Here is a 144,179-nt window from a genome sequence, read left to right as displayed (position 1 = left end):
TTTCGTGAAATAGTCCAGCCAGTGTGGCTCAGTGGTTGAGCGTTGACCCTTGCACCAAGAGGTTCCTTGTTCAATTCCCAGTCAGGACACATGTCCAAGTCATGGGCCAGATACCCAGTGGGCGGCATGCAGGAGGCAGCCAGTGAATGTGATCTCTCATCAATGTTTCTATCTCTCTCTCCCTCTCACTTCCACTCTCTCTAAATTCAATAAAGGAAAAAATTTTTTTTTAATTCATGAAATAGCAACATTCAAAATTACTTTAACTTTCTCTTTGTTTTGGTAGTTGTACGTGTCCAGATTTTGTACATCTAAACAGTGTCCTGCAGAGGTCATTTTTACAAGAATGTGTGATCCCAGAAATGAATTTCCAGAGAGAATTGTTATATTTCAGAGAAATTGATACATATTATCTATAAATAAGTAATATATATATTTATATATAGAGAGAGAAGTGTTGCTACTGCATTTAAATGCTGTACTTGTAGCCATATGAAAACTGTAGGCCTCTTTTTTCTCTAAAAGTAGGAGAACTCATAAGTGATTTCTCACTTTAATCAATAATTTTGGAGATAAACTATTGCTGGAATAACATGAAGCTAAACATTTGGGTAGAACTATAACTCTCACCCTTGCTTATTGCTCATACTGTCAAATAATTTCCAAGTAATGACTTTCATCAACCCATTCAGTACGGAAGATTTGCATTTTGCTCTCCATTCACTGAGGTAAGGAGGATTATGACAACTATTATTTTTTTAGAAAGACTTCAGTGAATAGACTCTAAAGTTGAAACTGGAATTATTTATTTGTAATCTTTTCATGTGTCAAAATTTTCTAAGGACATATCTCACAGCATCTCTCTAGTGAACCAAGAGTCAATGTATTTTTATAGCACTTAACTTTTCATGGAATGGCTTTCACCTTTTTCAGAATAGGTCAAAACAGAAAAATATATTGGAATCCCTTTCATCTGCTGTCCCATCAACTGTAAATATCCTTTGTATGCACAGTGACTGGCACACCTTAGGAAAGAAAGGAGAAATGAAGGGAGGCAGGGAGGGCTCTCTTAGAAACCTGCATCACTTTAAGAATTAACCTGAGACTTTTCTGTTCAGTCTCTGACTATGGCTTACAAAATGCAAATATATACTTGTATCTGTAGGATAATATCTTGTAGATTTGGAAGATGTAATTCCAACAAGGGAAACCTGGCTTGAAATACTAAGCATGTCTCATCTCTCACTATCATTAATACTATCCGGGTTTGCCTCACAGGCCTTATGGCATGACTTTTATTCGGGCCGCCACCTAATAGCCTTGCCAAACACCTAGGTCTTGTTAAGGCTTGCTGCTGAAGACATAACAGAAAAAGGAGCACCATTTACCATTCTGCTACAGCAAATAACACAGCACTAGATAGAGTTTGGCTTTAACTTACAAAGCTTGAAAGAGCTCGGGTTATGTAACAGAGTCTCTTCTCTGTGCTATATAATATCAGAACAGCTGATATCAGTGGTTACAATAAGGATCATAACTACTACTTGATGAGTGACCACAAGAACCAGGGACTTTGCTAAGCCTTTTTTTATATATACTATTGTACTCAATTTATTACAACAGCCCTGCAGGGTAGTATTGTTAAACTTTTTTGAAGATAGAAAAATAGAGGTTAAATAACTTTGTAAGGATCTAGGACTTCAACTCCAGAATATCAGTCTCCAAAGGTCCTTTTCTTTCCACAGCCTCTACGCTTATATTCAAAATCATTATCTTCACTGAAAAGTCACTGAATGGCCATTTCCATAAATGATATTTTGTACAAAGTACATATGAGTTTCCAAATTAATTTAGAGAGAACTATTATTAAAGTTCTCCTATGGAAGTCCAAGCCCTAGATCTTATTTCTTCTTTCTTCATCACAGTCAATTTGATCGTTTATAATTTTTGTAAGACTAGTTGAGATACCCACATTTGAGGACTCTAAGAGCAATTCAGGACAGATTGACCCATTCATTCCACACTGTCTATGTGTCGAGCACGGGATTTGACACTGAGAATACAGCAATAGCCTTGACCCTGGTGAGCCCACAGTGATACCTCATCTTTCAACTCCAGTGAAACAAAAGGCAATAATGTTATTCAGGTGGGGAGAAAATATTGAAGGGAACAAATGACACTAATCATTTGGAGGCCCCAAATTGCTAGGTCTGAAAATTGTTGAACTGCTAAATTCAATACCAGATTATTTTAGGACAGGTAGAAATATTGATCTCTCTCAAGACCACCACTTAGGCTCCCTTTTTCAAGATAAATGTCAAAATAGAATTCTGTTATGAATTCTCAGTCAGAAATTGAAGCTCGCTGATGCACTTTAAATTCCATCAAAGGATTAAAAAGGAGAAGAAATGTAAGAGAAGCTTTGGACATGGTTGGGTACCCTTAGATGTGGTTAATACAGCTTAATTCTGCTTGTGAACACTCTTAATATTGAATAACAAGGAGAAATTAAGATTTAACATGAAGCATGATTTCACTTTAGGAGAAGTAGTTTAATCTGTGACCTATGACATGGACTTTGTTTTCTAATACAGTTGACCTTTGAACACAATGGAGGTTAGGAGTGCCAACCCCTATCCAGTCAAAAATTCACATGTAACTTTTGACTCCCCAAAAACTTAGCTACTCATAGCCTACTGTTGACCTTACCAATAACACATCAATTAGCACCTATTTTGTATGATATGTATGTTCTATACTGTATTCTTACAACAAAGTAAGCTAGAGAAATGGTTATTTAAAAATCACAAGGAAGAAAAAATACATTTACACTATTTATGGGGGAAAAAAATCCACATATAAGTGGACCTGCGCAGCTCACACCCATGTTGTTCAAGGGTCAACTGTACTTTTTGAAGCCTTTCTCTGCTACATGTCTACATAACTGTAAATATATCATCCTATTTATTCTTCCTGCTCTGTGCTTCCAATCCGCATGTCTACTGCAAGTCAGGGAAATCAGCTACCCCTAGAGAAAAACAGCACTGACAACCGCGAAGCAAAGACAGCTCCAAAGGGAAATGCCTTGGCGCTTCTGCAGGGGCTGTTTCTGGCTATCAGTTAGGAATTGGCAGATGCTGCATTGACATATGTTAGGAAATAGCTTTCGGAGACTCGTGTTTCAAAACATAAAAAGGAAAAACAGATGATAACACCCCCCCCCCCCATTTTTCTTCTTCTTCTTCTTCTTCTTCTTTTTTTTTTTTTTTTGGCTTAAACTGGATAACTAGAAAATCACACCAGATGTGTTAAGATGTTCCTCTTTAAAAACATTTTTGTTTCCTGAGAAAGAATGAGCAAAAGCAGAAGTGAGAGATACGTTCTTCAAAGTATACTTTAGTCTTCTTTCATAAATTTTAAGTTTCTATTGTGATTAAAATATTTGATCAAAATCAATGGGTCAAAAGCAATGAATTCAATAATTTTATAATAGGTATAAATTTTATAAACTGATAAATTACTCAGTTCCCCATAAGAATTGGTTGGTGGGAGATCTAAACACATTATGGAGAAGCCTGAAATATGTAGAACAATTGAATAATGAATTCAATTCATTAAGAACTGAAATGTTAATCTCACTTGCCTGTGTTACATTTTTATCTTAAATGACTCATTCTTACAGAGGTTAGGTACTGACACAAGAAAATGTAGTTAGGTCAGTTGGCATTTTCACTGAACAGATTACAATTTGACAAGAACATTTGTTGTTTTTGCATGTTTTGTCATTCCACTCCTTCAGGTGACAGCACCTTTAATGTATGTTTGAGGAACCATCTCTTTTCCACATTTCATGTAACTGTTCTCTACAACAAGGCTGGCTTGTCTCTAGGGGTAATATGGTTTCTGAGACTGGCCAATCAGTGGGTTCTAACCTCATGACTACAAAAATTGATTTAGTGTTGGGCACACGCCCCAAGTTAGTCCAGTGAGACACATTTTTTGGAAACTTTGGTAGGGTTATTTAAAAAAAGGAGGCTTCTCTTTATGTTGGAATTCAACTTGTTGAATCACTGAGCTCCCAGAAGACATTTTGCCACCATGAAAGAAGAATATATTCAATAATTAAGCCAACACAGAAGAGGAGAGAGATGAGGGGGAGAGAGAGAGAGAGAGGCCCTGATGCCCTGATGGTATCTTTAGCCTCTGGATCCATCCTGTCCTTGAATTTCTCAAATAGTTGAGCTAATTCTCCTCTTTGTTTAAGCCCAATTTGAGTTGAGTTTTATTCTATTGCCTTCAAGAAAACATGACAACTACATGAGAAATCACTTTAGATTGAAGGAATTAGGAAAGGTTCCATGAAAGAAGTAGTGCTTGGCAGGATCTTGAAGGAAGCTAGATTGGAGTAAGCAAGGGTGGAGAGAGGGCATTGCTATGATGTGGCTGCATGATCCAAGGCACTGGGGTCAATATAAGAAGGGAAACTGCTAAAGGATGACTGAAGTTTCAGGTACTTGAAAGACACCAGTTTGGGTCTTGGTCCCAGTCACTCCATCTAGATTTCAAACAGCCCCTGTTGACAGTTTTGCATGGGCTGGGATGTACTCTCCTAAGTAGAATGGATGTGCTTTCAAATGAGGAGACACACAACTGGAGCTGACATGAATAGAGATTCTAAGTACAGTGGTAATGGAGACATAAGCAGAGAGCTGAGCCTGAAAAGGTGGGAACCCCACATCCAGAGTCTGAAAACCCTGGCCCAACCAGGGTGGGAACTTCATGACTTCCCTATTAATATATTGGTTTCTCAGGGAGAACTGTGGAAATCTAGATTGGCTGAGAAAGACCAAAACTGTTTATGGTAGCTTTTTGACATTTTTGAGCATAGTAAGCAAGAAATATTATGTCATGACACATATATATTAAAAACATAAACAAAAATTCACATAATGGGACTTACCTTCACTATGGGTTGTATACTCTAAAATTTTCTATTACTTTTGTTGTTTTTTTTTTTTTGGAATGCTAGTTGGACCCACTAAATTGATTTCATGGCCCACTTTCAAACTAACAGTTTAAAAAATACTGAACTAAAAGAGCTGTTGGGAAGCACCAGCAGATGTCATGAGATGTGACCATACCACTGTAACAGCTGCAGTGGGTGACCATGGCAACAACCAGCCACTCGCTCCTTGCCAGGAACGACAGCATCTTCTGTAGTGTGTTTGTTTTTATTTATTTTTGTATAGGCCATGTAGTCATAAGGTTTTACATTTCAAGAATATAAAAGGATACTCAGTGGAAATTCTCTCTCCCATTCTTATGTCTCAACTACTCAGGTCCCTTCGCCCCCTCAAGAACAAATTAATGTTACTTGTTTCTTCTGTCTTCTTCTAAATAGATCTTCTGCATATACATTCTTTTTTTCCATTTTTTGTACACAAAGGATAGTATAATAACAACACTTTCTTATCTTTCTTTCGTATATCTTAGTGATTATTCCAATACAAAAATAAGACAGCATTCTTATTCTGTTTATGGTTGCATAGTATTTCATAGTACCTTGTGCCATTATTTGCTACATTTAGGTTGTTTCCAATATTTTGCTCTTATAAATAATGCTGCATTAAATAACTTTGCCAACTCATCATTTTCCACACATGAGAATACTGATCCTAGCATCTTTAGAAATGTAATCTCTGAGTCAAAGAGTAGATACATTTATGATTTAATAGATATTGTCAAATTGCCATACAGAAACTAATATTCTAATTTGTGCAAGTTTTACAATGAATGTTCTTTACAATATTATTAATAAGTTACCTGATCTTTGCCATTTGGTAGGTGAAAATGGTATCTTAAAGTGGTTTGATTTACATTTCTATTATTATGAAAGAGAGTGAGCATTTTTCTAAATTCTTAAGAGCCTATGGCATATTTCCTGTCACCCTGTTTCTACATCCTTTTCATCAGCTGTCAAGTAAAGCAAGCATCAGCTCTTGGCTTAGTTTGTCTAAATAGCAAGTAATTGTGGGTTTATTGAGCATTAACTATATCCTTGCAGACAATTGTGCAAAGTACTATGGATTAAGTTAAAAATGTATCCTAGTAATCATTAACTTCTTTGAGCCAACCTAATTTATTCCGGCTGCTTTCACAACTAACACGCTCTCGAAGTTCACATAACCACTAGTCCCATTATCAACCACTGGGGGAGATAAAATGATCTGTCTGTTTGGTCCAGGAATCAAACCAGGACCTCTTAGTCCATGGGACAATGCTCAATCCACTGAGCCACACCAGCCAGGCAAGGAGATATTCTTGAATGAATAAAAAGATGGGTGGGTGGGTAAATACATTCCTTCCAAAAGGTCTTCTCTGGTGGCAGTTACCCAACTCACCACATTATTGATCAGCCAAAGCATTCTTTGTAACACTCTACAGATGTCAAAGCCAGGTCTAATCTCTGCTCAGAAGCCACTCAGGAACCTATCGCTCTAAAGGTGTCAATCAATCTCTATTGAACAATTCCAGACTATAGAATATTATCAAAATAATACTATCATGTTCCCTAGAGTATTTGTGAAAATAACTAATATGTATGTCTACTGTAGGTACAGTCTTACTAACTATTAGTCTCACTTTATCAAGTAGTTATATGTATACATATAAAAAAAGAAATACCTTCTACAGGTATGTGATCTTCAAATCAAGGTCCACAACTTGGACCACCAGCTAGAATGTTCATGACTAGTTCTTTGAGCCTTAAGTTTAAGAACACCTCCAGACTCTTCCCAAAACTCTTATTATACTGCCCAACGCAACTTAATGGCTATGCTGGCCACTGGAAGCCAGGAGCCAATTTGGTTTCATGAAGTGTATTGGCCATACAGTGTTCCATGGCTAGATCAATCTTGGCTTCTCTGACCATTGAGTTGAAGGATTCCTGTTTCAGAGCATTACAAAAGATATGCGTCTTCTGTCTATGTTTTGAGACTAGAAGAGAGCTACTTTTTCTGAGCTCTCTTCTGCTTTCACACAAAAATTTCCCTTGGCACCCAGGTCCACAGTTATGACTTTGCAATTAAAGACTGCAGCAATGAATAAAAATCTTTATTTTTTTCAGATTACTGTTTCTAAGTCAATGGGAGCTAAGAGATCAAAATGTGTTTTTTGACTATGTCTTCCATTCATTCTTAGTTAGCTTTTGCCATCAATGTTGTTAATAGCAATGTGAGATAAGAAATCTCTTTTTGAAATGTTTAAAAATCTCTATTTTCTTGCTTCTTTGTCTGTTTATTTACTTATTACTTTGGCTGAAGTAAAACGTTGCATCACTTCCAACAGTAAAGTTACTATTCTCAGGATTTCACCTGTTACTTATTTGAGACTGTAAAGAGTCTAGGAACAAAGCAGGAACTCATAAATATTGTACCAATGTTCAGACCTGCCAGGTCTACTACCATATATAACCCTTATGTTGTACCCAGTAGGTTAACCCACAGACCTCACATGACAGTTATATGGTTCGTTCCAAGTGCCCCATGTGCCAAGAAAATGTCTAGGTATGTTAGATACATAGCCATCGATTCTCTTCTGTATCCAGGATGTCTTTGCATTAATAAAGAAAACCAACGGCAAAATATTTCAACCTTCTCTGACTACACTTTGAAGGTTAGAAGAAAAAGTTTTATTTAAAAAATACTAATCCTGGTGGAGTTCAAAATAGCCTGAAACTGTAACATTTGGGGACATTTTTGGATCGCATTTTAGGTTGAAAATGCTCCCAAAAGAAAGAGAATTTTAAGTTATGAAAATGCCTCATTTATCTCTATGACATTTATAGAATATCTTTATTAGACATAATTTCAGTTTTGTTGTTGTAGGTTCTCAATTCCATTAAATGCTTAATGCAGTAAAAGGTTTAAGACCATATTTATTATCAGAGGCATGCAAACCATTTTTGATGGCAAAAAAGTCATGGTAGGAGACTCTCTGTCTGCATGGCAACACTATAAACTGATACAGTTTTGAGTCTCCAGTCCCTCCTCATTTGCAATGTCCAATGAAAATGAAACAAATTATGACATTAAATCTTGACTTTTATGAACAAGAAATAAACCTTTGGTGTGTTAAGTCAGAGAGATTTCAGGATTACTTTGTTACTGTAGGGCAAGCTAGCCTGTCCTAACTCAATTGAGGAAATAATTTTCAATATAAATAGTGAAAAATATGATATGCTTAGGTTTATCTTTTAAAAAATCCAAAATAATAAAAATCAGTTTATTTTCTTTTATGGTTCAAAAAGTATAGATTATAATGTAGTTATTCTTAAAATAGAGAATAAATCAAGCATTGGATATTTGACTCATATATGCCCACTAGGTTTCACAAAACTTAAGATGGAATATGTGCCTTTATCACTCTATGGAGTTACCAAATTAAAATATAATACACATCTATTTACATATTCTAAAGATTCCTGTTAGGTAAAAGTGCAGAATTTAACCATTGATAAAAAGTCTTATTCTTAAAATATTAAAAACTATTAAGCTCTTACAAAATCCTTTTGGAAATTTTAGAGAAAAGTTATTATTACTAAAAGAATAGTTACTATCACTTTTTCTGAACTTCAGGAAATTTCATAACTCTGGATTTTTATAAAAATATATAAATAAATTGGGATTTATTTCAGTTTGCTCAGCTAAAATCAGTGAAAAACAATTTCCTGTTTAGCTACAAATAAGCCCAGAAAAGAGGATCTGACAGGTTGGGTGTCATCCCAAGACCCTACAAGGGAGTTTTGATACACAAAGAGATAAAAATTACAACCAATCGGATAGAAAATTTTGAAAGCTTTAATATACAGAAATTACCATATGTAATCAATACATTTTAAAAAGTATTTCTAGCCATGCCAGTGTGGTTCACTGGTTGAGCGTCGACCCATGCACCAAGAGATCACTGGTTGGATTCCCGGTCAGGGCACATGCCCAGGTTGTAGGCCTAGTCTCCAGTGGGGAGCATGCAGGAGGTAGCCGATTGATGTTTCTATCTCTCTCTCCCTCTCCCTTTCTTTCTCTCCAAAATCAATAAAGAAATAAAAGAAAGGAAGGGAAGAGAAGGGAAGAGAAGGGAAGGGAAGGGAAGGGAAGGGAAGGGAAGGGAAGGGAAGGGAAGGGAAGGGAAGGGAAGGGAAGGGAAGGGAAGGGAAGGGAAGGGAAGGGAAGGGAAGGGAAGGGAGAAAAGTATTTCTACAGGCAGCACTAAGAACCTTAATGATAGAAAACACCACGTACAAAAAAGAAAAATTTCTTCTGCTTATCTGTGTGATCTTTTGGACACTAACACTGACAAATATTCCTTGGAAATCAGAATAGTTCTATAATTTTCTTTAATACTTTATTTCTCCAAATGAAAAGATGTCTTTTTTTAACATTATTTTTTCTCTGATAAGTTCCATGATAAACATAAAGATTTGATCCCTAATTTGGTATATGTAAATCTTGGATTTTTTTTGGTTATGTCCCCTACTTAAAAATAAACAGAAAGGATTTCATGGGGTTTTGTGGCATTAAGAAAATTCTTTATATAATTTATTACACAAATTTTATGCAAGTGTTGATTAGATCATTTGACCCATTAAATTCAATTGTAATTTATATAGAAAATTTTGGAAATTTGTATATATTTTTAATTTGGTCTGAACATTAATAATAGTTACAATTAGTCTAATTAATATTAATTCAATTTATTAAATATATGACAGTCACATTATTCAAAACTCAAAAACTTTAGAAGATATACAGAATACAAAAGCAATCTTCTGTCCATGTTTCTCATCTGCCCAGGCAGGGCCTATTCTCTCCTCTGCAGATAAACACTGTTCTTAAATTTTTATGAATTATTCCAGTGTTACTCTCTGTGCATACGGGCAGGTAAAAATATATAGCAATGATGGTTTTCACTTCTTGGCTCATTAGTCTTCCCTGCAGCAGCAAACAGAGCTCTCTGTGCTCAACACCTGGGAACGGTCATCCTCTGGCTTCTCCCTTAGTTTTTCTCCTACCTCTCCAGCCATTCTCTCTCCATCTTTACTGCAGGCATTGCTTCCTCTGTGTGCCCCTTACAAACCAATTCTTCTGTTTCTATATGACGTGTTCTTCCTGAGTGACCTCATCTATTTCCATTGGGGCATAAATTAAGGTATTTGGCATTGAAGTAATTTGTGGGCTAAGAAAGCCTTTTCAGAGAGATGAGTTTGCAGGATAAGGAGGAGTTATATAGAAAAATAAGAGGATAAGATTTCTAGATGGACAAAAAGTATAGAAAGATGCTCATAGATGAAAGAGAGGCAAGATTTACACACTGAGGGATCAGCTCAATGTCTTACTTAATAAATACCTCTTGTGAATATTGAGTGAAAAAAAAAAGAATAATATCAAAGGAATTTTTACCAGAAAAAAATATTATTTTGCTAAATCAGAAACTCAAATTATAGAAACAGAGTAAGATTAAACTAAACCTAAAAGAACTGGGCCTATGAGTAATTTGAAACAGAAACAGAAGTGAAAACTATCAGATACCCTAACTGGTAACCTAGTGTCCCAATCTACTGGTTATTGCCAACATAGCATTCTGCTTTAGGTCACCTTGATGGTAGGAAGGTTGTCAGGACAGCTCTGCAGATTGACAATCTGTGAACCTGTCTCCAGATGCTATAAAAGATTTAGCAGCAGAACTTTAAAGTTCACTTCACCACAGGGTGGAAGACCTTCATTTCCAGTTGTACTGCCTTTTATGTCTATCAACCATAATAAAGGCATGTCAAAACCCAGTTGCTTTCTAATGTAACACCCCAATGACACATTAAATGGCATGAAAAGCATTTGTTTTCTTCTTGGATACAACTTTAAAAATAAACATTTTCATATTTTTATGCCAGCTGAGAGATAGAATTGTCTCCCAATGTTACAAATTCATGTCAAAAAGCCAGAATGAGAAGAAGTAACACAGTGTATGTTGCTGACCTGTGAGGACAGTGTTTGGACTATGTAGGTCACAGGATTTTACTTTTAACCAAAGCTTTCTGTTGTTTCATCTTTATGTCCTTCTGGAACGATGGTTTCCATTTCTGGAAGATTCCTACAGCTCCATCAACAATGGACTGAGAGCCCAGCAGCAGCTCCTCACGCAGAGCTAGGGCTGTGACCAGGTCCTGTCACTTCATTTCTCCAGACTTCACTGTCCTCATCTGTGCTCACATCGCAGAACCTATAGAAGAATTATCTAAAATAAAATTGCTCTTTAAATCCTAGAATGCTGTCATACAGTTATAGGGATCTCCTAAACTTGGAATTACCTCCTGTTTGGGTTGAATTTCTTTTTATTGCAATGAGAAAGAATTAGCAGGGTACCAACAGAGAGAGCATTTCATATTCTCTTCATTCCTCATAAATTCCCAATCAACAGGTAAATTGCTTCCAGTTCTCTGCCTAAAGGTGAGACTCTTCACCCGTCTGAGTTGTGCTGAGCCCCGCAACTGAGGTCTCTTAGCTAGCAGCTGGGGAGTAGATAACAGAAAATGTTTTTCCATAGCTCTATATCCAACGCTGTATGGGGGACCCCCGCATAAAGAAGAGTATATTCTGACCCTTTTGTCATTTTCCACAAGGCAAACCTGTGACCTCAATGAGAAATTCAATTATAGCTTTATTGCAAGAGGTGCGCAGGTATTTATTACCCACATACCCTTACTATAGACATAAAGCATCTTTTTCAGAAAAGATGGCCAACTTGGCTGAAGAACAATGGTCATGACCTAATACTTCTATATTTCCATAGGAAAAAAATCACTACATGGAAATGCCAGAGGTCTCAAGCCCATTTGGAAGTCTTCAGGAAGCTCCCTCATAACAAGTAGTGTGGCATGATTAGGGAAGAACTGCCCCAAAGTGAGGCGAGCTGGATCCTGGTCTGGTTATCCCCCTGTGTACTGTGCAACCCTGAGAAGTCACAACCTGTGCACTGTCTTTTCTTTACCAGCAAAACAAGTCTATTTGATCTCTAAGATCCCTTAAAACTCTACACACCATGATTTTTCTCATTACAGCAGTCTTTAAATACTTGAACCCTGATGTATATTCTTAGAGGGGAGAACAAAAATAGTTTGAGTTCTTTAGTCTGTTTCAATGACTTTTAAAAACCTACAGTTTTTCATCAGAAAGGCAAAATCTTTGGTGGTGCTAATAAAGGCTTGGTAGCAATTTTCTCTTCTTCATGTAAATGTGGAAGGATGCTATCTGCATATAGGCTAATTTTGTCCATCACTGAACCAGAACAGATTCAGTGACTGTGCCTGAACATCAATCTCAGTGAGATTGCAAAGGGCTTTGATGAGAGAGGAGATGAGGTCTCTGTATCAAATAAATGATTTATTTGCATCCAAAAGCCATGATGTCTATTCAAACGCCATGTTTTTGAAAGAAGCAAATATTGCTTGGCTAGTTTAAAAGCTATGAAATGATTTGGGAGTTTCTATTCAATAGAATAAGAGACAAGAACCAAGAGTTCTAAGTTTAGTTCAGGATTGAAATATCCCCAAGTGTCAGCATGCTGCTAAATATTTGCTAAATGCATAGCTTCTCAGACATCATTAACACGTCTCCCAATTTATTCATAACTTCAAAAAATTAATTTGCTCTAGCACAGATTTTTCAATGTATTATTTTAAGGTAGTAAGTTTGGAGTTTCATCTCGCAGAAAGGTTGAACTTAACTAAAAGCCTTGATTTTCTCTATACAAAGGTAATCTCAGTAAATTTAGATTAAAAAATTAAATTAAAAATTTTAAATCATCTGCAAGCCCACCAGCCCATTATATTATTTTTCTTATATATGTATGGGTGTTTTTTTTTTAAAAAAAACAAAAATAGGACCTCAGTGCACATACTGCTTTTGTCACCAATACTCTATATTTAACACCTTCACATACCCCTGGTTTCTCATGCATAAACAGTTTCAACACAGCACTCTGAGGAGACCTAGAGCTTGTTTTGAGATGCCTGAGAGGTTTTCAGGGTGTGGAGTGTGGCGGAGTGGACAGAGATCTAACTCTCCCCCTCCAGCCTGGATCCCACTTTCATCAATAAGAGCTTTTTTAAAAAATATGCTTTACTTTTTTTTTATTTATCTGTTTAAAAGTTTTTGCTGTGAAAAAGAAAAGTTGAAAATCACTGCTCTGTATCATGTTTAATGTCTGCAGTTTTCTGCACACACGTGTATATATCCTATTCTGATTCACAAATCCCTTTCAGCATAGTAGGTAAGATTCAGACTTCTTGGGTTTGAATCCCCCTTCCTGTCACTGACCATTTGTGTGACTGTGCTGGTTTTTAAACACCCACAAATTCTTTGACAGTCCTGCTATAAATATAAATATAGATAGATATTAATCAAGTGTCTGTACTAGTCAGAATGCCTTCCATTGCAATGACAGATAATCCAACCCAAAATGATTTGTGGGGGAAAACAGAATTTTATCGGCTTACATATCTTACACATTAGATATGTAAGCCAATAAATACGTTCTATTCTTCTTAGTTTCTGGCAAAGCTGGATCAAGGTGCTCATCAAATCTCAGTCTGTCTCTAACTCTTGATCTCTCAACCATCTTTTCTTCTATGCTGATTGCATTTTCAAACAAGCTGTCTTCATGCCAGGGCCCATGAAATTTCCAGCTTTATATGTACCAGTTTTCCATTATAGTCCGAATTTGACTTATAACCACAGACTCTGAGGATTAAACAGAAAGGGAGTTGATTAAAAGACTACTTTGTAGGCTACAGAACTGTTGTAAAGGCTGAAGAACCATGCTGGTAGACAAGCATGATCTAGAAACTACCGGCAATGCTGCCACCGCTACCACCGAGGTCAGGTGCTCTGTCTGCACAGGTGCTAAGAGCTCACCTGCTGCTGCTACCAAGACCAGTCCAGGTCCAGACACTCAACCACGCAACCACTGCCACCCCCAAGAGTTGTATACATCTTAGTTAATATCCGTAGGGGAATTTACTGGGGTGCAATATGGCTCCAGCAGCAAGGTGTCGACACGGGCAATGTTGGACTCTTAACTCTCTGTAGCCTCGGGCTTGGCTGACTACTCAGAAAGAGAGAAAGATATGAATGTCATGCCCTCAGGAAAGAGGTTAGTGAAGCTATAAAGTGTGGTAACTGCTGGATGCTTTCTGGTAACTTAGGAAGGCATTGTTCTTTCTGGTGGTCTACATGACCATACAGTTTTACCTTTAACCCCTTAAAAAAGAGATTCTGTCCTGGGAGGGGTATGGATTTTTTCCTGGCCAGCCATCACTGGGAGCAGCTGCTTCGCCCATGCATATGTTTCTCCTTTTAAAGCTCTTACAAATCTGAATAAGGCTATGTGTCAGTTCTCCGGAATCAATCCTGAATTAGGTTTTTGGGGCTTCCCCCCAATGAATCCTCACGAGCCAAACAAGGCCCCCAGACCTTCTTTCCTTGAGTCATGGACTTTCCAAAGTTTCACATAACCGAATGATTGGTGAAGGCACCTATGTCACATGGCCTGTTTCCACGCTGGACTGGATTGCTATATAAAAGCTTTAGGTATTTTGTTGCATCAATTAAATCCCTCCTTCCCCACCCTCAATGACTGCCCGGGAGTTACTGCCTTAAATACAGAGCCAGATGCCCTATTGGACCCAAGAGGATAGTTTTACTCCAGCCTCCAGAGTCAGAATACTGGTCCATATGAACCAAAAACAAGATAGGAGGATGTCTCCCTTTCAAGAATCCTTCCAACAGACAAGCTATTTCCTGCAACTAACATACTGTGAGCTTTTAAAATATGCTCTAAAATAAGGGCCATGTGAGAAATGAAATTAACTTGGCAAATAGTCAAAGTATAAAATTACAAATGAGTTGATGACATTCCAAAATTTTAAGTTTTGCCTAATTAAAACATAATTGAGATTTATCGCTATCTCTTACATAGAAAGTTTAAGAAAAGAAAAATAATGTGCAGACAATGGCAACTGAACAGTATTTAGTTGATAACATATCCCTTTGGTATTGTTAACATGTTTGGATCTTTCACTCAAATATGGGCTATGATCTTCACTAAAAGGTTTTAGGACATTATTCACTCATTCTAGATACAAATATATCCTTATCTGATGCTGTTCACTACCATACAGTTACTAAAATAAAAATGCATCAACTATTAAAAACCTATTAAGTCACAGAAAACATCATAAATGATCCAAAAGTACCTCATGCCATCTAGGCTAAGAACAAATTTCTGCTTTGATTCTTTTTTTAATATATATCTATGAAACATTATTTTTAATATGTATTTTAATTTTTTGCTTTTATTATTTTTGTTTAATTTTAATACTTTATTTTTGTTACGGATGTTTCTCCTTTTTCCCCAATTGACACCCTCCTCCCAGTCCCCCCCCCCCCAAAGCATTGTTGTCTTTGTCTACTGGTTACGTATACATGCATATAAGTTCTTTAGTTTAGCTCTTCCCTATCCCCGTCCCCCTCTTCTGCTTTGATTCTTTTATGGACATATCTTTTATAACTAATTTAACTTGGCAACCAAACATTTTTGCACCTGTCTATTGCATTTTCATAATATAAAGATACATTTCCAAGGCTATTATCTCAGTTGGTTACAAGTTTTTTCTCCATATGGCAACAAATTGAAAGCACTGTGCTTGTCAGAAGCTAGGTGTGTTTATTGGAGCTATATATAGACGTGGCCCATAAGAACTCAGAAATGAAGGAAATAGATTGATTTGGGGACTTCAACAGAAAAATAAGCATAATTACCATATCTTTGGTGGGCAAATTCTCCTGCAAAAGAGACAACATTCTAGGCCTTTAGAACTACGATGCAAAGATGATGTTTACAAATACACCAGTCAGGTCAGTCAAGGGAACCCAGGCGAGGAGAGTCATGCAGGGCAGTTTGGTATCTTTCCCAGCATGCACAAAGGAAAGTTATAGAAGATGATATTGATTGTGTCCATTTCAACAGGTTCTTGATGAGAGGGAGTCTTAGGCATCATATTTTAAATACCCTGGTCCCTATGACAAGACTATGTACATGGAGATGTGGACACTTTGGCCCTAATTGTAACAGATATTTAACTTTTCTAATGACTGTTGTTTAAATTTCTGTGTTCTCTAGATAATCTGTTAATCACACGTATTTGATTACAGAGAGAGAATAAGCTCCTGATTGTGGGTCTTCTACTTCCTATGACAGTTCTCATTTTAAGGTCATAAACTCACATTCTAATATTTTCTGGACAATTTAGTTTTAATCAGTGTCATAAACTCCTAAAAATTGACCATTATCAATGGCCTCTCCTTGAGCCCACTTGTAAATGCTGATCTAACTGGGAATCTGTACACTGGGATTCTAAACTAAGTCATTATGTCTACAATATTAGAAACAAACAAACAAAAAATGTCTGTAAACAAAGTAAAAAACTATAGCTTACTAAAAAAAAAGAATTGGCCATGGCTGATATCACAATCTGGATTTCAACACCTATCACTGTGTATAGCTGGTCTAGTCATCTGAAACCTACAAATTAACATCTTGAGGCTAGGACAGAGGTGAATATGGATCAAGCAGCCCTTGAAGTGAGATATTATTCCTTGCGTTTCCCTTAATTTTATAGAGGACAAATTGTGTGTGTGTGTGTGTGTGTGTGTGTGTGTGTGTGTGTGTGTGAGAGAGAGAGAGAGAGAGAGAGAGAGAGAGAGAGAGAGAGAGAAACTCTAAATTGATTTTCCTGATGGCTGCCCTAGAAATCAAATTCATACCAGCCCAAATTTTGGACTGTGGTGACCAATATGATAGGTATTGATCACACACGTAGGAAAGGGGGAGCAATCAGGGTGCTTCCCTGTATAGTTACACATCATGTATCCTGGGCCTGACCCAACAGAGTATCCTGATAAGTGTATAATGGAGTATGTCCTGATATATTTATAACTCCCTTGCTCAAACTGCTACCTACGATTTGCCCAGTATAGTTTCTCTTACCCTTTCCAATCTCCCAGACCCAGGAGAGGACTATGTTTCAATTTCAAGGCACCCATGTAAGTTTCTCAAGTGTGAGCTTGCCACAGGCCAGGTAATGATTTATAGGCTAACAATGACTGAGTGCTTAGTATGTATGAAGTGGTTATGAACCACAGTTTTAACTAGAACCACAGGGATGGAGTAGGGTGCAGAGCACTTTTTAACAGAAGTCTTTAAAAGAGAAAAGATATTCTAGAAAGACAAAATAAGAAATGTTTTAATTTCCATTTCTCTAAATATGAGTGAAATTGAACAGCTTTTCATATATTTAAGGACAATTTTATATCATTTCTGTGAGTTATCTGTTTCTGTTTTTCCCCCATTTTTCTAATGATTTTGAATGTTTTCCCCTCTATTTTTATCTTATTTTAAGTAGGCTTTATGTTTCAGAACACTTTTAGACTTACAGAAAACTTGAGATAGTACAGAGAGTTCCATATATCCCATATCCAGTTTACCCTATTACTAACATCTTACATTAGGATGGTATTTCTTACAATTAGTGAGTCAATATTGATAGATTTTTATTAACTAACACCCATAGCTCATTCAAATTTTCTTAGTTTTTACCTAATGTCCCTTTTCTTTCTGGGATCACATTCAGGGTAGAACACAACATTAGCTGTCCATCTCTTTAGGTTCTTCTGGGTTGTACAGTTTCTCAAATTTTAGTTGTTTTGGATGACCTTGATAATTGTGGGGAGTATTGGTCAGGTACTTTGTAGGATGCCCCACTACTGGAACTTGTCTTACATTTTACTCATAGTTGGGGGAGGAAGACCTCAAAAAGTAAATTGTCATTTTCATCACATCATATCAATCAAGGGTGCATACTAGCAGCAAATGATTTACATAAATTATTTGGAATTCTTCTGTACAGGTTTATCTCTTCTCTCTTATTTTTTACTTTATTTAATCATTTTTTTTATATCAACGAGGACTATTACTTTATACTGCGGGCTATAATTCAATACTACTTTATTTTGTTGCTCAAATTGTTCCAGCTTTGACCATAGAAGACATCTGGGCATGGAGATTTCTTTTTTGGAAGGTCTTAAACTACTAATTTAATTTCTTAGGTAGTTATATGACTATTCATTATATATTTCATCTTTTGCTTTATGGAATTTGTCCATTTATCCAAATTATTGAGTTTATGTGTGTAGAGGTATTTTGGTAGTGATGTTTTATTATCCTCTTAATTTCTGCAGGGTCTATAAATTTCCTCCCTTGAATTCTTGATATTGGTAATCTGTTTTTCTTTGTCAGTCTTGCTACAAATTTATCCATTTTATTAATCTTTTCAAAGAAACACCTTTAATTGTAATTAATTTTTCTCTTATTTTTGTGCTTCCAATCGCATTATTTTCTGGTTTAATTTTATTATTTTTCCTCATGCTTACTTTGGTTTGTTTTCATTTTTCCATCATTTTGAGGTAGAAGCTTTGATTATTATTTTTTTGAAACTTATGTTCTTATGTAATTATTTGATACTATAAATTTCTCTCTTAGCACTGATATGGCAGCATTTCACAGACTCTGCTATATTGTATTTTCATTTTTATTTAGTCTAACATTTTTTATTCCCCTTTAGAATTATTCCTTGACTGATAGCTTTAGAAATATATTTTAAATTACAGATGTTTAAACATTTTCCTTTTATTGATTTCTAGCTTAATTTCATTGTGGTCAGAGAATATATCTTACATGACTACAGTTCTTTTATAGTTGTTTACGTGGTTTAATGACCCAGAATATGACCTATCTTGGAAAATATGCACTTCAAAACAATATGTATTCTTCTGTTGTTAGATGGAATGCTTTATAAATGTCAACAGTATTCAGATGGTTGATAGGATCAAGGTTTTCTCTGTCCTTGTTGACTTTCTTTTTACTAGGTCTATTTTACTGAGATGGGAGTGTTGAAGTCTTTCCTCCTTTCTTAAGTAACAAAACTTGTAAATTATAGTTGGGCATTTTACTACCTAGCTAAGGGTTACATTCTCTAGCTTCTTGTCAGCTGAGTGTGAACTGGTGGTTAAGTTCTGTTAATGGGGTCGAGTGGAAGCCATGTATGCTGTTTCCTCATCGTACCAACAAGCAATGACCTACCTTACTCTTCTTTCCTTCCTTGTCTGGGAAATGGGAAGAGCCAGAGCAGAACCATCTTCATCCCACAAATGGAAACCACTTATAGAGGATAACCTCTGGACTATTATGTGAGAAAAAATACACCTTTACCTAGTTTTAAGCTGCTCTATTTTAAGGGTTTTTAAAACATTTAAAAAATTTTTATTTTCCCCAAATCTTTTATTATAGTAAGATACACACAACATACAATTTACCATCATAATCATTTTTAAGTGCATACTTCAGTGACATTGAATACACTCATGATGATGTGTTACCATCACCACCATCCATCTTCAGATTATTGTTGTCTTGTACAACTGACACTCTGTACACACTGAACAATAATTCGCCCTTTCCCCTACTCGCTGGAAACCACTATTCTACTATGTTTCTCTGTGATTTTGACTACTCTAAATACCTCATGCAAGTGGAATCATACTATATATATATTTAAGACTGGCTTGTATCATTTAGTATAATATCTTCAAGTTTCATTCAGGTTATAGTATATGTCAGAGTTTCCTTCCTTTTTAAGGCTGAATAATATTCTGTTGTATGTGTATACCACGGTTTGCTTACCCATTTATCATTCATTGGACAGTTGAGATGCTTTCATATTTTAGCTATTGTGGATAATGCTGCTATAAACATAGATGCATAACCATCTTTTAATATTTAAAGTTTTTAATACTATCTAAGAACAGATAAAACATTGAAATATGATACACGAAATTAAAGATTGTGTACTTTGTAGAGAAGAACTAAGTTTAAAAAAAGACACATGAAAAGGAGCAAAGTATTGATGTAACAAATAAATATTATATTTGAAGACAAAAAATTGGACTAATGATTATTTTTAAATTAAATTTATTGGCATATTTGTCAATAATATATAAATTTCCAGTGTACAACTTGATAATATGATATCTGTATATTCCACTCGGTGCTCAACACCCAAAGTCTAGTTTTCTTCTGTCATCATATATTTGGTCCCCTTTATCTTATTCATCCTCACCCACCCTCTTCCCCTTTGGTAACCACCATTCTGTTGTTTGTATCTATGAGTTCATTTGTTTGTTGCTTTTTGCTTTATAGCCCTTATATGAGTGAAACTATATAGTTCTTTCCTTTTTACTTAGGATGATACTCTCAAGGTCCATCCATGTTATCACAAATGGCAATATTTCATCTTTTTATAGTTGTGTAGTATTCCGTGTGTGTGTGTGTGGTATCTTCTGGATCCAATCATCAGTTAAAGGACACTTAGGTTGTTTCCATTTCTTAGCTATTATGAATAATGATGCAATGAACATAGGGATGCACATATCTTTACAAATAAGTGTTTTCAAAGGTTTCCAGTAGATACCCAGAAGAAGAACTTGTAGGTCATATGGTAGCTCTATTCCTTTTTTTAATACTCGCCGAAGGACATTTTCCAATTTTTGTTCAGATAGAGTGGGAGGAAGAGAGAGAGAGAAACATTGATGTGAAAGGGACACATCGAGTGGCTGCCTTCCACAGGACCCCAAGCAGGGCCGGGGACAAATCGCAACCGAGGTATGTGCCTTTGACCAGAATCGAACCCGCAACTCATCGGTCAGCGGGCCAGTGCTCTAACTGCTAAGCCAAACCGGCCAGGGTGGTAGCTCTATTCTTAAGTTTTTGAGAAACCTTCATACTGTTTCCCATGGTGCCTGCACCAATTCACATCCCCATCAGCAGTGTGAAAGGGTTTCCTTTTCTTCACATCTTGAGGTATTATTTTTACTGATCTTTTTTTAGCTTTTATCTTACCAAATATCAAAATTATAAGAAATGACTTAGGTTCATATATTTTATCATAGGTAAAAGTAAAACATACAATTTTCGGTGAAAAGAAGTGAGTTGCTGAATGATTTACATAGGTTTACATAAGGGTGAAAAGGTGAACAAAAAATTTATATATTGCTTATATATGAATAATAAAATTATTTTAAAAACTGGATGGTAAATATGTACAGTATATTCATCATAAGTTTATCTACATTTTTATAAATGTTTGAAATATTTTACAACTAAAAAATAATTTTAAATAATAGCCTTCATGGAGAAAGTGATATTTGCCTTGGAGGATGTCTAGGATTTACAAAGTCATATTTTATAAGTTTGTATTAGTTTTCTATTGTTGCTGTAACAAATTACTACAAAACTTGTCATTTGAAACAACATAGATCATCTTATAGTATTGAAGATCAGAAGTCTCAAATGTCTCACTGGGATAATATGATGTCAGAAGCGCTGTGTTTTTCTGGAGGCTCTAGGGGAGACTCTTACCTTTTCTAGCTTCTAGAGGCTGCCCACATTCATTGGCTCATGGCCCCTTTCCAACTTTAAAGCCAGCAATGGCAGGTCATATCTTCTCTCTTATTTTTTAGTCTTCTGCTTCCCTCTTCCCCATTTTCATACTGTGTGATTACATGGGGCTCACCTGGGATAATCTGTTTATCTTAAAGTCAGCTCATTAGCGATTTTAATTTTATTTGCAGCCTTAATTCCTTCTTACCATATAACATAATAATATTCATGGGGGATTAGGATGTTAACATCTTTGGGAAGCTATTAGACTGCCTACCACAGGGTTTTCTTTGTTTACAAGCAATTCAAATTGTTTCTAAGATAAGCAGATAGGGAATTTATTAGGTAGAGATAGGTTTAGCTCATAGAATTACAGAAAAGCTGGATAATTTTGTGTTAAAAAGGATGTAAAACAGCAGTTCTAGGTATATAGAAAGTAGGGGATAATTGAAAATCTTTTTAATAGACATTACTATCTTGATGAATCAGCTCCAAATATGCTTTATTCTTATGCTGCTTAAGATTTAAATTCCAGGGACAGATAGAATCTGTAATGTATCTACTCCTTAGCCAGAGCTGGGATGAACACCTTGATTGAGGGACCCATCAAGGTTGTATGCAATGAGAGGAGGTTCTGTCCCAATGGAAAATCTACATATTATTACCAGAAGAAGGAGAAATATACTTTAGGCAAGCAAAACAAGGCCCACCATAGTAGGAAGAGTTATTTTGGATAATAATAGCAGAGTCTGCTAGGTTGTAGTGAAATCATAATAAACTGCATATTTTATAAATAAATTTAGTTTGGCTAGCAGGGAACATTAAACAGACCTCACATAACAACAAGAAAGTAGGCTCTGCTGTGTGTAACTGTCCCTGAGTGCACAACTGGAAGATCTTACCAATGTCACAAGGAACAGGCAGCTATCAATTACTGAGGAATGAAGAGTAATATGATGGGAACTGTAGTTAAGGAAGTTCAGATTAATGGCTTTGGTAACAAATGGAATAGGAAGTTAGATTCAGAGATACAGTTGTGCCACTCATAGCTAAGAACAAATCTTACCTAGTTCTTTTCACACATCCTTTTAGTTAGTGAAAGACTAGTCTGATTTCCTAGAAAGCAATGCTTTCTCCAGATCTTTAGGGAAGGAGACAAGATTCAAGTTTTTCTGTGATGACAGAACTGAAAACACCCACACACAGACTCAGCATAACCTCCCACAATGACAACCACAGAAGCAAGTGTATACAATACCTTCTCTATCCTACTTTCTTCATGTTTGTCTATCAGACCCCATAATTATCTATCTCATTGTTCTTCCTGTAGCCATTTTCCTGGTTATTAAGTAAAGGAATTATACATTCATCTTAGCTATGTTCTTAACTAGAATATGCTCCTATAAAATTGCTAGGTGATTTTCAAGGAAAGTAATTTTTTTTTTTTTTAAATCACACATTGAATGTTGATGTTTAGACTTCACAAAGGGAAATTACTAAATTAATTGAAGGTCAAAAATGTTTGTAACTTACATACATGATAAAGATAAAAAGAACTCCTGGTCAGAGCTACTCCTAAAAAATCCTAGAAGCAATGTGAAACTCAAGCTGTGAATCTGAAAAGGAATGCAAAGTAACAACAAGTACTATCCATGTACCATCATCATTGCCTAGAAACACTTTCCTCTCTGAAACATTATCCATTTTTATCTGGATTATAACAGCTCCTTTTCTGTCTCCCTTGTTTTTCTGGCCAGGGGAGTAGATGAGTCATTTTACCATCTGGGCTGGAGGAAAAGGAGATGTATGGCTGAATAAAGCTGAACATTATCTATATAATGATGGCTCTACAGTCCAAAATATCTCCCCTTCTCAGTGTCCTCGTCTACACTTAGGCTCTTTCCAAAACAAAATTAGGGGGTATTCTACAAAAGCAATTTCTCGATGCTTATTCCCAACTCTAAGTCAACATTTCCAAACTTTTGGCAAACTTCAAGTAACATTGAATTTTTTGAAGGGTTGGTAATGGCTGAAAAGGCTGAGTTAAATTAAGTTAGCAAAATATGTAGCACCATATTTTTGAAGAGCTGTTCAAAATTCTAAATAAGTAACACAGCTCCCCCAAAACAAAGTCAGCATTTGAAGAGGTAATTTTGCTTAGAGGTAGAATTAGGGTTGCCCAAATGCTATGTAGGTTTTCATTTCATAGTGTGTGTGCATTTGAGTGTGTGTGTGTGTGTACACGCACACACGCTCATGAAAGTATATTCTGCTAACATTAGGATACAATGGTGAAAAATAGACATATCTTGCTCTCAAAGATTATAGACCAGACATATAAACTATATGTGGAATATATTTCAAGGACTATCAGTCCTGTATTTAAGACACTGTAAAACAGATAACCAATTTTTGTTTGCGTAAGAGTAGAGTACTTCCTTTTTATAAAGAGTTAATGCAAGCCATATAGTTCATAGCTTCACATTATTGTATTTTGTATACATGGCGTTTTTTGTTTTTTTTTTAATCCTCACCCGAGGATATTTTTCCATTTTTCTTCAGATAGAGTGGGAGGGAAGGAGAGAGAAAGAAACATCAATGTGAGAGGGACATGTCAAATGGCTGCCTCCCTCATGACCCTGACCAGGGCCGGGGACGAACCACAACTGAGGTACGTGCCCTTGACCAGAATTGAACCCATGACTCATCGGTCCACAGGCTGATGCTCTAACTGCTGAATCAAACTGGCCAGGACTGTACACATTGTTTTATGTTTTATTTTCAATTTTTAAAATATGGATAATAATTATAGTTACCTAAAGAAATAAGACTACTAATAAAATAGCCTGAGTCTGACAAGCATTGCTGATGAAAGGTGACAGAGGCTATGATAAGTCTGTTAATCAAATTATATTAGGTATAGTTGAGGGAACTGGTAATGTTTAATAGAACAAATAGTTGACATAGGTATATATAGAATCTCAGAAATTTAGAGCTGAAAGGTATCTTATTAAGTTCATTTAGTCCAAATATTTCATTTTGCAAAAAGAATGATATGGGAACTTCTTGTAGATTATGGAATTAGTTAGGTAGAATCAAGATTACAATGGAAATCTCACATCAGTTGGCCATTCTTTCTCTAACATCATTCTACATTTCCATGGCAGCTGACTTTAAATTTCAGAAATTCTGCCATCATCATCATCATCATCATCATCATCATCAATACTGATCATTATCATCACTGATATTTATTGATTGCTCATTTTGTGCTGGTTACTGACATAAGCACTTACCTGTGTCTCATAATAAGTCTTTAGGGTTTCATCCTCATCTTCAGTTGTAGAAAATCAGAATTAGAGAGGTAACCCAGTCAATGAGAAACAAAGACAGAAATCAAACATTGGTTTAACTCCACTAGTTAAAATAAAACATTTAACTACACTAGTCCCCCATTATCTGTGGAGAATATATTTTAAGATCTCCAGTGGATTCCTGAAACCACAGATAGTACTAAACCCTATATATACAATGTTTTTCCTATACATACATGCCTTTTCACTTAAAGGAAGCACTTTATGGCTTCTCTTTGGCATATATGAATTGCCAGCATCACAACTTTTGAGCTTTGGGGCCATTATTACATAAAATAAAGGTTATTTAAACACAAGCTCTGCTATACCATGAAAATCAACCTTATAACCAAGCTGTCTACTTAGTGACTAATGGGAAAAGAATGTATACAGGGTGGATATAATGGACAAAGGAATGATTCATATACCACACAGGACAAGTTGGATGGTGTGCAATTTCATCACTCTGCTCAGAACAACACAAATATTTTATTCTTGAATTTTTCATTTAATATTTTCTAAGTAAAGTTGACCATGCTTAACTAAAAACATAAAATTCAAAACTGTGCTCTGTTCTTGAATACTTCAGACCCATCAGATAAGGGACTCATAGGTGAATATTATATGAAGGAAAAATTAATCTTATATAAAGAGGAAATGTCTAACATTCCACTTCTAACAATTCAGAGTTGGAATGAAACTCGATTTCAATGAGCTTCCCAAATACTATAAATGTTGAAATGAATGTTGAGGTAAGATTTCTGCATTGAGTAAGGAGCTAGACTTATTGATATCCATTCTTTCTTCTAAATCTTCATTTTATTTATCTGTTCACTAATCATCTGATATAGTGTTGTGGATCTCACAGCCTATTTACATTTTGCTATTACTATAATGAGAATCATACATTTTTTTAAAGTGTCTAAACATTCACATTTCTGAAATTTATGCTGACTGTTGGTTTTGAAAAATGGCTATGTGCTCTGAAGTGGACATTTGTCATTTCTTTTGGCTGCTTGGAATCTAAACATTTTCCTCTTTGAGGAATTCCCTACCATACAAAACTGTAGGGGACACAGAGCTTCACATTATGGTAGCAGAAAATGCCAGTATCTATTTTCTATCTTCTATTGGTACATGATTTAGGCTCAGGTAATCAGATGCCCCCTCCAGGGACTTTGAGGAAGGGGCTAGTGATGCAAAGAAGCATGGTCAAGGAATAGTTTATCTAGCAACAATAGTAGCCAATTTTGAGTGGCAGAGTTGTCAAGAGCACCATCCTGTGCTGGTATAGGCTGTATCATTTGGTATTCTGGGGGACAGCAGTGTCCTCCCCAGCCTGGTTATGTGGCATGCCTTACGCTATGATTGTGAATGCTCGGCCTCCATTTGATGCTGTCAGTTTTCCAAGCTGGCTTCTCCAGTCTTCTCTGCACTTCTGGGAGCCACTGAATATCTTTTCAATAATTTCCCCTTTCTCTTTAATTAACTAGTTTTGGTTCATTTCAACCCTAACTCATATGGTTTTTATAATAAGGAAGCAGAATTCATCATTTTCAGTTTAACTATGTAGTCTCTTTATCTTACAAGTATCAGAGTCATTAGAAATGAAATGAATCACTACTATTTTTAGTGTTCTGTGCCAGGCAATGCTGAAGACATTGATCCAGAATAGTTTGAATAGTATATTATGTTAAAGAGTGTGCTCAAAACAACACATTATCTCCTCTTTTTCCTGCATCTTCCATGTTATCTCCTTTTCTTCCTGAAAATAATAAAGAAATTTAAAAGTATAAGCCCTAAAATATAAAGATAATAGGAGGAAAGACATCAGCACATGGGAACTTTCGACAAATTTTAAGAAAACAGAAATCAAATGGAGGAATGTAACTGATGGAGCCAGGCAGAAAAAAGCTAAAAACTCAAGAATACTTGGAAGGAATTACAGTTGAGATGGGAAACTAGCAAAAGAACCCTAGAGATAGTTGGTATTACAGATATATATATATATATATATATATGTGTGTGTGTGTGTATATATATATATATATATATATATATATAATTAGGTATTAGTACTATGAAAAGTAAAAGATACAAATGAAAAGTAAAGATACTATGAAAAGTAAAAGATACAAAACTTAAAAAGGTCATTAAAAGCTATATATAAGTATTGAGCAATACAAAAACATGAGCCACATGTATAATTTTATTTTTTATTTATTTATTTTTATTTATTTTTTTTTTCTGGGGCTAAAAATCTTTTATTTTTTTTATTTTTTATTTTTTTTATTGATTAATTTTTGTTACAAATGATTCTCCTTTTTTTCCCCCACTGATTCCCCCCTCCCCCTTCCCTCCCTGCCCCTTCCCCCGATTGTTGTCCATGTCCACTGTTCATGCCTACATGCATATAAATTCTGTTGTTCATCCCTCTCTCACCTCCCCACTCCTTAGGGGATTGTCCTCAAACTGTTATGTTCATTATATTCCAGAAATCAGTGAGATCATATGAAATTTGTCTTTCTCTGTTTGGCTTGTTTCACTTAGGATGATACTTTCCAGGTCCCTCCATGTAGTCTCAAAGGATAAGAGATCTTTCTTTCTTACCGCTGCGTAGTACTCCATTGTGTATATGTACCACAGCTTTTTAATCCATTCGTCTACTGATGGGCAATTGGGCTGTTTCCAGATCTTAGCGATTGTAAATAGTGCTGCTACAAAGATGGGGGTACATATATTCTTTCTGATTGGTGTTTTATGCTTCGTAGGGTATATTCCTAGAAGTGGGATCACTGGGTCAAATGGGAGATCAATTTTTAATTTTTTGAGGTGACACCATATTGTTTTCCATAGTGGCTGCACCAGTCTGCATTCCCACCAACAGTGTACTAGAGTCCCCTTTTCTCCACACCCTCGCCAACACTTGTTGTTTGATGATTTGTTGATGGCGGCCATTCTGACAGGTGTGAGGTGATACCTCATTGTTGTTTTGATTTGCATCTCTCTGATGATTAGTGATGATGAACATTTCTTCATATGTCTCTTAGCCATTTGTATGTCCTGTTTGGAGAGGTGTCTATTTAGTTCCTCTGCCCATTTTTTAATTGGATTCTTTGTCTTCCTTGTGTGGAGTTGTATGAGCACTCTATATGTATTGGAAATTAACCCCTTATCTGATATATCATTGGCAATTATCCTCTCCCATACAGTGGGTAGCCTTTCCGTTTTGATGATTGTATCTTTCGCTGTGCAGAAGCTTTTGAGTTTGATGTAATCCCATGTGTTCATTTTCTCCTTTGTTTCTATTGCCTTAGGTGATGTGTCAGTAAAAATTCTGCTGCGTATGATGTCTGAGATTTTGTTGCCCACAGTCTCCTGTAGGATTTTTATGGATTCATGAGTTACATTTAAGTATTTTATCCATTTTGAGTTTATTTTGGAGTAGGGTGTAAGTTGATGGTCTAGTTTCATTTTTCGGCAAGTAGCTGTCCAATTTTCCCAGCACCATTTATTAAAGAGGCTGTCCTTACTCCACTGTATGCTCTTGCCACCTTTGTCAAATATTAATTGAGCATATTGCCTAGGGTCCATTTCTGGGTTCTCTATTCTGTTCCACTGGTCTATATACCTGTTCTTGTGCTAGTACCAGGCTGTTTTGATGATGGTGGCTTTGTAGTATAACCTGCAATCTGGTATTGTGATCCCTCCAACTTTGTTCTTCCTTTTCAAGATTGCTGTGGCTATTCGAGGCCTTTTTTGGTTCCATATGAACTTTTGAAGTAATTGTTCTAATTCTTTGAAGTATGCCGTTGGTATTTTGATGGGGATTGCGTTGAATCTATAGATTGCTTTGGGTAATATGGACATTTTAATGATGTTAATTCTCCCAATCCATGAACAGGGTATGTTCTTCCACTTTTTTAAATCTTGCTCTATTTCTTTTTTCAAAGACCTGTAGTTTTCTGCGAATAGGTCCTTTATCTCTTTGGTTAAGTTTATTCCTAGGTATCTTAATTTTTTTGCCGCAATGGTAAATGGGATTGTTTGCTTAGTTTCTCTTTCTGTGAGTTCATCATTGGTGTATAAGAATGCCATCGAGCCCTGGCCAGTTTGGTCCAGCGGTTAGAGCGTCGGCCTGCGGTCCGGAGAGACCCGGGTTCGGTTCCCGCTAAGGGCACGTACTTCGGTTGCAGTTTGTCCCCGGCCCTGGTTGGTCGTGCGGGTGGCAGCCACTCGATGTGTCCCTTCACGTCGATGTTTCTCTCTCTCTCTCCCTTCCTCTCTCTCCCTCCCACTCTATCTGTACAAAAAAAAAAAAAAAAATGGAAAAATATCCTCGGGTGAGGATAAAAAAAAAAAAAAAAAAGAATGCCATCGATTTCTTGACATTAATTTTGTATCCTGCTACTTTGCCAAATTCATTTATTAAGTCTAGTAAGCTTTTGGTGGAGTCTTTGGGGTTTTCTATGTACAGTATCATGTCATCTGCAAATAATGACAGTTTCACTTCCTCCTTTCCAATTTGGATCCCTTTTATTTTTTCTTCCTGTCTGATTGCTGTGGCTAAGACTTCCAGTACTATGTTAAATAGGAGTGGTGAAAGTGGGCATCCTTGCCTTGTTCCTGTTCTTAAGGGAAATGCTTTTAGTTTTTGCCCATTGAGTATGATGTTGGCTGTCGGTCTTTCATATATGGCCTTTATTATGTCTAGGTATGATCCCTCAATTCCCACACTGCTGAGCGTTTTTATCAGAAATGGATGCTGGATTTTGTCAAAGGCTTTTTCAGCATCTATTGATATGATCATGTGGTTTTTATTCTTCAATTTATTTATGTGGTGTATCACATTTATGGATTTGCGAATATTGTACCAGCCTTGCATCCCTGGGATGAATCCCACCTGGTCATGGTGGATAATTTTTCTGGTGTATTGCTGGATTTGTTTTGCTAGTATTCTGTTCAGGATTTTGGCATCTATGTTCACCAGGGATATTGGTCTGTAGTTTTCTTTCTTTGTAGTGTCTTTTTCTGGTTTTGGATTTGAATTATACTGGTGCGGTAAAACGAGTTTGGAAGTCTTCCTTCTTCTTGAATTTTATGAAATAGATTGAGGAGAATGGGTATTAGTTCTTCTTTGAATGTTCGGTAAAATTCCCCTGTGAAGCCATCCGGGCCTGGGCTTTTGTTTGCTGGAAGAGTCTTGATTACATCTTCAATTTCTTCTGTTGTTATTGGTCTGTTCAAGTTTTCAATCTCTATCTGATCCAATTTTGGGAGACTATGTGTTTCTAAAAATTTGTCCATTTCGCTTAGATTTTCGAATTTGTTGCCGTATAATTTTTCATAGTAGTTGTTAACGATCTTTTGTATTTCTGTAGGGTCAGTTGTTATCTCTCCTGTTTCATTTCTGATTTTATGTATTTGGGTTCTCTCTCTTTGTTTCTTGGTGAGTCTAGCTAAGGGTCCATCAATCTTGTTTATCTTTTCGAAAAACCAGCTCTTTGTTTTATTGATCCTCTGGATTGTTTTTTTGGTCTCTATGTCGTTTATTTCTGCTCTGATCCTTACTATTTCTTTTCTTCTACTTGCTCTGGGGTTTTCTTTTTGTTTACTCTCTAGTTCTTTAAGTTGTGAGGTTAGGTAGTCTATTAGAGATTTTTCTTCTTTTTTGAGGTAGCCCTGTAGTGCTATAAACTTCCCTCTCAGAACTGCTTTTGCTGCATCCCATAGATTTTGTATTGTTGTGTCCTCATTTTCATTGGTTTCCAGGAAGTTTTTGATTTCTTCCTTGATTTCCTCGGTGACCCATTCATTGTTTAATAACATTCTATTTAGCTTCCATGTGTTAAAATGTCTTTGTATGTTCTTCTTGCAATTGATTTCTAGTTTCATACCACTGTGGTCTGAGAAGATGCTTGTTATAATTTCAATCTTCTTGAACTTGTAGAGACTTAGTTTGTGCCCTAACATGTGGTCTATCTCTGAGAATGTTCCATGTGCACTTGAGAAGAATGTGAATTCTGTAGTTTTGGGGTGTAATTCTCTGTAGATATCTATTAAATCCATTTGGTCTAGTGCTTCATTTAGAGTCTCTGTTTCCTTGCTAATTTTTTGTCTAGAGGATCTATCCAGTGATGTGAGCGGGGTGTTGAAGTCCCCTGTTATGATTGTATTGCTATCGATTTCTCCTTTGAAGTCCTCCAGAAGATTTTTAATATATTTTGGTGCTCCTATATTGGGTGCATATATGTTTATCAAGGTTATATCTTCCTGTTGGATAGATCCTTTCAATATTATGTAGTGGGCTTCTTTGTCTCTAGTTATGGCCTTCAATCTGAAGCCTATTTTATCGGATATCAGTATTGCTACCCCAGCTTTTTTTTCTTTTCCATTTGCTTGAAAGATTTTTTTCCATCCCTTCACTTTCAATCTATGTGAGTCTTTTGTTGTGAGGTGGGTTTCTTGTAAACAGCATATAGATGAGTCTTGCTTTCTTATCCAATCAGCTACTCTGTGTCTTTTTATGGGACCATTCAGTCCATTTACATTTAAGGTGGTTATTGATATGTACTTATTTATTGCCATTTTTGTTTAGTGTGGTTCTATTTTTCTTCCCATTTCTCCTGGTAATTACAGCAGTCCTTTTAACATTTCTTGCAGTGCTGGTTTGGTGCTAATGTACTCCCTTAGCCTTATTTTGTCTGGGAAGCTCTTTATTTGACCTTCTATTTTGAACGATAGCCTTGCTGGGTAGAGTAGTCTTGGATTCAGATCCTTGTTTTTCATGACCTTGATTACTTCATGCCATTCCCTTCGAGCCTGTAATGTTTCTTGTGAGAAGTCAGCTGAGAGCCTTATGGGGGTTCCTTTGTAGGTAACCTGTTGCTTATCTCTTGCTGCTTTTAGGATTCTCTCTTTGTCTTGAATTTTTGGCAGTTTGATTACTATGTGTCTTGGTGTGGGCCTGTTTGGGTTCTTCTTACTTGGGGCTCTCTGAGCTTCTTGAACTTGAATGCCTTCTTCCTTCACCAAATTAGGGAAGTTTTCTGTCACTATTTCTTTGAATATATTCTCTAGCCCTCGCTTACTTTCTTCTTCTTCAGGGACTCCTATGATACGAATATTATTACGTTTCTAGTTGTCCCACAATTCTCTTAAGCTCTCTTCTTGTTTTTTAATCTTTTTTTCCTTTTGGTTTTCTGATTGGTTGATTTCTTCTAGCCTGTCTTCTAATTCACTGATCCGGTCCTCAGCTTCCCCTACTCTGCTTTTTAGACCTTCCAGTGTGTTTTTCATTTCTGATATGTCATTCTTCATTTCTTCCTGTTGGTTTTTCATTTCCAGATGGTTTATCACATGTATAATTTTAAATGTTATAGTAGGCAAAGTAAAAAGAAACAATGAAACTAATTTTGATATATTTTAATTAACCCAACATATAAAAATAAAAATATTAATATTTCAACATTTAATAATCAATGTAAAATTCTTAATGTAATATTTTCTTTCCTTCTCTTTTTGTACTAAACCTACAATCTGGTATGTATTTTATACTTCCATGCATCTTAATTCAGATTAGCTACACTTCAAGTGTTCAGTACCTACATGTGCCTAACGACTACTATATTGGACAATGTAACTCTATATGAAATTCTATGCAGAAAAATCAGTCAAATTTCTACCTCTAAGACAGAACAGTTAAATCTTTTTTGTTACCCCTGAAGAAACTGAATGTCTGGACAAAACGTTGGCATTTTAGTGTTTAGGATTATCTCAGCCAAAGAGCTAGTTCCCTTGAAGTGAGGTGTTATCGGTCAACAACCCAAGAGTCACAGTACTTACAATTTACTTTTTACTTTCAAATCAGAATACAAATCAAGAGTTACCATGTATGTGAAGAAAGCTTATATTATACAGAGGAATGTTAAGATTTTAAAAATACTATAAGTAGTACCAAAGGAAACAGAGACACTTCAAGGAACAGAGAGGAACTTTTATTTTTTATTTTATTTTTTTATCCTCAGCCGAGGACATTTTTCCATTTTTTGTTCAGGTAGAGTGGGAGGGAGAGAGAGGAACAGAGAGAGAGAGAGAAACATCGATGTGAAAGGAACACATCAAGTGGCTGCCACCCGCACAACCGACCAGGGCCGGGGACAAACTGCAACCGAGGTACGCGCCCTTAGCGGGAACCGAACCCGGGTCTCTCAGGACCGCAGGCCGACGCTCTAACTGCTGAGCCAAACTGACCAGGGCGAGAGGAACTTTTAAAAAATACTTCAAATTGGCTTTAATTTGGGGTCAGCAAGATGGCAGAATAGGATTTTTCCATCATCATTCCCAGACAGAACATTGATTTTGACAACCCTCCAAGGATAAGAGTACCTTTGTGGGAGGAGTAGGATTCCAGTGAAGTTCCAGCACAACATTGGAGCAGTAAATCTGAGAATAGATGCAATGAAGAGGGTAAGAAGAATAATTTCACTTTACTCATGACACGCCTCCCTCAAGGCCACACAGCTGAGTGCCAAGGGAGACCTCTTTAACCCACAACTTCTCCCACAGGGGCAAGTGAGAGCATAGTAATGAGTGCCCATGAAAAGGTGATGTGTGTATATATGTATGTATGTACACATGAACACACACGCACGCACGCACACGCACACACAGGTATAATATCATTCTGCCTTAAAGAAGATGGAAACCCTGCCATTTATACAATATGAATAAACCTGGAAGATATTATTCTAAGTAAAACATTCTAGACACAAAAAAGCAATAGTGCATGATCTCACTTATATTTTTAATTTCAAAAAGTCAACCTGCAGTGACAGAGAGTAGCATGGTGGTTACCAGAGTGGCGAAGAGGGAAGATGTTGGTCTAGGGTACAAACTTTCAATAATGATATAAATAAGTTCTGAAGACCTAATGTACACCACATTGACTATAGTTAATAATAACGTATTGTGTACTTGAAATTGACTAAGTGTATCTCATGTGTTCTCACCAAAAAAGAAAAGGTAACTATATGATGTGATGAATATGTTAGTTCATTTAATCATGATAATCATTTCACAGTGTATATGTATGTCAAAATATCACATTATATACCTTAAATATATACAAGTTTAATTTGTCAACAATACCTCAATAAAGGAGGGAGAGAATCTTTGGAACATGTCAAGAAAAGGTTATATGCAAAAAAAATTTGAGTAGTATGCTTTGAAAAGGATGAAATCTTAGAAATTAAAAATGTGATGGCTAACAAAATAATCCAATGAAAGGAATTAAAGATAAAATTTAAGAACTCTTAGCAAGTTGGAGAAAATAAAGATGAAAGAATAAGAGAAGAATCAGAAGATAAGGAAATTATCAATGTAATAATACAGTAAAATTTCCTTGGGCTCAAAATTGTAAGTTTTCATACAGAAAAGATGTACCCAACACCAAGCACAGGAAACAAAATAGATCCACATTTAGAACAAATTGGTAAAATTTGAGAGCATAAAATATAAGGGAAATGTGCTAAAAGCTTCCAGAGAGAAAAAAACAACAATAAAAACAAAGAAACAACAAAAAAAAACCAGGTCACTTACTGTATTATTTAGAATCAGTTTCAGAAAACTTAACCCCCTCCAGTAAGTTTAAGAAAAAAAAAAAAAGATTTATTATATGATATAAAATGACAAAGGGTTGATGAAATGGGCTCTGATTTGGGCTTCCAAGAACTATCCTAAAGTCCCACTGCAAAGCTGGCCCACCGAGAGAACTTCTGCCCTTGCTACGAGAAGAAAAACAGAGTATCAAGAGCTCTTTGGCACTTCAAGGAAACCATCATTGCAGTCCTGAGCTCTAGAACTGCATCATCTCCACCAAAATGCCCATCAACAAAACGGATGTCTCACAGCCGACTTTGGACTGCCACACAACTAAAGATCAGACTCTCCAGCCAGGGCTTGCAGCACAAATAGCCAAAGCAGTATAAGGGTAGCTTTGACTTATGACATCCACTTTGACCTTACAAATCTCACATGGGTACATATCATTGGCAGAACCTAAATCACACCTGGAACCCTACCAGCAATAGAATCTAAGAAGAGGAGTTCTTAACTTTCTTTTTTTTCCATCATGAGAAGATATGTTAGAAGGTTGTAAGGAAGGCTGAAGAAGCCAATCAATATTAACTGTAAGAGTTCAGCCCCCATACTCTCTTCTTTTCATACTTAAACATTCACAGGAAAGGTGAGAACTAAAGTCTTATCAGTCACCACACCCACTTCTCAACCCAGTGTTGATGTCCTGAAACTCGATGGTTCTCAAGTCCTAGCCTGCATTAAATGACCTGAAGGGCTCATTAAACAGAGTGTTGGACCCCACCCCAGTGTTTCTGACAGCCTGAAAATTTGCATTTACAATTTCATAGGCGGTGCTATTGCTGATTGTGCAGGTTCAATAAAATAGTTTTGAGAACCCTCAACCGGGACTCATTTGGTCAAAGTTCTTGGAACACATGCTTAAAGATGGCTCAGCCTCTGTCAACATGAGTCACTAAATTATGGTATAAAACAGTACCTCTCTCCCATGACCTCTCTCTCCCATCACTAGGTGGATCTTATGTCTTCAGGGAATATACTTCTATCAAATTACTCCATAATACTTTAGGCTTTATTTGTTATATTATCTAGTTTTGCTTAATTAACACAATATTTCTTACAACAAAATATTGTAAATACATAGCATTGGCTTAGCAGTTGGTGAGTGGATGGTGAAGCAACTGATAATAGATGCTACAAAGATGGGAATCTGTGCTATGCAGTCTCAAAGCATTTGGTTAAATAACAACTACCGCTGTGGTAATGTGGGCGGCCAATAAAGTGCCTGCAGAATCTGTACCTCCAGAGAAAAGGATTTAAAAACGGAATGTGAATTGTTGCTACTGACTGTTTAGCAAAGTGTAAGATGAAAGAGATGAGCTCAGGCAAGAAATGGTTTTATGCAAATAGAAATAAAATGGAGAAATTCCAGAAGTTTGGGTCTACAAATGACTGGAAACGTGAACTTCCACTAGACCCTAAACTGTGAGAGAACAGACTGAGAAAGATCTTGATTAACACAGGTTAATTAAGACTAATCTGTATGAAAAATACTCAGCCTTTCGAACTATAGTTTTCCCACCCAAGCCTGATGGCCTTGAAGTAGTCACCATTAAATTAAGAGAGAGGCATGGAGGTTAGGAAGCAAAGAATTAAACCAGACTTGAGAATTAAATCTGGGAAATAATTCTGGATATGGTAATGACTTATACAACTGCCTGGAACAAAAATAGTGTCAGACATTTATCATTATTTAGAAGGGATTATATTGATAAAGAACCATATGTCTAGACTAAAACTGCATAACCCTGTTCAAATTTTAAAACAACCATCTAGTGGACTTCTGGTTGCAACAAGAATATATTAACTTCCATCAACTAACCTTCTCACTAAAAGCAACTATAAAAACTGGGAAAATATATAAAACTAATGTTTGAAGGCATTGAAGGGTTAGGAATGCAAGTAAGACTTGAGAGCCTATGGTTCTTGAGAGAAGTGGAACACAAGTTGAGCTTCACATTGTCTTGGCTTTTATCCTGAGAGCATTTACACAAATTGTGATGCCAAGGATTTGAGTTCAAGAAGAACATGGTACATATAGGAGATGAGGGGTGAAAGTATAAAGTTGCCCAAAATGGCTGAACTCAAGTGGGAAAATCTCTAAAAGGAGGGAACTGCAAAGAAGGAACTTCAAACCTTCATATTAATTCCCATCAAATTGTTGGCTCTTACATGATGCATGCAAAGAGCAAGAAACTCAGCAAAAAAAACAAACAAACAACAACAAAAAAAAAACAGCAACTGAGATTGTGAAGAGCTGAGCAGAGATTTCAGCAGGCATGTGGTCAGTCTGGATGTCAAAAATAGGGATTTAAGTCCTGCCATGAAAGAGAGACCTTGGTAAAGATCTCATCTTTCTGTTGAGACCCTAGAAGGGTGACACTCTAAGAATCAGAACCACAGCCTAGGAATAAGAGCTCCTTTCTAATAGGAAGGACAAAGCTGAAATAGACTAGTCCTAATATAGCCTAAAATCAACCCTCTGTTTGTTCAAGGTGATCTGTTGGCAGATCATGATTGTTAATCAGTAAGCCACTTTCATGCTAGATCGCTAAAAACCTCAGAAATCTTTCACATTTTTTTTACTCCAAGCTTCCTCCATTCCACTGGCTGGATGTTGGTACTCAGATTTAGAGTAAAAGCCATTTATTGGAGGTACAGGTCCCTGAAGGTGAAGCAGAGCTTCCCACCCAAGCTTTTATTATTAAAAGCTTACTGGGCTTTTAATAATAAATAATCTTGTATTGTGCTACTGAGAGTTGAGGGTTGTATTTGTTACAGTGGCTTAACTATTTATCTCTATATTTATCATCTCACTGAAATGCTTTGACAAAGGTATTGTTATCTCTGTTTTCTACCTCAAGAAACTGAGGCTCAAGAAATTAAATGACCAACCTAAGGTCATTCAGTTCACAAATGACAAGGCTAAAATTAGATTTTCTATTTCTTCCTGAATCAGTTTTTGTAGTTTGTGTCTTTCTATAAATTTGTTTATTTTGCTTAGGTTTTCTAACCTGTTAGAATACAAATGTTCTCAATTTTCCCATATAATAACTTTTTATTTCTGTAAGGTTATTAGTTACATATTCTCTTTCATTCTTGATTTTAGGAATTTGAACCTTCTCTTTCTTTTTTACCTTTAGTCTAGATAAATATTTGTCAATTTATTTGATCTCTTTGAAGAACCAACTTTTGGTTTTGTTGAAAACCAGACCTTTAAAAAATATGATGTGAAAACTCTAGAAATCAGATTCTTCCTCCTGCCCAAGGATTTTGTTATTGCTGTTTGTTATAGTAGTTGTGTTTTTATTTGTTCAGTGACTTTTCTGACTTCTGTGAAGTCTATATTCTTCATGCATGACCATAGAAGATTCTGCCTGGTTACTTACTTAGTGCTCAGCTAATGATTAGACAGAGATTTCCTTAAATTCCTGGAACCAATATGTCACCCAGTGTTTGTTGAGGGTGTGTGTGTGTGTGTGTGTGTGTTGGAGCATGGCTTCAACACTAAGCCAGACAATTGCCAACTTTCCCTTAGTCTTTACTTCTTGCTTATACAAAGCCTCAAGGTCAGCCTAAGGTGAATGTTTGGGCCTTCTCAGGTCTTTCCTGAGCATGTGCAGTTTAGCACAACCCTAATCATACATGTGGGTTTCTGTATTTCCATAAATATATTGGAGTTTTTCAAATTTTCTGCAGACATCTTTCAGATTTTTTGTTCAAGCTTCTTTGGTTAACCTATTGTTGCCCCAACGGTTTCCATTGTCTAAGGCAACAGCAAAGTTCATCAATTTCCTCTCACTGCTTTTGACACATGCTTCTAGGGAAAATGCTTTATGCACTGGGGTTGGCACTGAATCAAATTAAGTGAAGACAACCTGACAAGTGAGATCTTTTAGGGAACCACCAGATAGGTGAAATAATGGATATTCTCTTGGAATTAGACTTTGAAAGAGTTCAGATCTCATTCTGCTTCCTCTGGTGGCTGCCAGGCTGCTAGTTCTCACCACAATTATAGGCTATTGTTTTTCAATGCTAGAGCAGATCTGGAGACAAGGAATTGAATTAGACCACGTCAAAACATCACAAAGCTCACTGTTCTTTCTGAGATTCAGCTGTTTTCCTTCCATAAATGCTTCCTGTACTGCTGCAAGCCTTTGGTTAATTTCCAGAATTCTGAAAAAGTTGATTCTGATGACTTTGCCAGTTTTCTCATTGCTTTTGTGAAGATAAAAAATTTTTCAGAGGTCCTTATGTCTCCATTTTTATTGATGTCACTCTAAAGTTATGGTTAGAATTCAGGTCCTCTCATTCCTTGACCAATCCTCCTTCTAATATAATGCACATATAGCTTTGTGTTCATTAGAATCACCTGGAAGGCTTGGTAAAATACAGATTGATGGGCCCCACATTTAGAGTTTCCAATTCAGGACTGAGGTTGAACATATCAGAGAATTTGCATTTTGAAAAAGTTTCCAGGTAATGCTGATACTGTTGGTCTGGGGGATCACTCTTTAAGAACCACTGCATTACATCATATGGTTTCTTCAACCCATTGCTTTAAGGAGTTCTTCTCACCTCGGAATCAATAATAATACATATAAGTCAACAATACATTTTATCTCTATATATACATAATAATACAATACATAAGCAAATATGTATTTAGTATCTACTACATGCTAGGTATGATATGCTTTACATTTATTAGGTTATTTTAATCTATACAATGACTCATTGGTAGGCATTATTACTTTAAAAATATTTAAAGTGGAAATTGAACCCAGAGGGGTAAGATTGCCCAGAGACACACAGTTCTACATGCAGGAGTTAGTATAAAAATATAGTCTGTTTGATTCTAGAATACATGCTTTAAGCCTCCATAGCAGTGTTTCCTGAAGAGTAACAGATCAGTTCTGATGCCTTAGAAGACTTTAGTTGGGACAGGCATGCAGAATTAAAAATAATGACTCATATGGTGAGAAAGCTATTCCTATTTTGGTTTTATTTTCTATCCTTTGATTACATCATGATAAAAATGCCATTTGCATACTTGGTCTCTAATATATGTCTAATGTTTGGTAACCTTCCCTTTTAACAGGGAGTAGGCTTTAGTCTCAGAGACTCATGTAGACAACAGTTTCTAGCCAGAGTGTAAAAATATGGTTTTCTTTTCACCTACAGTTACTTTCAACTTAGGATAATTGATGGAGGTTTTTCATTCATAGTACTTTTATAAAGTCCCGCTCTTAAAGAAATGGAAGAAAATGCATTTATTTAAAGAAAATTAATAATAGTGCAATCAGTATACACAGATATGGTATTAAAAAGATTGAAAATTGGGAAATCCTGCCCCAATAAACAGGTTAGTGTATCCAATTGGGTCAACATGCAACATCCTAAAGGGAGATCAGGAAAATGTGATTAAAGTATGAATTCTTTTCAAGAGGGAGAAATTGGTATGGAAAAAGAACCACAAATTCTAGAGCAACATATGTAAAGCAGATCAATATTGAGTGGGAAATGATTCCTTGGTAAGAAATGTACTACAGGAATGGAATGAGATTTAGATTTGGTTTTACAATATGTCTAGCAGATTTTCATAACTTAAATCTCTATAGTAAATTTTGGATAATTTGTTTTCATAAACACCAAAAAAAAAATTAGTTCGGTTCACTAGCAAGAGATTTTGTAGTTGCCAGGGGCAGCACAAATAGTCGTGCTCTTCTTGATGGAGGGGGTGAAATAAACATATCCTGGACACTGGGCTTGTGTGTGGAGGGGTGGAGGGGTTGGGAATAAGATGGAAGGAGAGAGGGACTGGAATTAGAGAAGCGGACATGTTCAGGATGTAAAAAGAGGACATGTGCGGAACGAAGAAACAATTTAGTATCACTGACATGATTAATTAAACTGTTAGCCGAGTTTAAATTAAGCAAGGTGTTCAGGGACTACAGCTGTTGTATTTATTTTAGTTGCATGCGATGGGAACTGTTACTTCCCAGTTTGACAACCTATCAGCCTCGAGATACAAACTGTATGGCTCTGGTCAGGCCAAGGCTAATAAAGAGGAAAAGCAGGCCTTCCCTATAACCTGCCCACACCCCAACAGAATCAGAAATGGGTGAGGGTGCAAGGGTATGACTGCAGGGTGGCAGGGAAGAAGGCACTGTATAGGGCGCAGACTCAGGGTGGACCAACATGTCCTTCCTCCATCTATTTTATTCTTGTACCGCTCCCACCTGAACTGCAACGGAGTGAACATTATGCCAAGAGACCTTGACCTTGTTAATCAGGTTCCAGGTCGAACTAGGATAGACTTTTAATGCCTCCATTTTGGTCGTGCTGTTGTAATTTCTGAAAGCGGAGCTGCACCAGCCCAGGCCCTCAGTTCTCCACACCTTTTTTCCCTTCCCAGAGACCCCGCCCTCTTCTCCCAGCCCAAACCACAAAAGGCAGAGCTGTTCCAGCGCAGCACAGTCGCAGTGCTGCAGGGAGAGGAGGAGGGCCCGGACAGGGGCGTGGGGTGGGAAAGAGTGGAGCTCGTCCTTCCTCTCCTCGGCCAATCTGAGAAGTACCCCTGACCGGCAAGGGAGGACCAGAGTGTAGTGACAGTCTAAGTACTTTTTCCCTTTTTCTGCCACGTCCCAACCATTGACGTGAGCCCACTCCTCGGGTTCCGATTGGATATGTGGATTTCCCCCTCCTCCCCGCAGAAGCCCTTTAAGTCTATTGGTCAGTGCTGTCATGGGGCGGGGTTTCCGTGCCCTCCTCCTTTGCCTCTATCCAGGCGCAAGGGGCGGGACCCGCCGCGCCGCCTCTGCTTCCGCTGCCGCCGCAGGCGCGCCACCTGCCGCTGCGCGTTGGGCGGGGGAGGAGTCGGAGGCGGAGAAGAAGGCGGTGGTGGCGGGTGGAGGATCGAGAGCTGTTCTCGCTCCGGAGCCGCTGCACAGTTCGGTGAGGGGATTTTTTTTTTTTAAATCTGGCTTGTTCTGATGTCGGGTATGTGAGGGTCGGGCAAGGAAATTGCTGCCTTAACCTCCTCCTCCCTCTCTTAATTTGTCTCGAGAGGGAGCGGGGCCTGTCTCTGGTCCGCTGCGCCGGCCATGGTGGGTGGGGTTGATAGCTGTTAAGAGGCCTTCTTCGCCGCCTGGGCCCTGTCCAGCGGGATCCGGGGCGCACTCTTGTCCCAGCGGATGACATCGATTGGTATCGGAGGTCTCCACCGTCCGCTTTTCCTGCTGCCTCTTCTGCTGTCCTTGGTGCCTTGGCCAAGGACCCCGCTGCCTTTCTCCCCACACCAGCGACTGTATGAGTTTCCCCTCACTAACACCCCCCACCCACCTTCTCTGCCCATTTCCAGTCACCCCGCGTAGAGCTGATCCATCTTACGCCATAGGCCTGCTGCCCCCTCTCCCGAGAAATCCGTTGCCGTCGCTCTGCTGACCGTATTTGCGTTTCCCCGTTTGTCACCGAGGCTCGGCCAGCAGGCACCCTGCACAAACCACGCAGCCGTTCTCATCCCGGTGTTAGCACCGTTTCGTCGGTGCTTCTCCCCACTAGAGATGTCAGGTCCGAGCACGCCTCTGGCAGAGGCACCTTCAATTGTGGCCTCCCTAACATTACTGCTTTTGATCCTTTTGCGCACAAAATGGTGATTTTAAAGCCTCTCAGACCAAGTTAAAGAGAAGGGGAGGAGATAGTCTTTTTGCAGGGAAGAAGAATAATCTATTTAGGAGATGTCCTTCTCCAGGCATTAATTTTGTTTTTACATACTCATAGAAGCTGCTGTGAATGTGCTGGTTCTGTGAAGTTTGCAATTTTTTTAAAAAAAGGCTTAATATGTTGTTATTTTTTATCATAAACTATTTGATCAGTTAAATTTTTTAAAATGGCAGTCTGAAGACTACAGATCATTTTTAAAGAGTATGTAAGCATGAAGATAACAGAAATATAAATGAGCTGTTTTTTTCAAAAAATTTAATTGTCTTATGGAATTCATGTCTTTTTTATATACAATACCTTTCATTAAAAAAAAATAACTGTAGACACGCAAGCTTGATGTAAAATTCAGCAATATAGAAAAAGAATGATTAAGTGAAACGTGAACATTTCATCACTCAGTCCCATTTCAGTGTGGAGAGTTAACAATTTATGTGCATCTTTCAAAATGCACTTTTAAACACATAGGCATACATGTAAAGTTGTTTGGGAGGATGGTATACGAAACACATTGATTATATCACTTGCTTTATTTCATTATATATTTTGGACATCTTTACTTGTTACATATAGGTCTCCCTAATACTTAAAAAAAAAAAAAAGACTAAATGATACTTCACTAGTTTGAATGGGCTAGAATTTATTTAACCTCGTCCCTTACCAAAAGACGTTTAAATTAATTAAGTTTCATTTTGATTTCACAAATAATGGTTTCTTTAAAGCCAACTTTTAAATTTATTGATGTTTTTAATTACAAACTTTCTAAATTTTAAAAGCTCACACAGTATGGGAGAATATAAGGTTCTTCTCCCACTTCCTCTTGTTCTACCTTCAGAGTAAACTGTTCAGGAAACTTCCTCTGTGTGTATGTGATTATTTCTGGAGCATGAATTCCTAGAAATGGAATTGCTGGGTTAAAGGGTATGCATACTTTAAATTTGGATAACCATTTCTTCCTCATTCTTTTCAAAGTTACTCATTACTGTTTTTCATGCCTATCTCCTCCAGATGAACTTTAGATGCTACTTGTAAATTAAATAAAAAATCTTCAAGTATTTTGAATAAGGTTATATTGAAATTTTAGATTAATTTGGAGCGAACTGACCTTTATGATATCGAACCTTCTTCCCTCAGAAATGTATGTATGTATGGTATCATTGTATTTTATTCACATTTTGTTTTATATTCTTAGGGAAAGTTTTATAGGTTTTTTTTTTTTTCATATGTATTACATTCCTTCTTATATTCCCACCTATTTCATTATTTGATTGCTCTGGTGCATGTAAATTTTCAGTAATATTTTCTCTCTCTTTTTCTGATTATAAGAAAGCTTTTGAAATTTTTTCCGTTTATCACATATCAGATCACTTTGAGTTGATGATTATCTGAAAATATTCACAGTTTTGCGGCTTTCTTTTCAGTTTTTATAGCTTACATGTTTTCCTCATTGCTTTGCCTATTTTATGTCCTATGTAATGTTAATAGCAGTGAAAGTTAAAAACTTAGTTTTGTTTCTGACTCTGATTATGTTTGCTGAAGGTTTCCGATAGAGAATATTACATTAAAATATTTTCTTCTATTCTCTGCTTTCCAAGATGATTTTATTGTTGTATTTCATTTCTGGTGACATTTTAAAAACTTACAAATGGGTATTGAATTTTATTGATGTTTTTGACATCTTTTGAGTGGTTATATAAGGGCATCACTAATATTCCCTGTTTAATATTTTCCCAAGAGAGTTCCTTTATAAAGAATCAACTATATTGAGGATAATTTATGTATAATAAAATGTACATATTTTAAACGTACTGTTCAGTGTGTTTTTTGGTTTTGTTTTTTTTTCTTTATTGATTTTGAGAGAGAGAGGAAAGGAGAGAGATAGAAACATTGATGAGAGAGCACATCGATTGGCCGCCTCCTGCATGCCCCTCACTGGGAATTGGGCCCACAACCTGGGCATGTGCCCTGACCAGAAATCGAACCGGCGACCTCTTGATAACGTGGGTCGATGCTCAACCACTGAACCACCCCAGCTGGGCAGCTAAGTGTGTTTTGACAAATGTTTACAACTGTGTCACCATTACTACAATCAAGAGTAGAATATTTTCATTACCACAGTCAAGATCTAGAATATTTCTGTCAAAAGTTTCCTTCTCTTTTATAGTAAGTCTCATTTTCACCCTAGGCCCCAGGAAACCATATGTCCTCTTTTTCTCACTATAAGTTGGTTTCATTTGTCTAGCATTTTATATACATTGAATTATGTAATAATGTACTCTTTTGCATCTCACTGGTTTTCTCTCAGCATGCTGTTTTTGAGGACTCCATGTTTTTTTGCTTAATTGGTTTACAACATTTTACTGCTGACTCTGTGGTATATTTATTTACCACAGTTTGTTGATCATTTCACTTATTTATGAATTTTTGGATTATTTTCAGTTTGGTGCTGTTATTAATAAAGCTGCTATGAACATTCATTCATGAGTCTGTGTGTAAAAGTATGTTTTCATTTCTCTTAGTAAATACCTAAAAATAGGTCTGTTGGGTTGTGTTAAGTGAATGTTTAAATATAAGAACCTGCCAAACTGTTTCCCATTTTACAGTTCCAGCTCTGTATCTTCCCTCATCAACACTTAGTTCTTTCTTTAAAAAATTTTTTTTTTCCTTTATTGATTTGAGAGAGGAAGTGAGAGGGAGAGAGAGAGAGAAACATTGATGAGCAAGAACATCGATTAGCTGCCTCCTGCATGACCCCCACTGGGGATTGGGCCCACAACCTGGGCACGTGTCCTGACCGGGAATGGAACTGGCAACGTCTTGGTGCATGGGTTGACACTCAGCCACTGAGCCGCACCAGCCAGACTACACTTAATTCTTTCAGTCTTCTTAATTTTTGTCTCTCTCGTGAGTATATGGTAGTATCACATTATAACTTTTAATTTACATTTATCTGATAAATGACACCAAGAATTTACTCATGTGTTTATGGGTCATATGTGTGTCTCCCTTTGTGAAGTATCTGTTCAAATCTTTAACCATTTTTAAAGATTGGGGTATGTGTCTTATTGAGTTTTAAGAATTCTTTATACATTTACTATACAAGTCTTTTGACCCACACACAGACACACACACACACACACACACACACATTGCAATCTAAAGCTTACTTTTTCATTTTCCTAACTTAAAAATAGAAGCACTTTTAATTTTGATGAAATTTAAATTGTGAATTTTTTCTTTTATTATTTGTGTTTCTGTGTCCTTAAGTTTCCATAGTGAAAAGTTGTGCAGATTTACTCTTATGTTTTCTTCTACAAGTTTTACTGTTTTGGGTTTAATGTTGAGGTGTATCATCCATTTGAGTTATTTTTTTATATGGTGTGAAATAAAGGTCAAGACTCACTTTCTGAGTTCTAGCACCATTTGTTGGAAACACTTTCCTTTCCTCATAGAATTAACTTAGTCAAACCTGAATTGACCATATATGTGAGTCCATATCTGGACTATTCCTTTGCTCTCTGTACCTATCATTTTGCCAGTATGACATTAGTCATGATTATTGTTGCTTCTTAATAAGTCTTGAGATCAGGTAATGTGAGCCCTCCAACTTTATTCTTTTTCAAAATCATTTTGGCTATTTTAGTTCCTTTGCTTTTCCATAAATATTTTGGAAGTGATTTGATTTCTACAAAACGCACTGAGGCAGTTTTCATTTAGATTGTATTGAATGCATTGATCAATTTGGGAAGAATTGACATCTTGAATCTTCTAATTAATGAACACAAGATATCTCCATTGATTTAGATCTTTGATTTCTTTCATCAGCATTTTGTAGTTTCAGCATACGGGTGTATGCTGAAGAAAATCTCATTTTTGTTAGATTTATATCCAGGAATTTTATGACTTCTGATACCAGTATAAATGACTTAAAATTTACTATTTGTTGTTCATTGATAGTATATAGACATACAGTTGTTTTTTGTATACTTTGACCTTGCTAAAGTCATTTAATCTAGTGAAGTTTGTGTGTGTGTGCTTTTTTTTTTTTTTTTTGTAGTTTCTTTGGCATTTTTCTATGTAAGTAATGATGTCATTTGCAAATAAAGAACAGTTTTATTTCTATGTTTTCACTTTGTGTATACAACCTCCTCTCTTCCCCTACCTGCTCCCTATTTTATTGGCTAGCGTCTCCAGCATGATATTAAACAGGAATGGTGAGAGCAGATATCTTTGTCTTTTTCCTGATCTTATGAGGAAAACTTTCAGTCTTTATGTATAAAGGACCTTTTATCAGGTTATTATATATATTGTTACATTAAGTGTAACAGGCCTTTTATCAAGTTAAGGGTGTTCCCATTCTGTTCCTAGATTGCTGAGTTTTAATTATGAGTGGACATTAAGTTTGCTCAAATTTTCTTGCTATATTTATTGAGGTGATCATATGGTTTATCTTCTTTGGTCTGAATTACATTGATTTGTTTTCAGATGTTGAATTAACCTTGCATTCTCTAGGTGTGCCTTCTTTGGATGTGATGTGTTATCATTTTCATGTATTAGTGGATTCAATTTGCTCATATTTTGTTGAATACTTTTTTGTATCTATATTCATGAAAGATTTTTTTTTTCATAATTAAAAAAAAATTTTTTTCTTTATTGATTTTAGAGAGAAAAGTGAGAGGGAGAGAGAAACATCGATGCGAGAGAACATCGATTGGCCACCTCCTGCATGCCTCCCTGGGGACTGGGCTCACAAGCTTGGGGTGCGTCCTGACCGGGAATTGAACCAGCAACCTCCTAGTGCATGGTTCAATGCTCAACTACTGAGCCTCACTGGCTGGACTCATAATTTTTTTGTATCAGATTAATGCTGGCCTCATAGAGTTGAAAAGTGTTTCTTGTATTTTCTGAAAAATTTTGGATAGAGTTAATATTTGTTTCATAAATATTTGTTAGAATTTGCAAGCTAACCTATCTGGGCCTAGAGTTTGTTGTTGTTGTTGTTGTTTGTCAGATGGTTTTAAAGGATAAATTTAATTTCTTTAATAGGTATAGGATAATTAGGGTTATCTCTTTTTTAAAGCATTCAGGTTTTGACTATATGAGTCAACTTTACTCACTATTTGAGTTTTAATAGTTTGTGTGTTTCAAGCAATGTATCTGTTTCATCTATTCGGTACCATTAAGTTGTTTCTTCATTTTCCTTTTAATGTGTGTAGCATCTATAGTAATGCCTTTTTTTTTAACATTACTGATATTGACAGTGTGTCCTGTCTTTTATCTTTATTAGTATGTTTCCAGATTTATCAAAAATTTTATTGATTTTTTTCAAAGATTCAGTTTTTTATTTTATTGCTTTTACATTTTTAATTTGATTTCTGCTCTTTACTATTTCTTTTTGTGTGCTTTGGATTTAAATCTACTCTATTTTGATTTCTTAAGGTGTAAGCTTAGGCCTTTGATTTGAGACCTTCTTTTCCTTCTCAACATTACTTTAGATGTTTTCACAAATTTTGTTATGTTGATATTTTCTAAGTTCTTATGTGACTTTCACTTTGATTCATGGGTTATTTAGAAGTATGTTAGTTAAAATATTTCTAAATATTTGATGACTTTACCTAATTCTTTCCATAATTGACTTCTATGTTTAATTTTGTTGTAAGTGGATAATATCAATTAATATAATTTATTTTAAGCTCTTTTACGTGTTTTTTTGTTTTGTTTTTATGGCCCAGAATATAGTTACACTTGGTAAATATGGAACACTTTGGTAAATGTTCTGTGTGAACTTCCAAATAATGTGTATTCTGACTTTGGGTGGAATATTCTATAAGTTCTAGATTCCATATTAAATATTAATTTCTATATTTTATATTAAATATGTTGTAATTGTCATGTCAGGTTGATTGATGGTGCTTATGAGGTTATCTATTTCCTTACTGAGATTCTATCTATTTGTTTTGTTGATCACCATGGGAAGAGTTTAAGTCTCCAAGTATAATTACATATTTATTTCTCCTTTTTGTTCTGACAGGTTTTGTTTCATGTATTTTGAACCTCTGTTTGTTAGCTGTATATTTATTTAGGATTGTGTGTCTTGGTGAATTGACTCCTTTGTCATGGTATAATATTCCTCTTTATCTCAGGTAGTATTTCTTCTTCTGCAGTCTACTTTATCTGATATTCATATTGCGACTACACCTTTCTTTTGATTAGTTTTTGCAAGATATATCCTTTTGAGTTTATGCCTTTATATTTAAAGTGGGTTTGCTATTGACAACTCGCTTTTTTAAATTAATGTATTTATTTAATTTTTTTTTTCTTTATTGATTTTAGAGAGAAGAAGGGAGAAGGAGAGAGAGATAGAAACATTGATGAGAGAGAACATTGATCTGCCTCCTCCTGCATGCCCCCCACTGGGGATTTGGCCCACAACCTGGGCATGTGCCCTGAGCAGGAATTGAACTGGTGACCTCTTGGTGCATGTGTCGACACTCAACCACTGAGCCACTCTGGCTGGGCTAGACAACTCACTTTTTAAAACCATCCTGACAATATGGCTTTTTAATTTGGTTATTTACACCATTTACATTTAATGTAATTGTTGATGTGATTGAATTTAAGTCTGCCATCTTATTCGTTTTCTATTTGACCCATCTGCTCTGTGTTCTCTATTTTTGAACCCATTTTATCTTTACTACTTATACTTATTTTGGCTCTTCAAAAAAATGTATACTTGTTTTCCTATTGTTTACATTATGCATCTTTAATTCTGGTCTATTCAAGCAATGTAATACCACATTTTTATATAGTGTCAGAGCCCTACAATAGTATATGTTCAATTTCTCTTTACTGTCTTTTGCACTAAATTGTCATACATTTTTCTTTTACTTATATCACAAATTTACAATACCTTGTTATATTTGCTTTAGACCTGCACTGTCCAGTATGTTAGTCACTAGCCAATGTGCCTACCTCTATTGTAGTTGCCATTTTTTAAGTTTTAGTAGCTACATGTAGCTTTTTTTCTTTTTTTTTTTTTATCCTCACTTGAGGACATTTATTATCTTCAGATAGAGCAGAAGGGGGAGGGGGGGAAGAGAGAGAGAGAAACATCATTGTGAGAGAGATACATTGACTAGTTGCCACCCACCCCACCCCAACCAGGGCCAGGGACAAACCACAACCAAGGTACATGCCCTTAGTGGGAACTGAACCTGGGACTCTCTTGGCTGCGGGCTGACACTCTAAGCGCTGAGCCAAACCTACCAGGGCTACATGTAGCTTTTAACTTTAACATTGCACCATATAAAATACAGAACATTTTCTATCTCACAAAGTTCTATCAGACAGTGGTACTTTACACAGTTCTGTTTTGAAGTGACTAAAAGTAAGAAAAAATATTTTACATTTATGTTCATTTTAATTATTTTTAGAGTTCTTCACTTCTTTGTAGAATCAAGTGTCTCTTCTTTCTGCCTAAAGAACTATATTTCGTGTTTCTTGCAGTTTAGGTATACTGGTAACAAAGTTTCTTAGATTGGCTTAAAATACTTTATTTTAGTTTTTCTTTTGAGAGATATTTCACGGAGTATAGAATTCTTGTTCACAGTGTTTTTCTTATATGTATCACTTTAAGGAAGCTATTATGTACTCTTTGGCTTGCATTGTTTCTGACAAGAAGTTAGTTGCAATTCTTCATTATTCTTTCTGCATCAAAATGTTTCCTTTATTGTTTAATTTTTATAGTAGGTTGAATATGATTTGTTGTGTGTATGTATTTTGCATTCATCCTGATTTTTGTAGTTTGCCACTGAGCTTCTTAGGTTTGTGGTTTGATCTTTTAATCATATTTAGAAAATTCTCAGCATTTTTCTTTTAATATATCTTCTGTGCCATGAATTATTTTGTGAGATTCCACTTACACATATGGTACTTCACTTGCTAAAGTTCCACAATTCTTGGAGGCTTGGTTCTGTTTTCTACACACACACACACACACACACACACACACACTTTTAAAAAATTGCTTTGTATCTCATTTTGTGTAATTTCTCATGACCTGTCTTGAAGTTTATTTATAATTTTCCTTGACTGATCTTTTTTTGAGCTCATAAGATAACATTCTTCATCTCTGTTAATTTATTTCTTGCATTTTCATTTTCATTCTTGAAATCTTTGATCTGTTTCCTAACCCTACCCCAGGAGTAAAGGCCTTTTTTTTTTCTTTTTTCTTTTTTTTAAATCTATCCCCTAGCCACAATGGAGCACAGTGCTTGCTGCCTCCCAGTGATTTAATGCTATTTTTCCTGAGGGATTAGGATTTAGGTAGGGTTTCATTCCTTAACGCCCTTGCTTCCACCACTGAAAAATGGCTTCTTTAGTCTCCCAGCCTGTTTTCAATTTTTTCAGCACCCAGTAGCGATCTGTGGATAAGAGTCTGAGGGTGACTGCCAACTTTTTATCTTTTTCTGCATTCTCAGAGATTCTGTACTCTTCATCTAACCCACACTTTATCTTTACCTGCAATATAATTGCCTGGCAGAAGTAAACTTAAACCAACACTCTTTAGAGGGAAGTAAATTATCCAGAGCCTCTAGAAAAATCACATCTAGCATTTAAGAAGGATGCATTTTGTAATTTCTATTGGAACTATTAAAAGAATGGCTCTAAAATGTATACCAAATAAGGTAATAGATGAAATAAAATGAAATCGTACCAAAGAAGTCAAGAAAGGAAGAATAAAGTAGCAAAGAACAGATAAGAAAATTGAAAATAATACTTAAACCCATCTATATTGTTAATTATGTTAAATTTAAATGGATTAAACACTTCAATGAAAGTACAAATATGATTAGGCTTTATAAATAAGTGAGATCCAACTATATTCTGTTTATAGAAAAAAATGCTTTAAATGTAAAGGCTCTGATAGAATGAAAGTACAAAGATAGAATAAGTATTGTCTGCAAACACTCACCAAAATAAAGCTTATGTGGCTCTATTAACATTATACAAAATAGACTTAAAGCAAAGGAAGTATTATAAGTGATAAAAAGGAAAATATAAGTGAGTCTGTTCACCAAGACATAAAGACCTTAAGTATGTATTTATCTTCTGAATATAGAAGGTAATATAACTAACAGGAAATATAGATATGCATTTATAGCTAGAGATTTTAAATACACATTTAAAGTAAGTGATAGAACAATTATATTAAATACCAGTAAAGGAATAGAAAATTTGAATAACATGATCCATCAATTTCACATAATTGACATTTTTAAAACATTGTCTCTAACAACCAAAGTACACATGGAACATTTGCCAAAATATTCTGATCCTTCAAAAAGTAAATTCAGATTTCAAAGGTTTACAATTATACAGTGCAGTTTGTTTTTTTACCACTCTGGAATTAATTGCAATTCAGTTACAGAAAAATAGCTAGAAATTAAGCAAGACATTTCTAAATTGTCCATGAGTCAAAAACAGCCATAATGGAAATTAGAAAACATTTTTATTGTAAAACAATAAAATACAATAGAACCTGTGGAATGTTGCTAAAGCAGTACTTTAAGAGAACTTTATAGTTTTATATGCATGTATTAGTAAACTGGAAGGTTGAAAGTTGGTAGTATAAACTCAAAACTAAAAGGAGAAATAAAGTAAGAAAAAGTAGAAAGAAAATAGTAAATGTAAAAGTAGAGACTAATGAAAAAGAAAAATTTTAGTCAGTCTGTTGAGAGGACTTAAAAAATAATAGATATGTAATGAACTGATCAACGAAAAAAATGGGAGAAAACACAAATGACCAATACCAAGAATGAAAAGGGAAGCATCACTACAGATTCTATATATCTTAAATTGTTAATAGAGGGAAATTTTGAACTTTATATTAATACATTTAATAACCTAAATGAAACATAATCCTTGAAAAAAACAATTTATCAAAACATATGTGAAGAAATGGAAAATCTGAGTTGTGCAATGTCTAGTAAACAATTTGAATTTATCTAAAACTTTTCCACAAAGAAAACCCCGGGCCCAAATGGCTCAGTAGTGAATCTTACAAACATTTAAGTAAGATATGATGTTGGTTTTACACAGACTCTTCTGAAAATAAAGAAGAAAGGAATAAAAGAAAATGTTCTCTGTGATACTTTATGATTTTAGCATAATCCTGATAGGAAAATCTGACAAGAACAAGAATATGACAAAGAAAAAAATTATAGGCTAATATTTTTTATGAACATAAATATAGAAATAATTCAGTGATATGTAAAAAGGATAACATATCACAGATTTGTACAAGGAATGCAAGGTTGGTTTGATTTTTTAAAATGATGTAATCTACTTTTTTAACAGAACACAGGAACCATAGGATCATCTCTGTAAATAGAAATCATTTGATGCCCTAGCCGGTTTTTCTCAGTGGTTAGAGCGTCAGCCTGTGATCCAGAGAGACCCAGTTTCGGTTCCTGCTAAGGGCATGTACCTTGGTTGCAGTTTGTCCCTGGCCCTGGTTGGGTTGTGTGGGTGGCAACCACTCTGTGTGTCCCTTTCACGTCCGTGTTTCTCTCTTTCCCTCCCACTCTATCTGAACAAAATATCAAAAAAATGTCCTCGGGTAAGGATTAAAAAAATTTTTTTTGACAAAGTTCAACATCTGTTTGTGTTAAAAAAAAAATCCTCATCAAATTAGGAATAGAAGAAACATCCTTAATTTTTTTAAAAGTATCAACAAAAAATCCACAGCTAACACCATAGTGAGTGAACATTCTAGCCAAGTATTGGAAACTGGAAAATTTGAAGATCCAGTCCTGTTTACAGTTAATAGCACTAGAAAACAACCTCAAAGACAGTTAATAGCACTAGAATCTGATATCCACAGAGGTGTTTTATTGAAATACAATTTTTCTATTTATAATCATTCCCATTTCTATAAAAGATAACTATAGTGAGGCTAATTTGTGTGCAAAATTAAATCTAGTTTTAATAAATTTGGCTTAATTATTTACATAAGTAAAGAAAGAATAGTAACTGACCATATAGGCTCTTCTAAGTCTGCTTTGCTGGAACTTTACATAAAAAAATCTCAGATTGAACTTTCAAAAGCTTCTCAAGGCTAGGAAGCCAAGCTAAGGACTTGTTCAATTGTGTCCTGTTACAAAGAGAACAACTTTTTGTTGAATTTTTGCAAACACATATATTATAATGAAAACCAGGAATATTTAATAAGAGTTTCTGAATTCTGGGGGGATCCAGTAGAGAGAAAAAGGTAAATTTTTCAACTTGTTACAAAGGTACACTTTATCAAAATGCTCTAAGTTATAGATGGTGTGTAAAAGATGGTATAGATGGTATAAAAGATGGTATAGATGATATAAAAGATGGTATAGATGGTATAAAAGAGGAGAAAAGGGGGTCTTTTTTTTTTTCTCGTACATTCCCCTAGCAGGAACCAAACCCAGGACTCTCTGGTCCACAGGCTGAGGCTCCAACCACTGAGCCAAACTGGCCAGGGCAGAAAAGGGGGCCTTAAATCTGGAAACAAAACATTAAAAAACTAACTGTTTTAAATGAAGTCTTACAAATTATAGTCATCTTTATTATTTTATTCAGTGTTAATGTGATTCTTGTTTTGCTTCATCTTGGGTTAGCAGCTTTATGAATCAATCAGTTTTCCATTAAAGTTTAAAAAATTCGCCCTGGCTGGTTTTGCTCAGCAGGCAGTTAGAGCGTTGGCCTGCGGACCAGAGAGTCCTGGGTTCCGTGTCCACTAAGGACACATACCTCAGTTGCAGTTTGTCCCCGCCTCAGTTGGTATTGTGTGGGTGGCAACCCCTCGATGTGTCTCTCTCACATCGATGTTCCCCCCCCACCCCCCGCTCTGTCTGAAGATAAATGCAAAAAAAAATGGCAGCGGGTAAGGATAAAAAAAAAAAAAGAAGAAAGAAAATTCTTGCTCTCCTTCAGTGTTCCAGTCTTCAAGTGATCAGAAACCATTTTAGAGTACTTGTCAGGTTGTTTTCTATGAATTGCTTTGAAGATAGAGCACTTTTGTAGGAACACATTTCCAAAAGCATCAAAGTAAAACAGAAACTGTCTGTAAATGAGAAAAAGACTTGAAAATGGCCATGGTTAGAGATCTTGTAAGAGTTCACACATACATCCACATACACTCACACTCAAATGTTTCAGTTGACTTAGTTATCCATTCAACCAGTGACAAAAGATTTGAAAGGCAAATACACAAAGTTACATAATTGTAAGTAATCACAGACGTGGTAAAGACAATATGAAGCACAGGAAATATTTTAATAAGACACAGAATCTTTGTTTCCTAGGCAGGTTACACTAAATGTACAATGACAACAAAAACACTTGTTTATAATTTCTCGTTAAAAGCAGGCCAATAATCTAAACAAAAAAAAAAAAAAAACACAGAAAACACTTGTTCTTTCACCAGAGAAAACCAAATTCTAATTTTGTACCAGGATACTTTGGATATTAAAACTCCTCCTTGTCTTTAAACTGAAATAGATTCTCGCCCAGCTGGTGTTGCTCACTGGTTGAGCTTCGACATGCACCAAGAGGTCGCCAGTTCAATTCCTGGTCAAGGCACATGCCCAGGTTGTGGGCCCAATCCCCAGGTTGGGCTTGTAGGAGGCGGCCAATTCATGTTCTCTCTCATCAATATTTCTACCTCTCTCCCCCTCTCCTTTCCTCTCTCTCTAAAATCAATAAAGAAAAACATTTTTTTAAATACAGTCATCCTTCGCCACTTAGCGCTTCAACTTTTGCGACTTCACTGTATCGCAGTTTTTTCAACTATATTCATTAAAAGTTGATCGAGGCTGAAAATGATACAGCATGCACTCAGTTGTCTGAGTCTATTATACACCCCTGTATTAAAATTAAAATTACTGTATGTATGGACTGTAGACCTATGTATTCGAGCACCTCAGGAACCCTTCAATACCAGGTGCAACCGCTAGAGTCTGGAACGGATTAACAATAATAAATGAGGGATGACTGTAAACTTAAATAGATTCTAGTCTTGGAATGACATGACTACATATAAATTTCCTTTCTCAATATTCATTTTCTACAAACCTGCGAGTTTCTATATCCATTCAGCTATTGTCCTATCTGTAACAATCATTTTACCTTAGGACAAATTTCCTTTTTTTCCTTTACAAAACAAAACAAAGAAACAAAACGTCCTTCATATCTTATTGAAAAAACAAAAACAAAAACAAACACATTCTATTTTCTTTACATACTTTTAATATACATTTATTTTCTTTCACCCTTATTATTTTTGGTAGTTTTAAATACATATATTAATTAGAATTCTTAATCCTTAAGAATCCTTAATTCCTAGTGTAAGAAATTGTGGACTGGAAAATTTATAAGTACATTTTATAATTACTAGAAGTATATTCTTCCTCATAGTAAAATTTTCAGATTGGCACAAAACATGTATATTCATAGACCCAAATATCTCTTGTGTGTCTGTAAAAAATCTAAAAGCCATAAGTAGATAAACTTATGTTTAGCATTTAATGTTTATCTTACTTGGAAATGCTTTAGATACTAAATGAATATTCATTATTTAGTTTGATGTAATATAAACTTGTATTGTTTAACTAATGTCCTTGCTTTTAATAATTATGCTTGGATTAGACATTAAACAGCTAATCATTTTATTTTTTATTGACAAATTTTGAACATATACTTTTATTAAGCCAAGAAACTGAAATTAACTTTTTTTTTTTTTTTTTTATCAAAGATTATCTTAGATCCTGTGAACTGAACATTTGGATTCACTTCTATAATTCTGAGAGTATACTTGATTTATATAAACACTTAATTTTATAAAGACAATAAATAGAGCTTTTTACAAATTCATTTTGGCAATACCATTTGGAGATTGAAAAATGTATAACATACAGACATAACCATATAGAAACACATAAACAGAGTTCTTACAGCTTTTGTTTTAAAATGTTTATCCCTGTCTCATGTATAAAACTCAAAAGTAGTTGGATATAAATTGTGTTTCTGACAGAAGAACCAAGTTCAGGTTATTTGCTCAGATAGACAGTGTTTTACTAAAGATTTTTTTATTTGCATGCTGTAAGGATCCTTTTAGAGCTGTTTTTGGAGTCATTTTGTCTTTTAGAAGCTTCTATTTAAAGAATGCATCTCATTGTTTCATAGTAGTTTGGAATCCCCTCTTTTAAGGGTGCCCTTTAAGGTGGACTTAACTAAGTTAAAGGTTCTCCAGAGTGGTTACTATAATCCCAAAAATTTACCCATTTTCCAAAAGGTGTATGATCCTGGTCCATCGACCAGGTAGAGCTCTTCTTTGCCTTTAGATTTCCGAAGATATCTTAATATGAGGGGGGCCCTATTTTCCAACAGCTGGTCTAAAACACAGGTACTCATGTGTTTTGAACAGAATAGGGTGACTTACTAAGAAACTTCAACAAATAAAATACAGGTATACACAATAAAGTGAGCTCAAAACAAGAGAGACTTAGTCTCAAACTCCAGGATTGGCAAGAAAGCAGTGAGCTCAGTGGGGTCTGTTGGTACCAGTACCTGTTTGCTCATTTGATACCTTGGAGTCACTGGAGGTCTTTGGATCCCACTTCTGATGCCATAAACTGTCAAAAATTCAGAAATAACACAAGTAAAACCAATGAATCATTGAAGTAGTAGTACTTAGTAAATGTTTATTGTGTACACACCAAGAAGAAATGTGTAAACCAAAAGCACTCAAACCCAAACATGGAATTAGGCTCTGGTATATCATAAAGCAGTTTATGTAGTGAGAAAGTTATTGGTTACAGTACAGATATTTCTCGACTTATGATTAGGTTACATCCTAATAAACCTAACATAAATTGAAAATATCCTAAGACAAAAATTCATTTAATATACTTAACCTACCAGACATCATTGCTTAGTCTCCCCTATCTTAAATGCACTCAGAACACTTGCATTAGCCTACAGTTGGGCAAAATCTTCTAATACAAAGCCGATTTTATAATTAAATATTGAGTATCTCATGTCATTTATTGAATGCAGTATCTGAAAAAGTGCAAAAGACTACTGTAAAGTATCGGTTGTTTCCCCTCGTGACCGTGTGCCTAACTGGGAGTTGTAGCTCACTGCCACTGCCCTCCATCACAAGAGAGTATCATACTTCTAGCCTGGGAAAGGATAAAAATTCAAAGTAGGGTTTCTACTGAATGTATATTGCTTTCACCCCATCATAAAGTCCATAAATTGTAAGTCGAACCCTTGTAAATCAGGGACCATCACAAGCAAAAAAATGACCCAGGTCAATTTAGCCTTGCAAAATAAGCTAAATTAAGCTTTGTTCATATGACTAAACTGGTTTTGTCTCTTTAGAGAATATTTGTCTGGTCTCTGTTTTTTATTTTAATACAACCAAAAGAAAATGAAATAAAATTAGAAAAGTACATTTAAAATAGCATCAAAATATGTAAGATACTTAAGAATAAATCTAATAAAACTTGGGTAAAACTTTTACACTGAAAATTACAAAACAGTGCTAAGAGACATTTTAAAATACTTAAATAAATGGAGAAATATTCCATCTTCATGTAATGGAAAACTCAGTATTGTTAAAATATCAATTTCCCCCAAGTTGAGCTATAGTGTCAGTAAAAATTCCAGTATATTTTATTTTGGTCAATTGGATTCCAAAATTTATATCAAAATGAAATGTCTCAGATGTCAAGACCTATGAAGTAATATTAATTAAGACAGTTTGTATTAGAATAGCAGTTTTCAACCAGTGTGCAATGGCAAACTGAAGTGCCACAAGAATTTTTAAAATATGCAGCCACTGTCTATTTAGTCAGGGCACTAACCTGTTTTCTTTAGATTGTCAAATAAAAAAATGACAGCAGCCAAAACAATGGCCATCCAGTATGAACAAATAAAAATTATGCCTATTTTTTTGTGTCAGATTGGCAAAAAATACACCTTTTTTTTTGGTGTGCCACAGAATTTTAGTAATTAGTTATGTGTGCCATGAAATGAAAAAGGTTAAAAATTGCTGTATTAGAACAAGGTAGACAAAAAGACTGAGGAAGAATAGAGTATCTAGAAACTAGACGTTTGCATATGTGGTTTCTTGGTTTATTACAAAAGCTCCATGAAGTTAAGAGAAAGCATTTCTTTTTTAGTAAACTGGTATCTATTGAAAAAAAGAACCCTGACTTTTACCTGATACTATATTTAAAAGTTCATTTGAGTTGGGTAATAGATGTAAAAGCTAAAATCATTAAGTTTCTAGAAGAAAACCTAGGAGACTATCCTCACCTTGGGGTAGGCAAAAAATTTCTTAGAACATAAAATTGCTGAGTTGGAATACATAATATTCAGCCTTTCTATTCATCAGGACATCATTCAGAAAGAGAAGAGGCAAGCCACATACTGCAAGTATTCATAATAAATCTGGTGAAGGTCTTGTATCCAGAAAATATAAGTAACTTACAAATCAAAAAGGAAAAGACAAACAACCTAATTTTTAAAATATGCAAAAGTGAGCAAGTTCTTCACAAAGGACAATATCCAAGAGACCAATATGCATAGATAAAGGTGCTGTACATTGTTACTTACCAGGGAAATGTCACAATGCAGAACCATCACACCCCTATCAGAATGGCCGAAATTAGAGACTGACAATACAAGTGTTGCCAAGGATGTGAAGCAACTGATGCTCTTCTATATTGCTGGTGGGAATGTACATTGTTTCAGCCACATTGGAAAACTAGCAGTACCTGTTATAACTAAATATAGCCCTAAACTGTGATTCCAGGTCCTATGTACCCAAGAAAGGTAAAACAAAACAGAACATAAAGACCATGTGCAAGGATGTCTATAACAACATGAATGAATCTCAAAAATATTTTGTTGAGCAAAAGTAGACAGACTCAAAAGAATGTATATTGTATGGTTCCACTTGTGTGAAGTTTAAAACAAGAAAAACTAATTTGTGGTAATAGAATTCAGGAAAGTGGTTGTTTCTGGGTGAGGAAGAGTTAATAACTTCAAAGGGGCAAGTGAAAACCTTCTGAAGTGATGATAGTGTTTAATATCTTGAACTAGGTGGTATTTATTCAGATGTATACATGTGTAAAAATTCACTGAACTGCAATGTGTGCTTAAGAGTTTTGTACTTTATTGTATGTAAACAATGAATTCAACAAGTTATTGCAAAGAAAAGGAAATACTTTAAAAGTTTTACCATGAAAATTTCCAAACAAATTTCTATAGAGTGCAAGAAACCCCATGTATACATCATCTTGTCTCAACATTATGCCATGCTTGTTTTTTTATTTTCCCAACCCCTCCCCCACTCATATATGCTCTTGTAGTTAGTACACATTTAAGTGTCTAAATATTAGATATATTAATTTATTCTAAGCATATTATGTGACTTTTATTATCAAATGTAATTTGCAGTGTTTTGGTTGAGTTTTCTGTTTTCCTATACCCTTGTTTTTTGTTTACTTGGCTTTGATGTGGAAATAAATCTCTACTGCTTATTTCTGATGAACTGATTTGACTTGCGCATCTCAAAGGAGAATGGGCCTTTATTTATTTGTGCCACATCTGAATTGGAGATCTTTCTACATGAGATTAATTTGAGGAATATTCTTCATCTTGTTTTTTTAATGGATTGGTATTTTATTCTTTCATCTCAGTTTGTTTTTGACTCCTCTTAAAATTTTTTTCTTCTTTAGCCAATTTTATCTTCATTAAACCATAGAAAATTTTTATTGTTCTGGTGTGTTGGGGATATGCTCATTCAATTCTTTATTCAAAGATTTCTCTTTGCAGATAGATTTTTTAAACAATATTTTATACCATGTTTAAAACAGCATAACAACGTATAAAGATATAATGAGATAAAGGTTTAATTGTAACAAACTGGAAATATGTTTTTTGACTTTAAGTATAAAATTTGGGGATTATCCAGAGATCTGTTTCTGATTACATATATTTTATGTTTTAAATGTTTTAATGTAATTTTCACTATATCAGTGCTGAGTTTATTGTTCCTCTTTTACAGTAGTTTACAAAAAGTTTTCAGGGGAGAATAGTTATTTAAGCAAGTTTAGCTTAGAATACTTCTGGGTGTTACCAGGGAAAGCAAACCCATTTCATCTCAGAAGTTTAACATTTGTACTTTAAATTTTCTCTCTGATTTAGATTTTATTATAATTTCTACAGTTGTCTATCTGCAGAATTTGGTAGTCATATTCTGTAAGTTTTCTTATGTAGCAGCCTATAACTTCAAAATCTAGTGACTGAGAGTAGATTACTTGATTTCCTGCAGTTAGTTTTAGTAATGTGTCCTGTTGTTTACAGTGATGTATAGAAATATTATAACCCAGCCCTATTTATTGTATATCTGCTAGTTAGATCTACTTGAATATCTTGCAGTTGTGTATATGTATAGCAGCCATTTGTCCTTGTGGATGGAAGATAGGAAAACTAGAGACAGATTAAAAAGAATATGTAAAAGTGAGAATGATTTAAATGCAAGCTTAAATTATTATTCAAAATAGATACTTTATTTTTACTAAAAGAAATGCAGCCTAGATAATTCAAAGAAATTTTGAGAAACATTTTTAGGGCATTTGGAGACATACATGTAAAAATAAGTATGGAAGAACATAAAATAAATATTCTTATAGGTTTGTGAGAGTAATCAAGACTTCCTCCTGTAAATAGTTGGATCAAATTGTACTGTTTCTCAACTAATCTATTTCTAGAAAAGACCCTTTAAAGATTTTTTTTTTTGGTTTGGGCACCTGAAAACTATATAATTTTATTAACCAAATGCCACCCAATATTCAATAAAAGTTTAAAAAATATTCATTCGGCTCTGGCCTGTTTTGCCCAGTAGTTAGAGTGTCAGCCCGCAGACCAGAGAGTTCCGGGTTCAGTTCCCGCTAAGGGCATGTACCTCAGTTGCAGTTTGTCCCCTGCCCCAGTTGGGGTTGTGTGGGTGGCAATCACTCGATGTCTCTCTCTCTCTCTCTTCCTCCCCCTCTCCTTCCTGCTCTATCTGAAGATAAATGCAAAAATGTGCTTGGTTAAGGATTAAAAAAAAAATTCATTCATCTGATCCTAGAAAAATCGCTTTAAAAGTGAGTTATTTCTAGGCAATCTACTGAATTGGAAAAATATTTGCAAATCATATAGTATGTGATAAGGGTTCGATATCCAAAATATATAAATAATTTCACAACCCAATAGCAAAAAAAATCTTATTAGAAAATGGGCAGAAGATATGACCAGATATTTTTCCAAAGAAAACATACAGATGGCCAACAGGTGCATGACAAGATGCTAAACATTAGTAATCGTCAGGGAAATGCAAATGAAAACACAGTGAAATACCAACTCACATCTGTTAGAATGACTATTATGAAAAAAGACAAGAAGTAACAAGGTTTGAGGAGGACATGGAGAAAAAGAGAACCCTTGTGTACTATTGGTAGAAATGTAAATCGGTGCAGCACCTATAGGAAACAGTATGGAGGGCGCCCAGAAAGTTAGGAAGAGAATTACTGTATGACCCAGCAATTCCATTTTGGTGTATTTATCTTGAGAAAACAAAAACACTAACTTGAAAAGAGATGTACACCCCACCCCTTATTCATTGCTAGAAACCTAAATACCCATCAATGGATAAATGGATAAAGAACATGCAGTATATAGGCAAGGAATGTCAAGGGTTGCTGGCATCCACCAGAAGAATTACAGAAGGATTCTTCCCTAGAACCTTTGAGCGAAGCATGGCCCTATTGACACCTCGATTTTGGACTTTTAGCCTCCAGAACTATGAGAAAATAAATTGTGTGTCTATGTATATAGATTAGTGTGTGTGTGTGTGTGTGTGTGTGTGTGTGTGTAAAATAAAATATTCTGCAACCAACATGTATGAACCTTGAGGGCATTACGCTAAAGTAAAATAAGTCAGACAAACACAAATACCTTATGATCGCACTTATATGTGGAATCAAAAACAAACTAAGCTCATAGATACAGAGAACAGACTGGTGGTTGCTAGAATGGGGTGGGGGAGGGGAGCAAAAGGAGCAAAGTGGTTCAAAAGGCACTAACTTTCAATTATAAAATAAATAATAGGGACCTAATGTACAGCTTGGTGACTGTAGTTAATAATACTTTATTGCTTAGAGTTGCTGAGAGAACAGGTCTTAAAAGTTCTTTTTTTTTTATCCTCATCCAAGGACATTTTTCCATTTTTTGTACAGACAGAGTGGGAGGGAGAGAGAGGAAGAGAGAGAGAGGGAAACATCGATGTGAAAGGGACACATCGAGTGGCTGCCACCCGCACGACCAACCAGGGCCGGGGACAAACTGCAACCGAGGTACGTGCCCTTAGCGGGAACCGAACCCGGGTCTCTCCAGACCGCAGGCGGACGCTCTAACCGCTGAGCCAAACCGGCCAGGGCAGGTCTTAAAAGTTCTTAATCACAGGAAAAGAAATTTTGTAACTGTATGGTGATAGGTATTAAGTACACTTATTGTGATTGTTTCTGCAGTATATACAAATATTGAATCATTATTTTGTATACCTGAAACTAATGTTATATGTCAGTTATACCTCACTTTAAAAAAAAAGTGAGTTATTTCTGGCTCCCCAGCAGGTGGGTCACAGGAATATAGAACCACATTTTCAGTTGAAACTAAACTTCTGGAAGTTCAACTGATTTCTCACTCTGCGTAAAGCTTTGTTTGAATCAGTTAGATTTACATTCTAGAAGTAAGTGTCCCTGATTCAGTAGTTATTTAATGAGTGTCTACTAGATGATAGGTGGAGTATAAGTGCTAAGCAACAGTTCTGACATTGCCAACAAACAAAAGGCCAGTATAATTCATTTTGATACTGTCACCCACAACATGGCACTTTGCATGCTGAAAAGAAGTAAAGCTTTTAAAGGGAAAAAATATACTTTCATGAGATGGTATTAGAAAATCTTTGTTCTAGTAATAGGTGAAACTATAAAAATCAGTATGTAAAAATGTGTAATTTTCATTATGTATTTGTGTTTGTTATCTATTTCAGGATAATTTGTTAAGCTGCAGTAGACTTAACAGCTCAGAACATTTATTATCTCATTATTTGAGTGGGGCAAAAATTGAGGAGCAACCTGGCTGGGTGGTTTTGACTCAAGGTCTTTCATAAGGTTGCACTGAAGATTAAGGCTGTGAGTACAGTCATCTGAACGCTTGATTGTGGCTGAAGCATCTGCTTCCTACCTGGTTCATTAACATAGATATTGCCAGAAGACTTCAGTTCCTTTTGACTCTTGGCAGGAACTACTAGTTACTCATCACATGGATCTTTCCAAAGGACTGCCTGAGTGAACTGATGATGTAGCAGCTGGCTTCTCTCAGAGAGAGCCGAGAGAGAGAAAACAAGGAGAAAGCCACATGCGTTTTATGCCCTAATTTTGTAGATCACACACTGTCACTTCTATCACATTATCTTCATTAGAAACAAGTTATTAAGTACAGATCACACTTAAGGAGAATAAATTAGGCTCTGCTTTTTTGAAGAATGAAGTATTAAAGAATTTGTGGACATATTTTAAAACCACCACTTTATTCTAATAGAGGTTTAGTGATGCTTTTGGGGGTCAGGAATATTTGTCCATTTTGTTCAGTTATATCCTCAGCACTGCAAATAGTGCATGTCAGAATAAAGCTTTATTCAAAAGAAAAAGGCTTCAGGTAAAATATTCATGAACTTAAATCCATGGTTATTCATTAAGATTGCCATGTACTGTACTGTGAATTTGTGAAGATTAGAGTTCTTTCAGATTATTTTTCTTACTAAGACCATATTAACTAGAGTTTGTATTTTTTGCCAGTGTGATTTTTTAAAATATATTTTCAACCTTTAGCTATTGCTAACAATCTGACTCAGTTCAGATAGAGGATCACAGTCTGTTGCTAAATTTATAATTTATATGGGGAAAATGTATGTGTATATTCTATGTTAATAGCTATCCATTGCTAGACAGATAACATATAGTTAAATTCATTTGCAGAACTATCATCTAATAAATTTGAGTTGGTGATAGATAATCATCAATTGCTCAAATGTTTAAGTAATTCAGGTACTTAAATAAAAAATTAAGTTCTTATCAAACTTTGAGAAAAGTGCAGATAACAACTTTTAAAATAGTAAGTAAGCAGCTTAATTTAAAAACCACAGAAGGTCTTTTTATATTTGTTACATGGTAAATTTTGATTTTTCTCATTTAGAATAGGTTCTTATTTGGGATTAAAGTATCTGATCAATTGACTCATGTAAAGCATAAGTATATTATTTACACACATTAATTTTTAATTGTCATAAGCCATTATATATTACTTATCATACATTATACATTGTATACATTATACATTAATTATTATAAGCCTCAGTTTGTATTCTTAGGGTTAAATTTTTTTAACAAGCCAGGGCTAAAGAAACAATATAGACCTTGATGGAGGAGCAAAGATAGCATAGTGTACTAGTCCCAAATAATTTGATCATGTACCCCAATCAGCACCTCTCCAAATATATTTGCTTATTTATTTATCAATTATATATGTGTTGTTATTATTGTCATTCTTAGGATGAAATATAGATTTTTCAATAGGAGTTGTAAAACTGTTTCAAATGGCCATCTTATAGTTACGAGGTTTTTGATTAACTTGTCTTATCAGTTTGGTTTTTCGTTGTTATAGGACTAACAAAGGTTTCAGTAGAAGAAGTGTTTTGCCTTTTTTGTTTTGTGTTTGTATTAATATTTTGTTTAATCTATGGTTTCTTTGTAGGGATCTTCTGTAGCTTATCAATTGTGTGAGTAAAAATCTAAGTCACCTCCAAAATCCATTGAACTGGGCACACAAAAATTGCCATATATGTCACAGTATACTGAAAAAGAGCCAGCAGGTAAGCAAGGTGTCTCTCTGTCAATTTCTGTACATTGAGGGCTTTACATTTTTTCCTTCAGATACCTCAGATACCATACATGACGTGATTATTTGTGTTACTTAAGGCCAGTTTTAATCCATGTATTAAATATTTGTAAAGCTTAATTTCTAATTCTTTTTATGAAAATAAGTGCATATAGAAGTTCTTATATTTTCTTTTCACACCCCTTTGGCTTCTATTGTGCTTTCCACTTTGGAGGAGCTGTTAAGGGGACTGATTCTGGAATCATACTATTGGATTATGGGGCAAACTACTTAAATACTTAGTTTTTTAAACTTTTTTTATTTTTTGTTAATCCTTACCCAAGGATATTTTTCAATTGATTTTTAGAGAGTGTGGAAAGGAGGGGGACCAGGGGAGAGACAGAGAAACGAGAGACGAGAGAAACATCACTATGAGAGAGATACATTGATTGGTTGCTTCCCACACATGCACTGATTGGGTCAGGGATTGAACTTGCAGAGCCGACACTCTGACCACTGAGTGAAACAGGCCAGGGCCTAAATACTTACTTTTAACCTTAATCTTTTGATCTTTAAAATAAACTACAATATTTACCTCATTAGGTTGTTGAGGGGATTAAGTAACATGATGTAATACTTGATATTGTATTTTATAAGTACATGCTTGTTTTTCATGCTTAGAATCAATTATATTTCTTACTTTAATGCAATAAAAATATGTAACTTGTATTTATTGACTATGCTATATACTTTGGATAATATGTTGTTTAGTTCCTGCACTGTATTTATAAAATCTAATTGACTATGTGAACTTATACTTACTATATATAAAATAATATATTTAGTAAAAGATGCTACTGTTTACTATATATTTCTCAGTCGTCTGAACTTAGTATTCAAGTTATTCAAATATTGATGGTTTTTCTTACCATAATATATACCATTGGTAATTTTGAAAAGTGTGGTAGCATGTATTTGACTTGACTCATCATTGTTTTCTTTTTGAGAATTTTATCAGACCCTAAATTTTGGGATACATTTATTGTAGTCCAATTGGTTCTTTATATTAGTATAGATACCATTTAAAGAAGTTACCTGTTGCTTTTGTACAGGAATGTATTCACTCTTTTTTTTTCTTTTTTAATTTTTTTTCTTTATTGACTTTAGAGGAAGAGGAAGGGAGAGGGAGAGAGAGAAACATCAGTGAGAGAGAACATCGATTGGCCACCTCCTGCATGCCCCCCACTGGGGATTGAGCCCACAACCTGGGCATGTGCCCTGACCAGGAATCGAACCGGCAACCTCTTGGTGCATAGGTTGATGCTCAACCACTGAGCCACACTGGCTGGGCAGAATGTATTCACTCTTAATGTAATTGAAACCATCATCATATTGTGTGCCAGTAATTCAGTCAACAAATATATATTGAGCTTTTATATGTAAGGTACTTTATAGATAATTTTGGAGGATCATTTTCTAATCCTTAATGAGCTTTTACACTATTGTAGGTTGGCATATGAAAATTTTTTTGGTAAGTTACATTATAAAAATATTAAATACCTTAAAGGAACTAAACTTTAAAAGATATTTTTGTGGAAAAGAGGCCACATAACTCTCATAACATAGTATTTCATATTTACTTTTTTTTTTTTTTATCCTCACCCGAGGACATTTTTCCATTTTTTGTTCAGATAGAGTGGGAGAGAGAGAGAGAGAGAGAGAGAAACATCGATGTGAAAGGGACACATCGAGTGGCTGCCACCCTCACGACCAACCAGGGCCGGGGACAAACTGCAACCGAGGTATGCGCCCTTAGTGGGAACCAAACCCAGATCTCTCTGGACCGCAGGCCGACGCTCTAACCGCTGAACCATATTGGCCAGGGCATATTTACTTTTTAAGTATATTTTATAGTACTAGTAGGGTATACTTGATGTTCAGTAGCATGTGATTTGGAAAATACTAGCATGTATGTTGAAACAATACCTCACTAGTTGCCAAAATGAAGGTCATTGCTGTGACTCATTTTTAACTCTCTTTTTCAGCAATGGATCAAGAATCCAACAAGGCTGCCTGGCCCAAACCAGCAGGAGGATATCAGACAATCACAGGCAGGAGATACGGAAGAAGACATGCATATGTCAGTTTTAAACCTTGCATGACTAGGCATGAAAGAAGCTTAGGTCGAACTGGTGATGACTATGAAGTGTTAGAACTAGATGATGTTCCAAAGGAAAATTCCTCAGGTATGCTACACAAAATTATTTAAGAACTATTAATAAACATGTAGGAATTGATCTTGTAATCTTTGACATCATGAATGGGTTTTTTGTGTGTCTGTGAGTAAAATTCTGTACATTTTGATCAAAATCTGTTCTGAAATTTTTACTTAATTTAAATTTTTATTGAATTAATATTAATATTTAAACATGGAAGAAAATAGAATGTGGCCAATTATTAAAATATAATGGCTCTGGCCAGTTTGGCTTAGCAGTTGAGCGTTGGCCTGCGGACCAGAGAGTCTCGGATTCGGTTCCTGCTAGGGGCACGTACCACAAAAAAAATATATATATAACGACACTGGCATGTAGTGATAACATTCTCACATCCTTCACCCAGAGGAATCTTCATCTTTTAATCAAAAAACTTTTTTTAAATGTGAACTGAGTATATTTTTTCTTACATATTATGTTTAGATTTTTTTTTTTTTTTTTGTAGTGCGGTTTTTTTTTAATCCTCATCCAAGGACATTTTTGCATTCATCTTCAGATAGAGCAGGAGGGAGAGAGAGATTCATCTTCAGATAGAGCAGGAGGGAGAGAGAGAGAAGAGAGAGATAGAAACATCGATGTGAGAGAGAAACATTGACTGGCTGCCACCCACACAACCCCAACTGGGGCCGGGGACAAATTGCAACTGAGGCACGTGCCCTTAGCAGAACCGAACCCGGGACTCTCTGGTCCACGGGCTGATGCTCTAACCGCTGAGTCAAATCAGCCAGGGCTTTTTAAAAAAATTGTCTCTCATAGTAATTTAGTTGGGCTCATTTGATTTAAAAAAATCATTTTATAAAATGTGTCAATTCTTATTATTCAATTAAAATTTCTTAATTTTTCAGTGGTTTAAAAAGTATTTTGCAGATATCCGTGTATTATAGTATATGATTTTGGACTAGAATGTCATCTTCCTCTTGTCTTGAGCAAACTTGGTAATTCTGGATTATTTTACTGCCATTTATCTGTAAGAATCCGAAATCTTAGCTGAGGTCATTCTGTTGAACCTTTTTGTGATATGACAAGACTGTCTTCAGTTATTTATAATTTGTAAACTTTTGTTCCAAGAAATCTCAGATGTCTTCATTTTTATTAGTATTGATAAAAAAAATTAGTCATGCTAAAGTAATTTATAGAATAGATACGATTTTACTCTTAGATTCTGACAAACTGTGGCAAAGAGAATCAACATTGACTTTTTGGTTGTTTTTCATTCATAGCTGTAACATTGAAAGTTAACTCATTGTAGCTATGTTACAACAATCCATTTTGGAGATAGAAATCTAATATATATTTAGAGACTGAGATACAATCTTCTGTATTGACATCAAACACAATAGAGTCTCATTTCTGTTAGATCTGTAATCTGATCTTATAGCCGTCATAAGTATTTTGGAGTTTTTTTACCTGCATGTAATAAAAGAAGTTAAGCTTGAATTGCACACCCCAACAACTGGGAAGGCAATGACTTAGGCCTTTTATGTTTGGTCTTTCATTAGCCTCACCTTTAATGTCTTTTACAGAATATTTTAGGTATTAGAATTTAGGTGAAAAACCTACAAAAGACATCTAAGTGCATGATACCGAGTGACTAAACCATGTCATAAATGAACTTGCAGGGTAACCATTCTGCCCTCCCAGTTAACTAAGGGCAAACAGAAGTACCTGTCAGAGAAATTCTTTTATATTCTCAAGTAAATAATCATTGGTATGATATCTACTTAAATAGCCATTATTAAATCAAATTTTATCTAAATTAATTTCTACAAATATATTTTCTTTTGTACTCTGTGAAGGTTCCAGTCCATTGGATCAAGTTCAGTCTTCTTCTTTATCCAACGATCCTTTATTTGAAAAAAATGAAACAGAAATTCCCATTTGTGATACAGCATTGAATCAAACCATTGAGAGCAGTCCATCCTTTGCTGCAGTACATAATAGTGGGGAAGGCAGGGAGACCTTAGGAAGCAATACAAATCTTCATAATCACTCTGAGGGAGAATATACTCCAGGAGCTTGTAATGCGTCAAGTGTCCAAAATGAAATTGCATTGGCTCATACTGACTCTTATGATCCAGATGGCAGAAATGGAGAGGATGATAATGACCGTCTTCAGCTTTCTGCACAAGTTGTGGAAGATAGTAGATACCAGGAAGCATTCGGCAATACGATATTCGAGTTGGAAAATGGAGAGGTAGAGGCATATACTGGTCTTTCACCACCAGTTCCCTCTTTTAACTGTGAAATACGAGATGAGTTTGAAGAGTTCGATTCAACACCTTTAGTAAAAAGTTTTACTGGTGATACTGAGTTTGTCAATCAGACCAATCAGGAATATCAGAGGTCCTCTTCTGAAGAGGAAATTATTAGAAAGAAAGAACAAAATACCAGCCAGGAAAGACAGAGAGAAAATTCAACTGAAGATTCAGCCTGTGCCCTGGGGCATATTTGCAGTGAACAAAATACCAGAGATAGGGACAGCACACAGGGAAGTTCTCCTGAACAGGTAGTGAGGCCCAAAGTTAGAAAACTGATAAGTTCAAGCCAGGTGGATCAAGAAACAGGTTTCAATAGGCATGAGACTAAACAAAGGAGTGTTCAGAGGTGGAGGGAAGCTTTGGAAGTTGAAGAAAATGGCTCAGATGACCTCTTAATAAAATGTGATGACTACGATGGAGAACATGACTGTATGTTCTTGGATCCACCTTACTCGAGACTTACACAGAGGGAAACAGAAAATAATCAAATAACATCAGAAAGTGGAGCTACAGCAGGAAGGCAAGAAGTTGTGGAGAGCACCTTTTGGAATGGCTGCGGAGATTATTACCAACTATATGACAAGGATGAAGATAGGTAAGGTTTCATTCAGTGCTTTGCCAGATTGTGTAGAGGGCAAAGTGGTCTATGTGCTAGTTCCATTATGTTTGATGGACGGGCTCTCTGACAGTTGTCAGGGAATTAGATATTTTGACTTATCAAATATTCTTACCAAATTCTAACCATACATGCAACCTGGTGGTTAATTTTTTACAGAAACTTTCTTTGAGGTGTTTCAGGAGTTTACAGAAATTATAACCAGGTAATGATTATTATTACAAAAGAATCGATACTAATTATTTTAATTCATTGTATTTCAGTTAATGAAATGCAAGGTAAACATTCATTATATTTTTAAAAATTATATGCTAAGCCAGTTTGGTCTTTAAAAGTAATTGAAACCACAGAAAATTTTGATTCATAATATTGTGTTAACTTTGCCAATATTTATTATTATTACCTGTTTCTTCATTCTTCCTGTTGCTCTTCCTAAAGCTAAGTTCACTTGTTACTTATTTTATTTAGCATTTAGTTTTCATTAACAACTCTGTGTGATGCATACTATTATTTCCCCATTTGTGAATAAGGAAACTAAGGCACAAAAGAGTTAATTAACTTCCTAAGGTCACAAAGCTAGTAAGCACTCGAGCTGGAATTTGAATATCTACTTATTGCCTAAATCCAGACTCTGTGTTCTTCAGCACTACACTGTACTGTTTTCAAGAGAACACTTAACACTTAGTTATTATTGTAATTATTATTACTGTTTAACTAGAAAGCACCACAAAGGAAGAAATTTATCCTTTAGAATATGAATGCATTTTATGTATTTTATTTCATGTCATAAAATTAATAAAAGATATGTTATTTTCTTTGGACATATGAATTAAGTAACTTGTAGAAACAATTGAAATATAATTTCTACACTATCATAGAAGTTTGTAAACTTTAAGATTTAGAATATAATATTTTTGTAACCTACTTTTTTTTAAGCTAAGGGTAAAGGTAGTTAAGAACTTTTTCCTGACTTATTTTAATTTTTTCAGTTTAGGTCCACAATCTTTTATCCAAAAAAGTTCTATAAATGGATATTGGCAGCAAAACTTCATCTGATGTTAACTTACTTGATGACGGATCTGGGTGTGAACTAAAATGAGGCCTTTTTTTCAAGTATTTATAAATTGTGTTGCAGTCATATGAGTGCTTGATTATTGGGTGCTGGCTTAGGCCCCACTGGGAATTGTTAGGTAGTGTTTCTAACCTCGGGGGGAAATCTAAATTCCAAAACATACTTATCCCTATGATTTTTTAATTGGGTTGTTAATTATATTATATCTCTAAGTTACTGTTAAAAAATAAACCAGCCCTGGCCGGTTTGGCTCAGCGGTTAAAGTGTCAGCCCGTGGACCAGAGAATCCTGGGCTTGGTTCCCACTAAGGGCATGTACCTCAGTTGCAGTTTGTCCCTGGCCCCAGTTGGGGTCGTGTAGGTGGCAACCAGTCGATGTGTCTCTCTCACGTCAATGTTTCTCTCTCTCTCTTCCCCCCTTTCTCCCTCCCACTCTATCTGAAGATAAATGCAGAAATGTCCTTGGGTGAAGATAAAAAAAATAAAACAACTTATAGTCTTAGGCAACTTATTTTTTTTTAAAAGTATAATGGTGTTGCATTTTTTCCCCATAACATTTTTGCTTTTTTTTGAGAAAATCATTTAATTTGACTGTGCCGTCTCATTGTGACATACTAATTGAAAATAAAAACCTCTTCTGTTTGCTTTTAATAGTCAGGCCTAATGTTACAAATTGAACTCCCTTACCAAGAACATAACTAAAATTTACTTTGACATATGTAGATATAGGAATTTTGGCCACTTTAGAAATATATAGGATGTCCCCCCAAAATTTATTCACACTTTGAATAATTATAAAGCCAGTGTTTATTAAAATACATTTAATTTGCAAAATGTAATAGAATCTATAGATACTCTGTATACATTTTTTGGAACACCCTGTATAGTGTATATATTTATAAGTGGAAAAGTATTTTATGAATGCATAATCCTTTTCTTCCCTGAAAAATTCTAAATGATCACATAATCACATCTGAAACATTACAATCTATGGGAAAAGCATTGCAGCTGGTAGCAGTGCTCTGAGCTGTTTGACAGGAACTGAGCACTACTTTATTAAATTAGAACTGCAAGGGGAATTTTAATAGGCAGCATATAATTACCAGGCTTGGAATTAGACCAAAGAGCTAAGGTTAATACATTACTCTTTTGAAATATACCCTGAGAACTTTAGTAACTGTTTGAGGACACGATCTTGAGTTTAAAGGACCTTTCAGCCATGCTAGCACATTTTAACCTTGGGCCTAACTGTTCTGAAGAGAGGCATGCCATCTCCTAACCATTTCTTATAGGACTTGTGGTTTCTTTCACAGTTTTTTCTGTCCCTAGGCCTTAATCTTGCTTAAAAGGTAAAAAAATCTTACCTAAGATAAAAATGTTGGGACAGCTTTTTTTGTTGTTGATGTTGGGAGAATAAAAAAAGTATTCGCCATTTATTTGATTTCAATTTGATATATTAAAAAATGATTGATTTAAATCCTCCTGTCAGACTTTGCTTTGGGTATTCTGTAAATGCAGACAATAATGATCCTTGTCTCCCTGGTGTTCGCCAACTTTATGAGGAAGACAAGATGTACAAATTATCACGAGACTAAAATTAAGCTCCTTTTCTCTTCTCTTCAAGTTAGCTGAGGGCCATGAAGAAAGAGCTCCTCTGATCTTCCTGTATCTTGACAAATAAAACATCCATGAGCAGCCATAACATTTTAGCAAACCTTTATATCTTGTTTCCAAGTTCATAGAAATTTAGAAGGAGTAAATTAGAGTTAAATAAACAGCTTTGTTCTTCAGGCATGCTAGGGAGTTACAGATTATAATATTCTGATATAAGGGAAAAAACCAGAAAGTTGTAAAAGGTAGGTACAGTTCAAAAAGGACACCATCTGGGCTTTATTTACTAAATTAAACAGGCTTTTATATTTAAAGAAATTTCTTTTGTACTGCTGTATTACAGCATAGTTAAATGTTAACAATGGTGAAATGTCCTAGACTGCTTAGATCATGTTCAGTATATTGTTTTTTAAAACGCAAAGAATTACATGTTTTAAAACAGTTTCCATCTTGAGTATTTTTTTACATGTTTTTATTGATTTTTTTAGAGAGAGAGAGAGAAACATTAATGTGAGAGAGAAACATCAATCGGCTGCTTCTTGCACTCCCACTACCAGGAATTGAGCCCACAACCCAGGCATGTGCCCTGACCGGGAATCAAACCAGGACCTCTCAGTCCATCAACGACACTCAATCCACTGAGTCAAACTGGCCGGGCCATCCAGAGTATTTTCAATAAAAATCTAAATTTTTTGATTCTCTACTAGTCAGGTAACAAAATTATCTAAACTTTTTACTTTTCCCTAGGCTCCTATATAGTTGAGTATTTATGCATGTGATAAATGCTAGGAAAGAGAAACAAAGCAGTTAGTTTCTTGAGGGATTTAGTGAAGAAGAGGTTGCTTTTGGCTGGTTTTACTTCTAGATCTTATTTCTACGTATGGTTTGTACATAAATTATTTGTCTAGAAATCACATATAATTTTATTCCATATGTGAAAAAAGTTTTTTGGTTCACAATTGAATGCGTAAAGAGTGTAACATTCTAATAAGTTATAGTTGTCTGCTTTTGAATATAGCTCTAAATGCTGATGGAGACAATACTAGACGATATGAAAGTTAAAGTGGTACTTAAGTTAGTTTTTACTTAGAGAATTTAAAAAGTTTAACTCATGTGCTTTTATAATCAAGGTCAAATAGTCCTCCACAATCATTTTGTTTCCTATTTGTTCTGTTGCTTACTCTCCTTGGAAACTTTTAAATTCTTTATCTTTTTGCTTTTAGTTTTCATACACTCCTGTCACTTTTAATAGATAACTTTGTCTCCTGCTTTTCTGGAGATATTGAAATAGTTAAATGTGAACTTTCTGTTTTTCCTCTTCTCCATATCAGAATATCTCAGTATCTATTTCTATTTTCAATTTTTTCAGAGAAGAGAGGTAGCTTTCTCATTCTATGCTTTACAGTCATATCTGGTACCTTACTTATCTATTATCCTTATTTCTAGGTTGCTTCCCTCTACCTCTTATTCTCCAATTTTTCTAAATCTGGGGAAGACGTTCACTTATCTTGCTCCATCTATTAAACTACTTGTCTGTTTGTTTTTTCTTTTCATTGATGTAAATTTTCCATACCCACAACTTCTATTCCTTCACTATCCACTCTTCTTAACTGGCTCCAAATCTAGCTTTCAGTATTATTTGTCTATTCTGTAATGTTCACAATGACCTCCTAATTTCCACAGCCAGGTGATCTTTCTCGGTATTCATTTTCTTTGACTGCAGTGCTACTACTGAGTTGTTTGCTCACCTTTTCCTGCTCCACAGTTTTTCTTCCATGGACCTATGTCTCCTCCAGACCCCAGGGATCAGCATCCTTTTTTAAAAAAATAGTAAATATTTTTTAAGATAGTAAATATTTTAGGCTTTGTGGACTAAAAGATAGAAGTGAGGATATTGTGGAGGTACTTATGTAACCTTTTTAAAAAAAAAATTTTTTTTCCCTTTATTGATTTTAGAGAGAGAGGAAGGGAGAGGGAGAGAGAGAAACATTGATGAGAGAGAACATTGATTGGCCAGCTCCTGCATGTCCCCCACTGGGGATTTGGCCCACAATGTGGGCATGTGCCCTGACCTGGAGTTGAACCAGGACCTCTTGATGCATGGATCAACACTCAACCACTGAGCCACACTGGCTGGACACTTATGTAACCATTTTAAAAGGTAAAAAAAAAAACATTTTTAGCTCCCAGCTCATTAAAAAATAGACATATGCCTGGCCAGTGTGACTCAGTGGATTGAGGGTCGTCCCATGAACTGAGAGGTCCCAGTTCGATTCCTGGTCAGGGCACATGCCCAGGTTGTGGGCTTGATCCCCAATAGGGGGCATGCAAGAGGCAGCCGATTGATGTTTCTCCCTCACAACGATTATTTCTCTCACCCCCTTCTCCTCTCTCTAAAAAATCAATAAAACCATATTTTTAAAAAATGGACAGTGGCTAGATGTGGCTCGTGTGCCAGGGCATAATTTACTGACCTCTGGTGTAAAGAGAGACTAAGATGAAAGCTAATTGGGTAGCCAGGTGGCTGATAATTGCCATTTAGTTAAGACAAACTAGAGGATGTAGATTTTCTTTGGTAGAGAAAAGAGGAAAATGTTGGTATGCTGGAAGGAAATCCAAATGAAAATTCTAAGCAGACAGCTTATATAGTGAAGGAAATAATTGCCACCTTTATTAAATGTTTACCCTTTTCCAAAAATTGTGCTAAACATTTTGTCTGCAGTACTCAAACATCACTCTAGCCCTGATATGTAAAATATTAATATTCTCATTTTACAGATGAGGAAAGTGAGTTTTAGGAAAGTTAAATGCCTGGGCTTGAAATACTAGTAAGTACCAAGCCAGGATCCTAACCCAAATCTGTCTAACTTCAAAGCTTGCTCTTACCAATCTGACATTCCACCGCCAGGGATGAAAAAGAGGCTGTCATAGATGGAACTTTCACATGATATAAAATATATAAATATAGTATTTTGTTTCTTCAGTAAGGAAATTGCCTGTGTTAGGTTCTTTGTTTTTTGTGTTTTTTATTTATAGTAAAAAATCTTAGAGTTGCATAGTCTCCTCTGACTAGCCGTCCAAGTGAATTTATACATTTAGAGCTTTAAATTAGTAATAGACATTAAGTTTGAAAGTTGTCATGGATAAATAATGTTCAGAATGAAATAGTAATAGGAAATTGCTCATGTATTACTTTCTATAACATATCACAGATGTGTATTAATTTCTGGAATGTACTTTAAATAGAATTAATTTTATGCCCTTTTCAAATAAATTAATATCACTAAAAGTTCTCTATTTAAAATCTTGCAACTGCACAGTCTTAGTTAACTTTCAAGAGCTGACAGGTCTTTCACTAATCAGGCTGATCTCCTCAGTCACTTTTCTGGTCATTGTTAAAGAAACTGTGATTTTATACTTATGAAAAATACCATTAAATGCATTGTTGAAGAGGCAGCCATGCCGTAGTGAGCTTAACTGAATAAACAAGATGTCTAGTCCATGATTTAACTCAAAAACAAAATAAATAGTTTTATAGGAGAGGGTCTTGAAAGAATGATCTGGGCCTGAAAGGGAAAATGGTGAAGTGATGGTGGGAGAAACAGTTGTGGTGAGAGTTCACACTGCAGGGACAGTATTTGAAATAGAGCAGTCACGTACCGAGTCTGGTGTGAGAGTGCACTAGTGACTGCGATCACACTGTAGTCAAGCATAGACACCTTTCAAAGTTTAAACTTTTTTCTATAAACCGGAATTCTCCAAAGTGGCGAAACATATTTAGTGGTTCACAGACGAGTGTTACTAATTTTTATAATTATATATTTATTTTAATGGAAATCAGAAAAAAATATAACTAACTCATCAGATTTGGAATTTTATGGATATTGTTTAGGAGGTAACTAAATGCATTTAAGTAAAAAAAAAAAAAAAATACGTTGTTAAAAAAAGATTTGCTGCCCTGGCCGGTTTAACTCAGAGGTTAGAGCGTCAGCCCATAGAACAGAGAGTCCCAGGTTTGGTTCCTATAAAGGGCACATAACTCAGTTGCAATTTGTCCCCGGCCCCTGTTGGGGTTGTGTGGGTGGCAACCAATTGATGTGTCTCTCTCACGTCAGTGTTTCTCTCTCTCTCCCTCCTACTCTATCTGCAGATAAATGGCAAAATATATATATATATATCCTTGGGTGAGAATTAAAAAAAAAATTTGCTAACAGTTATTGAAGGCTTATTATTTACCAGGCACTGTTAGAATGTTTTGTATATATTAACTCATTTACTCCTCACACTAACTCAATGAGCCACTAGACACTCTTATATACACTATTATATTTACCTGATATGTGAAGTGATAAAGACACAGAGAGGTTAAGTAACTTTCCACAGCTGATAAGTGGTAAATTCAAGTCCAGGCAAGTTGACTCCAGAATCTGTGTTTCCAACTCCTTTGCCTTAGGACACAGTATTAATGTACAACTGTAGCAAAAAATATAAGGATAGTAGATAAATGGCTTAAGTTTGTGAAGTACTGCTTTAAGAAAAAAGATCTGTTGAAAAATTTTGGAGTAATATTATAAATCTATTTTATATAAATAGAAGTGAGTGATATTCAGGATGCATTTTTTAAAGTGAGTTGAAAGAGTGGATTAAATTTGGGGGCGCAATTAATAATTGACTAAAATCTACATTTGGAGAAAAGCACTTGAAGGAGGTATTTTTTTTGTTTTTTTTGAGAAATGGGAAAAAGGAGCTGGGATATAAGAACCATTGTACAGAAAGAATAGAAAATTAGAAAGGAATTAAATGTGGGAAGTTTGTGAAGAGTCGAAGATAAGTGCTTTCTAGCCTAAAAGCAGGGTAGCAACATGAGCAGTTAAAAAATGAAGAAAGGGACTTATCTGGCAGATGAATTTTGTTTTTAAGTATAACTTTTGAAAAGGAACATGAAATCTAAAAATGTTTGGTGGGCAGTTAGTGATTTTGAAAGCTTAGCATAGTAGTCAGGGCTGGGGCTATATATTTTTTAATTACCTACTTAGAGGTGAGGGTTATATATGATGAATAATAATGATACAGGCCAAGGCTCTGCTAACTTTTTCTTAAAGAGCAAGACAGTAAATATTTTAGGGTTTTCTAATTAAGAGACAAAGATAAAAATGTAGAAAATCATTTTTAGCTCACAGACCATGTTTAAAAAGGCAGCAGAGCTGATTGGGCCAAAAAGCTGTGGTTTGCTAATCCTTGACATAGGCTTCTTAAATATATTGATTGTTGACATTCTTTTTGTATTAAAATTTGTACATATTAATTATTACATTAATCTGGAAAAGTTCTGAAGTTTCATATGTTAACCATTCTGAACAGAATCGTACTCTGAATAAAATGTTTAAAAATGAGGTTTATTTTAGTATGTAAAAAATTGCCACAGATTAATATAGAAATCTTAATTGCTAAAAACACATCAAAATTGGAGTTGGTAATTTAGCTTTGAATTTGAGCAGCTTCATAGTCAAGGAAACAGTCCAATAAGCTCCTTCAAATTCATTTTCTGGTAGACTTTGACACTGATGCAAGCCTAGAAATGATTTACTTGATCTTAGATTATTCTTTGGGTCACAGAAAGTTTTACAGGTATTTTATTTCCTTTTATTTGCTATTCCAGAGCTATATTGCATTCCTTCTCCAGGATGTTTGTGCCCTTCCGTTCATTGTTTCTTGAAAACTAATATTGATTTTATTTTTTTACTTCTAACTTCTGAGAGCTCAGATTAGTGCTGCTCTTTGTTAATAACATTTTGATCTCTTGGGATCATCTACCGATAGAAGGAGGAACTCACTAACTAGTCTAGATATTAAGAATATATTGTCATCAATAGAGAAAAGACTATTTCTTACCAATTATCACTTCCTTTCAAAAGCATAAACTAAAATTTGTTATTCTTTTGGTTTCTTAAAAGTCAGTGCACAAAAGGAAATCATTAAAGGATTCTTGACAAGAATGGTTGATATGGTTGAAAGGGATGTTTAAGATTTATTTTTAACATTGATAACTAATATTTTTACCTTTGGTAGTATGACTGGTGCTTTAAGAGTAGTTAAATGTAACCAACTTAACCAAAGTTAAATATAACTAAAAATAATTTTGTTGCGGTTTCTTTAGTAACCCTTTTATCAGATGTTTTGGTTTCTAACATAAATATTCTCTTGAATTGAAATATGTTTTGTGTTCACAGTTCTACAGAAGAACTTCACTAAAGATTTGTCAGTGCTACTTTATATGAATTTGAATATATCTTCATTTTAAAGTCTGTGAAAAAGGAAGGAAAAAAATAGTTACGTTTTTAAAACATAGTAATAGTAGAAATTTATTCATAGAAGATATTTAATCAGTTTGTCAAATTAGAAAGTTGTTTTAGTCAGGCCAGGTGAATAATAAATCTATTATTGATTCTGGGTAGCATTTAATTTATAATTATCAAGTTATGTTTAAATTTTTACTTAGAAAGATGTCTAAAATATGAAGAACCTATATATAAGCACCATGGAATTACTTTAGTGAAGAAAATAATAAATTAATAATTCATAACTTGCCATATGCTGTATTCATTTGAAAAAGTTACATTCTGCCCACCTGGAGTGGCTCAGTTGGATCATCATCCCGTGCACAGAAAGGTTGCCAGTTTGATTCTCCAGTCAGGGCTCATACCTAGGTTTAGGGTTCAATCTCCAGTTGGGATGCATACATAAGGCAACTGATCAGTGTTTCTCTCTCACCTCTCTCTCTCTTTCTCTCTCTCTCTCTTTCTCTCTCTCTCTCTCTCTCTCTCTCTCTCTCTCCCTCCATGTCCTCAGGTGAGGATTAAAAAAAAGTTACATTCTGATATATATATATATCATTTGAAAAGTATTTTAAAAATTAAATTGGCCCTGATGAAGCATGTGTGTCATCAGTAGCCCACTCTATACCATGATACCTGGTTAACATTCCAAATGATGAATGCATATATAATGACAGTTTATTTTATTTCTGTTCTAAATTTGCAGTTCAGAATGCAGTGATGGAGAATGGTCTGCTTCTTTGCCTCACCGATTTTCTGGTACAGAAAAAGATCAGTCCTCAAGTGATGAAAGCTGGGAGACTCTTCCAGGAAAAGATGAGAATGAACCTGAACTACAGAGTGATAGCAGTGGTCCTGAAGAAGAAAACCACGAATTATCTCTTCATGAAGGGTATGTTCAACAGTGAGATTTATTGTTTTTATGTGTATTGTACAAGAGTGCTATATATCAAATTCAAATGTTGGGTATGAAGTTAATTGCATTTTCAAGCCTTGTGTAGGACCAGTAGGTCCTACTGATTTTTAAAAAAAATTTTTTATGGTTTTGATGTGTTACAAAGAACAAATTGAAAATACAGGAAATTTCAGTATCTTCTATTAAGATGTAGTAAGTGTTTACACTTTGCTTCATTAAAGAAAACTTGGTCATTTAAAAGATCACTTTGGTTGAGTTAGGTATGAGTGAATTAGAGCTGCCATTGCTAGACAATGGATATAATGGCAAGGGAGATGATGGGGCAACCTCAGGGAATTGGTGATGTATTCAGAAATGTTGGTTTCAACATTGAACTTTATTAGTTGAATGTCTAATTGCATTAAATGATAACCTCCAAAAATCAGTGCTTGATGGTAAACATTTTTTGTCTTTTTCTAACTTTGATGGGAATGCTTTAGTACAAGGGTTGTCCAGCTTATACTGTGAAGGGCCAAATAGTAAATATTTTAAATAGTAAAAGTAGCCCTGGCCGGTTTGGCTCAGCGGTTAGAGCGTCAGCCTGCGGTCCAGAGAGACCCGGGTTCGGTTCCCGCTAAGGGCACGTACCTCGGTTGCAGTTTGTCCCCGGCCCTGGTTGGTCGTGTGGGTGGCAGCCACTCGATGTGTCCCTTCACATCGATGTTTCTCTCTCTCTCTCTTCCTCTCTCTCCCTCCCTCTCTATCTGAACAAAAAATGTCCTCGGGTGAAGATAAAAAAAAAAAAAAAAAAAAAAATAGTAAAAGTAGCCATCGACAATATGTAAATGAATGGGTGTAGCTGTCTTCCAATGAGATTTTATTTATATAAACAGGTGATAGGCTAGAAATAACCTATGGTCCATAGTTTACCAAGCCTTGCTCTAGTATTTCCCCAGGAAGAAAAATTCTGGCTTTTAGGTTAATTTCATTAAAACACACACACACACTTTATTTTAAATCGCAGTAAGGAAATACCCTTATTATTTTATAGATTTCTAGCAAGAATGTTTGCTGATTTTATTAAAGTCTTTTCAGCATCAGTGGAAATGATCATAAAGATTTCTCACTTTTGACCTAATGATCATGAGGAATAATTCTTTTACTATAGATTTCTTAATATTTAGTTGCCCTTGCTTCTTGAAATAAACCCAACATGATCAAATAATCATTGTTTATTCTTGTTACAGTGAGCTGCTGGATTCTGTTTTCTGATATTTTAAATAGGGTTTTAATATTGAGACTCATTGTGCAAACTGTCTCTAGTTTGTTGTCTTGATACAGTTTGATACTTGTTTTACTAAAAGAATGTATTTATTTTTTCTTTTGAATCCTTTGGTGTTTAAATAGCTTATTTATTCCTTTAAATGATGACTTATTTATTCCTTTGAAGTTGCTTAAATAGCTTATTGTTGAAATAGCTTCTTTATTCCTTTAAATGTTGTTAGTATTTGCTTGTGAAACCTTCTAGGCTTGATGACGGAGTATCTTTGTGATAACTTTAATTTTTTTCTATGATAATTAGTTTGTTCTAATATTTAGTCTCTCGTGGGTTATATTTTGGTGAATATGTTTTCATAGGAAAAAAATCTTTCAGCTTTGACTAATAATAAAATTTGTATTTCTCAAAGGGTATAAATTTTCAGCTTGAGGTTAATTCTGGAAGAGAATCTGGGAATAAAATATATTAGAAAATCTGTAAAGAAAGAAATTTACAAATATAATTGGTATTGACAGTGGTAGGTCGAGGTGGGGTTTTTTGCTCATATAGTCTATCATCTTTAATCACTATTATTTAGTTTACTAAGTATTATTAAGCGTTTTATATGTAATATCTATTCACTCAGCAGATATTTATTGAGCATTTAATATGTGCCAAGCATTGTGCTGGATCCTGGGATTATATCAGTTAACAAGACAAATAAGGTTCCCTTGTGAAGCTGATATTATAGTGGGAGAGACATAATAAAAAGATACAAACATAATAAACGAGCCCTGGCCAGTTTGGCTCAGCAGTTAGAGTGTAGGCAGGAGGACCAAAGGGCCATGGGTTTGATTCCTAATCAAGGGCATGTGCATGGGTTGCAGATTCTATCCCAGCTCTATTGGGGTTGTGTGGGAGGCAGCCAATTGATGTGTCTCGCTCACATCGATGTTTCTCTCTTCCTCCATCCCTCCCTTCTACTCTATCAAAAAAAAAAAAAAATCAATGGAAATATATACTTGGGTAAGGGTTAACAAAATAAATAAACAAACAAACATGATAAAGGACAAACTGTGATTACTGTGAACGGAATAAAACACTAGTTTGATAGAAAGTAACTGATAGGGGCCTACATTAATTAGAGCATTCAAGGAGGACTTCTCTTAGGAATTGACCAAGATCTGAAAGATGACAATTTCTAGGAAAAAGCAAAGGTCAAAGCAGAGGTATTGAAAAGGGCTTTACATGTACGAAGGTAGTAGGGCAAAAGTGAATGAGATGACGTGGGCCGAAGCCAGGCTTTGTAGGACAAACAGCATCTGGAATTTATTCAGAGATCAGTGAGATTTTAACTGGAGAAGTCATTGACCTGACACATATTTTGAAAAGATCACTCTAGCTGTTTTGTGGAGATTGAATTCCAAAGGAACTAAAGTTAAAAGGGGGAAAGGGATGCGTTTGGCTTTGGGGCTAGGGGATTATAGTGAGGATTAAGAAAAGTAGAGAGGTTTGAGAATGTTTTCGAGTTATAAATACAATCGGCCCTCATTGCGGTTAATCAGTTCCAGATTCTACCACAATAAATGAATTTCCGTAGGATTCTTTATTTATAAATCAAATATTTTCACAGTTAGAGCATATAAAACCTGTTTATGACCTTCTAAATATGTGTTTTAACATTATTAGTGCCCTCTAGACATGAAATAACACCCTTTAGTCACCATTACACTCGTATTACCCAATATATTAGAGAAAATAAGACATATTAGATGTTACAAATATCATATTATTATTTTACATTTAATCACACACACAGTTCTTACACACAACCACTAACCTATGAAAATAGTGCAACTTGTTCAATGATGAAGCGATGAAGATGAAGAGATGTACTGCATAGCAAAGAAGAGCAAGGTTACTGCTCCTCTGAAGGCACCTCTTCAGTAGGAGAATCTTCAGGTGGTGCAGTCTCTTCAGCAGGTGCATTGTTGTCGTCTTCCGCTGAAGGAGCACTAGGAGTAGGCAGTGGGTGTCTGGGTGTGTGGCTGAAGAACATCGTGATAGGCAGTTGCTGGCGCTGTCTTTTCATGTGTGAGGAGGCTTTTGTTACGGTTCTATCGCTCCGTCAAGTGCATTCCAGAACCGCAATGTACGCACCATTTGTGGGTCCCATTCACCAATCATGTCCTGTACTACCTTAATAGTTCTCACCACTTGAGAGATACACTCAAGTGTAAGGCCAGCTTCCTCCTCCTGACCCCCAGGAACCTCTGGCCGCTCTTCCTCCTCCTCACTCACAGACTTAGTCATCTCCACCAGATCCTCGTCAGTTAAGGGATCTGAATGTGTCTCCAGCAGCTCATCCACGTCATCGCGGGTCATATCCGCGAATCCTTCTCCTCCCAGCATCCGAGCTAGTCTAACTGCCTTATCCACTGCCAAGTTGCTTATATCCTCTAGGGTAAATCCTCTGTAGTCGTGGACAATTTCAGGCCACAACATCTTCCAGCTGGCCTTCATGGTATCCGTCTTTATGTCCTTCAGTGTGGCCTGAATGTTCTTCAGACAGGTCGCGATGGTATACTGCCGCCAGTACTCCTTCAGCAAGAAGTTCTCCTCAAGGTCCGTGCCTTCGACGAGGTGCTGCAGGGTGTTTTGCGGGTAGAGGGCCTTGAACACGCGAACAACACCTTAATCCATGGGCTGGATCAGAGAAGTGGCATTGGGAAGAAGGAACTCAATCTGCACACTGTCGTAGGATAGGTGTTGCCCATGACCACCAGCATTGTCTATGAGGAGAAGGACATTAAACTCGAGTCCCTTCTCCATGAGATACAACTTGACTTGGGGGATGAAGCACTCATGGAACCAGTCCAGTGACAGCTGCTTCGTGATCCAGCCCTTGTCATTGTACATCCAATGCACTGGCAGCAGGTTCTTGTTCTTCTTCAGGGCCCTTGGGTTCTTGGCCTCGTAGATAAGGGCAGGCTTGAGCAAAAATCCCTCAGCATTTCCACACATAATGATAGTCACGCGATCCTTATACACCTTGAAGCCACAGACCTTGGCCTCATCCTTGAAAATGAATGTCCGGGAAGGCATTCTTTTCCAGAATAGTCCTGTTTCATCCATATTGAACACCTGTTCTGGTTGATACTCGCCCTACTCAAGGATCTTTTAGAACGTGTTGTTCACGTAGTCCTCTGCTGCAGGCTGGTCAGCAGAGGAAGCTTCTCCGTGGAGAACAACACTCTTCAGATGATACCTCCTATGGAACTTTTTGAACCAACCCTTGCTTGCCATGAAATCCATGAACATTGCAGAAAAGGGTCCTGGTTGAGTTCATCCACCGTAGAGCGCTGCCTCTCCTTCTCCTGGATGACTAGCAAATCCAATGGAATGTTTTTCTTGCAGCTGTCGCTGATCCAAATGGCTAAAGCAGACTCCGTTTTCACTATGAACTTATTACGACTTGTCACGAATGCTTTGCTTCCTTCTTAAAAGAGACAGTAGCCATTGCACGGATGTTCTTTTCATCTTTACAGGTGGAGTGAACGAACGGCAGACTCATTCAAGTCATAATGTCGGGCATCCTCCACAATTTTCTTGTCATCTTTGATCATATCCAAGAGTTTTAACCTTCTCCTGGATGATAAGCATCTTCCTCCGGCACTTAGTTTAATTGTCAGAAGGCTTAGAAGAAGCAGCACGTTTAGGAGCCATCGTGGGGCTTAGATAAAAGTTCTCAGAAATCGCAAACACTTACAAGAGCAAAGATGCTTCCAATGCATAGTGATGTAGAAGCATGTATGAGAGAAACGAACTTGCATGAGGCTGAGCCAATCAGTGGCCAGGTTAGGAAGAGGATAGGATAGCCAGTCAGTGAATAGCACACTCTGATTGGCTTGGTTTCACCACACCCAATTTCTTGGAAAAAAGATATTGCCCACACACAAGGAGTGGTCGAGCAATTGCACCTGGCATTGAAGGATTTGTGTGGGTGCTCGAATACATAGGCCTACAGTCCATACGTACAGTAATTTTAATTGTGATACAGGGGTATATAATTGACTCAGACAACTGAGCGCGCTCTATATCATTTTCAGTCTCGATCAACTTTTTAATGAATATATTTGAAAATGCAATAAGAGTGAAGCCACAAAAGTTTAAGAGTGAAGTGGCAAAGGATGACTGTAATAGAATGGATCAGGTGTAAGATGATGGAGGAGGAGGACTCAGTCAATTATGACTGGGTATTTTGGTTTGTGTATTGGGTAGATGTTAGTGTCACTGACTGAGATGTAGAAGTCTGGAGAGAAAACTGGGAAGTAGGAATTCTTTTAGAAAGTTTTAAGTGACATTTGGACAGACATGCAGTGTAGATGGCATATAGGCACTTGGATATTTAAATTTCAAGTTTAAGGAAAATGTCCCTGATTGTAGTTAAATATAGAGACTATATGAGTATAAACAAAAACACATTTGTAAGTCATCAGCTACTTTCTTTGATATCCTACAATAATAAAACCCAGTAATTTGGTTATAAAATAAACGTGGGAGGTGAGGAGTACAGAACTAAAACACAGAACAGCATAAGTTGATAAGGGGGAGACCAGAATTGAAATGTATTGTTTGGGAGAGTGTTGAAAGTTAACTTTTGACATAAGTTAAATTTGTATGGTAAAATTTCAAGGGTAGACCACTAAAAGAGTAAACATAGAGTATATATGCTGGAAACCTATAGAGGGAGGAAAAAAAGAATCAAGATGTTGAAAAAGATCATTTAAAGTCAATTCTAATAAAAGTAAAGAAAGGGAGAAAAATGCTTTAAAACGAGAAAAATAGAGATGAAAAATGTAGGATATAGAAACAAGTCCTGCAATAAATATAAATTACCTAATATCTGCTTAAAATCAGTTGGATTTCTTTAAGTTAAATGTTGTTTACAAAAGACATACTTGAACGCGTAAGTATACAGAAAGAATGAAAATAAAAGGGTAGAAAATGATATTGTAGTCAAATACTAACAAAAGTTAACTTTCAACCCTCTGCCAAACAATACTAATTAGAAGAAAATGAAACAGTTATATTAACATTAGCAAAGTAGGCTTAAAGACAAAAAAGCATTACTGGGGAGAGTAAAGATCATTATATAATAAGTCCAATTTACCAGTAAAATACAGCAGTTTTAGATTTGAATGCACCTAATAAAATAGACTCAAAATATATAGAGAATATTGACAAATTTACTATCATATTGGTAAATTTTTTAATACCTTTATGAATTACTGATAATCCATGGATATATAAAAAATTCATCTATCTTTAGCAGATTTTAACTCATTTAAGCACAGTTTAATGAACACTGCATTCTTTGGAATACACAAATACAACTGAACATGTACTAGGTTATAAAGTACAGATGAACACATTTCAAAGAATCTATATCCTGCAGACTGGATTTTCTGACAATAATGCTATTATCTTAGAAATAAATAACCGAAATGTAATTTTTGAAAAAAACCTATGTATTTTAAATTATCCATTCTTTTAAACATCCAGTAGAACAAATAAGAGGATAAATAAAATAAATAAGAGGATACAGCTGCAAATACAATAAAGATTGACTTTTAAAAGAAGTACTATAACCAATGGACATGGACAACAAAGCTGGGGACGGGGCGGGAGGGATGGGGAGGGGGGTGCCAGTGGGGTAAAAAAGGAGAAACATCTGTAACAAAAAAAATAAAAAATTAAAATAAAATCTAAAAAGACTAAAAAAAAAGAGTACTATTAACTTTATACCAGTATATTTGAAAACTTAGAAGAAATAACAAATTTCTAGAAAAATAGAATTTATGAAAACACACTCGAAATATGAAGGCTGATAATACTACAACTTTACAGATTGGTAGTCAATGGTTTAAAATCTTCCCATGGAGAAAAACAACTGATCCAGATGGTTTTAGAGCTGAATTCTCTTAAACTAAACTTCTAAGGATCATGTCACTCTACTCTTCAAAGAACAGAAAAGAGCTGTTTCTTCGAATCATTCTAATAAGACCAATAGAATTTCCTTGACCTGATAAAAAGTATCTAGCAAAAAAAAAAAAAAAAAAATGTAATAGAAATTATTTTCAGTAAAGACGAGAGTGCTTACTAGTACCATTTTCCATAGCCACGGTTGGTGGAGGTCTTAGAATGGCATGATGAAGAAATAAAAGGTAGAAAGATATAAGAAGAGGAAATGAAAAGGAAAGGAAAAATGTGGTAGAATATATTTATAGAATATAAAATCTTAATATGCAGAATATATAAAGAACTTAGAAATCAGTAAAAACAAAACAAAACAAAAAACCATGACAATCTATTTGCAAAATGATCACAACCTTGAGCAGATAATTTACTGAAGAGGAAATATTAATGATGAATAAAAGGTGCTTTATTTATAGTAATGTGTCAAAAGATGCTTAGATCATTAATACTCAGAAGTATATGTTAAGATCACAAAGGTATCATTTTTTTTAACTAACCTATTAGATTAGCAAAAACTAGGAAATCTGACTAAGGGGTTTTGAAAGATATGGATCAATTCTTACACACTGCTTGTTGAGGTACAAAGTAGATCAGATTCACTGAAATTATGTAATAATTATAACATTTACATGGTAGACTGCCCAGCTTGTTCTACTTTTAGGTGTATACTCTGGAGAAACATCCCCATATGGCTCAGAAGTTGTATATAAGATTGTTCTTTGCAGTACTTTTCATGAAAACTATATAACTGGATATAATGCAGATATTAATTACCAGAAAAATTAGTGGTGTATTCATACATGGAATATTATACAACGATGGGAATGAATGAGCCACAGTTATAAGCAGAAACATGGATGAATGCAGAGATACAGTGAAAACCACCATTCCTGGAAAATATTTCATAAAGTTTAAAAACAAGCAGAAGTAATTATCTTGTTTAAGTATACAAAAGTAGTGAAAACTTCTTTCAAAAAGCAATGGAATAACAATAGCAGCATCAAGATAATACTTCTCTTGGGGGGAAAGGGGAGCTTGAAGCCAATGTGTAGAGCACAAGGTATATACTAGTCAATGGTAATATTCTAGTTTGCTGGTTTGGGTGTTGGATTTATGGATATTCAATATAATATGCTTTGTAACTTAAAATAGATTGTATATATTCTGCCTTGGGTAAAAATTAGTTAAAATAACAGGAATTGAAGGTGAGAAAGTGGAGAATAGTCACTATACCCAATTCTTTACAAAAGGGAAGGGACCACAAGTGGATGTTAAACCTAGAAAAGCATTGTCCCCATGCTGAGAAAAACAAGAAGCGTGATTGAATGTTTCAGAAGAGAGTAACTGATAATTATAGGAAAGATCAGATGAAGTCCTTGAGAAGGCAATAAGGATTGCGATCCAGAGGAGAGAGCCTTTAGGAGCAGAGACTCTTCCTTTGTAACTAGTGGGAAGGTTGTAGGTAGGGACAAGTGTAGCTGAGTCTGTAGATTTGCTGGTGGGAGGAAAGAGGAGTCTCTTTGGTGATTTCAATATTCTTCTCATTGTTACCAGATATTGAGAATTGGTCAGGTCAGGAAGGTTGTGAAATTTAAGGAAAGAAGAAAAGGTGGGAAATGGGCTTTCAGAGAGCTGGGCAACAAAGTTATTAGCTAAACACTGAGTAATTGCTTGACAGTAAGTATTAAGTGTCTATTTGAGATTTGTTTTTTAATTTAAAGTTAAATTAGTAACATCATACTTGTGAGTTTTCATTTAGGTTCTTACAGCTGTTATGGTGACTTTATAAACTTTATGTAAATGCTCTTTAAAATTTTTAATAAATATTTTGCCTTTTCTATTAATCAATAGTAAATGTTTTAGAATAAAGAAATAATTCGTCAAATTAAGTGGTGGGATTCCATCTTTGCAATTGGATGACATGGAACCAGGGTACCCTTGATTCTGTAAGCTGTAATTCCCTTTTTAGGATTTTTGACTCCTTTTTCATATTTCAGTTACTTTCCTTTGTACTTTACCTCTAAGATAGGGCTTTGAAATCTTACAAATTTGCTATACAATTAGCCTTATTAAAAGTGAGCTTATACCACCTGGCTGATATGGCTCAGTGGTTGAACGTCAACCCATGCACCAAGTGGTCTCCAGTTTGATTCCCTGTCAGAGTATATGCCCAGGTTGTGGGCCAAATCCCCAGTGGGCATGTAGGAGGAGGCCAGTTGATGTTCTCTCTCATCAATGTTTCTCTCTCTCTCTCTCTCTCTCTCTCTCTCTCTCTCTCTCTCTCTCCCCCTCCCTCTCTCCCTCTCTCTCTCTAAAATCAATAAAGAAAAAAAAATTTTAACATAAAAGTGAGCTTATACCTAAAGCTTGGCAGCTACTTACATGTGTCTTGAGTTATAAAATGAAAACCAGTTAGTTAAATACTAGTTAATTAGGAATATTTAATATACTCCAGGATTTTACAAAATAAATTTCTTATAAGTTTTATTTTATGAAAGCCATGGTCCTTTAAAATATTGGTATTAACTAAAACATCTGAACTTCTGTGCTGCAAATAATGGTTACTCTAATTGCTGATTCATTATCTAAAGGAAGTTACTCAGCCCTGGCCGGTTTGGCTCAGCGGTTGGAGCGTCGGCCTGCGGTCCTGAGAGACCGGGGTTCGGTTCCCGCTAAGGGCGCGTACCTCGGTTGCAGTTTGTCCCCGGCCCTGGTTGGTTGTGCGGGTGGCAGCCCCTCGATGCGTCCCTTCACATCGATGTTTCTCTCTCTCTCTCTCTTCCTCTCTCTCCCTCCCGCTCTATCTGAACAAAAAAAAATGGAAAAATGTCCTCGGGTGAGGATTAAAAAAAAAAAATAAAAAAAAAAATAAAGGAAGTTACTCAGATTTGTAAATCAGAATGGTTAGTAAAGTTTTCAAGAGTTTGATTTGATTTGTCTGCCTTTTCATTTTCTTCATTTCTCAGAAAATTCTATGATGCATGATTATATGGTAGCAAATTTAAAACTTTGTAATGAAATTTTTAAAAAATATTCAGTGTTTTATTAGTATATTTTGATAATTTTAATATTTCTATTCATAAATTGTTATCAAATTTAGTTTCTGTTATTGAGGAGTAGGAATCTTTACTCTTTTCTGGGAAGGAGCAACAGTGTATCTGAAGCTTTGAGGTAAAGGTGTAGACTATAATCAGGAGAATAGATGATGCTGGTCATCTAAGATTTACACTGGAATTAGGTTATGAGGATCCCAAGTAGGGCATTTGCAGCTTTCGGTCATGGTAGTAGCATTCATTTTCTCCAAGCTGGGCTGAAAAATCCTCAAAAGGGAAGGATGAGTTGTCAGTTTCCCTTCCTAGTTGAAATACTTGTGACTCTGGTGGTGGTAGTGGTTAAGTACAGACTTCCAGTCTTCCATATATTGGATTGCTTTTTTGAATTGACCATTTGGAGACATAATTAGATAATATGTCTTTTTAAGTCTCATATTTACTATATATCGTTATAATGGCATTTTGTTGATTTTTGAATTGCCGAAATGAAGAAAGAGCATTAACTGTCTACATTTTTGTGAATATGTTAAATGGAGTGTGTGTCTGTATATGGAGAGAGAAAAAAGACTGAGATACTTACTGTTCTAAATATCTTTAAGGTTTTTGAAACATTTAAACTTATATGCTTACAGTCCCAAGGGGATATTTGTTTCTGTTGTTATCTACACAAAATGAAAAATACTTTGACTCCCATTGTTCAGAATCTTTTTTTTTTTTAAGAGCAAAATTCCTTTTGTGATACTATCAAGATAACTGGTCTAGCACACACATGAAGCTTGCGGAATTTATGTGAAATGGTAGGAATTTATATAAACTTTGTATAACTTGTTGAAAGCATATGCCATGTACCACTTATTTTCCATTTCTGTGACTGTGCTATAATGAATTATTAAAAACAGAATAAAATGTTTAAGTGAAATATGTAGCCAAGAATTGGTTATATAGTAAGAGTATTAATGACATTATAAATTGTTTAGACTCATGATGATTTCTTGTTTTAGGTTTCTTCTTTGAATTAAAAAACCCATACATTAATATTTCTTGACTGAATCATTTTCATTGATATATTTGAATTTTATGTTATATATCTAAAATACAGACTAAGTCATTTTGATATCTATATAATAGGAAAAAGAAATGTATATTTTGAGGAATACATTAGAAATAACAAAAATTTCCAAGGTCTGTTTCAGGCTTAATAGATTGTTTTTTGTTGTTGTTTTTTTTTGAGGATTTATTTTTACATTTGCAACACATATAGAGATAGAGTATCAGTTATATACCAAGCACTTGTTACAGGGGGTGAAAATATAATAAGAGACAACACTGTATGCCCTTGACAAACTCCCAGTCTAGGAAGAGACAAGAGAGTCACCAGAAAAGTTACAGTACAGTGTGGTGGGCGCTCTCATAAAGGAGTGAATAAAGATCTGTTGCTTAGGAATTTTTATTTTTATTTTGTATTTTAAATCCATTTTGGGTTAAATTTTTCATTAGACCTAATTATACACAAAAGGAAAACATTATCTTCATATATTTGACATTAAACCTTATACAAAATAAGTATATTTTTATGCTAATTTCTCTGATTTTACTAGAATGGCTGTACTGGATACTAAATCTTATAAACCTGTTATTCTGAAGTATAATTTAGGATCTGAAATTAAAGAAACATTTATGAGTTTAGGTATGTAAAGAGATACTGTTTTCTGTGTATTTAAAATGTGTTGATTTTTATATGTGGACATTATCTATATCCATTTTATAAATGTTTTTATCCCAAAGTTAAATTTGCACATTGAAATGAATAGATCTCTAATTATAGTTGCTCTTAAAATTGAAATATATAAACTGTTGTCTAACATTATTTCTCATCTTAAAATTCAAACTGAAATTCAGCTTTGCCAAAACTATGCTCTAATATTTTACCTCCTTTTGATACACTAAAAGGTATTTTCTGTTAAATAAAATGAATAAGAAAATCCTACCAGTATAATGATTTTATCTATAAATTTATAAAATTCCTTTTGTTTAATTCAATGCGGCCATGAAATAAATGCCTTTTGTTTCTCATGTAGTATAATTATTTTTTCTCAATTTGATCTTTGTGTCCAAATTTTTGATGTTTTGACTTTTCCATGAGTGCTTAATGTGCATGTTGTGAAATTTAACAATTTGTATATGGCTTCAAGGTTTTGCATCATGCTTAAAATGACAGATTTTCTGTAAATATTTTCCTCAAGATTCTTTTAGTACTTTTATTGTCTTAGAGGTGGTGGGGATACATATACATTTTTTTAAAAAAGTAGATCTGGAATTTACTTAAGGTTAAATACTAACTTAGAGATTTAATCTCCCTCCCTCCAGGTGGATACTCAGTTGTCCCAATATGATTTATTGAATAATTTTTTTCCATGCTGTTCTGAACTGCTTCCTTTCCTTATTTTTTTTGTACCATTGATTTGTCCATCTCTGTCCCTGTCAGCTTATTTTCTAATGGGCAGAAGATTGACAATAAACAAATAACAAAATGATAAGTAAAAGTAAGTTGAATAATGAAAGTAAGCTGCGTGATGTGGTAGCCAGTGACAGGAGAGTTGCTTAAAATGAGTAGTCAAAGACAGACGTCTCCGAGGAGGTGACATTTACCCTGACCTGAATATAGAGGAGGGAATAGTTGTGCAGAAATCTGGTGAAAGCACATTTCATGTAGAGGAAATGGCCCCACTGTAGAAATGATCTCCACGTGTTCCAAGAGTAGAGTGATTAGTAGGAATGTAGTAAATGGAGGAGAGAGGAGTGAAGGGTAACAGTTGGAGAGGAGGGCCAAGGAGAAAGCATGTATTATGTAGGGATCTGTAGGCCAGGTTGAGGAATTTGGATTTTAACTAAAGGGAAACTATTCAAGGGCAGTATTGTAATAATTTTAAATATCTGAGATGAATTTTTTTTTCTCCTGCCAAAAAAGGAAATGTTGGAGATTAGATAATATGTGTATCAAATAAATAGGTTCTTATGTAATTAGGAGCTATTTCTATATACATGGGACCCCATAACAAATTTACTTCTCTTTTAAGTAATTTTACATTTTAAGAAAACAGATTATTAAAAATCATAAGTACCAAGAGTTTAGAACTCAAAGGATAAAGAATCTGCTTGCACTAAATAGAACTCTTTAAAGAACAATTTTCTGATGTGTTTTAAAATAATATTTTTACTTCTCTTAAAATGTTTGTATTAGGGAACAGACATCCTTGGAAGAAGGAGAAATTCCTTGGTTACAGTACAATGAAGTGAATGAAAGCAGTAGTGACGAGGGAAATGAGCCGGCCAATGAATTCGCACAGCCAGAAGCTTTCATGTTGGATGGTAACAATAACCTTGAGGATGACTCCAGCGTGAGTGAAGACTTAGATGTGGACTGGAGGTATGTAGCACAGTGTTATTGCCATGCTTAATTGTTCATTGAGTCGAATTTTTACATGATCCTAAATTACGAAAACTGAATCTCTAATGGCTAAGAAGTATTCTTATTTTCCAGTCTTCTCCTTCAAAGCTCATTTCAGGTATCACTTCCTACAGGTACTCTTTTCTACTTATTTCAGTCAGTGACCTTCTTCTTCTTTGATATTTAGCTCTCTTGAAGCTTACCTTATATCCCGGTGACTTATACACTCACAGTTTGAGATTTCCAACTTTTAAATTTTCTTGTATATGCTAAACATAGCACTTACTTAGTATAATCCTTTTTAAAAAAAAAGTCCTGAATACTATTAGAAGAATTTTAAAACCTGTGATTGAATCAGAATCATAAGAATATAGTTTTCCTTCTATATATATTTTGTTTTATTATTATATTTTTAATCCTCACCCAAGGACATTTTTTTATTTATCTTCAGATAGAGTAGGAGGAAGGGAGAGAGAGAGAGAGGGAGAGGGAGAGGGAGAGAGAAACATTGATGTGAGAAAGACCCATCGACTGGTTGCCTCCCTCCCAACCCCAACCAGGGCTGGGATGAGCCACAACCGAGGTACGTGCCCTTGACCAGAATCGAACCTGCAACTCTTTGGTCCATGGGCCAGTGCTCTAACCACTTAGCAAACAGGCTAGGGCTTTCTGTATATATTTTGTATGGAAAATATAATTATCCCTTTGCAGAGATGTTGAACATATTAAATTTAAGCTGACAAAGAAGAGCTTCAAATAAAAGTAACATAAATTAAGTGGATGATAACAGTCATTACGTTTCATGATATAATGGTTAGAATTTAACTGTTTTTGTTTATAAAGTTAGATGTATCCTTCAAGTGTGCAGTTGCCCTTTGGAAGCAGCTTATTATTGAGATGAAGAAAGGATGTTTGATCCAACTGATCCCTTTTTGTTGTTTTTTTCTAGAAAAAAATATGGCTTGGTACTACCTGTGTTTCCATGTCTGCACAGAAATATTTCTAAGAATTAGTCTGATTTCCCAGTTAAAATGTCATTACAAAAAATTTAGAAAAATAAAGATAAGAAAAACTCATATTTCCTGATAACTCTGCACATTTTTGTTTTTAAGCCCTCCTTTATGTCTACAATTTCTCTTTCTGTATGTGTAGGTGCTTCTCCGAATTGTCCCTGACATGAAACTCAACATCTTGAAATCCTTCTTACCATTTTCTATTCTGCTTCCTAAGAGTGTTGGGGGGTGTTATATGTGCAGAGCAGATTTTGATTGACCATTTTGTGGACATATAAGTGGAGTTTATCACATTTACAAAAGCAATCTGTAATTCTATCTTAAATATTCCCCCTTTCCAGAACCTATTTTCTGGCTTCCCAAACATTATGGAAAATCAGTGGTTTCACCTAGTCCTAGCCTTGCTGATCTTGATGTTCACTTCACTTCCTCCCTCTATCTGCCCATTACTCTTTTACTGAACTTCTTGTTTATCCTGATGTCTTATCTCTTGTGCAAAGTCATTTCTCAGAGAACTTAGCAGATGACAGAATTATCTATTTAGATCATCTGTGTATGTTGGGAGGCTATTTTGATTTTATTATTTTCTATTGCACATTATCAAAATTTTGTAAAAATAATTATTTACAGCTCCATCATACAGATGCTCCATTCCGTAGATGCACTAAAATTGATCATTTCTGCATTGAAATAATGCAGTGAAATTCTCTTCCCTCCCTCCATGAAATTAGTTCTGACTTCAGGTTGTTTTTTGTTTTGTTTTTTATTCCTCACCCAAGGACAATTTTTTCCATTTATCATCAGATAGAGTGGGAGGGAGAGAGAGACAGAGAAACATTAATGTGATAGAGCCACATCACCTGGTTGCCTCCCACACAACCCAACCAGGGCCAGGGACAAACCACAACCCAGGTATGGGCCCCTGGCTGGAATCAAATCTGCAACTCATTGGTCCAAGGGCCAATGCTCTAACCGCTGAGCCAAACCGGCCAGGGCTCAGGTTATTTCTTTAGGACAGATTCATAGGGGTAACATTACTGAGAATTGTGATTTTTAAAAAGATTTTGATATATATTTCTAAATAACTTTGCAAAAGGGTTGTTCCACATAAAAATTTGAAGAAATTATTGAGGTCTTTATTGAATATAATTTAAAGTTAAATTTAAAAACTTTGCATTTTAGCTTCTAATTTATTGACTATATTTTGTGATAAGGATTTAGACATGTTGCTAATTGTCCCAAAATTGGGGGAACTTCATAGTAGTCCTCTTTTTTTAAAATTATATAAAGAATTTTAGCATTCATTTTTTTTAAGATTGAATTTTTTAGTTTTATCTAGATAAATTAATACATTATTTGTTTATATCGTACTGTATTCTGTGGTGGTAGCTAAAGGTTGATAAGGTGAAAATATGGTTTCATTTTCATATTAAAGTAGCAGGTTATTTTTATAACTAAAAGGAATAGCTATGGCAAAGAGCAGCAGTTATCTCTGAAGCCAAAATTTGACCCTTTTTTTTTTTTTCAGTTTCACTACTACTTAGAAAAAAATTTTTTAAGCTTTTGTTTTTATATATATATATATATATATATATATATATATATTTTTTTTTTTTTTTTAGTTTAAAGGAAAATGGAAAAAGTCCTCTATCAAAAGTTTGTTTTGGTGATGTCACAGAAATGTAGAGTAATAATGCCAAGAGAATATCTCATAGATTGGTGTGTGGTAAGAGTTGATGTGGAGAAAATGTGGGTTTGGGATTTAGACAAATCCCAAGTGTACCATTTATTTATTTATTGATAACTACTTAACTGCTTTGTCTTCCTGTAAGAAACTGAGGTTATAATTATTCACCTAATAAGGTTATGAGGAATTTAATTTATATGAATATAACCATGGGATAATAATAAAAATTTTAAAACTATTTTGAAATTATTTATTACAGAAAAATTATAAAAATGGTGCAAAGAATTTTCATGTATTTTTAATTTACAATTCCCTAAATGTTTACATTTACTGTATTTGTGTTTTCTATTTTTTTCAAATTTCTCTCTATATTTATATATTCTCTGTATTTATGGTATTGTTTGACCCGTTTGTGAGTAAGTTACAAACTTGATGCCTCTTTACCTATAAATTTTAGAATGGATTTTCTAAAATCAAAAAGATTTTTCTTATATAACACAGTAAAATTGTCAAAATCAGGAGATTAATACTGATACAGTACTATTATTTAATCCAGAAATTTTCAACCTTTTTCATCTCCTGGTACACATAAACTAATTATTAAAATTCTGCAGCACAGCAAAAAACATATTTTTACTGATCTGACCAAAAAATTAGGTATAATTTTGATTCATTCACACTGGGCAGCTATTATTATGCTGGCTGTGTCATTTTTTTTATTTAACAACCCAAGAGGTCAGTGCCCCTGAATAAATAGTGTCAGATATTACATGTTTTAAAAATTCTTGTGACACACTGGTTGAAAATTGCTGATCTAATCTATAGACCTTATTTAAACATCTATAATTATCCCACTAATCCATCAGAGAGAAATTTCTTTCTAGTTCATTCCAGGACCACTCATTGCATTTATTTACCACGTTTCTTCAGTCTCTATTAATCTTGAACACTCCTCAGTCTTCTTTTGTCTTTCATAACCCTGACATTTTTGAAATGTACAGACCACTTAATTTGTAGAATGTTTTAGTTGTATTTGTCTGTTGTCATGATTAGATTAAAGTTATAAATTTTTATCGAAACACCATTGAAGTAATGTTTTGTCTTAGTTCACGTCAGAAGGCACATGAATTATCCATTACTGGTGATGTTAATTCTGATCACTTGGTTAAGGTGTTAAGGTACTGTCTTTCAGATTTCTTCACTGTACAGTTACCATTTTTCATTCACAGTTAATAGGTGTCAAATGAGAAGATACTTTGAGACTGTATATAACCTGTTTCTTCTCAAACTATCAAACTTCCATCCACTAGTTTTAGTATAATTAGGATTCTTGTCTAAAACAGTTACTACCATGGTGATTACCAAGTGAATGATACTAGGAAATTTAATTTTAGCTGATCATTCTTCAGTGACCAAATTATAACCAGATGTCATGCTTTGAGTGCCTAGATTTATTTAGCCTGGAGAAGAAAATAATTATTAGGAGATATTTGAGTAATCATTTTAAGGAGTTTTCTGCAAAAAAAAAAAGAAGTGGACATAGTTTGTGTTGCTTCAGCAAGCAGTACTAGTGAATTTCACATTCATTAACTTTCAAACATATAATAGGGCTTTCCCACACTGGCACATACCACCTTGAAAAGCAGTGTATTTTCCATATAGAGGGAATAGTTTTACTGTTTTCTTGACTGCCTACTCTGGTGTCAACTCTGTGCTGGGCAACTGAGTACATCCATTCGTGTAATTTACAGAGTAACAGTTAAAATTTTCACATTGTTTAACTATAATTCAGTTAAGTGTGAAGTTAAATTCCTATCTGACTGACTCCAGGGCTCTTCCTCTTTGCTCTACATCTCACTGGTAGATGAAGGAGGACAGGTATTGAAGGGAGGTTGGATTCACTTATTCTTATTTTAATTCTAATTCTAAAACCTGTGATTGTATGAGAATGTCTGTTCCTTTGTACCATATGATACCTGCTGATTTCCAGATAGTATTAAGCTGTAACATATTCTTCATAAGAATACTTCTGTATCTCTGGGCAATAGATTTGTAATTTTAATAATGGCACAAAGGTTGACTTAAAAATATTTTGAGCTAGCTTGTGTAACTCTGCACGTTTCTATGATATCTGATAGAAACATAGAAATCAACAGTAACTTGCCTTTAGGTAGATAAAATAAGCTGAGTTTTTCAGATCTTGGATTTGAGGTGGTGGGAGTTCATTGAGATAATGTGCCCCAAAGAAAACTAAAAATATAGGCCAAGGGCTCAAGAGGGCGTTTGAAACTAGGTAGAAGTTTAGGAATTACCTACAGAGAGGATAATTGAAGAAATGGACTTGAATATAACTCCCAGCAGAGAAAGATTAGAAAAAAGAGGACTGAGAAAATACTTGTGATTTCCAAATTTTGAAATAATTAGTATTTCTGAGACTTGGGGAAAAGGAAGAATCTGTGTATGTCTAGATGTAGAAGAAGGACATTAGCACCAGGTGAAGATGTATTTCTCTTCAAGGAGCTTACAATCTTTGATAAAAAAAAAAATAAGTAAAAATTAGCACTTAGCTCAATGTTTATCAAGGTAAATAATAATGGAGGAGGCCTAGTTCAAAGAAGATAGATTAATGAGAAGGATTTGAAAAAATCCTTTAAAATATTTATTTATTTTAATCCTCACCAGAGATATTTTCTCAAATATCTTCAGATAGAGCGGGGTGGGGGGTACATCATTTGGTTGCCTCTTGCATGACCCTGACCAGGGCCAGAGACAAACCGCAACTGAGGTACGTGCCCTTGGTCGGAGTTGAACCCACGATTCTTTGGTCCGTGGGCCGACATTCTAACTGCTGAGCCATACTGGCTGGGGCCTTAAAAATATTTTTAAGCCCAAAGTAATAAACCAGTACAAGGTAAGAGAAGAAGAAAAAAGTCTTTATCTAATGATAGAATTAAAATAAAGGCAGTAATTCTCTTTATGTTCTCACCTAAACTTAGGTTGGAAACTAAAATAAACAGAAGGAGAAATATATGGGAAATAATTAGGAGGGGGAAAGTACTACCTTTATACCAGTCTTAAGCAGTCCCCAAAGTTAGAACTAGAAATATATAAAGAGAAGGTTTCTACTAACTTTGCACAGTGAGTGTGGCAGCCTATTGGAGAGGTAGTGGTATAACTCCTTATGGTTAGCATTTAACTTTTTTTCTTAGGTTCTTTCTGCCTCTCACCACACAAGATTTATGTTAAAATATTTTAATATTTTCTGCTTGTATGTTTATTGGCTTATCAGTATGTTAATATAATTATGTCTTCAACATAAAGATTTCCCAAATCATGGTTGTTGTTGTTGTTTTTCAGTCTGTTTGATGGCTTTGCAGACGGACTAGGAGTTGCTGAAGCCATTTCTTATGTGGATCCTCAATTCCTCACCTACATGGCACTAGAAGAACGCTTAGCCCAGGCTATGGAGGTATTTTAGTGACTGTGATGCCCATGTATAAGTTGGTGGGGTGCAAAATGATAAAAATCAAAAGTTTTTAACTGCTCTTAATAAAAGTGAATAATTTCCTCATCAGTTTAATAACAATTACTGAATACTGATTACCACCAGTGTGTATATATAAATCACAGTTGACATCCTGCCAATTTTCCCAGTGTTTACTACAAATTGGTTTCCCAGTTTTTACTACAGAATGGAAAATGTTCTGCTTACATTTAGAATATATACTCTTCCTCTATTGAATTATATGGATCTGTGAATCTGAAAATTTTATACACACATGCACAGGTTCATTTGTGAAATAAAATTGAAGATCTCTAAGGATATATTACAAATTACTTCCTTTTTTTGGTTCTCATAGATTCTAAATACTATCATGCTGCTTAATGTAGTTAGAAAATTTACTCCCCCTAGTCCCCACATACCTACACACTTTAATAAATGTAGCACATTTGGTTTCTAAGTTTGTCTTTCTTTTTTAATTTGACTAAAACACAAAAACGTATTTGTAATTGTATTTGCCTAAGGTGAAAAGCCCAACCAATCTGGGGAGACTTCCACTGCACTGGTGGTTTTCATTAAAAGAAGTCTTTCTTTAAATTACTTTTTCTAAAGTGATTTCTAAAGTAAGATGAACAGTAATAATGTGAATGAGTCAAAAGTGAGAGAACAAAAATGATTGAGGAAGCTTTAAGGGACATTATAATAGCATTTATCTTAAAATTTTCTAAGCTTAGAAAGTCCGGTTTAGATTCGTAAGTTAGATAATAGACAGGTAGGTAGATAGAGACAGACTGACCTGTCTATCTACACACACGCATGCACACACACTTAAGTTATCTCTGCTTTGGCATCACTTTTTTTTAATGTGTGTGTAATCTTCCATGGAGATTATTATTCTCGGTTATGTTTTATATGTTCTTGCACATATGTTCTTAAAGTGACCATACTAGGAGAAAAGTCAGAAAGAACATCATGAGACAAGAGACTTTTCCCAGATTTTTTAATTTGCTGGATTCTGACACATAGGAAATAATGGCACAGCATAACTTGCATCAGAAATATATATAAAGATTAAGGATCACTAACTTCCTTGAGCTAAATAAACTTTAAGAGACCACAGTGGAATACATGTATTCTAGGGTCTGCTTTTATAGTCTTGTCCATTCTTATGGCAGTGATTTATGATCTATAATATGAAGATACCTTAAAAAAAAGTTTTGAGAATGAAAAGTGTTGTTATTTGGTTATTTGTTACTAATGGGAAATGTGATATATTGATTGGTATCTTGAAAGAAGAGCCTAAGAGACTGATCATAGGAGATCATGCTAGGAAGAGGCACTAGCAGAATAGACAAAGACAAGAGGCGAGAAAGAGCAAGAGTATGTACAGGGAACTTACATTATTGGCTTCTGCTCTCAGGGAACCCAGTGGCACTGCCACTTTACTATTGTTCCCCATCTATCATTCGGCTTCCGATTAATGGTGTTGTGTCTCCCTTACCCACAGCTTAACAGCCTACTCAGATTTGAGCTTGAGACATGTTTCACACCTAGAGAATCAATACAGTCCTTTCTTTCTATCACTCTCTAGAAATCTTTATTTTTCTGTGTCTAGTACACATTTATTTAATCATTTTGAAAAATGAAACTACAATAATATATCTTTTATTATTTTTTTCCTTTTAGATTTAACACAACACTCTTTAAATGAAACAAAAACAAAATAATAAGACATCGTGCTTTTATTTGATATTTTCTCAAGCAGCCCTAACTCTTTTTGGTAGTAGATGTTTTTATTTCTGTTATTTTTTTAATACTAGACTGATTTTTCTTTTCAGGTAGTGGCTGTTGTGAAAATAGTGACAATAAACATTTGCCTCAGAGCTGTGTCTCAAATTTGAAAGAGAATAGGGCAAAATAGTTTAGATTTTTAACTGTTTGAAACAATATTGAAGCTTATTATTGCTCCAAAACATTTTTAGGAAAAAAGTATACCTTTGCACATTTACATTGACATCTAAAATTTTTGAGCATAAATTCTAAGTAATATTATTTACCCTATCATATCACTTTACAGTAAAAATATGTTCAAGAATTTTTTTTTTTTTTTTAATCCTCACCCGAGGATATTTTTCCATTTTTTTGTACAGATAGAGTGGGAGGGAGAGAGAGGAAGGGAGAGAGAGAGAGAAACATCGACGTGAAGGGACACATCGAGTGGCCGCCACCCACACGACCAACCAGGGCCGGGGACAAACTGCAACCGAAGTACGTGCCCTTAGTGGGAACCGAACCCGGGTCTCTCCGGACCGCAGGCAGACGCTCTAACCGCTGAGCCAAACTGGCCAGGGCTATGTTCAAGAATTTAAATGTAAAAAATAGAGTTAAAATTGTTAGCAGTGTTGATCAAAATCACACGTTTTTATCTAAAATTTATTTTTAAATTTATTGGGGTGACATTGGTTAATAAGATTATATAGGTTTCAAGCATACAATTCTATGATATGTTATCTATATATTGCATATATTAATTTTGATAAATAATTATTTAAACATAAGTAAAATTTTACTGGTAAAATGCATCTCTTAATGATGCATTTTAATTACTTTATGAGTTAATTTTATTTATTCCAAGAATGAGACATAGTTCTTTTTTTTATCTTTATGAATATAACTTTGAGAAATCTTGTTCACATAATTGATAGGGATGGAAGGAGTTTATCATAGCCTTTTCACTCAAGTCTTCTGAGATATTTGCTGAAATTACATCAATTTGACAAGTTGTTCGGATCCTCCTTCAATTTTTTTGAAAGCAGAGGATTGGAAGCCATCCACAGAGATTTGTTATTCAGTCCTTAGAGTTCAGTTTGAACCACGTATTTCAGATTTCTCCTTGGATAGGTAAGAAGTATGCTGTTATTTATAAAGTGAGGACAGAGTAGCATGTTACTGTAACTGCAGGAGCATTCTTACATCAGTTTGAGGAAAGATTACATAAGAAAGTTCATTAAAATTGAGTCTCTTAAGACCCTGCTTGGCCTTGGACCCCTTGGAAAGTCTTTACATACTTAACGGAGCACCTCATATACACTGGGGTGTAGGCCTTAGGCAGGTAGGTAGTACATGAGGCAAGAGCATGGGCTTTTGAGCTAGATTCATTTAGGCTATGTGACCTTGGACAGTGCATTTAATTTTGTTAAGCTTCTGGTCCTCATCTACAAAAATGGGAATAATAACCTTTACTTTGTGGGTTATTGTGAGATTATGTTTAAGCACTTAGCAAAATACTTGGTGCAGTGGGTAAGTTCTCAGTAAATGGCTATATCCAAAGATATATTCAAATCAGTCATCAGCCATCTGGTACTCATCTTACATATCTGGATTCAGTGGTCATTTCAAATCAGTATTAAATCATTTGTTACAAATCTCCATTCTTTTAAAACTCTAAATGCTGTTTTATTCCTTAGGAACTAAATTTTGTGCTGACAAAGGATTGTGTTACTTTAAACCTAGATATATTCCAGTTAGGCTGTTGAAGCTATTTAATTGTCTTTCTAACACTTGGACTAACTTTTGAAAATATTTTGCATTTCTCAGATGTAGATAGATTTTTACATCTTTACAGAGTTTCATAGCAGTGGCTATAAAATAGTTTCTTTTGCTCTTATTGCTTATAAGTGACCCCAGATCAACTTAAATATATATCAGTACCAAGGCAATAAATTCTTTCTACACATATGAAATTCCAGGTATTTATTAGCACTGCAATGTATAGATAATAGAAGGGAAAAATGAACCCACTGAGACAAACATGTATGAAAGCATAGTTAGCCTGGACTAACTCCCTAAAATGGAACTTACTGTAAATAGTATTCTCTCTTTGTTTATGTGTAACACAGATGAGTTCTTGCAGAGTCTATCTTGAGAAGTATATAAGGAATTGGAGGAGATTCATGCCTATAGTTATGTGAGAAAGAAGAGACAAATAACAAGCTCTTTCCATTTTCTATCTCTTGATGGGAAAGTTTAATAGAAAGAATTATTAACTCTAACAGGGGATTAGAGTAATAAGTGATTGCTTAGTAAGGAATAAAGATAATTCTAAATCAGTGGTTCTCAACCTTTGTGATGCCACAACCCTTTAATACAATTCCTCATGTTGTATGTGGGCAGACCTTCCTGGAGATGGATAAAGGAGCAGTGTTTCAGTTCCTAAGACCATCAGAAATAATGGTCTTAGGCGACCCCTGTGAAAGGGTCATTCGATCCCCAAAGGCGTCGCGACCCACAGGTTGAGAACTGCTGTAGAAAATACATATGTAAGGAGCAGCCACCACCTGTAGAGCAAAGATCTCCTCAGGAAGGGGCACCATTCCACTCCAGGGTGGTGCACAGCTGTGGCTTAATGAATGGAGGAGAGCTCAGTGGTGCTGTGCTGGCAGAACTTGTTGGAAATCAGCCCTGTAGAGTGCTAGGGAAGGCTAGTCATAAGGAGATGTCTAACTGGAAGCACTTTGCTACAGAGCCGTCCAAGGGCATGCTGGGGGAATGGACCTGCCCTGGGTGCTTCTGGCTACATGCACAACCAGAGCAAGAAGCTGGAGAAGCTGTGCACATTGCAGGAGTCTGGTGCTGGAGAAAGCCACACCTGTCACAGAAGCCTGCCAAGCAGGCACGCTGGGATTAGAAGGAAACCCCTTTTCCTCTTACACTGTCTCCTCAGCATCCTCTGTGAGCAGGCTTAACAGGACAGATGTCAGAAGGGAAGATATTTAAATGGCCCAAATCCATTTTCACAGGGCTGACAGAAATAGCAAATTTGGATCTAAAGAAGCAATATCAGTATCAATTTGGATAACTGAAACAGTCATCCCTTTCACTACTTGGATTCCATATATACCCTTCTATACACATATGAACTCTCATGCAACAACAATATTACTATATTTCTACCTGACAAGATACAGCTATTCTTACAAATGAAGTTTTCACCCTTTCCCCAGAATGAACAGATGAACCTTTCCAAGAGTCACTGTATCTATTGCTGGCAATAATCATTACTCCACAAATTAAGTCAGTCATACTAAACATTCTTTTATATGAAGATTAAATTGTAGAGTTAACTGCTATATGAAATAAAAATGGGAAGGAGAGAGTTAAAGAAAATAGCAGATACAAGTGAATACACATAACAAGCAAACAGAAACTATGAAGTTACTACTTGTTTCTGTATTTGGTCACAGCTCTAATTGACAGCTATGATTTTCTTCTGTCATAACCCACTCTGTATTTTCTCTGCTGTCAGCAAGAATCTCAGCCAGTTAGGAGTCTTTACTTGCTGAAGTGACCCAAACCTATGCCCTGAGGAGTCTGTGTCGTCAGTTTTCCTGCCCTTTTTAGCTGCTGTAGTTTTCTGGTAATTTTACTGTGGGACATAGAAGTACCAAAGATAAAAGTTCCACGTGAGATTATCACACAATTTTCAAGTCGAGGAAGGCTAGTCTGGAGGGAAAGCTACTTCTACTGGTAAAAGAAGGCCCACTGACTTCAAAATACAGTTGACCCTGTTTTGAACTTATACTTGTATTTTTTTCATCTTTGTAAACAGATAAAATTTCCATATGATTTTCTTAACATTTTCTTTTTTCTAGTTTAATGTAAGAATACAATATATAACATACAAAAAAATGTGTTAATTGACTTATGTTGCCAGTAGAGCTTCCAGTCAACAATAGACTACTAGTAGTTAACTTTTGGGAGAGTCAGAAGTTATATGTGGATTTTTGGCTAACTGGGGGTCAGCTCCTGTGTTATTCAAGTATCAACTGGAGTTGGTTTCATCTGACTACAGCCAGCTGTCCCCATTCGTACTACGTTTCAGAATTGTGTTCTTAAACCAGTCAATGATAACACTTTTTGAAAAACTTGACAAGACTGAGAATTAAGTTCTCATTTTTAAGTCAGCATTTTCCCAATTAAATTTTAGGTCTGATTTTCAGAAATGAGGGATTTTATTAGGGCTGTCATGAACACGCTTTGGTTCTCATGCTGTGCTTCCTTCTTAGAGTTAATGGGCCTGAGTTTGTCATTTTTCTCTTTGTAAATGTGCAAGGGCAATCACATGACAGTTTTTATAGCCATCATTACTCCCATAAGGCCAAGTATAGAAGCCAACTACCTGGGTTCCCAAGACACTTGCCGTAGTTGGCATTTCATTGCAGTTGGCCACAGTGATAGTTTGATTAATTGTGATGCCACTACAGGCCATGGATTGATAGCATCCTTTCCTATTAGCAAGGAGCTCAGCAGTGAGCTCAAGCCCAAAGGCCTAGCCAAATCAATCCCTATCTGCCATTCTTGCTTCATGGGGCCTGATACCAAGTCTGTATCAATCTGCGCTTAGTCACAAGAGAGAACAATAATTTGACCAGGGTAGGCTTAATATAAAAAATTATCGACTATAACAGGAGATTAGAATAATGAGGGATTAGCTACTAGGAAATAACGTGAACTCTATAGAACGTAGGAATAGCAGATTTAAAACAATCCTCTTAGGACTGAGACAGAGCACTCCACCTCTCTGCCCTAGAGGAGGACACCCTAGGACTGAGATGCAGACTGTTGGGAGGACACAGTCAGTGGCTCTTAGAGATGGTTTTGTGCTACTGTGCTGGCAGAAGTTGGTTGAAATCTGCTTTCTGGAGTGCTGCAGTAACTGTTCATAGGGAGGTGACTCACTGGAAGCACGCTGCTACAAAACCACCCAAGGTGGATGCCGTGGAGAGCAGCTGGCTACCTTATACTGTAGCTTTCAGGCCCTGGAGAAGCTACTCACCATGGAGGAGCCTGGTGCTAGAAAAGCCATCTCTGCTGTAAGCCCACACTAGGGAAGCCTGAGCACTGCAGGGGCCTTCCCAGCAAGTCCACTAGAAACAGGAAGCAAAGTCCTTCCTTTCTGTGCTGTCTCTCCAGCGCCCTCTGCTGACAGAGCCTAAGATCAAGCTAGGTGACAAAGAGAAAATCTTTAAAAGGCCCAGATCTATTGTCACAGAGCAGAAATGAAAGGTAAATTTGGAGCTAAGAGGCAGTAATTCAATTACCGGTGCACTAATTTTCTTGTTGCAATATCTCTGCAAATCCAGAGTCAAATTTGGTGTTGAGTATTATTAACTATATTAACACTGATGAACCTTTTTTTCTTTCTCCTTTTTCAGTCCTTACTTTGTTTTAGCCTTGACCTTATCCTTTATTGTAAGCCATTTCAAATCCTTTTTGGAAAGATATGAGTCATTGCTAAAATATCTAGGCTAGATCCTAAGTATACAAAGATTGTTTGCCGCCCTGGCCGGTTTGGCTCAGCGGTTAGAGTGTCGGCCTGCGGTCCAGAGAGACCTGGGTTCGGTTCCCGCTAGGGGCACGTACTTCGGTTCCAGTTTGTCCCCGGCCCTGGTTGGTCGTGCGGTGGCAGCCACTCGATGTGTCCCTTTCACATCGATGTTTCTCTCTCTCTATCTCTTCCTCTCTCTCCCTCCCACTCTATCTGTACAAAAAAAGGAAAAATGTCCTCGGGTGAGGATTGTTTGCCATCCATGAGAACACGTTAGCTATCAGGCAGAATCCTTCTCCTACCTATTTGTTGATTTTTTTTTTTATTGTGGTAACATACACATAACATAAAATTATATTTTTTAAGTATATAGCTGAGTGGCATTAAGTATATTATAAATTATAATTTCCCATTCCCTTTTCTACCCAGCCTGTGGCAACCATCATTCTTTCTGTTTCTATTTTACTATTTGAGGGACCTCATTTACATATAATCATATAATATTTATCCTCCCATGACTGGATTATTTCATAATGCCCTCAAGGTTTATCCATGTTGTAGCATGTGTCAGAACTTCCTTTTCAAGGCTGAATAATATTCCATTGTGTGTGTATATATAAAACATTTTTTCAGCTTTATGGAGAAATTGACATATAACATAAGTTTAACATATGCAGTGTATTGATTTGATGAACTGATATGATGAAGTCATTATCACAGTAGGGTTAGCAAATGCCTCCAATCACCTCATATAATTACCATTTCTTGTGGTGAGAACATTTAAGATTTACCTCTTAGCAATTTTCAAGTATATAGTACAATACCATTAACCATAATCACCATGATGTACAGTAGATCCCCTTAACTTACTCATCTTATCTTATAACTAGAAGTGTGTGCCCTTTAATCAGTACCTCCCCGTTTCTTCCATTCTCCAGCTCCCATAACCATCATCCTGCTCTCTGTTTCTATGAGTTCAGCTCTTTTAGATTCCACATATAAGTTATCTCATACACTATTTGTGTTTCTCTGTCTGACTTACTTTGCTTAGCATAATGCCCAAGGTCCATCCATGTTGTCACAAATGACAGGATTTCCTTCTTTCTCATGGCTGAATAGTATTTCATCATGTATTATATGCCATATCTTTTTAGGCATTCAGTGTTGATGGACGCTCAGGTTGTTTCCATATCTTGGCTATTATGAATAATGCTGCAGTAAACATGGGAGTACAGATACCTCTTCAGGATCCTGATTTTATTTTCTTTAGATATATACTCAGAAGTGGAATTGTTAGATTGTATGATAGTTCTATTTTCTACATTTTAAGGAACTTCTATACTGTTTTCCAGGGTGGTCATACCAATTTATATTCTTAGCAACAGTGTACAAGTATTCACTTATATTCATAGCTTTGCCAATACTTATCACTTGTCTTTTTGGTGATAGCCATTTGGTGACAGGTTTAAGGTGATATCTCATTGTGGTTTTTATTTGCATTTTCCTGATGATTAGTGATGTGAAGCATCTTTTCATGTACCTGTTGGTTATCCCTATGTCTTAGCTAAATGTCTAAGTTCCTCTGCTCGTTTTTTAATCAGATTGTTTTGTTGTTGTTACTGAGTTGCATGACTTTCTTACATGTTTTGGATATTAACTAACCCCTTATCAGATATATGATTTGCAAATATTTTCTTCCAGTTCACAAATTGGCTTTTTATTTTGTTGATTGTTTCCTTCACTGAGCATAGCTTTTTAGTTTGATGTAGTTTCATTTATTTTTGCTTTTGTTGCCTGTGCATTTTTGGTCATTACCAAAAAATCATTGCCAAGACCAATGTCAAAGAACGTTTCCCCAGTGTTTTCTTCTAGGAATTTTGCAGTTTCAGGTCTTATGTTTAAATATTGGCTCCATTTTGAGTTAATTTTTCTGAGTGGTATATTGAAGAGGTCCAGTTTCATTCACATGGTTATTCTTCTTCATGTGATTATCTGGTTTTCCAAGGACTATTTATTGAAGAGATTATCCTTCTCCCATTGAGTATTTTTGGCCCCCGTATCAAATATTGTCTGTACATGCTAGAGTTTATTCCTGGGTTCCTGATTCTGTTCCATTGAACTCTTGTGTCCATTTTAATACAAGTACCATAATGTTTGGATTACTATAATTGTGTGGTATAGTTTGAAATCAAGAAATGTGGTGCCCCCAGCTTTTTTTATTCTTTGCTTTGGCTATTCAGGGTTTTTTTTTGTGATTCCATACAAATTTTACTATTGTTTTTTAAATTTCTGTGAAAATATGCCACTGGACTTTTTATAGGGATTACATTAAATCTGTAGATTGCTTTGGGTAGTATGGACATTTTAATAGTATTAATTCTTCTAATCCATGGAAATGGGATATCTTTCCATTATTTGTGTCCTCAATTTCTTTTATCAGTGTCACGTAGTTTCCAGTGTACAGATCTTTCACCTCTTTGGTTAAGTGTATTCCTAAGTATTTTATTGTTTTGATACTATTACAAATGGGATTATTTCCTTTATTTTTCAGAAATGTCATTGTAATATATAGAAATAAAATCTGATTTTTTTATGTTTCTTTTGTATCCTACAACTTCACTGAATTTATTGATTAGTTTTAACAGGGGTGTGTGTGTGTGTGTGTGTGTGTGTGTGTGTGTGTGTAGTCTTTAAGATTTTCTATATATAAGATTGTATCTGCAAATAGAGACAATTTTACTTACTTCTTTTTGATTGGGATACCTTTTGTTTTTTCCCTTGCCTGATTGCTCTGCTAGGACTTCCAGTACTAAGTTGAACTGGAGTGCTGATCTTAGATGAAAAACTTTCAACCTTTCACTGTTGATTATGATGTTAGCTGTGTGATTTATATTATATATATACCATTGTTATGTTGAGATATCTTCCTTTTATACCCAATTTGTTGAGAGTTTTTACATGAAAGAGTGCTGTGTTTTGGCAAATGCTTTTTATGCATGTATTGAGATGATCGTAAGATTTTTAGCTTTAATTCTATAAATGTGATGTACTATCCTTGCATCCCAGGGGTAAATCACACTTGATCATGGTGTATGATCATTTAAATATTCTGTTGAATTCAGTTTGCTAGTATTTTGTTGAGGATTTTTGTATTTATGTTCATCAGGGTTATGGGCTATAATTTTCTTTTTTTGTACAGTCCTTATCTGACCTTGAATATCAGGGTAATGCTGACCTCATACAATAAGTTTGGGAGTGTTTCCTCCTCCTCATTTTTTTGAAAGAGCTTAAGAAGGATTGGCATTAATTCTTCCACGTTTGATAGAATTTCCCAGGGCTATAACCTGATCCTGGGTTTTTCTTTGTTGGAAGAGTTTTACTTACTGATTCAATTTTCTTGTTTAGACTTTCTATTTCTTCATGATTCATTCTTGATAAGTTGTATGTTTCTAGGAATTTACCCATTTCTTCTAGGTTATCCAATGTGTTTGAACATACTTGTTCATGATAACTCTCCTATGATCGTTTGTATTTCTGGAGTATCAGGGTAATGTCTCCTCTATCATTCTGATTTTATTTGAATCTTCTCTCTTTTTTTCTTTGTCTAGCTAAGGGTTTGTCAACTTTGTTTATCTTACCAAAAAACCCAACTCTTAGTTCTATTGATACTTTCTATTGTTTTTCTGGTCTATACTTCATTTTTTTCTGCTGTGATCTTTATTCTCTTTTCTACTGCCTTTCGGCTCAGTTTGTTCTTTTCTTAGTCCTTGAGGTGTAAAGTTAAGTTGTTTATATCATATTTTTTAACCTTATTATTACTTCCTTGACCCATTGGTTGTTCAGGAGTGTGTTAATTTCCACATATTTGTGAATTTTCCATATTCTTCCTGTTAACAGTTTGTTTCTTGCCATTTTGGTCAGAAAAGATAGTTGGTATGATTTTAGTCTTCTTAAATTTGCTTAGACTTGTTTTGTGACCTATTATATGATCTGTCCTGGAGAATATTCCATGTGCACTTAAGAAGAATATGTATTCTGCTGTTTTAATGTTCTTATAGGTCTATTAGTTTTATTTAATCTAAGGTATAGTTCAAGTCCAGTGTTTCCTTTTTTATTTTCTGTCTGGATGATCTAACTATTGTTGAAAGCAAAGTATTAAAATCCCTTACTGTTATTGTATTTTGGTCTAACCTCACTTATGATCTTTTTTTATTTGCTTAATATATTTAGTTGCTCTAATGTGGGGTGTGTGTTTATTAATGATTTTTATATCCTCTTGATGAGCTGACCCTTTATCATTATAATCTTCTTGGTTTCTTCTTTCTTTTTTTTTGCTTGAAGTTTATTTTGTTTCATGTTAGTGTAGTCCTTCCTGCTCCCTTTGGTTTCCACTTTCATGGAACATCTGTTTTCATTCCTTCACTTTGAGCCTACGTGTGTCCATAAGCTGAAGTGATTCTCTTGTAGGCAGTATATAGTTGGGTCTTGTCTTTTTATTCATCTAACCTCTCTATGCCTTTTGAGTGGATAGTTTATTCAGTTTACTTTTAGAGCAATTATTGATAGATAAGGGCTTACTTATACTATGTTATTGTTGTCTGGCTGTTTTCTAGTTCCTTTGTTTCTCCCTCTCTTGCTATCTTCTTTTATGACTTGATGATTTTCCATAGTGGCATTCTTTGATTGCCTTCTCTTTATCGTTTGTAAATCTGATGCAGATTTTTGCTTCGTAGTTACCATGAGGCTTAACATAAAATATCTTAACAGTCTGTGTTATGCTGATAACATCTATTACATACAAAAGCTCTACCCTTTTATTTCCCCTCATATTTTTGAGGTCACAGTTTATTTATTTTTTATATGTATATTCTTTAACAAATTATTGTAGGTATAGTTATTTGAATACTCTTGTTCTTTAACCTTTGTACTTGAGTAAAGTGGTTAATATACGGTCATATTACAGTATTCGAGTATTCTGAATTTGACAATATGCTTACCTTTACCAATCACATTTATTTATCTGTTTATCTGTCAATAGATACTTGGGTTGTTTCTACCTTTTGGGACTTGTGTATGTAAGTCCTACCTGAAGTTCTAATCTGATTGTGGCCAGAAAGTTGAATCGGTCCACAAAAAGATGAGGGTGCCTTGCACTAGATGATCATATGATCTAATGTTCTTTCTTTTTTTGTTAGAATAATAACTTTATACAAACTTTTGATTTTTTTTTTATCCTTACCCAAGGACATCTTTTCATTTTTTGTTCAGATAGAGTGGGAGGGAGAGAGAGGAAGGGAGGGAGAGAGAGAAACATTGACGTGAAAGGGGCACATGGAGTGGTTGCCACCCATACAACCCAACCGGGGCCGGGGACAAACCACAATTGAGGTACATGCCCTTAGCAGGAACCGAACCCGGGTCTCTCTGAACTATAGGCCAACACTCCAGCCGCTGAGCCAAACTGGCGAGGGCTATACAAACTTTTGAAGCCCCATATAAAGTTCACAACCCAGATAACCTAATAATACCTGGTGAACTAGTAATGTGGGTGTGCCACCTCTGTGATAGTAGTAGATACTGCTATTCAGAAATGCAGTTTTTGATTCCATACCTTGAATATCTATTAACCATGGCCACATTTTATCTTTCATGAGTGAACCTGTTCAAAATGTTTACATCTTTATAGTACTGATCCCATGCATATGGACACTCATAAGTTGGATGACGTAACCACTCTTCTGAAAATATAAATATGATGGGGCAAGTAGATGGTTATTGTATTTGGCACATTGAGACAAGATAGAACTTTTGTTATACTTGTGAAAAGTAGGGCTTTTATATTTTGGTATGTTTTTGATGTTTTGGTTTGATGGTGGTGATGATGCTTTCTTTTGAAAGGAGGCAAAAAGGCCAGGGGACTGAAGCAAAAGAAACTAACAGGAAGAGACTAATGATGGATATAATGTTGGAAGATGCCTTAAGAATAGTTTCTGGCCCTGACCAGTTTGGCTCAGCGATTAGAGCGTCAGCCTGCGGTCCGGAGAGACCCAGGTTCGGTTCCCGCTAAGGGCATGTACTTCTGTTGCAGTTTGTCCCCGGCCCTGGTTGGTCGTGCGGGTGGCAGCCACTCGATGTGTCCCTTCACGTCGATGTTTCTCACTCTCTCTCCCTCCCACTCTATCTGTACAAAAAATGGAAAAAATATCCTCGGGTGAGGATAAAAAAATTAAAAAAAAAAAAGAATAGTTTCTGTTACTGTGTTAAAGTGTTTCCTAACAAAGAACTGTGACTTGTATTTTTCAGACTGCCTTGGCACATTTAGAGTCTCTTGCAGTAGATGTTGAGGTGGCCAATCCACCAGCCAGTAAGGAAAGCATTGATGGTCTTCCAGAGACACTTGTTCTTGAAGATCACACTGGTAAGGGCAAAGTTGACCTCTGATGTTGAATGACACATTGCATGATTAAGTATATGATCAATGCACCCAGAAGATAAAAATACTATTAGACACTTCTATTAGATTTTCTATGAAACCAGATTCTGACAAACTTTTATCTAGTGGAAGAATATTTGTAATTTATTAAATGATAGGTTGGGACAAATGTTTCCTAGTCAAGTTTCTACAAAAGCAGTGTTTATTAAATTTCAAATTGTCATATATTAGAAACATGTTTTGACAATTCATTGATCAAAGTCTGGTTCATTTGTCTTTTACAGGTATCATTTGTGAGTTCACATGTTGATTTTCAGTTTTATTAAAATTGAATTTTATTGGACTAATATATCGAATTACTTGTCATTTTCAGCTATTGGTCAGGAGCAGTGCTGTCCAATCTGTTGCAGTGAGTATATTAAGGATGATATAGCAACAGAATTACCCTGCCACCATTTCTTTCACAAACCTTGTGTCTCAATTTGGCTGCAAAAGGTGAGTTTTAGATTTACTTCTTTTAAGTTAATATTTTAGTAGTTTTCTCCTGCAAGTTAATGATGATAGTGATGTCTTTTAATCCTGTTTTATTTAGTTACATACTTGTAGTAGGTTTGAGTTGAGTTTAATTCAATTTAATTAAAATTAGTTTTCTCTTAATGACTACAGATTAATGATAATATCAAACTATTTTACTTTACTAGCATTGTCTAAAGAGCAATATAGACAACATGAACTACTTAACATATTTAATCATATTCTGGAAATTTTGTGTTTTGAAAAGAATCTCAAGCAAAGATGTTTTTGGCACTACTTAGAGTACTGTAACAATAGACTGATAAGCTGTTAATATGTATCAGTGTCACTGAAAATGTATTTGTTTTGTTTTTAAGATAATGATACTGTTTTGTCTTTCTTAAGATACTTATGTGGCAATGAAGACCTTTTCATTGGCTATGAACTTGTTTTTCCTCCCTCTAGTCAGGAACATGCCCTGTGTGCCGCCGTCATTTCCCACCTGCAGTTATCGAAGCATCTGCAGCTGCTGCCTCTGAGCCTGGTCACGACGCCCCACCTTCAAATGACAGTACTGCAGAAGCTCCTTAAACCTGAACACTTGCGTGAGATCAGTCTATCAGAGTAAATCTGCAAATTCCTTCTAAACGTGATGTGCAAATAATTATATATAAATATATTAAAATGCTATATATAGTCTATGCCATAGTTTAGAAAGAGAATATTGACCTTTCTAAACTAAATTTAGGTTTGCAGAAAGTACTAACATTTTCAAGCCGAGTGTTGAAGCAGTACATCCATTTTTTTTAGTTGAAGATGTTGATATTAATTGTAAAAGTCAAGCTTATCACTTAACTCTCTCCAGAAGAAATAATCGTCTATGTGGCACGCATTATTGGTTTTTTCTGAAGTACTGCCACTGAGTGATTATGATAAAGCTCTCCTATTTGCATCAAATGTGAAGACTACAACAGTAGTAAAATTTGGTTTCATTGGAAATAAAAAGGATTCTAAAGCATGCTTTTTCATTGGTCCCTTTGCCTTTTGCTACATCAAAACCCCTTGGTTTATAATACTAAGTGGTTTTTTAGGAACGTGTCTAGTCTTCCATCTTTGTTGAAAATCAGGACTTTCTAAGAATGTCAAACAAACGCTGAAATTCTGGCTAGAGCATCACAAAATTTCAAAATCTTAAATATCCCTGGAAATGGTTAGGTAGTAAAGTGAATTATTATTTTTTTTAATGTTGGATGTGCTTAAAGTAAGGTCAGTAAAGCATATGAACAATCTAGTGTGCTCAGCACTTAATAATAAGATGAATTAGATGGCCTTATAGAAATCTTTTCTACTTGGTTAAAATTATACTTGAAGGTCCAGAACATGCATGGCATATTTGTTAAATAACTATTGGGTATAGTTTAAGGTAATTTTGGTTCTGGAATATTTCGGAAAGTCTGAAAACATGCATAAAGTGTTTTTAACACTCATTTTGTTGTATCCTAAAGGAAAATCTGAAACCTTAAAAAAACTACATTAACTGTTCTGACTTGTATAAAGCATAATATTGATGGGTATAGGACAGATTTGGCCATACCCTTTTACAACATATCTAAACCTTACTGTGTTATAATTTATTTCTTTAAAGTATTCCTGAACAAAGATTATTTATATTACATAATCAGTATTTGTTTCTTTACACTAATTTATTTTGATAAGGTTATTCACTTGGAACTAAAATTAAAATAGGTAGTTTCAAATTAAGCCAAATTAAGCCGTGGCTGAAAAGGGAATAGATTATATGATTGCCTAGTGACTGTGTGAGCAGAACTTAACATGTAACACAGCTTCTTTCTTATTTTCCTTTGTTTAAAGGAGAAAAGAAGATCCTGACCTCAGATTTACCCTCTAAAAGAGTTCTGTTCAAAAGCTTCTACAAAAGTAAGGAAGTCAGCTTTCCTTATTCTTTTTTATGGGAAATTGACCTACAAGGTCATCTTCATAATTACATAACCCCAAACTAAGACTGCACCGCATTTTGTGTAGGTGATCACACCCAATAGGCAATTATGTATAAACATGGACGTAATGTTTAACTTACAGATATGATTCAATATCAAACACCCGAGAATGATGGCTGTTAGAATACCGCATTTGAGCAAGTAAAATAGTAAAGCACATAGTGAATGTACATTCATTTGAGTAGTACATTGATAATTTAGTTTGGACATATAAAAGGAGTGTTTATGTGGCTTTCCAAATGCAAAATTACATTTATTTGTGTAATTTTTGAGTATTTATATTCCATCTCTTTTCATTCTTAAAAATAAATTTTCACTGTTGTCACATTTGAGGCATAAATATAAGGAACATAACACTTGCATTCTAATTTTTGCATATATTGTAAATGTGTCTGGTATTTACAGCAAAATACTGTGTATCCTTTGATGAGTAAAACAAAGCTGAACATTGCATGCATGTAATGTGGTGACTTTGTAATCGAGGGCTCTTTGGGGCTCCTGTGACTTTGGAAATGCTTACATACAGGCCTTAATGTTGCATTAGCTAGCATGTTTCCTTCTGATGTATATAGTCTCTGTTGTATAAACTAATCTTTGCTTGTTTTCTACTCTGTGATCTTACCATACCATATTTCATTGATGATCAGTTAGTGTCAAGGAGTCAAATCAGATTAAAATTAATCCACACGTGTATATTGTGAAAATCTGTGGCTAGTAGGATTTTTGTTTGTTTTTTGGTTTCCAGAAATTTGTGGCTAGTATGTTTTTTGTTGTTGTTGTTTCCTTTGAGTAATATTGATCAGTTGTGATACCTACTGGTTAAACTGACCACTACAAATTTTTTTGTAATAAGCCACACATTATATTTAGGCAATATTAAAGGACCTTGGTTTTCTTTTCCTAGATAGCAGCTGTTCCAAAGAAAATATTTCTTCTTTGCCTGTTAAGATTTAGCTATTATTTGCCAGTTGTTTTGAGGTTTTCGTTCCAAACTCAACCAGCAGTGTTGAGAGCTGAACATAAGATAGCTGTTGTACTTTTTGCTTTCCGTCTGCTTCTGTCCTTCATTCTTGGCTCCCTGTTATCTATAAACAGCTGCTATGAAGGAGAAAAGTTGAATAAGAGTTGGCTTATAACAATTTTTAAAGAAAATTGAGGTTTTAGGATTTTCATTGTGACAAGCTGATGAAAGCTGAGGTTGACAAGTTCAGACACCAAAATATTGTTTGATCAGATCTTGAATCCTTTTGTAAAAGTTAAGACTATATGAAGGTAAATTAGATATAAATATAAGTAATAAAAATGTTTTTCACTTATTTCTCTACTATATGTTAAGTGACTTGACCTAATTTTATTTTTTTTTAAACATTTTCTCTTTTCATGTAATATAAATGCTGATATTTAAAGGTAAATCCATGTGGATTTCTTTTTTGTTTCTTAATTGTTTATCTCTAAGCTAACTAACTTTTAAGATTATTTGTGATCTGGATTTATATATAAGCTGTTAAATATATATGAACTGTTAAAATGGAATGCAAGTTTTTCAAAAGCCCAGGTCTAACTGTAATGATTGGTTTATTGTTCTACAACTCCAGTCTATCATTTTCCATGTAAATCATAAACAATAAACAGGATATACTCAGTGGTCATTTCTAATATTTAATTGTGCAGTCGTATCACTTCTATAATGTAACTCGTGGAGGATTTAGAATTAATGCCAAAGAATACCGCTGTCAAGAAGGTCTGAAACAGGCTCCAGAGCACATGATTTTGTAGTCCTTGAACTATGATCTAAGAAGGCCCGGAGACAGAGCCCAGCTATATAGAAGTAGTTGATGGACTTTTTTCTGAAAGGTTCTGAAGGAGTAGTCTCTGCTATCTGCTGTCCACCGCCATAGCAATCCAGTATGTTCAGCAAAGCCCGACTTCCACACTAACTCAGGTCTGCAGAAACCCTCCGAAGTTCCAGGGTGGATGCCCGCCTCACTTCAGTGCCTTCTCCAAATCGGGTGTGGCAGTAATGTCAGATCTACCTCATGGTTTCCAAAAGGTTCAAAAACCTCACCCATTTCAGAAGGGTAAGCTGAGAACAATTATGCCTGTATTAAGTTACAAAACTATAATCATCTTGTTTGGAAGCTTTTGGAAAGTTTATAATTCTGATTTTCCCTTAATATAATAAACATTTACTAGAATCATGCAATCTCAGCCTGGCCGGTGTGGCTCAGTGGATTGAGCATCGTCCCATGGACTGAGAGGTCCCAGTTCGATTCCCAGTCAGGGCACATGCCTGGGTTGCTCACATCAATGTCCTAGCTCTCTCTCAAAAATCAATAAAAACATTATTTTTTTAAAAAGAAAAGTGCAATCGCAGAGCTAGAAACAGCAATGGTACACACCTCTCTCTAATGCCAAAATCTATTTATAATTTTGTCATATGATTTTTATGAAGGTGCTGCTTCAGAGGATGGATTTTATTCATTGTTAGAATTGTCACTCAGGTGCTTTTGTAAATAGCATGCATTTGGAACTACATAGAAAGGCCCTGTCTCTTGTGTGTTGCCACCTCTTCATATCTTCCCCAGGCTTCACACTTTTCTCAGATCTTGCATGACCAGCCTGGCATTGGCTCTTTCAGTCCCTGTCTTAAATATGGTGCTCAGAACCAAACACGGTTCTTCTGTGGTCTGACTAGAGCTGGGTCCAGAAGCATTGCTGCCTACTTCACGGTGATCTCATACGACTGGTCTGTGTTGGTGTTATCATTGCTGTCGTTACTGGGCAAGCATATCACATTGTTGTCTCTTGCTGAACGTTGCAGGCATTGCTGGTAAGTCAAGTCCACTCCTAATAATTACTTAATTCATCCTTACTAAATTTAATTTGTAAAGATCCTGTGACCCCTGATTCTTCCTTTTAGCCTTGTGTCAGTTCGTTTTGATGTCCAAGTCATTGATAAATACTGACAAGAACAGGATGAAATACAGACCCTCTTCAGAATGCCACTATAGACTGCCCTCCAGGTGACTTTGATCCATTCATCAGTACTTGGGATATAGTTGTTAAAGCAACCACGAGGCACTTATATGCTCATGTTTCTTTATCTTCCCTAAAAGGACAATAAGACATTTGTCGTGTTTGGCCGACAGGCAGATTACGTGGAAACAGCCTTTCCTGCTAGTGTACTGAATCAAGAAAGGAAATGTTAGTGGGAAGTCGCTCATTCTTAGTGAAACCAAACTGCCTCCTTTTCAACTACCACATGCCATGTGTTTATTAATCTGACCTAGAATTTGATAAGTGATCAATCAATATCCATCTCATTTTTATAATTTTTGGAGTCTGCTTTTCCCTCCAAAAAGTGTGGTATTTGAAGTAACACACTTTGACAAGTCACTTGAACTCTCTGCTTCTGTTTTCTCTGTAAAGTAACGATTAAATTACGGGTTTAGTACCACTCTATTTGTTCATGGATACAGTTTTGAAAAAAATGTTTTTTATTAATGTGCAGTCATGGGAAAATATGGTCGCTTCCATCTTTGCTTAATTTTGGCACTACCTTTAGGGTTGATCAACATTTCAGATGAAAACCTACAAAGCAGCTTAGCCCTTTCTTAGGAGGTGAAAGAATTTAACAGAGAACTTTATTAAATCACAATAAATAAAATTTAATTAATTGTAGTTTTAATAAAAGACTACATGCCTGGACATGGCGATTTATTTCATCTTGGATTCTTAGGTTGTAATCAGTATACAGTTTCTGTAGTGAAAAAATGTCTTTTTTATATTTTTAGAAAGATACTACCTCAAACATTCACTGTAAGAGAAATTCTCCATGAAATTCTCATTTCTTTTCCTTTGATTATAACACAGTATTTCTTCCTTAATAAGATTCATTTTAAAAAAGTATTTTTACATTATAAGAATAGTTCCCATTTATGAAGTGCGAAATATTAGACATTGTGTTAGGCTCTCCGTTTCAGCTAATAATTCATAATGAATCTGCAGGGTAGGTTGTGTTGTCCTAACTTTGCAACTAAAAAATTGAGTCCTGATTCTTAGGCAAGAGCCTGAGGGTTCTTTCTGGTTTGCCCACCTTCCTTGGTAGGAGCGTCCTGTCTGACCAATGCTAATATTTAACTAAGGTTTTTGAGATGCAGTCTGAGTTTTAAAACTGGGGGTGGGCAGTGGAAAGAGTGTTCAAAATTCTGAAAAAAAAAATTTTTGTTTTTTCTTATTTTGCTAAATTGCTGTAAAGAGACATGTTTGCCCTAAGTAATGTACTCCTGACCAAGGTTCTAATGACCTGATTAGTGGAGTTTCTTAGTCACCATTAAGATCTTCTGAGAACTTCTTTTGCCCGATGGTTTGGGATCCTTAAATTATTCTGCAGAGACTCTCTGTGGCCTGACAAGTGTATTGCATCTTGTTGTCTCCAACCAGAGACCTCACCAGTGCAGACACCCGTCTGCAAGCAGCAGCTGCTACCTTTTCAAAGTATCTGGATTTCTTCCTTCAGAAGTCAGGACACTGGCCCTCACAATCGCAGTCACTCCAAAGAGGCGAGAACCTACCCCCAAACTGTTTCATCAGTAAGAACAGACATTTGACAGGGTTTCCTTTCTATCTCAGCCCTTAAATGCTATTTTAAAGTATTTCCAGGCAGTTAACTATGCTGTAGTTCTATTTGCCTTTTATCTCCATTTCTTTCTAAAAGAACCCAAGTGTTACAGACAGCTGTGTAAGGGGCTTCGCCACAGAACATTGTACTGACTGGCCTTTGAATTCCTCCTCTTGACCTGGACCCAGGATCCTTCAGCCATGGCTTTGTAGTACCCAAGGTGTTAGTTTAAGTTCCCAGTGAGGACAGATGGGCATCGGGATGGGGAGCTTACAAAGTTAACCTTGTCTGAAGGCAAGCTCTAGCTTAGATCGGATGACAGTGAATCACAAGTGAAGACCTTGGCTAAACCACCTCTAAACGAGTAAATAGCACCTGAAAGATGTTTAAATGTTTTAAATAAAAATTAGTGAGCTTATTAAAATAATATATTAGGACATACCAGTGTGGAATCCTCCCTGAATCTGCTAGGGGAGGGAAAAAAGTCTTCATCAAACCTGACAAATGACTGTGTATCCTGAGCATCTGTCCATTTAACAGATGTTTATCAGGTGTCTACTCTGGCACAACTGTAACAAGGGAGCCAAACTCCCTGGCCTCCCAGCGTGTCCTATGTAGTTAGGAGAATTATATTTTGTCTTCCTCCCCACCCCCAGCAGCTGGATTCACTATATGGGGGGGGGGGGGGTTCCACTTGGGCCAGGGCTCACGGAGCCTTAGGAGCCCTTCCGCGGGTATCCAACAGAGAAACAACCGAAGCAGGGAAAGAAGTGCTGAGCCCCCAGGTGGCTGACTCCTGGCAACTACCCTCAGGCCTACAGATCCGTAGCTATGTTGCTCTATTTATAGCAGCGGTTCTCCACCTGTGGGTCATGACCCCTTTGGGGGTCGAACGACCCTTCACAGGGGTCACCTAAGACCATCGGAAAACACATTTTCTATGGCGATTCATAACAGTAGCAAAATTACAGGTATGAAGTAGCAATGAAAATAATTTTATGGTTGGGGGTCACCACATAAGGAACGGTATTAAAGGGTCGCGGCATTAGGAAGGTGGAGAACCACTGATTTATAGGGTGATCTCTTGGGAGGTTACATGCCCTCTGGCCCCCAGCAGACCTCCATGTCTCATAACCAGGGAAGTGTAAAAAGTTTCCCAGAGGTGGGGCCGAGAAGAATGGGCAGAAGCAAACAGAAGTGTTTCACCGTATTTCCTGTGATGTATTTTTATTAACTTTCTCTTCTACTGCCTGTACTCGAAGGCATTTACATGTAAGCATCCAGTGTGTTTTCACCCAGAAAATGGAACATAAAACAGGCAGTTCCGAAACATTGCATTCCTGCTGGGTGTATAGCCTCGTACATGATACAGTAAACGTTTGGATAACCTGCTGGTGGACCGAGGATGGGCTAACACACCCTGAAACTGTCTCACTAGGGGCTTGACAAGGAGTACGGACCGCTGTCAAATTGTCAGACTTGCTACATGGTGATTCTCACAGCAGCTGAATGAACCAAATGTGAAAACAGGCTGTTGGCAGCCAGGGTGGTAAATGCTGTGCGGGTGTGAGCGTGTTGGGATCGCCCTGCCTGACTTGGCGGCAGCACCGTGGTATACAAAGGTGCCACATCAGGCGTGCCAGGGCTCCGGGAGGGGCAGTGTCAAGCGGTCCTGCTGGCTCCTGTCTCTCCCGCTCCCTCTGCTGTAGAATGCATTTGTTCTCCCCAGAATAAGGCCCTGGGGAATCCCTGAGAGCTTTTTTGTTCCGTATGTTGGTGACACTTCATAAAGAGGAAGGGGCCCTGGCCAGTTTGGCTCAGCAGTTAGAGCATTAGCCCGCGGACCAGAGACTCGGGGTCAATTCTGGTCAAGGGCACGTACCTCACTTGTGGTTCATGCAGGAGGCAGCCAATCGATGTCTCTCTCTCTCTCCCTCCCTCCCATTCTGTCTGAAGATAAATGGGAAAACATCCTCAGGTGAGGATTTAAAAGAAAAACGAGAGGAAGGGGCGCGGAGGGCTGCATCAGACGGCCGGGCTGCATCAGACGGCCTCGCTGCAGTGCCTGCCATGACGGGGTCCACGGAAAATGTAGGCTGAGGAGACCCCAGTCTCAGAGGGCTGCTGGCAGAGCCTTTGCCCAGAGCTAGACATTGTCTGTCATCTTGGTAAGGAGACAAATCTGCCCTCTGCCCTGGTGGTAGGGGAGGATAATATCTGTCTTCAGCTTTTCCGTACAAACTCTGAAAAGATGGTACAGAACAAAGCTGTCAGTGCCTCTTGCTCGGAAGACTCGAGAAACACAAGGAACCCAGCACTCGTCTCCCAACACCCACGGCCTTGCTGAAGGGGGACGGTACACAGCAGCTCACAACCCCCTCCCGGCCAGAGTGCGGAGACCGGCGGGCGGACTCCAGGCCCATCTATCGGAGGTTGGCCAGTGACCAAGCACGAAAGGCGAGGCAGGCGGCCAGGTTCTCTCCTGATTTATGTTGGGAAACAGGGAATTCCCAAACGGAAACGGGAGCTGAAGCAAAGGGGTGGCATGAGGAGGAATATTCAATTTGCGAGCAGCGTTGTCATGCTTTAGTGACAAGGAAGTTGAAAATAAGAGCAACTCAAAACCACGGGTGGGAGAAGAAATCAAGGGCGAATTGAAAAGGATGCCAGCTGTGGTGGAGAGAAGGCAGCTGGGCCTCGCTGCTGGTGGAACACCACACAGGTGGCCGTAGCTGTCCTTTCCCCGGGCGTCTTCTCACCGTCCGTCACCCTGTGCTCCCCACACCCGTGGGCACCCGTACAGTGACACATACTCGTCTGTTGCTGCAGTTTGAGTCTTTTAGTTAAGTAAACTCTGGTTATGAAGAACAGAAGAGGTGCAGAAAAATGTAGACCAGTGGGAGAAAATTAGCCAACATTTATTGAGTGTGAGGAACATTAATAAGTAGTTTTATATGCATTATTTTAGTTAATCCTAACAAAAATTCTTAGAGCTAGACTATTCTAATCTCCAAAAGGCATCAAAAGTTTAAGCAGCTGCCAAGGGTCACACGGCTAGTCAGTAAGGGAGTCAGAGTCCTAGCTGAGTTAATATTCAAGGTAAGTATAAATGAAATACTAATCGTTTTTGCCAATTAACCTGCAAGTTCGGTAGCCTTTTATAACATTGTTTCAATGGAGATGAAAACACTGACTATTTGGGCCAAAAACGATGTAGAAGTTGGTAGTTACCTGTATTAATAATCACAGAGAAGAAGCCCAAAGGGGCTGAGGAGAGCAGCCTAAACGTGTGTAACCGATTCATTCTCCTACCTGGAAGAAGCGATCTCAGCAGACGCAGACGTCTGTGTCACCTTCAGATCCACTGTGGAGAGAACTGTCTCCATCCTTTTTCTCTTTGTCAGTCCCTGTGGTACCCAAAGTGCAAGTGACCACTATCCACATTGCCAAAGAGGCAAGAACAGTGATGTGGTTCAAAGGGAACCTCTTATATTTCTGCAGACTGGTAAGGCTTGGATAGAAAGCAGGTCGTGATTGAGTGAGAGTAAGTGTCAGGTTCCAGTGATATGCTAAATCTGCTGTACATGGGTTTGTTCTGTCCTGATTAGTCTCTGTCCCAGACAGTTAATCCTTTTGGTTCATGAACACCCATGGCCTCATCGTCTCCAATAACAGATACCCCAGGATGCGGGGAGAACATTGCCAAAGCAGCGTGGCCAGAGGGTGCTTGTCTATTCATAGACTGCTTTGTACTTAATGAAAAATTAACAAGGCACTAACATTATATGTGTATATATATCTTTATCTCCTCGCAAAAGGAGGAGGCAGCGGCTAGCCCATGATCGCGCAGCCAGAATGCGTTGGAGCTAGAGCTTGATTCCAGTCTTCTGACTACGCAGCCTTCCCAGGACGCCAGAAGCGATGCTCCTGCTTTGTCGCCCCATGTAATCCTCTGGCAAGTCAGGGCAGCAGCTAAGTTTAGACCAGAAATAGTCTTGTATATACTTCCAAACCTGCTTTTTGCCAGCAAAGTGGGAAAAGAATGACAAATTAGCAAATTAGACATTTGCTATTTTTTTCTGCTTCCATTTCAGGGTCAGTTTTAATTCGGAAAGGCTTGGGGTGGGGTGGGGTGGGGGGAGGAAGAACACAGAACTGCAGAGCAGGAGAATTGGAATGAAACTGGAAGGAAAAGCAAATGTCGCCCTGGCCGGTTTGGCTCAGCGGTTAGAGCGTCGGCCTGCGGTCCAGAGAGACCCGGGTTCGGTTCCCGCTAAGGGCACGTACCTCGGTTGCAGTTTGTCCCTGGCCCTGGTTGGTTGTGTGAGTGGCAGCCACTCAATGTGTCCCTTTCACATCGATGTTTCTCTTTCTCTCTGTTCCTCTCTCCCTCCCACTCTACCTGAACAAAAAATGGAAAAATGTCCTTCGGTGAGGATAAAAAAAAAAAAGCAAATGTCAGTGGTTCTCTAGCTTCCAGCAACTGAGTTCCTCAGCAGGTATCTGGCATCCTTGCAGAACACAAATGTTAAACTTCTAAAACATTTTAAAATAGAAATGTCAATATTTTTTTTTAATTTTAACAACATTTTTAAAATACATGAGAAAAAGATATATAACAAACCCCTGTATACTTGTCATCTGTCTTCAGTGGAGTTGATAATTTAAGAATTATTAACATTTTAATGCCCTGGACGGTTTAATGACTCAGCGGTTAGAGCATCGGCATGTGGACCAGAGTGTCCCGGGTTCAGTTCCCACTGAGGGCACGTACCTCGGATGCAGTTTGTCCCCGCCCTGGCTGGGTCATGTGGGTGGCAGCCACTCGATGTGTCTCTCTCCCATCAATGTTTCTCTCTCTCCCCAACCCCCTTCCTTCTCTATCTGAAGATAAATGAAAAAAAATAATAATAACATTTTTACCATATTGGCAAAAATTCACATATGTATATTTATGTATATAGAATTGTTCCTTTTTCTCAAAAATGGGCATTGTTCCCTAGGAAAGTTGTTTTGATTCCAGCCTCACTCCCTGACTGGTTCTCAGAGGCCCTCCTGGAACCCTCTGGGTCTCCTGTGGTCAAGAATGGAAACAGGCTTCGCCAAGCTTGTCAGCTCGGATCAGCTGGCTGGAGGAAGTACTTCGGGCTCAGAAAGAGACCACTGGGAATACATGGCCAGCTTCGGGGTTGGGGCCTGAAGCCGTCCCTGCTCACAGCTCTCCTCCCCTGGCCCCACCACCCAGGCGCTGTGGGATGTCACAGCCCTTCGGCCAGTGGCCGGATAAGCTCCCTCCCCTGCGGACTAGATGGCCTTGCTGTAAGCCGTGCTCCCAAATCACTGCAACACTTGGGTCACGCCGTTCTTCATTCGTAATTCCAGTCTTAAAAGAATTACTTTGTCCTTCTCTAGTGGGACTCCGCAGAAATTCTGCTGTCTGACCTCTGGCCTCTTTGCCCCTGTCATCACCCCGGAGAGTCTGCAGAGGCCGCCCAGGAAGCGGTCTCTCTAGCTCCAGCCTGGAGGTTAGGCTCATTCCCTCCCCTAGACTGGAGTCTCCCCTGCCTTTGCATTTCCGCCTTTGCAGCAGGCCCTTAATTAAAATGAAAGTACTGGATGAAATTTTGAGCTTTGTAAGGATGACAGCATTGATTCATAATCTCTAGGAACCGGTGATTGCCTCATGGTCCTGAAATGAGAAACCTGCTGGGTAAAAAAAAAAAAAAAAATCCACAACGAAGGGAACATTTTATCTTGCAAACTGAGTAACAGCTAATGTCAGATGTCTACAGAAGAGAGGATAAACTTCATGCTACCCTAGGACAATATTTTTATCTTTTCAAGTAGAAATACAAATTTAGGGTTGTTCTGTGCAGACCTTCTTGATCCCAGAAAAGGGGACGCTGAAGGCAATATTTACACACTCCAAGTTGTAAGGGAAGAGAAAAACCCTCCATCCTGCCAGCTTACTCCAGAGGTGACCGGCACTAGCCTTTTCTTACCCTTCCTGTTTCTTCCCTCCCTCCCTGCTTCCTTCCTGCGCTTCTTTTCTCCCATCAGCCAGACTGCTGGAGTTTAAATCCTAAGCCCGACAGTGTGCCAGCTGTGACATCCCGGGCAGTTTACCTGACCTGTGTTGCCTCATCTATCAAACAGGTACAGGTGCTATTTCTCTCAATACATGTAAAATTCTTAGGGTCCTCAGGCTCGTCTCAGGTTCCGGTGGGAAGACGTCTTCGTTCTCCGTGTCTTCCTGCAGGTGGAGGGAGCCACCGCTGGAGACTGGCCATCCGCACTTGCTGGAGAGGCTCAGCCCGTGAATCAGGGTGAGTAAGGGGCCGGCTTGCCTCTGCGTTTCCAAGGGCAGCCTCCGGAGACCGGCTTGGTGCTGTGACGAGGGCAGTCAGGATGGTCCAGAGCTCACTGTTGGGACCAGCAGCACTGCCCTTACACCTGCCCGGCCCTTCGCCACACGCAGGGTCCTGCACCTCGATCCTTCCAGGGCCGGGAGTGGCTGGACAGGCGGTGATGTCTGGGCGATCAGTGTGGGCCCCGACCCCGTGTCGGCCTCAGGGGTGCTCTTGCCCCGTGCTCTGCTAGTTGGCTCAATGAGACTCCTGAAGCGGCTCCAGGACTCATTTCCAGGCGTCATTCTGGGGCCCCTTGGCCGCCTGCGGTTCCAGGAGGGTGACCTGGTCAGCAATGCTCTCCCACGGACTGGCGGGGTTTTCCTTGGCAAGAGCGGGCAAAACTAGGCCCCCAGAATTGCCAATTTGGGGTGCTCCCACACCGAAGACAGAGCGAGTTCAGGTCTCAGTGGGAGCCACATGTGCGGTCCTGTGTCCCCCAAGTGCCTCCTGCGGCCCTCCAGCTGGAAGCAGGTGTCCTGCGCCCTGCTCCAGCAGCGAGCCCCCTCCCAGCAGGCGGTCTCCAGGGTGGCTCTGCCCCCTCCTCTCGGGCCCTCGGAGACAGGGCTCCACAACAACAGGCCTTTCCTGTCCTCGCTGCCTGCGGCCAGGGTCGCGCCCTGCTCTCACCCTGGGTCTTAAACTGTGCAGGGTGAGGACCGGCATTTCCTGTGCAAAAGGAGCTGTTTTTCTTGCTCCACCCAGGACCCCGCCTCCCTGCTGCTGGTCCTGGAAGGCAGGGGCTCGGTCCCCAGGGAAAGAGATCACATGCCAGGAATGCAGGGACGACAGCCTAAGGAGAGGGAGTAGTTGGAAGAGTCATTGTTTTGTTTGTGCTATGAGGTTTAGCACGGTGCATTTAACATATCTAGAAAATGAGTTATTGTTCGCATTTTCCCCCGTACTCCGGGAAAGTCTTGCATATGTGGTCATCAAGGCAGCACAGTAACAGCCTTCGATAGACTCACTGGAAACTGGTGTTCACGGGTGACAATCTGGGTGACGTCTGGTCAGGGTAATGCTGTAACCAGCATTTAAAAAAAAAACAGAATTACTGCAGAGGCAGGACCTGTGTTGTTTCCATACAAACAGGTTCTGAAAGGCCATGGCATGGTGAGTAATAATACTGTTGCATTTCCTCACGGCGAGGGATATGAAATCAGCCCAGAAAGCGCGTGTAACAATAAAGATGGATAAATGGTTCCTGGACCTGGACAGGAGAAATGAGGCTGGACAGGATGAAAAATCCTCACATGCACCGATGAGACTGTAAACAAATATGTAAGTGTGTCTTCTTTGCTCATCATTTGTTTTAAATCTTCACTGATACATCACTACACCTCACATGTACCCATGAGTTTTATAACACAGTTTTAATCCAATTATTTATCTACCCAAGGGTCCAACAAAATATTTCCCAGGGCCTTGCACACTCTATAATAATACAAAAGTATTAATAGCATGCTGTACATTACACCCCATGACTTAATTTATTTTATAACTGGAAGTTTGTACCTTTGACCACCTTCACCCGTGTCGCCTACCTCCACCTGCACCCCTGCCTCTGGTGACCATCAGTCTGTTCTCTGTACCTATGAGCTCAGTGGTTTATTTAGATCCCACATATAAGTGAGATCATACAGTATTTGTCTTTCTCTGACTTATTTCATTTAGCATAATAGGCCCTCAAAGCCTATTCATGTTGTTGCAAATCACAAGATTTTCTTCTTTTTATGGCTGAATAGTATTCCATTGTATGTATCTACCACAATTTCTTTAGTCATTCGTTCATCAATGGACACTTAGGTGGTTTCCATGTCCTGGCTCTTGTAAATAATGCTTCAGTGAACACAGGATACATACATCTTTTGAATTAGTGTTTTCATTTTCTTCAGATAACTACCCAGAAGTAAAATTGCTGAATCATATGGTAGTTCTATTTTTAATTTTTTGAGGAACCTCCACACGGTTTTCCACAGTGTCTGTACCAGTTTACAGTCCCACCAAAAGTGCATGAGGGTTCCCTTTTCTCCACAGTTCATGAACCCTTATGTCTTGTCTTTTTAATAATAACAATCAAACAGGTGTGAGTTGATATCTCCTGGTTTTGATTTGCACTCCTCTGATGAGTAGTAATATTGAGCATTTTTTCATGTACCTGTTGATTATCTATGTGTCTTCTTTGAAAAAAAAAGTCTATTCAGATGCTCTGCCCATTTTTTAATTGAATTGGATTTTTTTTTCTTTTTTTTTTTTTTTTTTTGCTATTGAGTTGTTTGACTATATACATACTTTTATCAGATAAATGATTTGCAAATGTTTTACCCCATTCAGTAGGTTGCCTTTTCATTTTGTAGATGACTTTCTTTGCTCTGCAGGGGCTTTTTAGTTTGATATAGTCCCACTTGTTTATTTTTTACTTTTTTGCCTTTGCTTTTGGAGCAATCAGAGCCAAAAAATAATCAAGATTGAGTCAAGGAGCTAACCACCTGTGTTTTCTTCTTAGGACTCTTATTGTTTCAGGTCTTATATTCAAGTCTCTAATCATTTTGAGTTCATGTTTGTGTAGGTAAATGATAGTGGTCCAGTTTCAGTCTCCTGCACATGTCCAGTTTTCCCAGTACCACTTATTGAAGAGTTTGTCCTTTCTCCATTGTATAGCCTTAACTCCTGTGTTGTAAATCAATTGACCATATGTGTGTGGGTTTGTTTATGGGCTCTCTCTTCTGTCCATTGATCTTTGTGAGCTTTTTGCCAGTATCATGCTGTTTTGATTACTGGAACTTTGTAATAAAGTTTGAAACCAGGTAGAGTATACTTTCTACTTTGTTTTTTCTCAAATTTGATTTGGCTATTCAGGGTCTTTTGTGGTTCCATACAACTTTGGTTGTGGTTCATCCCCGGCCCTGGTTGGGTTGTGCGGGAGGCAGCCAGTCAATGTGTCTCTCTCACATGGATGTTTCTCTCTCTCTCTCTCTCTCTTTTTCTCTCCATCCCTTCCTCCCACTCTATCTGAAGATGAATGCACAAAAGTATCCTTGGGTGAGGATTTAAAAAACTAAAGAATCATTCACTTTCAGTACCAAAGCTATCTTTAAAAGCACAAAAACTTTACTTAAAAAATCTAAAAGCCTACCTCCTCCTCTTCCCTTCCCAACAAATTCAGTGTCCAAGCATCAGGCAAGGCTGCGTGAGGAGTATGGGTGCTGGAGCGAGGGGAATGCTGGTGGCTGGAGTGGGTGCTGGCATCTGAGTGGGCTGAGGAGGCAGCTCCCCAGAGAGGCATGACATGTTCGAGTCCCATAGGGTGGGCTGTTGGAGTGTTCAGGTCCCATGGGGTGGGTTGTTGGAGTGTTCAGGTCCCGTAGGGTGGGCTGTTGGAGTGTTCGAGTCCCATAGGGTGGGCTGTTGGAGTGTTCAGGTCCCATAGGGTGGGCTGTTGGAGTGTTCGAGTCCCATAGGGTGGGCTGTTGGAGTGTTCGAGTCCCATAGGGTGGGCTGTTGGAGTGTTCGCGTCCCATAGGGTGGGCTGTTGGAGTGTTCGAGTCCCATAGGGTGGGCTGTTGGAGTGTTCAGGTCCCATAGGGTGGGCTGTTGGAGTGTTCGAGTCCCATAGGGTGGGCTGTTGGAGTGTTCAGGTCCCATAGGGTGGGCTGTTGGAGTGTTCAGGTCCCATAGGGTGGGCTGTTGGAGTGTTCAGGTCCCATAGGGTGGGCTGTTGGAGTGTTCAGGTCCCATAGGGTGGGCTGTTGGAGTATTCAGGTCCCATAGGGTGGGCTGTTGGAGTGTTCAGGTCCCATAGGGTGGGCTGTTGGAGTGTTCGAGTCCCGTAGGGTGGGCTGTTGGAGTGTTCGAGTCCCGTAGGGTGGGCTGTTGGAGTGTTCGGGTCCCATAGGGTGGGCTGTTGGAGTGTTCGAGTCCCGTAGGGTGGGCTGTTGGAGTGTTCGAGTCCCATAGGGTGGGCTGTTGGAGTGTTCGGGTCCCATAGGGTGGGCTGTTGGAGTCCAACAGATGTATGGTGTGTCCCCACAGAGAGCAGCCCAGTGGGGTAATCAGATCCCAGTCAGAGGCGGGGTTGGGGGCATGTGGGGGATTGACTGCCAGCATCCAGGCCAGGCTGGGTGAGGACGACCTGCAGGCAGGGTAGCCCAGCGTGGAGAACCAGGTGAGGTGGGTACAGGGTGTTGTGGCAGTGCAGAGACAGGAGATCATTTATATCCGGGGAGAATGACAAGAATAAATAAATATATTAATAATATGGGATCCAGATTTTTCACTATCATGAAGGGAGTTACAAATGTGGAGAATGCTGTTTTGATTACTGGAGCTTTGTAATAAAGTTTGAAATCAGGTAGCATGATACTTCCTACTTTGTTTTTCTCAAATTTGATTTGACTATTCAAATCAAATGAACCCTGCGGTGTTGGCTGGCATTGGGCATGCTCAGTGTGAATTCGTGGTTTTCGGTATGCATAGAGAAATACAGAGGTGGGTGTGCGTGCATACAAACACATCTCCTACCTCTGTCTGCTAAGATGCTTAGGTGTAGCGATAATCCTGATACTCAGATCTTGGTCTATAAAACCATTTCCCACTAAAAGGAACAAAAGCATATTGGTAATGTGGCTGGTTCCCCAGGGATGGGACAGGAAGTGTGTAAGATGAGCCTGTAAGACCTTGAACCAGAAAAGGGAGTGACCAGAGAATGTTGGAGACAGGTCAGGACTCAGAAAGCAGGCTAGAAGGGGCTCTCGCTGACCAAATTGGGAACAATTTGTCTATCAAATAATGCATGAAAGGCTATAACCCATTAAATAAAATAGGACTCTGAATTCACTTAGATATAAATAAATGAACAAGTAAATTAAACTTTGATAAAAACAGAACATTTACATAGTTTCAAAGTGCTTCACACAATTGAAAAGGGGGAAGGTAACTGCCGTGGTAGCAGCTGGCAGACATCACCTTGTTTAGGTTGTCAACGTGAACACACACCGTCAATAATGAGAAAAATGGAAATGGCCCTGGTAAGGCTCAGCGGTTAGAGCATCAGCCCGCGGACCAATGCGGCCCGGGTTCGATTCCGGGCAAGGGCATGCACCTCGCTTGCAGTTCATCCCCGGCCCTGGTAGGGGTCATGCAGGAGGCAACCAGTCGATGTGGCTCTATCACATCGATATCCGCCCCCCTCATCTCCCTCCCAATCTATCTGAAGATAAATACAAAAATATCCCTGGGTGAGGATTTTTAAAAAATAAAATAAATAATGAGAAAAAATGAAATCCCAGTATGAGGCCTTTAAAAGAACTTCTGTGATATCCTCACTAAAGATGCATAACCTGAATCTAACTGTGAGGAAACATCAGAAAAACCCACATTGAACACCATTCCAAAGGTAAGTGGCCTGTACTCTTCACAAAATTCAAGGTCAGGAAAACCAGAGAAAACGAAGAAACTGCTCCAGACTCAGGGTCCTCAGAGACATGATGGTGAAATGCAGTGCATGAGTCAGAACTGGACCTTTGCCTAAACAGGTGAGGCCTGAGGCTTGGAGACAAGGTATCGTCGTCCCCAGGCCCCTCAAGACCAGGCCTGGCAAAGTCACTGCAGCAGTGACCCCCTCTCACCTCCTCTGTCTGAGTCTAGAAAAAGAGGGATCTTTTCAGTAGCTTCCTCAATGGTCCAGAGGCTCGATTTGCCTATGAATGCCTAATAAAAAATACAAACTATTTTTCTAAAGTCCTGGGCCTTAGTCCCTCCACAGTTGAATATTGTCATTCAAGATTTCATGAGTTCAGGCCCACACTAACACAAGAGTGTCAAATCAGATTTCCTGACCCGCAGTCCCATTTCTAGTGAATAGATAAATAAATGAGACTCAAGCCCTGGTTGGTTTGCTCAGTGGTTAGAGTGTCGGCCCTCAGACCAATGAGTCACGGGTTCGATTTGGGCCAAGGGCACGTACCTTGGTTGCAGTTTGTCCCCGGCCCTGGTCAGGGTTGTGTGGGAGGCAACCAGTCAATGTGGTTCTATCACATCAATGTTTCTCTCTGTCTCTCTCTCCCTCGCTCCCACTATATCTGATATTAAATGGAAAAATATCCTCAAATGAGGAATACAAAAATAAATAAAATAAAATAAATGAGACTCGAATCCTTTGAGTCCTACAAGGGAAACTGATGTCATCAAAGCAATTTTCCTTTCTTCCCCCTGAATTTGCTATTACAAGGTTATCATATTGAGGTATCTTTGGAGTTTAGAAGGTAAATTTAGCATTTAATATTTAATAAAGTTACAGCCATGACAATGTCAAGGTTTGGAATCACTATTAAAGGCCCAGCTACAGAAAACAATTTGGAACCTGAAACACCAATCAGGAAGAATATATGCACCCCTATGTTCATAGCAGCACTATTTACAATAGCTAAGATCTGGAAACAGCCCAAGTGCCCATCAGTAGATGATGAGTGGATAAAAAAGCTGTGGTACGTTTACACAATAGGATGCTATGCAGCGGTAAGAAAGATCTCCTATCCTTTGAGATGACATTGAAGGACCTGGAGGGTATTATGCTGATCAAAATAAACCAAGCAGAGAAAGACAAGTACCACATGATCTCACTTATTTGTGGAACATAATGAACAAAATAAGCTGTCGACCAGAAGAGATCCAGAATCATGGAAGTAGGGCACAGACTGACAAACCTCAGAGGGATAGGGGGGTGGGGGTGGGGCGAGATAAACCAAAGAACTTATATGCATATATGTACAACCAATGGACATGGACAGTAGGCTGGGGAAGGCAGGAGCGGGGTAGGAGCGGGAAGAAGGGGGTCAATGGAGAAAAAAAGAGACATCTGTAATATAATAAAATAAATAAAAGACATAAGAGAAAGTCTAAGTGAATGAATGAAAAATGTTTAAAGATATCAATAATCTATAGATTTAATTGAATTCAATAAAAATTCTCAAAGGATAAATAAAGACCCCGCTACTACTGTTTTCAGAAAACCTACTTGCTCTGCCCATGCCAGATACTATGTATCATTTTCTATCTTTCTAGTTCCAATATGTGCAATGATCTCAGTGATAATTAATTACAGATCAGCATGGCAGTTATTTAGTTATGTCTCAAGTCCTTAGGTATAGATTCAGCTAAGTGCCCCATGTCTCTCTAAGATTTGTACATGCAGCATTCCATCTGTGGAGCAGTCTGCTCCCCTGAAACAAGCCTGAAAGTTTCATTTAGTTTCTCAAAACAAGTTTCAAGGGGTTGCTGGGAGGTAGATTGTTAGCGTCAATGGATTACATGCCTGTATTACAACACTGCTGACAGGTAACAGTTCAGATATTTCCCCCGGGCCTAATCCAATCCTCCACTCCCATTCCCTGCAGACAGTCTAACCCAGGGAGGGTCAGAACTCAGAGAATGTGAGTGCTGGAAGCACCTTTTAGAGATCATGGGAGATTCTCACAATCGGTGGTTTGGATTCTTTTGAGAATTTGAGGAAATGCATAAGCACACTCCCAGAGAACATGCACATGAAAACAAATATGCAGCCCTGGCCAGTTCAGTCCCACTAAGGGCATGTACCTCGGTTGCAGTTTGTCCCTGGCCCCGGTTGGGGTCGTGTGGGAGGCAACCACTCGATGTGTCTCTCTCATGTTGATGTTCCTCTCTCTTCCTACCTCTCTCCCTCCCTCTCTATCTGAAGATAAATGCAAAAATGTCCTCAGGTGAGGATAAAAAAAATAAAGAAAGAAAGTGACGGTAGAGAACTGTTCAGACTGCGATGACTTTGATAAATGAGGCATCGGTGGTCTTAGATTGACAGCTGAGGGCTGACTGGCTAAGCACCCCAAAAGAATATGTGGGTATAAAAAGGTTTAAGAGAATCCCTTGGGGAAACCCCTGAAGCCCTCACACACTGTTGTTAAATGATCCTCTTTATGGTCATGTGAAAATCAAGCATCACATGAAGTATGGTATACGCTAAAGTACAATTTTATTGGAAAGTGACACCGAAATCTGCAATTTTTAGTTTCATGAGATCCCATGGAGCCTTTTTAGTTTCCATTATTTACCATAAAGTTTTGGTCCTTATCTCATGCAAGCTTACTTTAAATTGCTGGTTTTTTGTTTTTTGTTTTTCTTTTACTCATCATCCTTAGATAATGAATATGTACTATGTTTCATTGCAACTTGAAGGAGAAACTTTTTTATGTGATCTTTAATTACATCTTTCTTATTCCAGATCACAAAGTGCCTTGAGAACTGTCATTTTGCGAATCTCCCTCCAGGATTTTTGGGTCAGGTTCATAGACATGGAGTGTCAGTGATGACCTCAGGGGAGTAAAATTGTTGTGCTACAAATTGAGCAAATTTTGATTAACTGGCAAGAACTTTTCTGAAAGTCCGTGTGCAGTGTAACTCAATATTGTTTTGAAAAATGAGAATGTCATTGAAACCAAAGGGCATGAACATGAACTAGATGAATTCTGGGTTATTTATTGAATGCCTCTCATAGAATTTTATAAAGCATTATGTGGTTTGAATAATTTGTAACTATACATGCTTCTGTTCCCAGACATTTTAATCATTAATGAGTCTACAGCATAAAACACCCTCCAAGACATTTTTATTCTGTTTGGTAATCTAAGAATGAATTATAAAATTAACCTTTATAATTAAATTGTTTGGGTTTATCCAGCAGAATGGAATTGCTGCTCGTTTGAACTGTTGATCAATTTCTTAGTGGGACTTTACAATGGCAATCAAATTCAGAGACTCAGATTTAGGCACCTCCCCATCATTTTGCCCCAACATTTTATATGTCTCAGTACCAATGGTAACGTGGGGTTGTTGGTAGGGTGACCACACAGTTTATTGTCTGGACTGAGGCGCTTCTAATAAGTACACGGGGACAACAGCTGTAAGTAGGAACTATCCCCGTAGAAGACGACACAGGGACCTGTACCTCCTGATGGCCTTGTTACAGTTGCTCAGGAGTTGGGGACCCTGTCTCTTGTTATTTATGAAGCCTCCAGCGCACATCAACCCCTTCGCTGAGACCAGGTCCTGGCTCCTCAGTACATGCGGCTCCCAGCGGCGGCTTCCCCGGGAGCCCAGGCACCAGGACGAGGCGAGCTCGGCCACTGGAGGGTCAGACGGGGTCCTCGCCCTCGGGACACTGACCTCCACTTCCTTGTCCTTGTCTGTTGAATTCCCTTTACGAGGTCAAGACTGAAGGACATTCTAAGGATGAAAATGGGGTAAATCCCATCTACGCCTGAAACACTGAGTCGTGTGTGCACGTGTTCATGTGTACATGTGTGCGTGTGTGTGAGACAGACAGACAGGCAGACAGAAATGATAAAATGGGGAACTACAGTGAAATCTTGTCAAGAGTTCTGCCCTTTCACTGACAGGTGTGACCTGGAACATCTTCCAGCCTGTTTCTCCCAGTGGAGATGACACGGATCTCTACCTAATGTGGTTATCAGGCCTGAGATCTGCTTACTTTTCCCCACAGCTAGTCTTGCCTTCTTTTTAGTAATTGAACTCAGCACTTTTTAATTGGACACACAATCGCCAAAGTAGCTGTCAGCTCTGCCCGTCTCTCTGTGGCTCTGGTGAAGGTGCAGCAGCCTGGCCACGTGCTCACAAGGAGCCTGAGCCCCCCCCACCCCCACCCCCACCCAGGCAGCCTGGACCCTGAGCGGCAAGCTGCACCTTCCGCTGCCCGACACTCACTTCTGTCCGAACACACGAGAGAAGAGTCCGTTTGTCTTGTTTAAGCCACTGTACTTGGGGGCCACGTAATCCCACATATAACTCACTCGCAGCAGCAGTGGATCTGAAAGCTCACAGACCTGGAGTCAGAGGCGCACACGCTAGGGTTCTGCTCTGTTGCCTGCACGCCCTCGGGCATCTCTGAACGTCACTGTTCTCATCTTGAATTGTAAGTAGGAATGATGCCTAAAAGGTGCATGCCTGTTAAATAGCAAACATATACACCTACTGTTATTTGTCTTTTTGAACGAGGGTTCTTCTCCATGAATCCATTCATTCACTTGGCAGACAGTAAGAAGCAGGGGCTATCCAAGGCGGGGTTATCTCCAGCATTGCTCCTGATCTGGAGACGTCCGGCCCCTCTCGTGCACAGTACCTGGGCCAACAAGAAATATTTCATGGTGGTGAGTGTTACGGGGAATATAAGACAAGGTGATGCTTTGGAGAGTGAGCAAGGGACGTGGTCAGAACAGAACTCTCTGAGAGAGGCTGAAGAACGAAAGGAGCCAGTTTGTGAAGATTTGTGGGGAGAGGGTTCGAGATGGAAGCACACCTCAGGCAAAGAACTGTGGTGGGAAGAGCATGACTTAAAGACCAGAAGAGCCAGTGTCGCTGGAGCAGAATTGAATGAGAGGGAGGAGAGGCTCCATCATTGGTCCATATGGCTCATGGAATGAATTCTAAGCACAACAAAAAGTTGTGGGGTGGAGGGTATAAATAGGGATTATACAAAGTTAGAACCCCAGTACACAGTCCTCAGCTGCCAGCGATACCGATACCTAAGTGCAAGCGGCTCCTGTGAAAATATATCCTATTTTACAGGTCAAGCAGCTCCTTAAGAGAGGAGAAAGGCCCTAGCTTCCACTCATCAGAGAACTCATGGGGCTGTTACCAGGAGAAGTGTTTAAACCCAAGGCAGGTACCGTTGCTAAGTCCTGTACTGTCCTTTTTTACAGAGGTTAGTATCTTAGAATTTGATGTCAGAACCCCTGGCTTTGAGTCCAGCTCCTCTACTATAGACGTCTGACCTCAGATAAGTCATTCCATCTCTGGGAGCATCACTTACTCTCATCCGTAAAATGTAGCCAATAATGTACTTCTCAGCCATGTCATCATACGGCTTCAGTGAGACAGCATATACAAAATACCTGACACGTTGTAAGTACTCAATGAAAACGTACACAAATTTACCAGGACAGTCTGTCACTCCACAGAGGTGCTGAGGGTGGGGGGCTGAGAGATTTGGGACTTTCTCACCCCCCAAAAGACCCCCTTCCCTCAGGGCCCACACCGACTGCCACCTCCTCTAACGCTCTCTGTCCCTCTTCTACTCTCGGCACGTGGTTATGTCTCGTTTCTTCTCTTCAGAGCTCCTGAGAGACGGGACCACTTATCATTCTTCACCTGTTCTTTCCAAGGTGCTTTCATTTATAAAAGGTGCTTAACAAGTCCATGTTTGATGAATGATGAAATAAACAAAAAAAGGAAGACCTCTGTCTCCGTACCTCCCCGTTTACTGCATCCTTCCCCTTTGCCTGGGATCCACTGCCCACCCTTCATCCTGCTGTGCGTCCAGGAGGCTACACCGATGGGCTCTCTTACCATCTGGCTTCTGACAGGTCCGGCTGATGGGACTCGCTGGCAGAAGACTGGAAAGGTGGGCAGAGAGCAAGGTGTGGGTAGGAAGTTTTCTTTATACGGCGACTCTTTCTGGGTTTCTCTAACCGTTCCTTCGCTCTGAGGCCCAGAGGTGGTGACTCCCATCTGTTGCTGGCCCTAAGAATTTCTTTATTGGTCCCCAATGCCCTGTCCACATCATTGTAAGAAGCTCATTTTTAAAACACCCTTCAACTTACCCAGGTTGGATCTGACATTTTCCCCCAAGGACACCCATACATTCCATATATACCATGTCAGGTAGATCCGAATGTACCCTATTCTAGATCAGGGTTTGGACTCTCTAGAGAGCAGATGCCATCACTTCTCTCGGTAAACGCCCAGTTTCCCAGCCACTCCAGCTGTTCTGAGCCTGCTATGACTTGGGCAGACAAATGAGGGTCAAGCTGTTGATTATCTTGAAGAACTCAGCGAGTTGTTCACAGGAATTGCAGAACTTAGCAGACATGAACCATTGCTGACTGTTAAATGTCTTTAAGAAGAGTAAAATAAAATGCACTTCATGGAAGAAACTAAAAATATTTTAAGTATTGTGCACGAGTTTTTTTTTTTCCCCCTTCTCTGAGTTGCCAGGCTGTGGGTGTTCAAAACTCCTCAGAAAATGTATCTGTCATGTTCAGGTGGTGGGTGGCAAAAGACATTCTAGGGGAAAAAAATTCAAGACATTCACTGCATTGTCTCTTTAAGTGTGAGTTGTAGAACGTTGGGTCCAAAAATAACCGGAGCTGGCACAGTCAGGCCGTGTGGCACTCCAGGGAGGACAGGCTGCTTGGGGAATGGGGTCCTCGGACCTTCTCCGTCCTGGCTCTCGGGCCACCATCTTGATTGCTTTGCAGATGTTGATGATGACAGGATATTCTCTGTCAAATACAATCTTAGAAATGGCCGAGATGGGTTCAAGGAATTGGAATTTCTATAGGAAAAAGCAATAAAATATTTTTCATTTGCAACATTGACATGTCCAGAGAAGAAGATAGTAAAGATAAAAGAGAAAGTGAAAGGAGATGAAAAAACTTCTGAAATTGCTTCCCACTGACACCAGCTCAGTAAACATCTGTCTTCAGTTCCTACATCTCACAACATGGAGCCCCTGTTATCCCGCACCACGCACCGGGGCCCCGTTATCCTGCACTGCGCACCGGGCCCCTGTTTGCCCGTACTGTGCGCTGGACACACCACCCATAGTCCCTTCTACTTTCCCAGCTTCCTGGCAGGGTGGTGTTCAGTGTCCTGTGACTTAGTTATTGTGGCCAATGACTTCAACCAAATGACCTTTCCCCAAGGTAAGCACAGCTTGCAGACCACAAACTCTCTTTGTGCATTATTCTGGGGGCACCCTGGTCAGAGGGAAAGGGACCTTCTGTTTGGTCAGGTGAACTGGATGCTGCACTCTCCACATGCCAAGTCTCTGCAGAGAAAGTAAGATGCACAAGTTGGCCAGTAATCTTCCTTTGTTCCCAGCTTGCAAAACAATTATTTTCTGGATTTATTTATTCAATACAAGTTCTAGGGATTGGGGATGCTTCCTTGGACCAATCAAATGCACTTCTCTCAATCCTGGAGGGGGGCGTTAGATGCATAGATGTATGGAGGAAACAACTACAAGAGTCCAGTCACCCTCCTGTGCCTTTGTTTCAAAGAAAAACAGTAAAAACAAGGTTTCTTCATGAAAATTAAAGCCAGGCTCTGGGCCACCCCCACTACTATAAATCCTGCTGCCAGGTACAGAGAGAGATGGAAGCTAGAACCGAGAAAGCAGTCAAAGAGACAGATGCACTTGGGGGCTGAAGGTCAGCATAGAATGTAGGTCAGCAAGCGCCTCTGCCCTGCAGACAGGACCCAATCCTCTTGGCCATACGAGAATCCAGGTAGTTTCCAGACATTCCTGGAAAGGACTGTTTGCAGGTACCCTCAGGAACATAATCCAGATGTGATGACCTTTAGGGATAAGACACTTATCATAGTGTCCAAACCAAACTTGTTTTGTCTTGCACTGTTCTCAGGAGAAATATGACTAGCTGTTCACCTTCTATAAGCAAATACGGTTTTGTGGAGCTACAGGTCAACAGTACCTTTGGGTTCACCCCTCTGTTCATACCATGGGAAATGTAAGAGCCTGGCGGATGAGTGTGTCTGGCAGGGACAATGTGCAGCTGTCACCTCGCCAACCCGGAGGGAGATCATGGCCGAAAGGAAAGCCGAGACGGAGGAAAGCAAAGCTCAGGCATGGACGACACAGTCATCTGATGGTGAAGGTAGTATCGTTGCCACTGCCGTCGTAGCTGTGGCTCTCTGAGTGGAAGTCTGATGGAATGACATCTTCCAGTAAGCATTACACGTGGCTCCACATAAAGAGTTTATAGAAGAAGGTATATTTAGGGTGTCCCCTTGGGTATTGTGGTTAGTAAGTGTGGTGTGGGGCCTAGGAATCTTCCGTGTGAAGGAATTCCTCTAGTGGTCCCAACGGCGGCCAGCTCCAGGACCAACGATCTGGGCCAACTTCGTCCTCAGTGGAGAGGGACATCTGCCATGCCCACATCAGTGCCACTGAGTTCCCAGGGCCATTTATTCCACTAGGGGCTAATCCAGATAAAGGCCATCCCATTACTAGAATGCTAAAATCAGTCCCTTTGCACTTCCTCCCTTTGATGCCAGCTCTGTTCTCAGAATGACACAGGACCAGTTTCTCCCTCCTTTTCCACAGTCACTTCTTTGTGTGGCTGGAGTGAGTGAGGAGGAGAGAAGGCTCCTCGGCAGTCTCCCCGTTGTTTATACGGCAGAATTTCAGGACAGCACCCAGAGTGGTTCGGGTGCTTGAAACAGGCTCCCCTGGAGGACGTCTTTGCTGGCTTGGGACTGTAGCATAGGTTACCTGGGCAATATTCCTAGTAACATTCTCACCTCAGTACAGCCCATGGTCCTTAGTTCCTTCCTTTTCTCTTCAGCTTCCTGAGCACCCTGTTCCTCCTGGAACATCAGCATTGATAGTCCCACCTTCTCCAGCACACAAGTGGATTAGATTCATCATGCCATGGGAAGGGCTATTCAAGTCCTACGGCAGAAAGGTATTTAGCGAATGGGCGAAGGTCAGGCAAGGGGAGAGAAAAGCAGGGAAATGTTACACTTAACTGCAGGATACAATGTGTTCATCAGAGGTGTTTATACGAAAAGGCCAATAAAACTCTGATTGCATATAAACAGAGTACTCTCCGTGTAAACTAATCCATGCATTCCTGCTGCACAATAAGCCCGGATTCAATAACACATTATGAAATACCTCCTACTCACTGTGAGGGGACGGAGCTGTCAAGCCAGGTCTATAAATTTCCACCAACAGACACATACTGTGCTTCTATCTGGCAACTGTATTAAAACAATAAAGCTTATTAGCATTGCTTTTTAACTAAGTAGAAACACTCCAGAGAAGTACTATGACAAGATGTAAGTGGAATTGAATGGAGTTACTGAAACAAATGTGGGATGGATGGAGGGTGCTCCCATATTGAATTTTACCTCAAGTACTGGGATGGTGCTGTGGGCTTGAATCTCCACGTCCTGGTGTGTGTGTGTGTGTGTGTGAGAGAGAGAGTATGAATACACACACACACACACACACACACAATATTGTTTTTAACTGAGAATGAAGTATTTCTGTGCACATCAAAATATATAGAAATTTTTAAAACATAATACCTATTAAGCCCAGCACTACCTGTTACAGAAGAGAGAACAGAGAGTTCTGAGGAGGTTGGACAAGGCTGCTGTACCTTCGCTGTAGACTGGATGGTTGTGTTACCCCCTACCCCGCCTAAAAACATTCATATGTTGAAACCAAATTTCCAATGTGATGGTATTTGGAGGTAAGGCTTTGGGAAGTGAGTGGGTCATGAGAGTAGAGCCCTCATAAATGGGATTAATGCCCTTTGTAATGTGACCCCAGAGCACTCCCTCCCCCTTCTGCCATGTGGGGACACAGCAACCAGACAGCTGTCTACGAACCAGGAAGCGGGCCCTCACTAGACACCCTGGTCTCATACTCCAGAACTGTGAGAAATAAATATGTTATTTAAAGCCACCCAGTGTATTTATCCAGTGATAGCAACCCAAACAGACCAAGATAACCATGGTTTTACAATTCAGCTCCAAAGCCAACATCCTCCAGTGATATTAAAAGACATGGCTGGTGCTGAGCTCTGGCTACTTGCAGAGCAGCGGAAGTCTACCTTGGTTGTTGAGCGTGAGAATGTAGACTCCTGGAATAGCCTAAATACAATGTTACAGTTTTCCAAAAGCAGCAGACATGGGAGATCTGTCCCACAGTCTGTTATTAACACATGATGTATGTTGAGGCATGCAGGTACATAATCAGGAACAGGGACACGTCACATAAGGCAGGGAGACAGATGGCATGCTCCTTTACACATGTTTTCCTGTCAACTTTTGTAGAGTACGTGCTCCTGATTTACTTTAATTGGTGAAGTATATGTTCATTTTTTAAAGTGAGAATGACTACCACATAAAGAAAAAATTTAGCCCTGGCCAGTGTGGCTCAGCGGTTAGAGCGTTGGCCTGCGGTCCGGAGAGACCCAGGTTCGGTTCCCGCTAAGGGCACGTACTTTGGTTGCAGTTTGTCCCCAGCCCTGGTTGGTCGTGCGGGTGGCAGCCACTCGATGTGTCCCTTCACGTCGAAGTTTCTCTCTCTCTCTCTCCCTTCCTCTCTCTCCCTCCCACTCTATCTGTACAAAAAATGGAAAAATATCCTCGGGTGAGGATAAAAAAAAAAAAAAAAAAAAAAAAAAAAAAAAAAAAAAAAAAGAAAAAATTTAATAGCAGTTCAATGTTCCTTTAAAATGATATATCACTCGTGCAGTACTTTCTGAGCCAAGTAACCATTTTTGATTGGAGAGTGAAAAATGACAGAGGGTTATTTTTAAAGCAGTTTTTCTCCTCGTGCCTTGTAACC

The 144,179-nt window shown here is 37.1% G+C and overlaps 1 protein-coding gene across 2 annotated transcripts; it reads left to right on the top strand.

Moving 5' to 3' along the window:
* The first annotated feature begins 41,504 nt into the window (after positions 1–41,504).
* PJA2 (praja ring finger ubiquitin ligase 2) lies at positions 41,505–118,081 on the top strand. Of its 2 annotated transcripts, XM_036279205.1 has the most exons (11): positions 63,495–63,625; positions 65,247–65,364; positions 67,415–67,615; positions 69,439–70,495; positions 80,240–80,425; positions 94,020–94,205; positions 100,284–100,395; positions 114,059–114,173; positions 114,562–114,683; positions 115,167–115,325; positions 116,574–118,070. In XM_036279205.1, exons 2-10 carry the CDS (start codon positions 65,334–65,336, stop codon positions 115,290–115,292), a joined length of 2,136 nt encoding a protein of 711 aa, XP_036135098.1. In that variant the 5' UTR covers positions 63,495–63,625; positions 65,247–65,333; the 3' UTR covers positions 115,293–115,325; positions 116,574–118,070. The 2 variants fall into 2 exon arrangements, with proteins under 2 accessions (XP_036135099.1, XP_036135098.1); XM_036279206.1 differs by lacking the exon at positions 63,495–63,625 and adding an exon at positions 41,505–41,573 and having other exon boundaries at positions 115,167–118,081.
* Positions 118,082–144,179: the final 26,098 nt, after the last annotated feature.

This window comes from Molossus molossus, unplaced genomic scaffold, assembly GCF_014108415.1.
Source record: "Molossus molossus isolate mMolMol1 unplaced genomic scaffold, mMolMol1.p scaffold_m16_p_3, whole genome shotgun sequence".
NCBI lineage: Eukaryota > Metazoa > Chordata > Mammalia > Chiroptera > Molossidae > Molossus > Molossus molossus.
Note: the sequence above shows the minus strand (reverse complement) of the source record. Positions and strands in the feature narration are given on the sequence as shown.

Bases quoted from the DNA above. Each gene is read 5' to 3' on its own strand.
- PJA2 (XM_036279206.1), top strand. From the start codon at position 65,334: ATGTCACAGTATACTGAAAAAGAGCCAGCAG. The intron at 65,365-67,414 runs GTAAGCAAGGTG...TCTCTTTTTCAG, and splicing joins TACTGAAAAAGAGCCAGCAG to CAATGGATCAAGAATCCAAC. The intron at 67,616-69,438 runs GTATGCTACACA...TACTCTGTGAAG, and splicing joins TCCAAAGGAAAATTCCTCAG to GTTCCAGTCCATTGGATCAA.